The following is a 139,862-nucleotide window of genomic DNA, read 5'->3' on the forward strand; positions in this document are numbered from 1 at the left end:
CATCCTCAATGCTTCCTGTAAGTGTTATTCAACATGGAGGATACTAATTCATCAGCCGTGGGGGGTCAGGACATGGTCATCAGCAGGAGGTTTCCTTGCCCAGGTTTAACCTGAAGACATGAGACTTCATGGCGGCCGGAGTCAATGTTGAGGATTCCCAGGGACCACTCCCTCCCGACTGTATCCCACTGTGCTGCCCCCTCTGCTGGGTCTGTCCTATCCAGGGATGGGGATGGTGGGGTCTGGGACATTGTCTGTGAGGTGTGTTTCCGTGAGTATGACTGTGTCAGCCTGTTGCTTGGTCAGTCTGTGTGACAGCTCTCCCAGTGTTGGCCCTAGCCCCCCCGGGTGTTAGTGAGGGGGACTGTGCAGGGTCAACAGGGCAGTTTCCTGTTGTCTTTTCCAGTGATGCCCAGTTGCTGTCTGTTTCATTCCCTTTTTTAGGTTTCTTAGTGGTTCAAGGCGCACAAGTCTCTTACTTCATCATTTCAGAGGGTAGTTAGGAGTCACCCACATTGCTGTGGGTCTGGAGTCACGTGTAGGCCAGACCGGGGAAGGATGGCAGTTTCCTTCCCTCAAGGACATTAGTGACCCAGATGGTGTTTTTGCAATTGTTGATGCTGGGTCACATGGTCGTCATTATGCTTTTAGCTCTAGACGATACCAAATTTAAATTCGACCCCCCACCATCTGCCATAGCAGGGTGCGAACCCACATCCTGACAACATCCCACCACATCGCAGCCATCATTATCCAGAGCTCCAGGTCATCTGTTTGGGAGCACTGGTTCAAAGCTGGTAGAAATTCAATCCAATACGTATCAGGGGCATGGACAGTGTAAATAGGCAAAGTCTTTTCCCTGGGGTGTGGGAGTCCAGAACTAGAGGGCATAGGTTTAGGGTGAGAGGAGAAAGATATAAAAGAGACCTAAGGGGCAACTTTTTCACACAGAGGGTGGTACGTGTATGGAATGAGCTGCCAGGGGGTGTGGTGGAGGCTGGTACAATTGCAACATTTAAGAGGCATTTGGATGGGTATATGAATAGGAAGGGTTTGGAGGGATATGAGCCGGGTGCTGGCAGGTGGGACTAGATTGGGTTGGGATTTCTGGTCGGCATGGACAGGTTGGACCGAAGGGTATGTTTCCGTGCTGTCTGTGCAACTGTAAATCTGCAGTTGATGCAAGTCTTGGTGATGGTGACCAAGGAGTTATCGTCAATTGTAAAACCACCCATCTGGGTCACTACTGTCCTTTAGGGAAGGAAACTGCTGTCCTTACCCGGTCTGGCCTACACGTGACTCCAGACCCACAGCAATGTGAATGATTCCAATCTGCCCTCCAAACTGGGTAAGCGAGACCCTCTATTTCTGGCCTGTTAGGGCTGAGCAATAGGAACAGGGGCACGCTGTGATTGGATTTTCTGTGGAGACAGGGCAGTGCTGGTTGCTGTAATAATCTCGTTGTTGTGTCTGACTGCCTGCAGATGCAAACCCGTCCATGGGCAAGATTCTACAGCTCCAGGAGCAAGGCTCCCTTGTTGACCTGTCCAGCCTGTCGCTGAGCAAGGAGCACCTGAGTCCCATCCTGAGGGCCCTGAAACTGCAGACCCCCACCCACCAGCTGTGCCTGTCTGCCAATCGCCTGGGTGACGATACCATGGGGGAGTTGCTGGCCTGCCTGGTAACCATGCCCAACCTGAGGGTGCTGGACCTCTCCTCCAATCAGATCACACACCAAGGCCTGAGCACGCTCTGTCAGGCCAGCAGGCCAACTGGGGAGGCCGCTTTTCAGGTTTGAGATTTCACTAACGATGAGCTACAGGGAGAGGCTGAACAGACTGGGGCTGTTTCTCCTGGAGATTCGGAGGCTGAGGGGTGACCTTATAGAGGTTTACAAAATTATGAGGGGCATGGATAGGATAAATAGACAAAGTCTTTTCCCTGGGGTCGGGGAGTCCAGAACTAGAGGGCATATGTTTAGGATGAGAGGGGATAGACATAAAAGAGACCTAAGGGGCAACTTTTTCACACAGAGGGTGGTACATGTATGGAATGAGCTGCCAGGGGATGTGTTGGAGGCTGGTACAATTGCAACATTTAAGAGGCATTTGGATGGGTATATGAATAGGAAGGGTTTGGAGGGATATGGGCTGGATGCTGGCAGGTGGGACTAGATTGGGTTGGGATATCAGGTCGGCATGGACGGGTTGGACCGAAGGGTCTGTTTCCATGCTGTACATCTCTATGACTCTATGTCAACATGTGTTTCAGGAGGAGGCCATTCGGCTCCGTTGAGTGGGTCACTATTCAATGAGGTGTCACAGCTGACCTGTGGCCCGACTCCGTTCACACAACGTTGCTTTATTTCCCTCAGTAACCTTCAGCAACAAGAATCCATCCATCTCAGTCAGAGAGGGTCAGCTCCCCCTCAGTCACTCTCGAGGACAGTTACAGACTCCCACTCCCCTTTGTGTGATGAAGTGCTTCCTGATGTTACCCCGAACCTGAAGGTCCCATAACCCCCGCCCACCCCCACACCCCTGGAGCACACCTACTCCCTGCCCAACACCACTTCAGGAAATAATTTCTCTCGGTAAAAGCCCTGCCTCAAGACAGGGGGCAAAGGACACCAAACAGTCTCAGGGATGAGGGAATTCAGTGAATGTGGAGAGACTGGACAATCAAGGTAGGAGTTTCATGGTGAATGTTCGGGCCTTAAGGAGTGTAGTGGAACAGAGGGACCTTGGAGTTCAGGTGCACAGTTCTCTGAAAGTGGAGTCCCAGGTAGACAGGGCAGTGAAGGAGGCTTTTGGCACATTGGCCTTCATCAGTCAGGGCACTGAGTATAGAAGGTGGGAAGTTATGTTGCAGTTGTACAGGACGTTGGTGAGGCCACACTTGGAGTACTGTGTTCAGTTTTGGTCACCTTGCTGTAGGAAGGACGTTATTAAACTGGAAAGAGTGCGGGAGGAATTTACAAGGATGTTGCCAGGACTCAATGGTTAGAGCTATAGGGTGAGGTGGGACAAGCTAGGACTTTTCTCTTTAGAGCGTAGGAGACTGAGGGGTGGGGGTTTGGGAAACTTATAGAGGTGTATAAGATCATGAAAGGCATGGATAGGGTGAATGTACTCAGTCTTTTTCCCAGGGTTGGGGAATTGAGGACGAGAGGGCATCAGGCTAAGGTTAGAGGGGAAAGAATAAAAGGGAACCTGAGGGGCAACGTTTTTACACAGAGGGTGGTACGCATATGGAATGAGCTGCCAGGGGAAGTGGTTGAGGCGGGTACATTAACAACATTTAAAAGGCATTTGGACAAATACACGGATAGGAAAGGATTAGAAGGATATGGGCCGAGTGCTGGGAAATGGGGTTAGTGTGGAAGGACGTTTTGGTCGGTATGGACCAGTTTGGGCTGAAGGGCCTGTCTCTGTGCTGTAGGACTCTGACTCTCAGCTGGGATTGTTCTTTACGAAGGCAAAGGGGGGTGAAGGTGAGATCTTATCAAGATGTTCAAAATTATGAAGTGTTTTGATTGGGTAGGTGACCAAGTTAGCAAGGAGGATGGGAACAGTTGGATAACTTGTTTAAGAGTGAACACGGCCTGTGGATCAGATGGCCTGTCGGATTGCTGGAGCCCAGTCAGGTTCTGCCTGATTCTGCTAAACCTCTGACAGTACAAGCTGGGCTACAGTACACACGACCCAGTGCTCTGATCAACAAATCAAATCCCCTCAGCTCCCTCTCCAATTTCCTGATGAAGGGCTTTTGCCTGAAACGTCGATTTTGCTGAAGCTCCTCGATGCCTGAATTGCTGTGCTCTTCCAGCACCATTGATCCAGAATCCCTCTCCAATTGTTCCACTAATGCTTATCACCACCGATTCCCACCACCGATTCCCACCACCGATTCCCACCACCGATTCCCACCGATTACCACCACCGATTCCCACCGATTCCCACCACCGATTCCCACCACCGATTCCCACCGATTACCACCACCGATTCCCACCACCAATTCCCACCGATTACCACCACCGATTCCCACCGATTACCACCACCGATTCCCACCACCGATTCCAGCAACAATTACCACCACCGGTTCCCACCAACGATTCCCACCGATTCCCACCACCGATTCCCACCAATTACCACCACCGATTCCCACCACCGATTCCCACCACCGATTCCCACCAACGATTCCCACCACCGATTCCCACCAACGATTACCACCACCGATTCCAGCAACCACCGATTACCACCACCATAACCCCAGCTCCGTCTCAAACTACTCTTCAGTTTAATTCATTTTTTGGAAATTGAGCATCGACCATTCAGCCCATCAATTCTGCTCCACCATTCCATCATGGCTGATATGTTTCTCAATCCCATTCTCCTGCCTTCTCCCTGAAACCCTTGATCCCTCGTACTAATCAATTACCTACCTGTGTGGAAGTGGGCACTGCAGATGCTGGAGATTAGAGTCAAGATTGGTGTGGTGCTGGAAAAGCACAGCAGGTCAGGCAGCATCCGAGGAGCAGGAAACATTGACGTTTCAGGCAAAAGCCCTTCATCAGCTCATTCCTGACTTGCTGTGCTTTTCCAACACCACTCTAATCTTGACCAAGTACCTGTCTATCTCTGTCTTAAATACACGCAATAACCAGACCTCCACAGCCCTCTGTGGTAATGAGTTCCACGGTTTCCCCACCCTCCAGCTGAAGAAATTTCTCCTCATCTCTGTTCTAAAGGGTTGTCCTTTCACCCTGAGGCTGTGCCCTTCGGTCCTAGTCTCCAAGAAAAAGAAGGAAGCATATGTCAGGTATAGACAGGATAGATCGAGTGAATCCTTAGAAGAGTATAAAAGAAAGTAGGAGTATACTTAAGAGGGAAATCAGGAGGGCAAAACGGGGACATGAGATAGCTTTGGCAAATAGAATTAAGGAGAATCCAAAGGGTTTTTACAAAAACATTAAGGACAAAAGGGTAACGAGGGAGAGAATAGGGCCCCTCAAAGATCAGCAAGGCAGCCTTTGTGTGGAGCCACAGAAAATGGGAGCGATACTAAATGAATATTTTGCATCAGTATTTACTGTGGAAAAGGATATGGAAGATATAGACTGTGGGGAAATAGATGGTGACATCTTGCAAAATGTCCATATTACAGAGGAGGAAGTGCTGGATGTCTTGAAACGGTTTAGGGTGGATAAATCCCCAGGACCTGATCAGGTGTACCCGAGAACTCTGTGGGAAGCTAGAGAAGTGATTGCTGGGCCTCTTGCTGAGATATTTGTATCATCGATAGTCACAGGTGAGGTGTTGGAAGACTGGAGTTTGGCAAACATGGTGCCACTGTTTAAATATGGTAAGGATAAGCCAGGGAACTATAGACCGGTGAGCCTTACGTCAGTGGTGGGCAAGTTGTTGGAGAGAATCCTGAGGGACAGGATGTACATGTATTTGGAAAGACAAGGACTGAATAGGGATAGTCAACACGGCTTTGTGCGTGGGAAATCATGTCTCACAAACTTGATTGAGTTTGAAGAAGTAACAAAGAGGATTGATGAAGGCAGAGTGGTAGATGTGATCTATATGGATTTCAGTAAGGCATTCGACAAGGTTCCCCATGGGAGACTGATTAGTAAGGTTAGATCTCAAGGAATACAGGGAGAACTAGTCATTTGGATACAGAACTGGCTCAAAGGTAGAAGACAGAGGATGGTGGTGGAGGGTTGTTTTTCAGACTGGAGGCCTGTGACCAGTGGAGTGCCACAAGGATCGGTGCTGGGTCCATATTTTTCGTCATTCACATAAATGATTTGGATGTGAGCATAAGAGGTACAGTTAGTAAGTTTGCAGATGACACCAAAATTGGAGGTGTAGTGGACAGCGAAGAGGGTTACCTCAGATTACAACAGGATCTGGACCAGATGGGCCAATGGGCTGAGAAGTGGCAGGTGGAGTTTAATTCAGATAAATGCGAGGTGCTGTATTTTGGGAAAGTAAATCTTAGCAGGACTTATACACTTAATGGTAAGGTCCTCGGGAGTGTTGCTGAACAAAGAGACCTTGGAGTCTAGGTTCATAGCTCCTTGAAAGTGGAGTCACAGGTAGATAGGATAGTGAGGAAGACGTTTGGTATGCTTTCCTTTATTGGTCAGAGTATTGAGTACAGGAGTTGGGAGGTCATGTTGCGACTGTACAGGACATTGGTTAGGCCACTGTTGGAATATTGCATGCAATTCTGGTCTCCTTCCTATCGGAAAGATGTTGTGAAACTTGAAGGGGTTCAGAAAAGATTTACAAGGATGTTGCCAGGGTTGGAGGATTTGAGCTATAAGGAGAGGCTGAACAGGCTGGGGCTGTTTTCCCTGGAGTGTCAGAGGCTGAGGGGTGACCTTATAGAGGTTTACAAAATTATGAGGCGCATGGATGGGATAAATAGACAAAGTCTTTTCCCTGGGATCGGGGAGTCCAGAACAAGAGGACACAGGTTTAGGGTGAGAGGGGAAAGATATAAAAGAGACCTAAGGGGCAACTTTTTCACACAGAGGGTGGTACGTGTATGGAATGAGCTGCCAGAGGATGTGGTGGAGGCTGGTACAATTGCAACATTTAAGAGGCATCTGGATGGGTATATGAATAGGAAGGGTTGGGAGGGATAAGGGCTGGATGCTGGCAGGTGGGACTAGATTGGGTTGTGATATCTGCTTGGCATGGACGGGTTGGACTGAAGGGTCTGTTTCCGTGCTGTACATCTCTATGGCTCTATGACTCCTGCTGGTGGAAGGATCTTCTCTGTGTCCTCTCTATCCAGGTGTGCACGTGTGGATGGTCCCTTTGGCCAGGGCGGGGGGGGGGGGCGGGGGAAGCAGATCTCCTGGGCTCTGAGCGGCCTGGCCCCTCTCCTCCTGAAACGGACCTTTTAAAGACCCCATTCAAAAGTAAACTATGACTGACTGTATTTCTTTATGCTCAAGATAGTCAATCAATCAGAATGAATAGTCAACCTTTGACCTTGGGGCTGGTTAGCACAGTTGGAGGGACGGCTAATGCAGAGTCACATGGGTTCAATCCCCGCCCTGGCTGAGGGATCTCCCTCTCGGTCTCTCCCCTTCCCTGAGGCATGGTGACCCTCAGGTTAAACCAGCCCCAGTTGTCTCTCTAATGAGGGAGCAGCCTCATAGTCTGTTTGGACTATGGTAACTTTACCTATATCTTTATTCTAAATGGTACAATTAACACTGAGCGCAGTGCTGGGTGGCCAGAGAAGGTTGTATCTGAAGGACATGAGCGGGAGTATTTTGTTCCGTTAGTCGAATTATCAATAATCTAATGCCGGACAACATAGTTGAGCAGAGACCTTGCGATCTTGCCGGATAATCCTCTGTGTTAGTTTACACCACAAGGAATTCAGTGCGTTAATTTTGTTTTGTTTGTGTTTCAGAGTCTGGAGGAATTGAACCTCAGCCTCAATCCTTTGGGTGATGGCTGCTCTCAGTCTATCGCCTCCCTCATCAGATCCTGCCCGCTACTGAGCACGCTCAAACTGCAGGCCTGTGGCCTCACAGCCAGGTTCCTGCAGAATTTCGCTCTGGCCTGCACAATGAAAGGTAAAAGACAGGTCAAACTCCCCGTCTCGACAGCGTCACAACTCCCCTCAGCTCCTCACGAGGAATATCCCGACAAAGGGACAATAGTTTGGAATACGCTGCCTCGGAAGGGGAGTTGAGGTGGGAAATGTCGTAACATTCAAGGCCACAGGCCAAGAGCTGGAACATGGGACTAGTGTAGATAGGTCAGCACAGACTCGATGGGTTGAAGGGTCTCTTGCATACTGTATAAGATACAGTCTCCAACTTCAAGGTAATATCACGGTGTTCTGTGTCAGCGACTTGCACAGAGTTAGAGGCAGAACACCCTGGGAAAGTGCACACTAACTTGGAATCACGGAAACTGGCAGCAGGAGTAGGCCATTCAGCCCTTCAGGTTTGTGCCCCCATGTGGTACGATCACATCAATCCCATATTCCCACTGTCTCCCCACTCCCCTTCATTCCCTTAAAATCTAGAAATGTGTCAATCTCTTTCTTGAATATATTCAGGGACTGCCTTCGTGGTGTAGAACATAGAACATAGGAAAGTACAGCACAGAACAGACCCTTCGGCCCACCCTGCTGTGCCAAGGTTTAATCCTAATGTAAAATATAATAACTTAACCTACACACCCAACTCACTGCTATCCATGTGCCTGTTCAGCAGAATTCTAAATGCCCCCCATTCTTTGGGTGAATGGATTTTTTTCATCTCTGTCTCACCTCAGATACGAGTCTACCCCCCCATCCGAGGACTGGATCCTCTGGTTCTAGACTCCTCATCCAGGGAAACATCCTCCCTGTATCTGGTCTGCCCCATCCTGTTAGAATTTGATACAATTTCTCATCTTTCTAAACTCTAGTGAACATAGTTATATCTTTACTTATGTGGAGGTGCTACTATTGGACTGGGGTGGGCAAAGTCAGAAGTCATTCCTGAAGAAGGGCTCATGCCCGAAACGTCGATTCTCCTGCTCCTTGGATGCTGCCTGACCTGCTGCGCTTTTCCAGCAACACGTTTTTAAGCTCTGATCTCCTGCATCTGCAGTCCTCACTTTTTCCAAAGTCAGAAGTCACAAAACACCAGGTTATAGTCCAACAGGTTTATTTGAAATCACAAGCTTTCGGAGAGCTGCCCCTTTGTCAGATGAGGTACACAACTACTGGACCTGATGGACTTCACTTAACAAAGGCACAGCACTCCGAAACACATCGGTCTAGAACCTGGTGTGCTGTGATTTCTGACTCCATCACGCAAAGGAAGCTCTTTTAAGATAGATGTGATGAGGTCAGTAGAATACCAGTCAGGATTAAAGATTTTCTGTTGAGCTGGTGACAGACAGCAAGTCAAATCGACAAATGGGGAAGGAGATATTCAAAATATGGTACAAAAACAGAGCGCTGGACAAACTCAGCAGCTTCTGGAGAGAGAGCAATGGAGTTGACCTTCCAGGTGCAGTCACCCTTTTTCAGAAAACAGCTGGAAGAGGGTGGTTTTATCCTGAGGGGTTGGGCATAGGGGGTGGGTGTGTGAATAGTGTACAGTGGAACCTCAATTATCTGAACGTGATGGATGGGCACTATTTCGTTTGGATAATTGATTATTCGGAAAATTGATTAAATGCCTTTCCTGTGGGGCTCAGAGTTTTTAAAGTCTGCTCCCCGTTCAGGAGTCTGCAGCAGCACAGCACACGAGGCCCTGCCCCCAACACCGCACCCATCTCGTTCCCCCCCCCCCATGTGACACACACACACACACACACACACACAGGCAGGGCCACACACACACACACACAGGCAGGGACACACACACACACACACACACAGCCCCACACACAGAGCCACACATACACACACCCCCACACACATACACACACCCTCATGCACAGAGACACAGACACACATACACACACCCTCACACACAGAGACACACCCCCACACACAGAGACACACACACACAGAGACACATACACACACCCTCACGCACAGAGACACAGACACACATACACACACCCTCACACACAGAGACACACCCCCACACACAGAGACACACACACACAGACACACATACACACACCCCCACACACAGAGACACACACACACAGAGACACACATACACACACCCCCACACACAGAGACACACACACACAGACACACATACACACACCCCCACACACAGAGACACACACACACAGACACACATACACACACCCCCACACACAGAGACACACACACACAGAGACACACATACACACACCCCCACACACAGAGACACACAGACACACATACACACACCCCCACGCACAGAGACACACACACACACAGACACACATACACACACCCCCACACACAGAGACACACACACACAGAGACACACATACACACACCCCCACACACAGAGACACACACACACAGAGACACACATACACACACCCCCACACACAGAGACACACATACACACAGACACACACAACTTTTTACTGCAACGTTTTGACAGGTTCCACCTTTGCCCTGTACAGGACAATGTTGGCGAGATTATCTGGGGAAGGGGGTGTGGGAGTTAGGGTACACCCCTGTGTAGAACTCCAGGGAAAGTGTAGGGAGAGAGAGAGGGCGGGAGGTCAGTCATTTGGAGATGGTGCCTGTTTAATCATTGTAAACAAAAGACGCGATCACTGTTGGAAACACGTCTTTGATGTAATGTTTCCATCGGGACCTGGAGATCCCCTTTGGATAATCTGACATTCGGATAATTGGTATACGGATAATCAAGGTTCCTCTGTACGTGGAGACGGTGCCTGAGAGATAGAGAGAGAGGAGGAATAAGCAAATAAAGAGACAGCAACATAGAAATAAATACTGGATAAGGTGCTAACGAGAAATGAAAAGGGTTGAAATTGAGGTGGCTGTAATGGACGTAACTGATTCTAACACAGGACACATGGTGTGGGGGGGGGGGGGGGGTGGGGGGGGGGGGGGGGTAGGGTAATGAACAGCGAGGACGGCATTCATCACCTGAAATTATTAAACTCAATATTGAATCCTTAAGGCTGGGAGGTATCGGGGGAAATGGGTGTGGTTCCTCCTGGTGTTGTCCCACCCCAACATCAGCATAAATACCCCCGTCCACAAATACCCCCACTCACAAACACCCCCATTCACAAACACACCCATTCACAAATATCCCATTCACAAATACCCCCGTCCACAAATACCCCCGTCCACAAACACCCCCACTCACAAATACCCCCATCCACAAATACCCCCGTTCACAAATACACCCGTTCACAAACACCCCCATTCACATATCCCATTCACAAATGCCCCCATTCACAAATACCCTCATTCACAAATACTCCCCATTCACAAATACTCCCCATTCACAAATACTCCCCATTCACAAACACCCCCATTCACAAACACACCCATTCACAAATATCCCATTCACAAATACCCCCGTCCACAAATACCCCCGTCCACAAACACCCCCACTCACAAATACCCCCATCCACAAATACCCCCGTTCACAAATACCCCCGTTCACAAACACCCCCATTCACATATCCCATTCACAAATGCCCCCATTCACAAATACCCTCATTCACAAATACCCTCATTCACAAATACCCTCATTCACAAATACTCCCCATTCACAAATACTCCCCATTCACAAATACTCCCCATTCACAAATACACCCGTTCACAAACACCCCCATTCACAAACATCCCCATTCTCAAATACCCTCATTCACATATACTCCCCATTCACAAATACACCCGTTCACAAACACCCCCATTCACAAACATCCCCATTCTCAAATGCCCCCATTCACAAATACACCCATTCACAAATGCCCCCATTCACAAATACCCTCATTCACAAATACTCCCCATTCACAAATACTCCCCATTCACAAATACTCCCCATTCACAAATACACCCCATTCACAAATACACCCGTTCACAAATACACCCGTTCACAAACACCCCCATTCACAAACATCCCCATTCTCAAATGCCCCCATTCACAAATACACCCATTCACAAATGCCCCCATTCACAAATACCCTCATTCACAAATACTCCCCATTCACAAATACTCCCCATTCACAAATACTCCCCATTCACAAATACACCCGTTCACAAATACACCCGTTCACAAATACACCCGTTCACAAACACCCCCATTCACAAACATCCCCATTCTCAAATACCCCCATTCACAAATACCCTCATTCACATATACTCCCCATTCACAAATACCACCCGTTCACAAACACCCCCGTTCACAAATACACCCGTTCACAAATGCACCCGTTCACAAATACCCCCATTCACAAACACCCCCATTCACAAACATCCCCATTCACATACCCCATTCACAAACACCCCCATTCACAAACACCCCCATTCACAAATACTCCCCATTCACAAATACTCCCCATTCACAAATACTCCCCATTCACAAATACCCCAGTTCACAAATACCTCCCATTCACAAACACCCCCGTTCACAAACACCCCCGTTCACAAACACCCCCGTTCACAAACACCCCCGTTCACAAACACCTCCATTCACATACCCCATTCACAAACGCCCCCATTCACAAACACCCCCATTCACAAACACCCCCATTCACAAACACCCCCATTCACAAACACCCTCATTCACAAACACCCCCATTCACAAACACCCATATTCACAAACACCCCCATTTACATACTCCATTCACAAATACTCTCCATTCACAAATACTCTCCATTCACAAATATACCCGTTCACAAATATACCCGTTCACAAATACCCCTTTCACAAATACCTCCCATTCACAAATGCCCCCATTCACAAATACCACCATTCACAAATGCTCCCCATTCACAAATACACCCCATTCACAAATACTCTCTGTTCACAAATACCCCCGTTCACAAATACCCCATTCACAAATTCCCCCATTCACAAATACCCCCATTCACAAGTACCCCATTCACAAATACCCCCATTCACAAATACACCCCATTCACAAATACCCCATTCACAAATACCCCATTCACAAATACCCCCATTCACAAATACACCCCATTCACAAATACCCCATTCACAAATACCCCATTCACAAATACCCCCATTCACAAATACCCCATTCACAAATACCCCCATTCACAAATACACCCCATTCACAAATACCCCATTCACAAATACCCCCATTCACAAATACACCCCATTCACAAATACTCTCTGTTCATAAATACCCCCGTTCACAAATTCCCCCATTCACAAATTCCCCCATTCACAAATTCCCCCATTCACAAATACCCCCATTCACAAATACCCCATTCACAAATACCCCTATTCACAAATACACCCCGTTCACAAATACTTCCCGTTCACAAATACTTCCCGTTCACAAATACCCCCGTTCACAAATACCCCATTCACAATTACGCTCGTTCACAAATACACACAGTTCACAAATACCCCCGTTCACAAATACCCCCGTTCACAAATACACCCCGTTCACAAATACCCCCCCCCGTTCACAAATAAACCCTGTTCACACATACCCCTCGTTCACAAATACTCCTCGTTCAGTTACTTTCAGTTCTGTTAAAGGGACAGTGGACTCAAAATACACTGTTTCTCTCGCTTCAGGTGGTGCCGGACCTGCAGAGTTTCTCCAGCAATTTATTTTTATTTCCGATTTCCAGTTGTTCGTTTCCATTCAACTAGTGGGGTATTTCCCACAGTGCACCACTCCCTCAGTGCCCCCCCCCCCACCACTGACCCTCCCACACTGACCCTCACACAGTGCCCCCTCCCACAGTGCACCACTTCCTCAGCACTGACCCTCTGACAGTGCGGCACTCCCTCAGCACTGACCCTCCGACAGTGCGGCACTCCCTCAGCACTGACCCTCCAACGGTGCGGCGCTCCCTCAGCACTGACCCTCCGACAGTGCGGCGCTACCTCAGCACTGACCCTCCGACAGTGCAGCACTCCCTCAGCACTGACCCTCCGACAGTGCGGCGCTACCTCAGCACTGACCCTACGACAGTGCAGCACTCCCTCAGCACTAACCCTCCGACAGTGCGGCACTCCCCCAGCACTGACCCTCTGACAGTGCGGCACTCCCTCAGCACTGACCCTCCGACAATGCGGCGCTACCTCAGCACTGACCCTCCGACAGTGCGGCACTCCCCCAACACTGATCCTCCGACAGTGCCCACTCCCTCAGCACTGACACTCCGACAGTGTGGTACTCCCTCAGCACTGACCCTCCGACAGTGTGGTGTTCCCTCAGCACTGACCCTCCGACAGTGCGGCACCTCCTCAGCACTCACCCTCCGACAGTGCGGCGCTACCTCAGCACTGACCCTCCGACAGTGCGGCGCTCCCTCAGCACTGATCCTCCGACAGTGCCCACTCCCTCAGCACTGACCCTCCGACAGTGTGGTGCTCCCTCAGCACTGACCCTCCGACAGTGCGGCACCTCCTCAGCACTGACCCTCCGACAGTGTGGCACCTCCTCAGCACTGACCCTCCGACAGTGCGGCACTCCCTCAGCACTGATCCGCCGACAGTGCCCACTCCCTCAGCACTGACCCTCCGACAGTGCGGCGCTCCCTCAGCACTGATCCTCCGACAGTGCGGCACTCCCTCAGCACTGACCCTCCGACAGTGTGGTGCTCCCTCAGCACTGACCCTCCGACAGTGCGGCACCTCCTCAGCACTGACCCTCCGACAGTGTGGCACCTCCTCAGCACTGACCCTCCGACAGTGCGGCACTCCCTCAGCACTGATCCGCCGACAGTGCCCACTCCCTCAGCACTGACCCTCCGACAGTGCGGTACTCCCTCAGCACTGACCCTCCGACAGTGCGGTACTCCCTCAGCACTGACCCTCCGACAGTGTGGTGCTCCCTCAGCACTGACCCTCCGACAGTGCGGCACCTCCTCAGCACTGACCCTCCGACAGTGCAGCGCTCCCTCAGCACTGACCCTCCGACAGTGTGGCACCTCCTCAGCACTGACCCTCCGACAGTGCAGCGCTCCCTCAGCACTGACCCTCCGACAGTGCAGCACTCCCTCAGCACTGACCCTCCGACAGTGCGGCGCTACCTCAGCACTGTCCCTCCGACAGTGCAGCGCTCCCTCAGCACTGACCCTCCGACAGTGCAGCACTCCCTCAGCACTGACCCTCCGACAGTGCGGCGCTACCTCAGCACTGACCCTCCGACAGTGCAGCACTCCCTCAGCACTAACCCTCCGACAGTGCGGCACTCCCTCAGCACTGACCCTCCGACAGTGCGGCACTCCCTCAGCACTGACCCTCCGACAGTGCGGCGCTACCTCAGCACTAACCCTCCGACAGTGCGGCACTCCCTCAGCACTGACCCTCCGACAGTGCGGCACTCCCCCAGCACTGACCCTCCGACAGTGCGGCACTCCCCCAGCACTGACCCTCCGACAGTGCGGCGCTCCCTCAGCACTGATCCTCCGACAGTGCCCACTCCCTCAGCACTGACACTCCGACAGTGTGGTACTCCCTCAGCACTGACCCTCCGACAGTGCGGTGTTCCCTCAGCACTGACCCTCCGACAGTGCGGCACCTCCTCAGCACTCACCCTCCGACAGTGCGGCACTCCCTCAGCACTGACCCTCCGACAGTGCGGCTCTCCCTCAGCACTGACACTCCAACAGTGCGGCACTCCCTCAGCACTGACCCTCCGATAGTGCGGCGCTACCTCAGCACTGACCCTCCGACAGTGCGGCACTCCCTCAGCACTGACCCTCCAACAGTGCGGCACTTCCTCAGCACTGACCCTCCGACAGTGCCCACTCCCTCAGCACTGACACTCCGACAGTGCGGCACTCCCTCAGCACTGACCCTCCGACAGTGTGGTGTTCCCTCAGCACTGACCCTCCGACAGTGCGGCACCTCCTCAGCACTGACCCTCCGACAGTGCGGCACCTCCTCAGCACTCACCCTCCGACAGTGCGGCACTCCCTCAGCACTGACCCTCCGACAGTGCGGCTCTCCCTCAGCACTGACACTCCAACAGTGCGGCACTCCTTCAGCACTGACCCTCCGACAGTGCGGCGCTCCCTCAGCACTGATCCTCCGACAGTGCCCACTCCCTCAGCACTGACACTCCGACAGTGCGGCACTCCCTCAGCACTGACCCTCCGACAGTGTGGTGTTCCCTCAGCACTGACCCTCCGACAGTGCGGCACCTCCTCAGCACTGACCCTCCGACAGTGCGGCGCTCCCTTAGTTCTGACCATCCCACAATGCACCACTCCCTCAGTGCTGACCCTGCGAAGTGTTGGGATATAGATTGTGGATTACATTTTCGAGGTATATTGTCACTGATGACGAGAAACACTCTGACTGGAATGTTCTAGCTGTGTGTCAATGTGTTCATGGTTTAGTGATTTGATTGTTATTATGTTGGGCTGGTGATTAGTTTGGAAGCTGATACCAGACTGTGGAATAACCTGTCCATCTTACGTTGGCACTGCCCACTCACCCGCTTTCCTCCCTCAGGGACCAAACACTTGAAAACTCTGATCCTCTCCAACAACGACCTGGGATTAAAAGGGGTCCAGGTTCTGCTGAAGAATCTTCCTCATGACATCCTTTCCCATCTGGAGATCTCCTCGATATTTTGTGACCAGGAGGCCTGGCAGTTTCTGGAGCTGGTTGCGGGGTACCTCACCCAGGTAAGGACCACACAGCTGCTGTCCAGGCTCGGTCCCCTGTCCCTCAGTCTCTCGAGGAGCTGAATTTGAGGAACGTCTCTTGTTTTTTTTTCTCAAAGAGACCACCTTGCTTGAGCCAGACATACCCCGTTGTGGGAAAACCCAGGGTTGGTGAGGAGGCAGCTGTCGTCCTGACATTACCCAGCTGTGTGAGATTCCGTGAGGCCGTTACTGATGTGATCACACAAGCCCGTACTCTCTTCCAGATGGAGAGCTGACTCCAAACCACCCACTGAAACTTCAGTGGGCAAGAGTCAGGAAAACCCCAAGGCATTCGACCCAATGTGGGGAACAAGAGGATGGCCAGACTGAGGGATAGTGGAGGGAACTTGTGCCAGGAGTCGGAGGAAGTAGGGGAGGTCCTTAATGAATGCTTTCCTTCAGGAGTCACTACTCAGAGGGACCTTGGCATTTGTGAGGACAGTGTGAAACAGACTGATATACTCGAACAGGTTGATGTTAGGAAGAAGGATGTGCTGAAAATTCTGAAAAACATAAGGACAGATAAATCCCCTGGGCCAGGTGGGATATACCCAAGGTTACTACAGGAAGTGAGGGAAGAGATTGCTGCGCCTTTGGTGATGATTTTTACATCCTCACTGTCCACTGGAGTAGGGCCAGATGATTGGAGGGTGGCAAATGTTATTCCCTTGTTCAAGAAAGGGAACAGGGATAATCCTGGGAATTACACACCAGTCAGTTTTACATCAATAGTTGGCAAAGTATTGAAGAGGAATCTGAGAGACAGGATTTATGATTACTTGGAAAACTATAGTTTGATTAGAGATAGTCAGCATGGCTCTGTGAAGGGCAGGTCATGCCTCACAAACCTTATTGAATTCTTTGAGGATGTGACAAAACACATTGATGAGGGTAGAGCAGTGGTTGTGGTGTACATGGATTTTAACAAGGCGTTTGATAAGGTTCCCCCGGTAAGCTCATTCAGAAAGTAAGGAGATATGGGGTACAGGGAAATCTGGCTGTCTGTATATAGAATTGGCTGGCCCATACAAGACAGAGGGTGATGGTAGATGGAAAGTATTCAGCCTGGAGCTCGGTGACCAGTGGTGTTCCGCAGGGATCTGTTCTGTGACCTCTGCTCTTTGTGATTTTTATAAATGATTTGGATGAGGAAATGGGAGGGTGCGTTAGTAAGTTTGCCAATGGCATGGAAGGTTGGTGGACCTGTGGATACTGCGGAGAGCTGTTGTAGGTTGCAACAGGACAATGACAGGATGCAGAACTCGGCTGATAAGGGGCAGATGGAGTTCAACCTGGAAAAGTGTGAAGTGATTCACTTTGGAAGGTGGAATTTGAATGCAAATTATAGGGTTAAAGGCAGGATTCTTGGCAGTGTGGAGGAATGGAGGGATCTTGGGGTCCACGTTCATAGATCTCTCAAAGTTGCCACCCAAGTTGATTGGGTTAAGAAGGTGTATAATTAGCAGGGGGATTGCGTTTAAGAGCCGTGAGGATATGCTGCAGTTCTATAGAGCCCTGGTTAGACCACACTTGGAATATAGTGTTCAGTTCTGGTAACCTCATTATAAGTAAGATGTGGAAGCTTTAGAGAGGTTGCAGAGGAGATTAGCCAGGATGCTGCCTGGACTGGAGGCTGTGTCTTATGGAGAAAGGTTGAGGGAGCTAGGGCTTTTCTCACTGGAGCGAAGAAGGATGAGAGGTAACTTGATAGAGGTGTATGAGATGATGCAAGGCATAGATACAGTGGATAGCCAAATAAATTTTCCCAGGGTGGAAATGGCTATCACGAGGCGGCATCATTTTAAGGTGACTGGAGGAAGGTTTAGGGGAGATGTCAGAGGGAGGTGGGTGTGTGGAATGCACTGCCGGCGGTGGGAGTAGAGTCAGGGACATTAGGGATATTTTAAGCAACTCTTGGATAGGCCCATGGAAGATAATACAATGAGGGTATGTAGGTTCGTCTGATCTTAGAGTAGGATAAAGGGTCGGCACAACACCTAGGGCCGAAGGGCCTGAACTGTGCTATACTCTTCTATGTTGTATGGATTGCTCAAGCAAGTAACTAGCTGTGTCAGGATGGGCACGAAATACTGACCTAGGGCATTAGCCTGGGGGTCTGTATTATGACACTAACACTGTTCCATCATAACTCCCTAAAGGAGGACGTTCCCAGTGAACTGGCTAATCAATCAGGGTCAGTCTGAAATCCTGCTACTTAGACTCTCATTTCCATGTTTATTTGACTTGAATCTATTTTCCTACAATCCAGGGTGGCTGTGTTTTGACTCATCTTAATCTTTCAAGAAACTCATTGACAGATGATTCAATCAGTGACTTTGCCAGGTAATTTCCAACTAGATTTCAACATTTTGAATTTTTATAAAATTGGCCCAACGGTGAAACGAATCCTTCACAAGCCAAGCAAAACAGCATACTGTATCCCAGACCAGATCCAGGGAATTATCTGTACACTGACTGGTGTCTCTCAGGGAGATGTGTGTACACTGACTGGTGTCTCTCAGGGAGATATGTGTACACTGACTGGTGTCTCCCAGGGAGATATCTGAACACGGACTGGTGTCTCCCAGGGAGATATCTGAACACTGACTGGTGTCTCTCAGGGAGATGTGTGTACACTGACTGGTGTCTCTCAGGGAGATATGTGTACACTGACTGGTGTCTCCCAGGGAGATATCTGAACACGGACTGGTGTCTCCCAGGGAGATATCTGAACACTGACTGGTGTCTCTCAGGGAGATGTGTGTACACTGACTGGTGTCTCTCAGGGAGATATGTGTACACTGACTGGTGTCTCTCAGGGAGATGTGAGTACACTGACTGATGTCTCTCAGGGAGACATCTGTACCTGACTGGTGTCTCTCAGGGAGATATCTGTACACTGACTGGTGTCTCTCAGGGAGATGTGTGTACACTGACTGATGTCGCTCAGGGAGATGTGTGTACACTAACTGGTGTCTCTCAGGGAGATATGTGTACACTGACTGGTGTCTCTCAGGGAGATATCTGTACACTGACTGGTGTCTCTCAGGGAGATATCTGTACACTGACTGGTGTCTCTCAGGGAGATATGTGTACACTGACTGGTGTCTCTCAGGGAGATATCTGTACACTGACTGATGCCTCTCAGGGAGATATGTGTACACTGACTGGTGTCTCTCAGGGAGATATGTGTACACTGACTGGTGTCTCTCAGGGAGATATCTGTACACTGACTGGTGTCTCTCAGGGAGATGTGTGTACACTGACTGATGTCTCTCAGGGAGATATCTGTACATTGACTGGTGTCTCTCAGGGAGATATCTGTACACTGACTGGTGTCTCTCAGGGAGATGTGTGTACACTGACTGATGTCGCTCAGGGAGATGTGTGTACACTAACTGGTGTCTCTCAGGGAGATATGTGTACACTGACTGGTGTCTCTCAGGGAGATATCTGTACACTGACTGGTGTCTCTCAGGGAGATATCTGTACACTGACTGATGCCTCTCAGGGAGATATCTGCACACTCTCTGGTGTCTCGCAGGGAGATGTGTGTACACAGACTGATGTCTTTCAGGGAGATATGTGTACACTGACTGGTGTCTCTCAGGGAGATATCTGTACATTGACTGATGTCTTTCAGGGAGATATGTGTACACTGATTGGTGTCTCTCAGGGAGATATCTGTACACTGACTGGTGTCTCTCAGGGAGATGTGTGTACACTGACTGGTGTCTCTCAGGGAGATGTGTGTACACTGACTGGTGTCTCTCAGGGAGATATCTGTACACTGACTGGTGTCTCTCAGGGAGATATGTGTACACTGACTGGTGTCTTTCAGGGAGATATGAGTACACTGACTGATGTCTCTCAGGGAGATGTGTGTACACTGACTGATGTCTCTCAGGGAGATGTGTGTACACTGACTGGTTTCTCTCAGGGAGATATGTGTACACTGACTGGTGTCTCTCAGGGAGATATGAGTACACTGACTGATGTCTCTCAGGGAGATATCTGTACACTGACTGGTGTCTCTCAGGGAGATATGTGTACACTGACTGGTTTCTCTCAGGGAGATATGTGTACACTGACTGGTGTCTCCCAGGGAGATATGAGTACACTGACTGATGTCTCTCAGGGAGATATCTATACACTGACTGGTGTCTCTCAGGGAGATATGTGTACACTGACTGGTGTCTCTCAGGGAGATGTGTGTACACTGACTGGTGTCTCTCAGGGAGATGTGTGTACACTGACTGATGTCTTTCAGGGAGATATGTGTACACTGATTGGTGTCTCTCAGGGAGATATCTGTACACTGACTGATGTCTTTCAGGGAGATATGTGTACACTGATTGGTGTCTCTCAGGGAGATATCTGTACACTGACTGGTGTCTCCCAGGGAGATGTGTGTACACTGACTGGTGTCTCCCAGGGAGATGTGTGTACACTGACTGGTGTCTCTCAGGGAGATATGTGTACACTGACTGGTGTCTTCCAGGGAGATGTGTGTACACTGACTGGTGTCTCTCAGGGAGATATGTGTACACTGACTGGTGTCTTTCAGGGAGATGTGTGTACACTGACTGGTGTCTCCCAGGGAGATATCTGTACACTGACTGGTGTCTTTCAGGGAGATGTGTGTACACTGACTGGTGTCTCTCAGGGAGATGTGTGTACACTGACTGGTGTCTCTCAGGGAGATATCTGTACACTGACTGGTGTCTCTCAGTGAGATGTGTGTACACTGACTGATGTCTTTCAGGGAGATATGTGTACACTGATTGGTGTCTCTCAGGGAGATATCTGTACACTGACTGATGTCTTTCAGGGAGATATGTGTACACTGATTGGTGTCTCTCAGGGAGATATCTGTACACTGACTGGTGTCTCCCAGGGAGATGTGTGTACACTGACTGGTGTCTCCCAGGGAGATGTGTGTACACTGACTGGTGTCTCTCAGGGAGATATGTGTACACTGACTGGTGTCTTCCAGGGAGATGTGTGTACACTGACTGGTGTCTCTCAGGGAGATATGTGTACACTGACTGGTGTCTTTCAGGGAGATGTGTGTACACTGACTGGTGTCTCCCAGGGAGATATCTGTACACTGACTGGTGTCTTTCAGGGAGATGTGTGTACACTGACTGGTGTCTTTCAGGGAGATGTGTGTACACTGACTGGTGTCTCCCAGGGAGATGTGTGTACACTGACTGGTGTCTTTCAGGGAGATATGTGTACACTGACTGGTGTCTCCCAGGGAGATGTGTGTACACTGACTGGTGTCTTTCAGGGAGATGTGTGTACACTGACTGGTGTCTTTCAGGGAGATGTGTGTACACTGACTGGTGTCTTTCAGGGAGATATGTGTACACTGACTGGTGTCTGTTGCTCCCTATTCTTATCAATACTGAGAGTTACCAGATCCTTCTCCTGAAGCTGTTCCCAATCTCTGATGCCAGCTGAGGGATCTTGCCTGCGCACATCAGTGGGATCTGGGAGACGCAGGGCCTTAGCTGAATAATGGAACTGCCTCCTTGTTGTAGGTACTTGGCATCAGCTGCATCTCTGACATCCCTTGATCTATCAGAGAACCCGGGGATCAGTTCCTGTGGGATGGAGAGACTCCTGACTGCTTTAGCCCAGAGGGATTCATGGATGGAAGTCCTTGATGTGAGAGGTGAGCCAGAAAGGCCCGACTTTCAGAAGTGCCACTTTGAGTCTTTGATGTGGAAGTAGTTTGTAGTTTGGGGTCGGTCTCTCCAAATGACATTGCACTTTTGGATTGTAGGCCATTGGTGCATCATTCGTGTCAGAATGGGACATCTCTGCATCCTCATGTAGCTGTTAGCCTAACCCACTCGCCAACACATTCTCCCATTCACACTCTCCTCACCACCTTCAAAAAAAGAGTGGGATTCAACACAGAGGAACGATTGAGACTCATTGGGATTGGAATATCTCCCTTTTCCTATTTTAGCACATCCAGCCCACTGGGTCAGCTCCTCACCCACCACTCTCAACATCCCCTCCCTCCCCCACCGACGCTCAGTAGCAGCAGTGTGTACCATCTACAAGATGCACTGCAGAAACTCACCAAAGATCCTCAGACAGAACCTTCCAAACCTACAACCACTCCCATCTAGAAGGACAAGGGCAGCAGATGCTTGGGAACACCATCCTCTGCAAGCTCCCCTCCAACTCACCCATCAGCCCGTTCCTTCACTGTCACTGGGTCACAATCCTAGGACTGAAAGCACCACTAACACCAACTCTCCAGGACAGCAGCAGTTCAAGAATAAGCTCACCACCACCTTCCCAAGAGCAACCAAGGATGGGCCCAGCCAGTGATGCAGACGCCTCATGAAATAGTTGCTTTAAAAAGCAATTTTGGGGACTTTAGCTGCTCAGACAGTAGTGTTTCTGCAGTGTGGGAGCTGGAGAGTGGCTTTGTGCAGCGGGTTAGGGTTTGGAACCTGGACTTCAATCCAATCCCAATCTAGTCATCTGTTACAATTATTATAAATTTAGGGAGAGGTTCAAAGAATTTTGTTCCCTTTACTTAAAGTGAACTTGCTACCTGTTATTATGAACTAGTTTGAATAATATTAATTTGCTTGTTTATCAACTTCTGGTTTGGCAAAAAAAACTAATATTTTTTCAGCAGTTGAAAGACTTCGAATCTTGGAGATCGTGAGGGTATAACTATAACATTTTGAGAGATCTGGTTGGACGTATGCATCGGAAGGGGTTAGAGGGATGTGGGCCACGTACTGGCAAATGGGACTAGATTAATTTAGGATATCCGGTCAGCATGGACGGGTTGGACCGAAGGGTCTGTTTCTGTGCTGTCCATCTCTATGGCTGCAGATGCTCGTCAGGCCTGTAGGTCCTGGACCGAGGGATTTGGTAAGGCTGGGCTCACAGCCCCAAGCTCGATCTGAGTGGCAAATTAACCCTCACTGACTCAAACGGGAACGCTGACAAGCACACATGGGATAACAGATTGGATAATTAAAAAGCTGCTTTGTAAAGCACTTTGAGATGCAGTGATTGAGTCTTTGTGAGTAGGTCTGTTCTGTTAAGAGATCTGATAAATCTTTGTTGAGGTTTCTAAACCGACAATCAATCTCGATATGTTTATGTTTGATAAACTTTAACAACTCTCAAATTTCTTGGTGTTAGGAATTGGTGGGTTCACAATGTTGAGGGTATGAGAGAGGCCATGGTCATGAGGTGGAAATCCTCAAGTATTGACAGCTCGGGGTTTGAAGCAATTATTCAGCTGACTTTACGCAGGCGGCCGAAGAAAGAGAAATGGAGAGGTGAGGTGCAGATCTGGGAGGGATGTGGTATGAAGGGGAGAGGAGGGGGATGAAGAGAAGGGGAAAGGATAGTACAAGGACAGACAGAGGAGATTGAGAAAGGAGGAGAGAATTGTATAAGGTGAGGGGAAGGGAAGGATTGTGAGTGTGAGGGAACTCCAGTAAGATTGATGGACTCTATATTTTTCAGACTGCTCGGTGCAACACTTTGATAACCAGAGCGAGACTGCAAAGTGGAATCTAGGAGAGCTGCGTCTCTGAATCCTGAAGGGACAAGAACAGCCAAAAATTCTAAAAGGAAAGTTCCCAGAATGCAACAGCAGCAGAATTGCCTGGAACCGTTTATGCCCAAGGAAGAAGGGGGAACATTTCCATTCTGCAATCTCTTAGGGATTCCTGGCTTTAAATACTGTCACAGGAACTGGAGGCCATTCAGCCCCTCATAGAGGATGGGTATGCGATGGCATATCTGCACTTTAACTAGATTCATCTGCTGTGCCTCAATTTGTGTTACTCATTCATCTGGATTGATTCATTGTGACTGAGAGAGGATGAATTTGCAGGAGCCAAGAACACAACATGTTGCTGTGTATTTAAACAGCACCGAATGGGTCAAGGAGGCACATCAGTAATTACTGCATTATTCTGCTGTTAACCCTTCTCACCTCTTCCCTGTCCTTGGGCAAGGACTTCCCCGTGCACCAGGTGCTGTTCAAATACCTCAGTCAAAATCTCATGATCCAATCTGGATCACCAGAGTCAAATGGAGAGCAGTCATTTCCAAACCAGATGCTGTCATCTCGCAGTGCACACAGTCATAGCCCTCCAGAAGGAAGGCTCATCGGGGATCGGTGAGGGACTCTCATCGGGGATCGGTGAGGGACTCTCATCGGGGATCGGTGAGGGACTCTCATCGGGGATCGGTGAGGAACTCTCATCGGGGATCGGTGAGGAACTCTCATCGGGGATCGGTGAGGGACTCTCATCGGGGATCGGTGAGGGACTCTCATCGGGGATCGGTGAGGGACTCTCATCGGGGATCGGTGAGGGACTCTCATCGGGGATCGGTGAGGGACTCTCATCGGGGATCGGTGAGGGACCCTCATCGGGGATCGGTGAGGGACCCTCATCGGGGATCGGTGAGGGACTCTCATCGGGGATCGGTGAGGGACTCTCATCGGGGATCGGTGAGGGACTCTCATCGGGGATCGGTGAGGGACTCTCATCGGGGATCGGTGAGGGACTCTCATCGGGGATCGGTGAGGGACTCTCATCGGGGATCGGTGAGGGACTCTCATCGAGGATCGGTAAGGGACACTCATCGGGGATCGGTGAGGGACTCTCATCGGTGAGTGACTCTCATCGGGGATCGGTGAGTGACTCTCATCGGGGATCGGTGAGGGACTCTCATCGGGGATCGGTGAGGGACTCTCATCGGGGATCGGTGAGGGACTCTCATCGGGGATCGGTGAGGGACACTCATCGGGGATCGGTGAGGGACTCTCATCGGGGATCGGTGAGGAACTCTCATCGGTAAGGGACACTCATCGGGGATCGGTGAGTGACTCTCATCGGGGATCGGTGAGGGACTCTCATCGGGGATCGGTGAGGGACTCTCATCGGGGATCGGTAAGGGACACTCATCGGGGATCGGTGAGGGACTCTCATCGGTGAGTGACTCTCATCGGGGATCGGTGAGGGACTCTCATCGGGGATCGGTGAGGGACTCTCATCGGGGATCGGTGAGGGACTCTCATCGGGGATCGGTGAGGGACTCTCATCGGGGATCGGTAAGGGACACTCATCGGGGATCGGTGAGGGACTCTCATCGGTGAGTGACTCTCATCGGGGATCGGTGAGGGACTCTCATCGGGGATCGGTGAGGGACTCTCATCGGGGATCGGTGAGGGACTCTCATCGGGGATCGGTGAGGGACTCTCATCGGGGATCGGTGAGGGACACTCATCGGGGATCGGTGAGGGACTCTCATCGGGGATCGGTGAGGAACTCTCATCGGTAAGGGACACTCATCGGGGATCGGTGAGGGACTCTCATCGGTGAGTGACTCTCATCGGGGATCGGTGAGTGACTCTCATCGGGGATCGGTGAGGGACTCTCATCGGGGATCGGTGAGGGACTCTCATCGGGGATCGGTAAGGGACACTCATCGGGGATCGGTGAGGGACTCTCATCGGTGAGTGACTCTCATCGGGGATCGGTGAGGGACTCTCATCGGGGATCGGTGAGGGACTCTCATCGGGGATCGGTGAGGGACTCTCATCGGGGATCGGTGAGGGACTCTCATCGGGGATCGGTAAGGGACACTCATCGGGGATCGGTGAGGGACTCTCATCGGTGAGTGACTCTCATCGGGGATCGGTGAGGGACTCTCATCGGGGATCGGTGAGGGACTCTCATCGGGGATCGGTGAGGGACTCTCATCGGGGATCGGTGAGGGACTCTCATCGGGGATCGGTGAGGGACACTCATCGGGGATCGGTGAGGGACTCTCATCGGGGATCGGTGAGGAACTCTCATCGGTAAGGGACACTCATCGGGGATCGGTGAGGGACTCTCATCGGTGAGTGACTCTCATCGGGGATCGGTGAGTGACTCTCATCGGGGATCGGTGAGGGACTCTCATCGGGGATCGGTGAGGGACTCTCATCGGGGATCGGTAAGGGACACTCATCGGGGATCGGTGAGGGACTCTCATCGGTGAGTGACTCTCATCGGGGATCGGTGAGGGACTCTCATCGGGGATCGGTGAGGGACTCTCATCGGGGATCGGTGAGGGACTCTCATCGGGGATCGGTAAGGGACACTCATCGGGGATCGGTGAGGGACTCTCATCGGTGAGTGACTCTCATCGGGGATCGGTGAGGGACTCTCATCGGGGATCGGTGAGGGACTCTCATCGGGGATCGGTGAGGGACTCTCATCGGGGATCGGTGAGGGACTCTCATCGGGGATCGGTGAGGGACACTCATCGGGGATCGGTGAGGGACTCTCATCGGGGATCGGTGAGGAACTCTCATCGGTGAGGGACTCTCATCGGGGATCGGTGAGGGACCCTCATCGGGGATCGGTGAGGGACTCTCATCGGGGATTGGTGAGGGACTCTCATCGGGGATCGGTGAGGGACTCTCATCGGGGGTCGGTGAGGGGGCAGTATGGTGTGTGAGGCACCTTGGAGGCTGTGTGCTCCTGGCTTACTATTGTCACAGGATCTAATGGTCATGGGTTCAATCAGCACCCCAGTAGATGGATTGCAAAACACAGGTCAACATTCCTGGTGGGGACCAACCCATCCTTACTCAGTGTTCTTCTGATCCTCCTCAATCTGGCCCAGGCATGGCTCCCTTTCAGAAATGACCACAACTTCCTGTCTCTCTCTTTACATCCTCTGAGCAACTCAGCAGGGTTTCACTAGCAATGCTTCTAAGGGTCGTGGATACTTTCCTCTTGCGCTTGACCTCCCACAATGCATCACCACCCCTCACACTTGTCCGTATTAGACTCCATCTGCCATTTCTCCACTCAACTCTCCATCCAACCTATATCCTACTGTATCATTTGACAACCTTCCTCACTATCCACAACGCCACCAATCTTCATGTTCTCTGCAACCTTACTATTCAGACTACCAACATTTCATCCAAATCATTATATATTACAAATAACAGAGGTCCCAGCACTGATCCTTGTGGAACCTCACTGGTCGCAGACCTCCAGACAGAAAATGCTTCTCCCACCACTACCCTCTGTCTCTATGACCAAGCCAATTTGGTATCCAACTTACCAACTCACCATGGATCCCATGTGACTTAATCTTCGGAAACAGCCTACCATGAGGGGTCTTGTCAAATGCTTTAGTAAAGTCCAAGTAGGCTACATCCACTGCCCTACCCTCATCGATTATCTTCATGACTTGCTCAGAAAACTCAGTCACATTTGTGAGTAAAGACCTTCCCCACACAATGACTATGTTGACCATCCGCAGTAAGTTCATTCTTTTTCCAGACGGGAGTACATCCTGCCCCTAAGAATCTAATTATTTCCCACCCATTGATGGGATTATTCTTGTTGCCATTTTTAACCATTGGCTATCCTCCAGTCTCTCCAAACTTCTCTTCAAAAACAGAGTGACTGTGAGGAACACTGACTGCTGTGTCAGAGGAGAGACTGAGCCTCAGGATGGTTAATAGCTACCACATTATCTCCCTTGTCTGATTGTTTATCTGATATCCTGGACTGGGTGATAGAAATTTACACCAGTCCCATAGTCCATCCTGCTGCCTGTGTAAGGCAGAAAGGGTGGCAGAGGCTGAAACGCTTATTGAAAAACCCTTGAATAACTGCACTGAGAACAGTAACGTACACAGCTACTAACCAGAGAAATATTAAACTAGGAGCTGGAGGGGGCCATTCAGCCCCTTAAGCCTGCTGCACCATGCAATGACAATTCTTCCAACTCAATCCCCTGTTCCCACTTTCTCCCCATACCCTGAGATTACTTTCACCCTGAGAACTGTACCCAACTCCTCCTTGGAAACATTCAGCGTTTTGACCTCAACCACTTTCCGTGGTAGAGAATTCCCCGCTCGCTGGGAGAAGGAATTTCTCCTCCTGAGAGACCCAGAGCTGGAAGGTGTGATAGCGCTGGGTCACAAACCCAGGGAGGCAGGGGATAAAATAATCCTTCCAGAATCACTGCTATTCTCCTCATAACCTTCATGTCAGACTTTCTCCAGAGATAGGTTTCCGGTCAAATATCCTTCTGTATCTCCACCACACACCTTACCCATCCCCCCAACGCTGCCTCAGCTCATTGGCTGCAGAAACCCTCATCAAGCCTCACTTACCCTCAGTCGTAAAACACAGGCAATAGGATACCACAGCACAAAGCTAAGGTTAGGATAGAGGGGGAGCCAGGGCAAACCACATACACTCTGGCTCTGAGGTAGAGGTTCTGCAGTCATGGCTGAAACAGGCCATAAACCAGACGCCCTAATGTCTCTTCCTGCTCTGCTGGCTACCCTAACCCTTACCCTCACCCACTCACCCAACCCAAAACCCCTCCCCGAGGCTGGCCCTGTCCTTACCCCCAGCAAGGTCTGCTTGCCCATCACTGCCCTGTTCACTAACACCGGCTCCTCATGTATAACATTCTCATCCTCCTTTCCAAATCCCTTGGCAGCCTGTCGCTACCACAAATGGGTTCTGAAGCAGGGTCACTGGACCCGAAACATTAACTCTGCTCTCTCTCCACAGATCCTGTCAAACCTGCCGAGTTTTTCTATCAATTTCTGTTTTTGTTTCTGATTTCCAGCCTCCATAATGTTTTTGGTTATTTTTACCAGTACTCAAATTCAATATTCCAATATTCATTTCAATATTCAATGCAGGTTCTGTTTGACAAATATTCAAAGGTAGAGGAGGAGAATGGTATTATTTCACTCATTTTTATTCATGCTACACATACCTTTTTTATTAGGATTTATAACTGACCCATGTTCGCATGTTTTGAAATAAAGAGCTGCTTTTGAGCAAAACCTGTTTTCTGAGGTTTCAAGTTGACTATCATTTACATGAATACAAACAAGTGTGCACACACACACTGACACACACATTCACTCACAGACACACACACTCACTCAGACACACACTCACTCACAGATATACACTCACTGACTCACACATACTCACTGACACACACACACTCACTGACACACACTCAGACACACATTCACTCACAGACACACACTCACTCAGACATACACTCACTGATACACACTGACACACCTCTTACTGACACATACACACACACTTAGACACACACATTCACTCACAGACACTCACACTCAGACACACACTCACAGACATACACTCACACACACACACTGACACACCTCTCACTGACGCACACATACATTCACTCACAGACACACACACTCTCACTCACAGACACACTCTCACTCACAGACACACTCACTCACAGACACACACTCTCACGCTCACTGACACACACACTCAACACACTCATTGACACACACATTCGCTCTCACACACTCACTGACACATTCTCACACACTGATACACACACACAGACATACAGTCACAGACACACGCTCACAGACATACACTCACTCACACGCACACATACATACATACATACACACACACACTCACATACACTCACTCACTCACACAGACACAGTGTTGTGGGTATGTTTGAGATACTTTGCCCACATTCTCTGCCTTGCTAAAGGTAACAGTGTTAACACCAGTATCTCCCCCAACCACAAAACAGTTGTGACCACATTCAGACAGTCTGCCATGGGAGGAACATCCAGCAGGCCAGCACCGAGATAAAGTAACTTGGAAAGGACAGTCAAAGGCTTTTGGTCTTTTGTAACATGGCAATGATGAGGTAAAAGGCATTAGCAACACGCAAACCCCAGGCACTGGACATCTTCAACTCAGAATCTAACCAGTTAAGAGATTAGCCTGTAAAAATAAAGTGCATGTGATTGGGGTAGTGTGTTGAGTGCCTTTGAGAACTGGTTGGCAGACAGGAATTAAAGCACAAATGGGTTGTTTTGTGAGTGGTGGACAGGCAGTAGTGTGATACTGCCCTTGGGCAGGCTGAATGAGTGGTCAAACATATGGCAGATGCAGTTGAATGTGGATTGATCTGAGATGATTCTGGGAAAACCAGGACTGCGGATTATTATCTGAAGGTGATAGATTGGGAGAGGGGAATAAACAACGGGATCGAGGTGTCCTTGTGCACCAGTCACTGAAGGTAAGCAGGTACAGCAGGCGGTGAAATAGGTCAATGATATGTTTTTTTAATAGAATCCCCACAGTGTGGAAGCAGGCCTTTTGGTCCATCAAGTCCATACTGACCCTCCAAAGACCATCCCATCCCCTCCACCCTATCCCTGTAACCTGCACACCAAGATCCCTCTGTTCCTCCACACTGCCAAGAATCCTATCCTTAATCCTGTACTCAGCTTTCAAATTCGACCTTCCAAAATGCATCACCTCGCATTTATCCAGGTTGAACTCCATCTGCCACCTCTCAGCCCATCTCTGCATCCTGTCAATGTCCCACTGCAACCTACAACAACCCTCTATACTGTCAACGACACCTCCCACCTTTGTGTCATCTGTAAACTTGCTGACCCATCCTTCACTCCCCTCATCCAAGTCATTAATAAAAATTACAAACAGTAGAGGCCCAAGGACAGAGCCCTGTGGAACACCACTCACCACTGACTTCCAGGCAGAATATTTTCCTTCTACTACCACTCACTGAGGGGTCAGTGTGGGGGAGAGGTCAGTGTGGGGGAGGGTTCAGTGTGGGGGAGGGGTCAGTGTGGGGGAGGGGTCAGTGTGGGGGAGGGGTCAGTGTGGGGAGGGTTCAGTGTGGGGGAAGGGTCAGTGTGGGGAGGGTTCAGTGTGGGGGAAGGGTCAGTGTGGGGAGGAGTCAGTGTGGGGGAAGGGTCAGTGTGGGGAGGAGTCAGTGTGGGGGAGGGGTCAGTGTGGGGGAGGGGTCAGTGTGGGGAGGGTTCAGTGTGGGGGAAGGGTCAGTGTGGGGAGGAGTCAGTGTGGGGAGGAGTCAGTGTGGGGGAGGGGTCAGTGTGGGGGAGGGGTCAGTGTGGGGAGGGTTCAGTGTGGGGGAGGGGTCAGTGTGGTGGAGGGGTCAATGTGGGGGAGGGGTCAGTGTGGGGGAGGGGTCAGTGTGGGGAGGAGTCAGTGTGGGGGAGGGTTCAGTGTGGTGGAGGGGTCAATGTGGGGGAGGGGTCAGTGTGGGGGAGGGGTCAATGTGGGGGAGGGGTCAGTGTGTGGGAGGGGTCAGTGTGGGGGAGGGGTCAGTGTGGGGAGGAGTCAGTATGGGGGAGGGTTCAGTGTGGGGGAGGGGTCAGTGTGGGGGAGGGGTCAATGTGGGGAGGAGTCAGTGTGTGGGAGGGGTCAGTGTGGGGGAGGGGTCAGTGTGGGGAGGAGTCAGTGTGGGGGAGGGGTCAGTGTGGGGGAGGGGTCAATGTGGGGGAGGGGTCAGTGTGGCGGAGGGGCCAGTGTGGCGGAGGGGTCAGTGTGGGGAGGAGTCAGTGTGTGGGAGGGGTCAGTGTGGGGGAGGGGTCAGTATGGGGGAGGGGTCAGTGTGGGGAGGAGTCAGTGTGGGGGAGGAGACAGTGTGGGGGAGGAGACAGTGTGGGGGAAGGGTCAGTGTGGGGGAAGGGTCAGTGTGGGGGAGGGTTCAGTGTTTGGGAGGGGTCAGTGTGGGGGAGGGGTCAGTGTGGGGAGGAGTCAGTGTGGGGGAGGGGTCAGTGTGTGGGAGGGGTCAGTGTGGGGAGGAGTCAGTGTGGGGGAGGGGTCAGTGTGGGGGAGGGGTCAGTGTGTGGGGGGGTCAGTGTGGGGGAAGGGTCAGTGTGGGGGAAGGGTCAGTGTGTGGAGGAGTCAGTGTGGGGGAGGGGTCAGTGTGGGGGAGGGGTCAGTGTGGGGAGGAGTCAGTGTGGGGGAGGGGTCAGTGTGGGGGAGGGGTCAATGTGGGGGAGGGATCAGTGTGGCGGAGGGGCCAGTGTGGCGGAGGGGTCAGTGTGGGGAGGAGTCAGTGTGTGGGAGGGGTCAGTGTGGGGGAGGGGTCAGTATGGGGGAGGGGTCAGTGTGGGGAGGAGTCAGTGTGGGGGAGGAGACAGTGTGGGGGAGGAGACAGTGTGGGGGAAGGGTCAGTGTGGGGGAAGGGTCAGTGTGGGGGAGGGTTCAGTGTTTGGGAGGGGTCAGTGTGGGGGAGGGGTCAGTGTGGGGAGGAGTCAGTGTGGGGGAGGGGTCAGTGTGTGGGAGGGGTCAGTGTGGGGAGGAGTCAGTGTGGGGGAGGGGTCAGTGTGTGGGGGGGTCAGTGTGGGGGAAGGGTCAGTGTGGTGGTGGGGTCAATGTAGGGAGGAGACAGTGTGGGGGAGGGGTCAGAGTGGGGGAAGGGTCAGTGTGGGGAGGAGTCAGTGTGGGGGAGGGTTCAGTGTGGGGGAGGGGTCAATGTGGGGAAGGGTTCAGCGTGTGGGAGGGGTCAATGTGGGGAGGGGTCAGTGTGTTGGAGGGGTCAGTGTGGGGGAGGGGTCAGTGTGGGGAGGGGTCAGTGTGGGGAGGAGTCAGTGTGGGGGAAGGGTCAGTGTGGGGGAAGGGTCAATGTGGGGAGGAGTCAGTGTGTGGGAGGGGTCAGTGTGGGGGAGGGTTCAGCGTGTGGGAGGGGTCAATGTGGGGAGGAGTCAGTGTGTGGGAGGGGTCAGTGTGGGGGAGGGGTCAGTGTGGGGAGGAGTCAGTGTGGGGGAGGGGTCAGTGTGGGGGAGGGGTCAGTGTGGGGGAGGGGTCAGTGTGGGGAGGAGTCAGTGTGGGGAGGAGTCAGTGTGGGGGAGGGGTCAGTGTGGGGGAGGGTTCAGCGTGTGGGAGGGGTCAATGTGGGGAGGAGTCAGTGTGTGGGAGGGGTCAGTGTGTGGGAGGGGTCAGTGTGGGGGAGGGGTCAGTGTGGGGAGGGGTCAGTGTGGGGGAGGGGTCAATGTGGGGAGGAGTCAGTGTGTGGGAGGAGTCAGTGTGGGGGAGGGGTCAGTGTGGGGAGGGGTCAGTGTGGTGGAGGGGTCAGTGTGGGGAGGAGTCAGTGTGGGGGAAGGGTCAGTGTGGGGAGGAGTCAGTGTGGGGGAGGGGTCAGTGTGGTGAGGGGTCAGTGTGGGGGCGGGGTCAGTGTGGGGAGGAGTCAGTGTGGGGGAGTGGTCAGTGTAGGGGCGGGGTCAGTGTGGTGGAGGGTTCAGTGTGGGGAGGGGTCAGTGTGGGGGAGTGGTCAGTGTAGGGGCGGGGTCAGTGTGGGGGAGGGGTCAGTGTGAGGGCGGGGTCAGTGTGAGGGCGGGGTCAGTGTGAGGGAGGGGTCAGTGTGGGGGAGGGGTCAATGTGTGGGAGGGGTCAGTGTGTGGGAGGGGTCAGTGTGTGGGGGAGGGGTCAATGTGTGGGAGGGGTCAGTGTGTGGGGGAGGGGTCAGTGTGGGGGAGGGGTCAGTGTGGGGGAGGGATCAGTGTGGGGGAGGAGTCAATGTTGGGGAGGAGTCAGTGTGGGGGAGGGGTCAGTGTGGGGGAGGAGTGAGTGCAGGAGGGGTCAGTGTGGGGGAGGGGTCAGTGTGGGGGAGGGGTCAGTGTGGGGGAGGAGTCAGTGTGGGGGAGGAGTCAGTGTGGGGAGGGGTCAGTGTGGGGGAGGGGTCAGTGTGGGGGAGGGGTCAGTGTGGGGAGGGGTCAGTGTGGGGGAGGGGTCAGTGTGGGGGAGGGGTCAGTGTGGGGGAGGAGTCAGTGTGGGGAGGGGTCAGTGTGGGGGAGGGGTCAGTGTGGGGGAGGGGTCAGTGTGGGGGAGGAGTCAGTGTGGGGAGGGGTCAGTGTGGGGGAGGGGTCAGTGTGGGGGACGAGTCAGTGTGGGGGAGGAGTCAGTGTGGGGAGGGGTCAGTGTGGGGGAGGAGTCAGTGCAGGGAGGGGTCAGTGTGGGGGAGGGGTCTGTGTGTGGGAGGGTTCAGTGTGGGGGAGGGGTCAGTATGGGGGAGGGGTCAGTGTGGGGAGGAGTCAGTGTGGGGGAGGGTTCAGTGTGGGGGAGTGGTCAGTGTGGGGGAGGGGTCAGTGTGGGGGAGGGGTCAGTGTGGGGGAGGGTTCAGTGTGGTGGAGGGGTCAGTGTGGTGGAGGGGTAAATGTGTGGGAGGGGTCTGTGTGGGAGAGGGGTCAGTATGGGGGAGGGGTCAGTGTGGGGAGGAGTCAGTGTGGGGGAGGAGACAGTGTGGGGGAAGGGTCAGTGTGGGGGAAGGGTCAGTGTGGGGGAAGGGTCAGTGTGGGGGAGGGTTCAGTGTGGGGGAGGGGTCAGTGTGGGGAGGAGTCAGTGTGGTGGAGGGGTCAGAGTGGGGGAGGGGTCAGTGTGGGGGAGGGGTCAGTGTGGGGGAGGGGTCAGTGTGGGGAGGAGTCAGTGTGGGGGAGGGGTCTGTGTGGGGGAGGGGTCAGTATGGGGGAGGGGTCAGTGTGGGGAGGCGTCAGTGTGGGGAGGAGTCAGTGTGGGGGAGGTGTCAGTGTGGGGAGGGGTCAGTGTGGGGGAGGGGTCAGTGTGGGGCGGAGTCAGTGTGGGGGAGTGGTCAGTGTGGGGGAGGAGTCAGTGTGGGGAGGAGTCAGTGTGGGGGAGGGGTCAGTGTGGGGAGGGGTCAGTGTGGGGGAGGGGTCAGTGTGGGGCGGAGTCAGTGTGGGGGAGGAGTCAGTGTGGGGGAGGGGTCAGTGTGGGGGAGGGGTCAGTGTGGGGAGGAGTCAGTGTGGGGAGGAGTCAGTGTGGGGGAGGGGTCAGTGTGGGGGAGGAGTCAGTGTGGGGAGGAGTCAGTGTGGGGGAGGGGTCAGTGTGGGGAGGGGTCAGTGTGGGGGAGGGGTCAGTGTGGGGCGGAGTCAGTGTGGGGGAGGGGTCAATGTGGGGGAGGGGTCAGTGTGGGGAGGAGTCAGTGTGGTGGAGGGGTCAGTGTGGGGGAGGGGTCAGTGTGGGGGAGGTGTCAGTGTGGGGGAGGGGTCAGTGTGGGGGAGGAGTCAGTGTGGTGGAGGGGTCAGTGTGGGGGAGGGGTCAGTGTGGGGGAGGGGTCAGTGTGGGGAGGGGTCAGTGTGTGGGTGGGGTCAGTGTGGGGGAGGGGTCAGTGTGGGGAGGAGTCAGTGTGGGGAGGGGTCAGTGTGGGGAGGGGTCAGTGTGGGGGAAGGGTCAGTGTGTGGGAGGGTCAGTGTGGGGAGGGGTCAGTGTGTGGGTGGGGTCAGTGTGGGGGAGGGGTCAGTGTGGGGAGGAGTCAGTGTGGGGAGGAGTCAGTGTGGGGGCGGGGTCAGTGTGGGGAGGGGTCAATGTGGGGGAGGGGTCAGTGTGGGGGAGGGGTCAGTGTGGGGGAGGGGTCAGTGTGGGGGAGGAGACAGTGTGGGGGAGGGGTCAGTGTGGGGGAGGGGTCAGTGTGGGGGAGGGGTCAGTGTGGCCGAGGGGTCAGTGTGGGGGCGGGGTCATGTGGGGATGTAGTTTATGGTGGGGAGAAAATGGCGGAACCCGACTCAGTCCCAGCGGCCAATCAGAGCTCGCCACCGGAATTAGCCGACGGGAATGGAGGAGGGCTGGTGAGGCGGCAGCCAATGGGAGCGTGAGGATTCTTTTCGATTGACCAATAGGATAGACTCTGGACAATTGACCAATGGGAACGCGGGGACTCTGTGCTTTTGACCAATGGGAGCGCGGGACTCTGTGCTGTTGGCTAATGGAAGGCGGGGACTATGTGCTTTTGACCAATAGGAGGCGGGGGCTATGAGCATTTGACCAATGGGAGGCGGGGGCTATGTGCTTTTGACCAGTGGGAGGCGGGGACTATGTGCTTTTGACCAATGGGAGGCGGAGGCTGTGTGCTTTTGACCAATGGGAGGCGGGGACTGTGTGCTTTTGACCAATGGGAGGCAGGGACTATGTGCATTTGATTAAAGGGAGGCGGGGACTATGTGCATTTGACCAATAGGAGCGCGGTACTATGTGCATTTGACCAATGGGAGGCGGGGACTATTTCCATTTGACTAAAGGGAGGCGGGGTCTATGTGCTTTGGCCAATGGGAGGCGGGGATAATGTGCTTTTGACTAAAGGAGGCGGGGACTATGTGAATTTGACCAATGGGAGGCGGACACTCTGTGCTTTTGACCAATGGGAGGCGGGGACAATGTGCTTTTGACTAAAGGAGGCGGGGACTATGTGCATTTGACCAATGGGAGGCGGGGACTCTGAGCGGTAGACGAATGGGAGCGCGGGTGTCTTGGTGCTGGACCAATGGGAGAAGAGGGCGGTCCGGAGCGTGGCCAATCGGAGCAGAGCCTCTGGCGGCGGGAGACGGAGAGGAAGAAAAGAGGCAAAAGATGAAAGAGGAGAAAAAATGTGAGGATTGAGGGAGGAGGGGGAATGAGGGAGGGAGGGGATTGAGGGGGGAGGGGAATGAGGGAGGGGGGAATGAGGGGGGAGGGGATTGAGGGGGGGAATGAGGGAGGGAGGGAGGGAGGGGGGAATGAGGGAGGGAGGGGATTGAGGAGGGAGGGGGGAATGAGGGAGGGAGGGGATTGAGGGGGGAGGGGAATGAGGGAGGGGGGAATGAGGGGGGAGGGGATTGAAGGGGGAGGGGAATGAGGGGGAGGGGATTGAGGGGGGGAATGAGGGAGGGGGGAATGAGGGAGAGGGGGGAATGAGGGAGGGGGGGGGAATGAGGGAGGGGGGGAATGAGGGGGGGGGAATGAGGGAGGGGGGGGAGGGAGGGGGGAATGAGGGAGGGGGGGAGGAGGGGGGAATGAGGGAGGGAGGGGATTGAGGGGGGAGGGGAATGAGGGAGGGGGAATGAGGGGGAGGGGATTGAGGGGGGAGGGGAATGAGGGGAGGGGATTGATGGGGGGGAATGAGGGAGGGGGGAATGAGGGAGGGGGGAATGAGGGGGGGGGGAATGAGGGAGGGGGGGGAATGAGGGGGGGGGAATGAGGGAGGGGGGGGAATGAGGGAGGGGGGGAGGGAATGAGGGGGGGGAATGAGGGGGGGGGAATGAGGGAGGGAGGGGGAATGAGGGAGGGAGGGGGAATGAGGGAGGGAGGGAGGGAGGGGGGAATGAGGGAGGGAGGGGGGAGGGAGGGGGGAATGAGGGAGGGAGGGGATTGAGGGGGGAGGGGAATGAGGGAGGGGGGAATGAGGGGAGGGGGGAATGAGGGGGGAGGGGATTGAGGAAGGAGGGGAATGAGGGAGGGGGGAATGAGGGAGGGGAGGGGATTGAGGGGGGAGGGGAATGAGGGAGGGGGGAATGAGGGAGGAGGGGATTGAGGGAGGGGGAATGAGGGGGGAGGGGAATGGGGGAGGGGAATGACGGAGGGGGGAATGAGGGGGGAGGGGAATGAGGGAGGGGGGAATGAAGGGAGGGAGGGGGAATGAGGGAGGGGGGATGAGGGAGGAGGGATTGAGGGAGGGAGGGGATGAGGGAGGGGAATGAGGGAGGAGGGGATTGAGGGGGGAATGAGGAGGGGGGAATGAGGGAGGGGGGAATGAGGGAGCGGGATGAGGGAGGAGGGGATTGAGGGAGGGAGGGGGGGATTGAGGGAGGGAGGGGGGGATTGAGGGAGGGGGGGAATGAGGGAGGGGGGAATGAGGGAGGGGGGAATGAGGGAGGGGAATGAGGGAGGGGGGAATGAGGGAGGGGGGAATGAGGGAGGAGGGAATGAGGGAGGGGGGAATGAGGGAGGAGGGGATTGAGGGAGGAGGGGATTGAGGGAGGGAGGGGGAATGAGGAGGAGGGGAATGAGGGAGGGGGGGATGAGGGAGGAGGGGATTGAGGGAGGGAGGGGAATGAGGGAGGAGGGGATTGAGGGAGGGAGGGGGAATGAGGGAGGAGGGGAATGAGGGAGGGGGAATGAGGGAGGAGGGGAATGAGGGAGGGGGGAATGAGGGAGGAGGGGAATGAGGGAGGGGGGATGAGGGAGGAGGGAATGAGGGAGGAGGGGGATGAGGGAGGAGGGGATTGAGGGAGGAGGGGAATGAGGGAGAGGGGGGAATGAGGGGGAATGAGGAGGGAGGGAGGGAGGGGGAATGGGGGGGAAATGAGGGAGGGAGGGGAATGGGGGGGAAATGAGGGGAGGGAGGGGAATGGGGGGGAAATGAAGGAGTGAGGAAATGAGGGAGGGAGGGGAATGAGGGAGGAGGGAATGAGGAGGGGGAAATGAGGGAGGGGGGGAATGAGGAAGGGAGGGGAATGGGGGGGGAAATGAGGGAGGGAGGGATGGTGGGAAATGAGGGAGGGAGGGAGGGAATGGGAGGGATGGGGAATGAGGGAGGGAGGAGGGGAATGGGGGGGAAATGAGGAGGAGGAGGGGAGGAGGGGAATGAGGGAGGAGGGGAATGGGGGGAATGAGGGAGGGGGGGAAATGAGGAGGAGGGGAATGAGGAAGGGTGGAATGAGGGAGGGGGGAATGGGGGGGGAAATGAGGGAGGGAGGGGGGGAATGGGGGGGGAAATGAGGAGGGGGGGGAAATGAGGGAGGGGGAAATGAGGGAGGGGGGGAATGAGGGGGGAATGAGGGAGGGAGGGGAATGAGGGAGGAGGGGAGGAGGGGATGAGGGAGGGGGAATGAGGGAGGGGGGAATGGGGGGGGAAATGAGGGAGGGAGGGAATGAGGGAGGAGGGGGAGGGTGGGGGAGAGGGAGGAGGGGAATGGGGGGGAATGAGGGAGGGGGGAAATGAGGGAGGGGGAAATGAGGGAGGGGGGAAATGAGGGAGGGGGGAATGAGGTGGGAGGGGGGAATGAGGGAGGAGGGGGAGGAGGGGAATGAGGGAGGGGGGGAATGAGGGAGGGGGGAATGATGGGAGGAGGGGAATCAGGGGGGGGAATGAGGGGGGGGAATGAGGGAGGGGGGAATGAGGAGAGGGGGAATGGGGGAGGAGGGGAATGAGGGAGGGAGAGGGGGGGAATGAGGGAGGGAGAGGGTGGAATGAGGGAGGGAGAGGGAAAGTCGGAATGAGGGAGAAGGGGAGGGATGTAGCGAGAGGGGGGAATGACGGAGGGAAGAGGGAAAGGGGGAATGAGGGAGGGAGAGGAAAAGGGGGAATGAGGGAGAGGGGGGGAATGGGGGGTGAGAGAGAGGGGGGAATGAGGTGAGGGTGAGAGGGGGAAATGAGGGAGGGGGAGAGGGGGGAATGAGGGAGGGGCGAGAGGGGGAATGAGGGAGGGGCGAGAGAGGGGGGAATGAAGGAGGGGGCGAGAGAGGGGGGAATGAGGGAGGGGGAGAGAGAGGGGGAATGAGGGAGGGGGGAATGAGGAGGGGGAGAGAGAGGGGGGAATGAGGGAAGGAGAGAGAGGGGGGAATGAGGGTGGGACAGATGGAGGGGAATGAAGGGTGGGACGATGGAGGGGGAATGAGGAGGGAGAGGGAGAAATGAGTGAAGGCGAGGCGGGGAGGAATGAGGGAGGAGGTGGATGGGGAAGGAAAATGAGCGTGGGAGGGGAGAATGGGGGGGAGTGAGGGAAGGAGGGGGATGAGGGAGGAGAGAGGAGAGGACGAAGGAGGGGGAATGAGGGAGTGTGAGGGGGAATGGGAGGGGAGGGGGAATGTGGGCGTGAGGGATTGTGATTGGGGATGGGTGGGTTGGGGTTGGGGCTGGGGCTGGGGCTGAGGCTGAGATGTGTGATGGCGACAGCCTTTATACCAGGGGAGAGAAGTGTGATCTTGGGTTCAGTTCAGTCACTCTCCTCCTCCATTGTTGAATGTGTGTGGTGTGCTTGAGAGATGTGTGGTCTCTCAGGTTAGGATTCGGTGAGTGGGAATGTAGACATTCATCTGTAACAGTATGTCCTGGTCAACAATTCTCACTCAAATGCTTGTGAATATTTGGAATTCTTTTATATACTGCATCGCTGAATATATTTCCGGCCAGATAGACTCATCTTTGAGGTCTTCGGGAATCTTGGGATCTGAGGAGCAAATGGAGAAAGTGAAATTCAAATGAAGGATTGTGTGTTCTTGTCGTTTAAGTTTGGGGAAATGTTGAAGGTGGTGTTGAGCTGCCTTCTTGAACTGCTGTAGTCCTCTTTAGTAGACGCGCAGAATGCTGTTAAGGAAGGTGTTCCTGGATTCTGACCCAGTGACAATGAAAGAATGGTGATGTATTTCAAGTCAGGATGGTGAGTTGCTTGGAGGGGAGCTTGCAGGGAGTGGGGTTCCCAAGTACCTGTTGCCCTTGTCCATCTCGACAGAAGTGGCCGTGGGTTTGGAAGGTGCTGTCTGAGGATCTTTGGTGAGTTTCTGCAGTGCATCTTGTAGACAGTACACACTGCTGCTACTGAGCATCGGTGGGGAGGGAGGGGATGCTTGTGGATGTGGTGCCAGTCAAGCGGCTGCTTTGTCCTGGATGGTGTCAAGCTTCCCAAGTGTTGTCAGAGCTGCCCCCATCCAGGGCAAGTGGGGAGTATTCCATCACCCCTCCTGACTTGTGCCTTGCAGATGGTGGACAGGCTTTGGGGGGGGTCAGGAGGTGAGTTACTCGCTGCAGGATTCCCAGCCTCTGACGTGCTCTTGTAGCCACGCTGTTTATGTGGCAAGTCTGGTTGAGTTTCTTGTAACCGCCAGGCTGTTGTTAGTGGGGAATTCAGTGATTGAATGTTAAGAAATGATTGTTAGATTCCCACTTGCTGGGGATGGTCACTTCCTGGTATTTGTGTGTTGTGAATTTTATTTTAGCTCTCCAAAATGTAGATACGTTCCCTCCAATACTGGGGAGAGGGCCTTTGCAGGTTGGCAGGACTGGCTGTTCCTTTGTTGTTTCTGGTGCTGAGGTTGATGCAGACTGATTCATCTGGTGTTGAATCTTAGTTTAATTGTTTTGCTAAGTGAATTTGTGTAACTGATTGTCTTGTTTGGCCATTTCATAGAACGGGGAACGAGAGAGACAGTCTTTTCCTTGGTCACAAGGGGGTTAGCTGTAGGTGGTCAGTGATACAAGGCCTCATTAGACGTGGTGTTTTTGTCTTAATGAGACGAGTGAGGACAGTGGAGTGTCCATAAAGTGAAGCTGTTGAGCCTATCATAGAGGGGTGAACCCCAGACAGAGGTGACACTGGATGAAGATGGTGGTTGAATAATTAGTGATGGCTGAATCTCCCTCGCTGACTCCTGTGTCTTAGAGTTGAAAAGTGTGGCATTGAAAAAGGACAGCAGGCCAGGCGGCATCCAAGGAGCAGGAGAGTCGACGTTTCAGGTTTAAGGATCCCTGCCCAAAACATTAAATCTCCTGCTTCTCAGAAGCTGCCTGACCTGCTGTGCTTTTCCAGCACCACCCTTTTTGACTCTGACCTCTCCAGCATCTGCAGTCCTCGCTTCCTCTTGTGTCACAGAATCACAGAGTCGTACAGATGTACAGCACTGAAACAGACTCTTTGGTCCAACTCGTCCAAGTTGATCAAGGTCCTAAATTAATCTAGTCCCACCTGCCAGCACCCGGCCCATATCCCTCCAAACCCTTCCTATTCATATACCCATCCAAATGCCTTTCAAATGTTGTCATTGTACCAGCCTCCCCCACTTCCTCTGGCAGCTTATTCCATACAAAGACCAGCCTGTGTGTGGAAAAAGTTACCCCTTAGGTCCCTTTTATATCTTTCCCCTCCCACCCTAAACCTATGCCCTTTAGTTTTGGATGCTGCTAACCTTGGGAAAAGACATTGACTTTTGACCCTATCCATGCCCCTGAAGGTTTTATACATTTCTATGAAGTCGCCTGTCAGCTTCTGATTCTCCAGGGAAACCTATTCAGCCTCTCCCTATAGTTCAAACCCTGGCAACATCCTTGGAAATCTTTTCAAATGTTACAGCATCTTTCCGATAGCAGGAAGACCAGAAAGGAACGCAGTATTCCACTTAATGGTAAGGTCCCAGGGAGTGTTGCTGAACAAAGAGACCTTGGAGTGCAGGTTCACAGCTCCTTGAAAGTGGAGTCACAGGTAGATAGGATATTGAAGGCAGCGTTTGGTAGGCTTTCCTTTATTGGTCAGAGTATTGAGTGCAGGAGTTGGGAGGTCATGTTGCGGCTGTACAGGACATTGGTTAGGCCACTGTTGGAATATTGCGTGCAATTCTGGTCTCCGTCCTATCGGGAAGATGTTGTGAAACTTGAAAGGGTTCAGAAAATATTTACAAGGATGTTGCCAGGGTTGGAGGAGTTGAGCTACAGGGAGAGGCTGAACAGGCTGGGGCTGTTTTCCCTCGAGCGTCAGAGGCTGAGGGGTGACCTTACAGAGGTTTATAAAATTATGAGGGGCATATCCAATGTGTACAGGAGGATTTCCTGACACAGTATGTCAAAGGGCCGACAAGAGGGGAGGCCACTGTAGACCTGGTGCTTGGTAATGAACCAGGCCAAGTGTTTGATTTAGTTGTAGGTGAGCACTTTGGAGAGAGTGACCATAATTCAGTTACGTTTAGTTTAGCGATGGAAAGGGATAGGTACATGCCACAGGGCAAGAGTTACCGATGGGGCAAGGGCAATTATAATGTGTTCAGGCAGGAATTAGGATGCATAGAATGGGGTAGCAAAATACAGGGGATGCAGACAATGGAAACATGGAGCTGGTTTAAGGAACAGATATTGTGTGTCCTTGATAGGTATGTCCCTGTCAGGCAGAGAGGAAGTGATAAGGTAAGGGAACCGTGGTTTACAACAGAAATTGCATCTCTTGTTAAGCAGAAGGAGGCTTGTGTGTTGATGAGGCAAGATGGTTCAGATGAGGTGATGGAGAGTTGCAGGGAGGATTTAAAGAGAGAGATAAGAAGAGCAAAGAGAGGACACGAGCTGTCTTTAGCAAATAGAATAAAGGAGAACCCTAAAGCTTTCTATAGGTATGTGAGAGATAAAAGGATGAATAGGGTAGGAATAGGGCCAGTCAAAGACAGAAGTGGGAAGTTGTGTGTGGACCCTGTGGAGATCGGAGAGGTGCTAAACAAACATTTCTCATTGGTTTTCACTCAGGGAATGGAGAGTATTGTAGAGGATAAGAATGAGGTACAAGATACTAAGTGAATATTTTGCATCAGTATTTACTGTGGAAAAGGATATGGAAGATATAGGCTGTAGGGAAAGAGATGGTGACATCTTGCAAAATGTCCAGATTACAGAGGAGGAAGTGCTGGATGTCTTGAAACGGTTAAAGGTGGATAAATCCCCAGGACCTGATCAGGTATACCCGAGAACTCTGTGGGAAGCTAGAGAAGTGATTGCTGGGCCTCTTGCTGAGATATTTGTATCATCGAGAGTTACAGGTGAGGTACCGGAAGACTGGAAGTTGGCTAACGTGGTGCCACTGTTTAAGAAAGGAGATAAGGACTAGCCAGGGAACTATAGAGCAGTGAGCCTGACGTCGGTGGTGGGCAAGTTGTTGGAGGGAATCCTGAGGGACAGGATGTACGTGTATTTGGAAAGACAAGGACTGATTAGGGATAGTCAACATGGCTTTGTACGTGGGAAATCGTGTCTCACAAACTTGATTGAGTTTTTGAAGAAGTAACAAAGAGAATTGATGAGGGTAGAGCAGTAGATGTGATCTATATGGATTTCAGTAAGACGTTCGACAAGGTTCCCCATGGGAGACTGATTAGCAAGGTTAGATCTCATGGAATACAGGGAGAACTAGTCATTTGGATACAGAACTAGCTCAAAGGTATAAGACAGAGGGTGGTGGTGGAGGGTTGTTTTTCAGACTGGAGGCCTGTGACCAGTGGAGTGCCACAAGGATCAGTGCTGGGCCCTCTACTTTTCATTATTTACATAAATGATTTGGATGTGAGCATAAGAGGTACAGTTAGTAAGTTTGCAGATGACGGCGGCACGGTGGCACTGCTGCCTCACAGCGCCAGAGACCCGGGTTCAATTCCCGACTCAGGCGACTGACTGTGTGGAGTTTGCACGTTCTCCCCGTGTCTGCGTGGGTTTCCTCCGGGTGCTCCGGTTTCCTCCCACAGTCCAAAGATGTGCAGGTCAGGTGAATTGGCCATGCTAAATTGCCCATAGTGTTAGGTAAGGGGTAAATGTAGGGGTATGGGTGGGTTGCGCTTCGGCGGGGCGGTGTGGACTTGTTGGGCCGAAGGGCCTGTTTCCACACTGTAAGTAATCTAATCTAATCTAATGACACCAAAATTGGAGGTGTAGTGGACAGCGAAGAGAGTTACCTCAGATTACAACAGGATCTGGACCAGATGGGCCAATGGGCTGAGAAGTGGCAGGTGGAGTTTAATTCAGATAAATGCGAGGTGCTGCATTTTGGGAAAAAAAATCTTAGCAGGACTTATACACTTAATAGTAAGGTCCTAGGGAGTGTTGCTGAACAAAGAGACCTTGGAGTGCAGGTTCATAGCTCCTTGAAAGTGGAGTCTCAGGTAGATAGGATAGTGAAGAAGGCGTTTGGTATGCTTTCCTTTATTGGTCAGAGTATTGAGTACAGGAGTTGGGAGGTCATGTTGCGGCTGTACAGGACATTGATTAGGCCACTGTTGGAATATTGTATGCAATTCTGGTCTCCTTCCTATCAAAAAGATGTTGTGAAACTTGAAAGGGTTCAGAAAATATTTACAAGGATGTTGCCAGGGTTGGAGGATTTGAGCTATAGGGAGAGGCTGAACAGGCTGGGGCTGTTTTCCCTGGAGCGTCGGAGGCTGAGGGGTGACCTTATAGAGGTTTATAAAATCATGAGGGCATGGATAGGGTAAATAGGCAAAGTCTTTTCCCTGACGAGGGAGGGGGGGGTAAGCGGGGTGTGGGGGGAGTCCAGAACTCGAGAGCATAGGTTTAGGGTGAGAGAGGAAAGATATAAAAGAGACCTAAGGGGCAACGTTTTCACACAGAGGGTGGTACGTGTATGGAATGAGCTGCCAGAGGATGTGGTGGAGGCTGGTACAATTGCAACATTTAAGAGGCATTTGGATGGGTATATGAATAGGAAGGGTTTGGAGGGATATGGGCCGGGTGCTGGCAGGTGGGACTAGATTGGGTTGGGATATCTGGTCGGCATGGACGGGTTGGACTGAAGGGTCTGTTTCCATGCTGTACATCTCTGTGACTCTATATTAGACTAGAAAGGATCGAGGTTAGTTCCGAACAGGTGTTATCAACTCTCGAAGGAGTGAAAGTAGACAAGTCCCCTGGGCCGGATGGGATTTATCCGAGGATTCTCTGGGAAGCTAGGGAAGAGATAGTAGTTGTCATTGTCTACAGGTTTAGTATGAGAGGACTGGAGGATTGTAAATGTTGTGCCCTTGTTCAAGAAGGGCAGCAGAGATGACCCAGGTAGCTATAGACCAATGAGCCTTACGTCTGTTGTAGGAAAGGCTTTGGAAAGGATTCTGGATCAGTGGTGCTGAAAGAGCACAGCAGTTCAGGCAGCATCCGAGGAGCAGTAAAATCGACGTTTCGGGCAAAAGCCCTTCATCAGGAATAAAGAGAGAGAGTCTGAAGCGTGGAGAGATAAGCTAGAGGAGGGTGGGGGTGGGGAGAAAGTAGCATAGAGTACAATAGGTGAGTGGGGGAGGGAATGAAGGTGATAGGTCGGGGGGGAGGGTGGAGTAGATAGGTGGAAAGGAAGATTGGCAGGTAGGACAAGTCATGAGGACAGTGCTGAGCTGGAAGTTTGGAACTAGGGTGAGGTGGGGGAAGGGGAAATGAGGAAACTGTTGAAGTAGAGAGGTTAGGTACCGGCGCATTGCTGCAAGCGTGGAGCGGAGGATCTTGAAGGAGAACCATTGCTGGTGTTTTTGAATCTGTAGTCTGTCCTGTTTGTCCTGTTCAGGTATAAGAGATAAGATTTATAATCATCTAGCAAGCAACAATTTGATTTCTGATAGTCAACATGGTTTCGTCAAGGGCAGGTCATGTCTCTCAAACCTCATTGAGTTTTTTGAGAAGGTGACCAAGCATGTAGATGAGTGTCGGGCAGTTGATGTCGCGAACATGGACTTCAGTAAAGCCTTTGATAAGGTTCCACATGGTAGGCTGCTGGAGCAAATGTAGAGGCATGGAATTAAGGGTGATTTAGCAGTTTGGATTAGAAACTGGCTTTCTGAAAGAAGGCAGCGAGTGGTGGTTGATGGAAAATATTCAGCCTGGAGTCCAGTTACTAGTGGTGTGCCACAAGGATCTGTTTTGGGACCACTGCTGTTTGTCATTTTTATAAATGACTTAGACGCAGGCATGGGTGGATGGGTTAGTGATTTGCAGATGACACTAAAGTCGGTGGAGTAGTGGACAGTGTGGAAGAATGTTACAGGTTGCAGGGGGACTTGGAGAAACTGCAGAATTGGGCTGAGAGGTGGCAAATGGAGTTCAATGCAGCTAAATGTGAGGTGACGCACTTTGGGAAGAATAACAGGAAGGCAGAGTACTTTGTCAACGGAAAGATTCTTGGTAGTGTGGATGAGCAGAGGGATCTTGGAGTCCATGTACATAGATCTCTGAAAGTTGCCACCCAGGTGGATAGTGCTGTTAAGAAGGATACGGTGTGTTAGGTTTCATTGGTAGAGGGATTGAGTTCCGGAGCCGCAATGTCATGCTGCAACTATACAAAACGCTGGTGCAGCCACACTTGGAACATTATGTACAGTTCTGGTCTCCATATTTCGGGAAGGATGTGGAAGCATTGGAATAGGTGCAGAGGAGATTTACCAGGATGTTGCCTGGTCTAGAGGGAAGGTCTTATGAGGAAAGGCTGAGAGACTTGCGTCTGTTCTCATTGGAAAGAAGAAGGCTACGGGGGGATTTGATAGAGAAATACAAGATGACCAGAGGATTAGATAGGGTAGACAGTGAAAGTCTCTTTCCTCGGATGATGACATCAGCTCGTACGGTGGGGGGGGTGGGGGTAACAACAAATTGAGGGGTGATAGATTTAAGACAGATGTCAGAGGCAGGTTCTTTACTCAGAGAGTGGTAAGGGCGTGGAATGCCCTACCTGCTGATGTAGTTAACTCAGCCACATTAGGGAGATTTAAACAATCCTTGGATAAGCACATGGATGGTTTTGGGATAGTGTAGGGGGATGAGCTGAGAATAATTCACAGGTCGGTGCAACATCGAGGGCCGAAGGGCCTGTTCTGCGCTGTATTGTTCTATGTTCATGGATAGGATAAATAGACAAAGTCTTTTCCCTGGGGAGTCCAGAACTAGAGGGCATAGGTTTAGGGTGAGAGGGGAAATATATAAAAGAGACCTAAGGGACACCTTTTTCATGCAGAGGGTGGTACGTGTATGGAATGAGCTGCCAGAGGAAGTGGTGGAGGCTGGTATAATTGCAACATTTAAGAGGTATTTGGATGGGTATATGAATAGGAAGGATTTGGAGGGATATGGGCCGGGTGCTGGCAGGTGGGACTAGATTGGGTTGGGATATCTGGTCGGCATGGACGGGTTGGACCGAAGGGTCTGTTTCCATGCTGTACATCTCTATGACTCTAAGTGGCCTCACCAATGACCTGTACAGCTGCAACATTATCTCCCAACTCCTGTACTCAATGCATTCTTCAATGCTGTTTTTAAAATGACCTGATCATTTGTTTCTCTTTAATGTTTGCAGATCTTGAGAAAGCCAAGTTAAGAGCTCAGAAAAACAATGACCTGAGGGAGCAGGCGAATCTCTGTAACCGTCTTGGAGAGGTCCTGGCTCGACATGGTGAGTTCTGCTGCGTGCAGGTAGATTTGCTGTCTCTGTGCTTTGTGGGTCCAGGGGGTTTATTCTGTAAGTCTCGGAGCACCCCCCCCCCCAACCGTCTCTCCTTGCGGAGTTTGCACAAATCCCGAAGTCAGCATGCTCCTACATCTGAGTTTTCGGGCCATATAACAGTAAAGTGGTGCAGATGCTCGAGATCTGGAATAAAAACTTAGTGCTGGAGAAATTCAGCAGGCCCCATGGGCAAACAGAGACAAAGTGAATGTTTTGATGCACGTTGGACTCGACGTTCTCTCGGTCTCACCGCGCACACACCGGCCCCCACAGGGTCTAGCAGACCTGGCGAGTGGGAAAGCCTCAGACAGTGCCCAGTGATCTGTTTTTGTGGGGGTGTGGGTACAGTCCCTGGAGAGTTTGGCAGTGTAGACATTGGACCTGCCTCTCTGTGGATCTGTGCCTACCAGCACGTTGGTGCTGCCTCGTGTGACTCAGTGTGTGGAATGGAGACCGGGTCACCGTGACTGGGTTTATCCACCCAGCTCTGTCTCCAAGGCCTGTAGGTTCTACAATGTTTTGTCAATAAATGGTTTTGAAACATTTTCCTGATTATGCTTTTTCGCTCAATTAATTCATTGTTCCGGTTTTGCTTCATCCCCACCCCATGCCCTCTCTCCGGAACCAGGTGAGTTCAAGGATGCAATCAAAGAGCACCAGCAGGAGCTGCAGTTGTCAGAGGCGCTCGGTGATGTGATAGGCCGGGCGATAGCTAACAGGAAGATCGGAGAATGCCTGGCTGAGATTGGGAACTACGCTGGTGCCCTGAAGGTAGCGAATCCTTGTTACTGTGCCTGCCCTGGGCCCTGCTCTCATCATCAGATTGTCAGACAGTAACCCACACCACCAGTCAGTCAGTCACTGTCCCATGTGAGGAAATATCCTCTCTCTATCTAAGTTAAAAATCACTAGCTTTCGGAGCACTGCTCCTTCATCAGGGGGTTGTGGGGCAGGACCATAAGACATAGAAGGTGCTCCACAACCCCCTGATGAAGGAGCAGCGCTCCGAAAGCTAGTGCTTCCGATTAAACCTGTTGGACTATAAACCTGGTGTTGTGTGATTTTTAACTATGTACACCCCAGTCTGACACCGGCATCTCCACATCATCTCTCCATTGACTTTCTCAATCCCCTTTAGCACCTTATAGACCTCAATGAGATCGCCTCTCATTCTTCTAAACTCCAGAGAGGACAGGCCTAAACTGCTCAATCTCTCTGCATTAAACAAATCCCTCATCTCTGGAGTCAATCTAGTGACCCTCGTCAGAACTGTCTCCAAGACAACTACACCCCTCCTCAAGTAAAGGGACCAAAACTGTCCAGAATGCTCCAGATGCAATCTGACTAATGCCTTGTCCAGTTGCAGCAACATTTCCTTACTTTTATACTGGATTCCTTTAACAATAAATGACAAACTTCTATTGGCCTTCCTGCAGCACCAGCACCAACACCTGGAACTGGCCCGTTCAGTCAGCAATGACATCGAGGAGCAGCGAGCCTGGGCTACCATTGGTCGGACGTACCTGTACATCTATGAAACAGACCAATCGTGTGAGTCGCTGAAGGAGGCGGAGAATGCTTTCCGGAAAAGTTTGGCCATTGTGGACAAGAGGCTAGAAGGTAGGGATGGAGTGGGCAGTGGGGGATGGAGTGGGCAGTGGGGGATGGAGTGGGCAGTGGGGGATGGAGTGGGCAGTGGGGGATGGAGTGGGCAGTGGGGATGGAGTGGGCAGCGGGGATGGAGTGGGCAGTAGGGGATGGAGTGGGCAGTAGGGGATGGAGTGGGCAGTAGGGGATGGAGTGGGCAGTGGGGGATGGGGTGGGCAGTAGGGGATGGAGTGGGCAGTAGGGGATGGAATGGAGAATAGGGGATGGGGTGGGCAGTAGGGGATGGGGTGGGCAGTAGGGAATGGGATGGGCAGTGGGGATGGGGTGGGCAGTAGGGGATGGGGTGGGCAGTAGGGGATGGGGTGGGCATTGGGGATGGAGTGGGCAGTAGGGGTCATCTGTTGAAGGTGGGGACGCAGTGGGCAGTAGGGGTCATCAGTTGAAGGTTGCGATGGAGTGGGCAGTAGGGGTCATCTGTTGAAGGTGGGGATGGAGAGGGCAGTAGGGGTCATCTGTTGAAGGTTGCGATGGAGTGGGCAGTAGGGGTCATCTGTTGAAGGTGGGTATGGAGTGGCAGTAGGGGTCATCTGTTGAAGGTGGGTATGGAGTGGCAGTAGGGGTCATCTGTTGAAGGTGGGTATGGAGTGGCAGTAGGGATCATCTGTTGAAGAGAAAGTGAGGACTGCAGATGCTGGAGATCAGAGCTGAAAATGTGTTGCTGGAAAAGCGCAGCAGGTCAGGCAGCATCCAAGGAGCAGGAGAATCGACGTTTCGGGCATAAGCCCTTCATCTATTGAAGGTGGGGATGGAGAGGGCAGTAGGGGTCGTCTGCTGAAGGTGGGGATGGAGTGGCAGTAGGGGTCATCTGCTGAAGGTGGGGATGGAGTGGCAGTAGGGGTCGTCTGTTGAAGGTGGGGATGGAGAGGGCAGTAGGGAATGGAGTGGGCAGTAGGGGATGGAGTGGGCAGTAGGGGATGGAGTGGGCAGTAGGGGATGGAGTGGGCAGTGGGGGATGGTGTGGGCAGTGGGGGATGGTGTGGGCAGTGGGGATGGAGTGGGCAGTAGGGGATGGAGTGGGCAGTGGGGGATGGAGTGGGCAGTAGGGGATGGGGTGGGCAGTAGGGGATGGGGTGGGCAGTAGGGGATGGAGTGGGCAGTAGGGAATGGAGTGGGCAGTAGGGGATGGAGTGGGCAGTAGGGGATGGAGTGGGCAGTAGGGGATGGAGTGGGCAGTAGGGGATGGAGTGGGCAGTGGGGGATGGTGTGGGCAGTGGGGGATGGTGTGGGCAGTGGGGATGGAGTGGGCAGTAGGGGATGGAGTGGGCAGTGGGGGATGGAGTGGGCAGTAGGGGATGGGGTGGGCAGTAGGGGATGGGGTGGGCAGTAGGGGATGGAGTGGGCAGTAGGGGATGGAGTGGGCAGTAGGGGATGGAATGGAGAATAGGGGATGGGGTGGGTAGTAGGGGATGGGGTGGGCAGTAGGGGATGGGATGGGCAGTGGGGATGGGGTGGGCAGTAGGGGATGGGGTGGGCAGTAGGGGATGGGGTGGGCATTGGGGATGGAGTGGGCAGTAGGGGTCATCTGTTGAAGGTGGGGACGCAGTGGGCAGTAGGGGTCATCTGTTGAAGGTTGCGATGGAGTGGGCAGTAGGGGTCATCTGTTGAAGGTGGGGATGGAGAGGGCAGTAGGGGTCATCTGTTGAAGGTTGCGATGGAGTGGGCAGTAGGGGTCATCTGTTGAAGGTGGGTATGGAGTGGCAGTAGGGGTCATCTGTTGAAGGTGGGTATGGAGTGGCAGTAGGGGTCATCTGTTGAAGGTGGGTATGGAGTGGCAGTAGGGATCATCTGTTGAAGAGAAAGTGAGGACTGCAGATGCTGGAGATCAGAGCTGAAAATGTGTTGCTGGAAAAGCGCAGCAGGTCAGGCAGCATCCAAGGAGCAGGAGAATCGACGTTTCGGGCATAAGCCCTTCATCTATTGAAGGTGGGGATGGAGAGGGCAGTAGGGGTCGTCTGCTGAAGGTGGGGATGGAGTGGCAGTAGGGGTCATCTGCTGAAGGTGGGGATGGAGTGGCAGTAGGGGTCGTCTGTTGAAGGTGGGGATGGAGAGGGCAGTAGGGGTCATCTGTTGAAGGTGGGGATGGAGTGGGCAGTAGGGGTCATCTGCTGAAGGTTAGGATGGAGAGGGCAATAGGGGTCATCTGCTGAAGGTTAGGATGGAGAGGGCAGTAGGGGTCATCTGTTGAAGGTGGGAATGGAGAGGGCAGTAGGGGTCATCTGTTGAAGGTGGGGATGGAGAGGGCAGTAGGGGTCATCTGTTGAAGGTGGGGATGGAGAGGGCAGTAGGGGTCATCTGTTGAAGGTGGGGATGGAGAGGGCAGTAGGGGTCATCTGTTGAAGGTGGGGATGGAGAGGGCAGTAGGGGTCATCTGTTGAAGGTGGGGATGGAGAGGGCAGTAGGGGTCATCTGTTGAAGGTGGGTATGGAGTGGCAGTAGGGGTCATCTGCTGAAGGTGGGGATGGAGTGGTAGTAGGGGTCATCTGCTGAAGGTGGGGATGGAGTGGCAGTAGGGGGTCATCTGTTGAAGGTGGGGATGGAGAGGGCAGTAGGGGTCATCTGTTGAAGGTGGGGATGGAGAGGGCAGTAGAGGTCATCTGCTGAAGGTTGGGATGGAGAGGGCAGTAGAGGTCATCTGCTGAAGGTTGGGATGGAGAGGGCAGTAGGGGTCATCTGTTGCTCCCTACTGCATGTACATTTCAGCTAAGACAGGCTTTGATTTCCAAAATGCCTCCCTCGACCTGTAGACATCCCAAGACCCTCCCCAGTGAGCTTGGGGGGCAGGGAGCGAGGAGGTGGCAGTGTGTTGTAGTGGACTAGCAACCCAGAAACTGCTCGGTTAATGCTCTGGGGGAGCTGGTTTAAATCCCACCACAGCAGCTAATGGACTTGAACTTCAAGTTGTAAATCTGGGATATAAAGCTAGTCTTGGTAAATGTTTATTATCACCTGCTTCATTGATGTCCTTTGTGCGAACATTTGCCCCTGGGCAGTGGAAATCTCCCATCCTTACCTGTTCTGGCTGCCAAAGTGTGACTCCAGTCCTACATGGTGTGATCAACTCTTAACTCCTTTCTGAAATGAAACAGACAAGACTCTTATCTAAAGGATAATAAGAAACAATCGATAAACACTAGGTCTGCCCACAATGATGCCAGTTCTCGGACGGTGCATTTTCATGACCACAGTGTCAACCTGAATTGGTTTCTGAGTTGGGAGTGAATATGACTCGCACCGGGATGTGGCTCAGCTCCTCTTCCCCGGTGATCTTGTTTCCATCTCTTTGAGGAGGTCACTGTTGCCATCGCTTCCCGATCGTTCACACCGCACTGTCAGTGTCACCGACTCTAGTCGGGACTGTGAGATTTACTGGGACTGCTTCCTGCTCACTGTCCGAATGCATTGAGAGGCTGGTACACGGCACAGATGGCACCGAACCCCTGACTCCGTGTTCAGTGAAGCCCCGTCCCACACAGTCAGAGGGACGTGCTTCCCAGAGAAACAGACACAGGGTAAAGCTGGTCACCCTAACCCACATAGGCTGTCTGATAGAGTTCAGTAACAGAATAAGCTTCACCCAGTCAGGAAGGAGAGATCACATTCAGGCTGAGACATAACCTGAGGGTGTATGTCGTTCAGGGAATTTGGAGCTGGTTTAGAACTGGATAAACTGGAGCTCAGGGACATCCCAGGAAAACCGTAAGGTCATTGCTTGGTAACGGCTGCTAATTTGACTATCAGTTAAAGGTTACTTTCAGTCAATAGGTCAATAGGAAAAACATTTACAGGCTACAAACGAAACAATCAGTACGATTCCTAAAAATAACAAATGAAGAATTAGGTAGTTAGAAATGTAGGGCCGGGTGATGTGTTGTACGTGCATGGTGTGGGATCGGATGGATCCTGCTGTGGGTCATAGTGACCATATCTGGAGGAAGTGCTGGCTGCCTGAGGAACTGCAGCTCAGAACTGGTGAGGTAGAGTCTGAGCTTCAAACACTGTGACACATCAGGGAGGGGGAGAGTTACCTGGGACGCTGTGTTTCAGGATCAGTCACACCCAGTAGGTGAATGACTTCGAATTCAGTCAGTGGTTAGGGACAGGAGGGTGTGGCTCTGAGTGAGGCAGGTAAAGGGGTCCAGGAGGTAGTGCTGAAGGACCCTCAGCCCAACAGGTCCAACAGGTTGGAAATTCTTGCTCCGTGTGTGGATGAGAGCGGGAGTTGTAGGGAATGTGAGCAAACTGACCATAACACTGTGATACAGGCAGCATTCGCAAGGTGGGAGAAAGAGAAATGGAGTTGGAATCAGGGATAGTATAGCCAGGGGAATAGACACTGTTCTCTGTGACCAGGATCGCGAGTCCCGAGGCTGTGTTGCCTGTCTGGTGCCTGGGTTCGGGATATCCCACCTGGGCTGCAGAGGAAGTGGAGTGGTAGGGGGGAAGATCCAGTTGTTGTGGTCCCCATAGGTACCAATGATAGGATGAGGAAAGAAGTTCTCCTGATACAGTCACAGAGTCCTACAGCACAGAGACAGGCCCTTCAGCCCAAACTGCTCCATACCGACCAAAATGTCCTTCCACACTAACCCCATTTCCCAGCACTCGGCCCATATCCTTCTAATCCTTTCCTATCCGTGTATTTGTCCAAATGCCTTTTAAATGTTGTTAATGTACCCGCCTCAACCACTTCCCCTGGCAGCTCATTCCATATGCGTACCACCCTCTGTGTAAAAAACGTTGCCCCTCAGGTTCCCTTTAATTCTTTCCCCTCTAACCTTAAACTGATGCCCTCTGGTCCTCGATTCCCCAACCCTGGGAAAAAGACTGAGTACATTCCCCTATCCAGGCCTTTCATGATCTTATACACCTCTATAAGTTTCCCAAACCCCCACCCCTCAGTCTCCTACGCTCTAAGGAGAAAAGTCCTAGCTTGTCCCACCTCGCCCTATAGCTCTAACCATTGAGTCTGGCAACATCCTTGTAAATTTCTTCTGCACTCTTTCCAGTTTAATAACATCCTTCCTACATCAAGGTGACCAAAACTGAACACAATACTCCAAGTGTGGCCTCACCAACGTCCTGTATAACTGCAACATAACTTCCCAACATCTATACTCAGTGCCCTGACTGATGAAGGCCAATGTGCCAAAAGCCTTCTTCACTGCCCTGTCTACCTGGGACTCCACTTTCAGAGAACCGTGCACCTGAACTCCAAGGTTCCTCTGTTCCACTACACTCCTTAAGGCCCGAACATTCACCATGAAACTCCTACCTTGATTTGACTTTCCAAAATGCAAGACCTCGCACTTACCTGTATTAAACTCCATCTGCCATTTCTCAGCCCACTTCCCCTGCTGTAATTTCTGATAGTCTTCCTCACTGTCCGTGATACCGCCTATTTCAGTGTCATCAGCAAACTTAGTCATCATACCTTGTACATCTCATCCAAATCAAACAGCAGTGGGCCCAGTACTGACCCCTAGTCACAGGCCTCCAGTCCGACAAGCATCCTTCCGTCATTACCCTCTGCTTCCAATCATCAAGCCAATTGTCTATCCATTTTGTCAGCCCCACACTCAATTCCATGCAATCTAACCTTCCAGAGCAGCCTACCATGTGGAACCTTATCAAAGGCCTTTACTGAAATCCCATATAGACTATGTCTGCCGCCCTGCCCTCGTCAACCTTCCTGGTCACTTCATCTAAGAACTAACAAATTTGTGAGGCATGATCTCCCACTCACAAAGCCATGCTGACTATTCCTAATCAAATCCAGTCTTCCCAAATGCTTGTATATCTTATCTGTCAGGATCTTCTCCAGTAACTTACCCACCCACAGATGTTAAGCTTTCTGGTCTATAGTTCCCAGGTTTTTCTTTGTAGCCCTTCTTGAGTAAGGACACAACATTCGTTGCCCTCCAGTCTTCCGGGACCTCACCCGTGGCTCATGATTACGCAAAAATATCAGCCAGGACCCCCGCAATTTCTTCTCCAGCCTCTTGGATATATCTGGTCAGGACCAGGAGATTATCCACCTTCATACATTCTAATAGATCCAACACCACCTCTAATGTAATATAGACTGTCCCCAAGATATCATCACTAACTTCCCCAAGTCTTCATGTCTTTCTCCACAGTAAACACAGAGGAGAAATACTCATTGAGGACCACACCTATCTCCTGTGGTTCTACACCAACATGTCCACTTTGGTCCTTGAGGGGCTCTCTTCTCTTTCTTTAATATACTTAAAGAACCTCTTTGGAAATGTCCCTGATCTCAGCCAAGGCTACCTCATGCCCGTTTTTTGCCCTCCTGATTTCCTTCTTCAGTAAAGTCCTGTATTCCCTGTTTACCGCCAGAGATTCCCTTGATCCCAGCTGCCCGTAGCTGAGCCACACCTCCTCCTTTTTTCTGGTTAAAACCTCGATATCTCTTTGTCATCCCTGGGTTCCCAGTTGGGGCTGCCAACCTTGCCCTTCACCCTCACAGGAACATATAGACCGTGACCGCGAGCTATCTCCCTTTTAAAGGTCTCCCACTTGCCAGAGGCCCCTTTGCCTGTAAACAGACTACTCCAAACAACCCCCTGCAAGCTCCTGTCTAATTCCATCACAGTTCACCTTACCACAGTTTAGAACTTGAACCTCTGGGCTAGTTTTGTCCCTCTCCCTAACTTGTGGGCGGCACGGTGGCCCAGTGGTTAGCACTGCTGCCTCACAGCGCCAGAGACCCGGGTTCAATTCCTGCCTCAGGCAACTGACTGTGTGGAGTTTGCACGTTCTCCCCGTGTCTGCGTGGGTTTCCTCCAGGTGCTCCGGTTTCCTCCCACAGTCCAAAGATGTGCAGGTCAGGTGAATTGGCCATGCTAAATTGCCAGTAGTGTTAGGTAAGGGGTAAATGTAGGGGTATGGGTGGGTTTCGCTTCGGCGGGTCGGTGTGGACTTGTTGGGCCAAAGGGCCTGTTTCCACACTGTAATCTAATCTAATCTAATCTATTTTAAAATTAATAGAACTATGCTCACTGGTCCCACAGCGCTCTGCTACTGTCACCTCCCGTAACCTGTCCTGCCCTTTTTCCCCAAGAGTAGGTTGAGTTTTGCCCCTTCCTGAGTAGGACCCTCTATAGACTGCTTGAGGAAACTTTCCTGAACGCACTTAACAAATTCCACCCCATCTAAACCCTTAACCCTCTGGCAGTCCGTGTGTACGTTAGGAAAATTAAAATCCCCTGCTATGAGAACCCTATTGCTCCTGCAAGTGTTTGTTCCTCTAATTCCCATTGACTATTTGGGGGCCTATAGTACGACCCCAATAACATCACCATCCATCCCCTTCTTATTTCTTAGCTCCTCCCAAAAAGCCTCACTGGAAGATCCTTCAGTTATTCCATCTCGGACTACTGCTGTGAAACTGAGGGATATCAGCAGCTCGGGACTAAATTACAAAGCGGAACCAAAAAGGGAACAATCTCTAGATTGAAGCTAACTGGCACAGGGCCAACAAGATTGCAGAGGGAAGTGTGCAGCTCACAGATTGGTGTGGGAGAAATGGGTGTGAATTCATGGGATCTTGGCACCTGGACTGGGGAAGGAGGGAGCTGTTCCAATGGGACGGTCTTCATCTGAACCGTTCTGGGACAAGAATCCTGGTGAATCACAGACCCAGCGCTGGGGACACGGCTTTAAACTAAGTGGTGAAGTGGGGGTGGGGTGGAAATTATAAAATCTGAGGTAAAGGAGAAGGTAGGAGAGCAGGATAGTGATGGGACTGATGGTAATCAGCAAATAAAAGGAAGGGAGAGATTGTGGGAATGTCATATTGTACCAAGGACCCATAACCACGCAGAAAAACTTCATAATACAATATCCTTCACCCGATGAGCGATAGTGTCCTCTACCACCGTTTCTACCAGATGAGGATAGTGTCCTGTGCCACCTTATCTACCCATCTTGCCACCTTCAGTGACCTGTGACCATGCCCTCCAAGGTGTCTCACTTCCTCCCACCCTCTCAGCACCCTCCCTTTTCGAGTTTATCACCTTGGTATGTTCCCCCTCTGCAATGACTAGTCAGTGTTTCTTCGGCCTCCCAGGTAAGGCTTCCCGCCATGAACTGAGTGAGATGCGAGCCCGACTCTACCTGAACCTCGGCTTCCTCTACGACAGCCTGAAAGAGCCAGAGAAATGCAACCACTACATCCGCAAGAGCGTCTTCATCGCTGAGTAAGTACTGACTGTGGACCTGGGGGGCTGACACTCCCCCCTCTCCCTCTGCCAGTCCCAGGAGGGACAGGGATTGGGCTTTTTCTGATGTGGGTAGATTTACAGACACAATGGGCTGGAAAGCAGCAGCTTCTCCATCCAACCTCAGGGTGGCTGAAGTGCCCCAAACAAAATACTTTGTCTGCCCTTCGCTCCCTCCCCTGGGGACCCTGCAATCTCCTGGCAGAAGGAGAAAACTGAAAAAAAAAAAGCAAGGTCAATAAGGAATGAGAACACAGCTCTGGGAAATTCCTCTCCCTCTGGCAAGGTGATCCAGTACAACGAATCATAGAGATGTACAGCACAGAAACAGACCCGTTGGTCCAACTCATCCATGCTGACCAGATATCCCAACCTAATCCAATCCCATTTGCCTGCGTTTGGCCCATATCCCTCCAAACCCTTCCTATTCATATACCCTCCAGATGCTTCTTAAATGTTGCAATTTGTGTAGCCTCCACCACTTCCTCTGGCAGCTCATTCCCATGGATATGGAGGAGTTGGACCGAAGGGTCTGTTTCCATGCTGTACATCTCTATGACTCTATGATTGGCCTCTTATTCCCAAATCTATCCTCTTGTGACAATAAAAGAGTACGTAAAATATTAATAATATATTTAGAGAGTGTATTTCAAAATATGGTAAAGGGTGTTAGGAATTTGAAAGATGTGATCTGTAATGATGCGAAATTCCTCCGTGATCAGATCTCTCTCCCAGTCAGCAAACTGGTCCAGCTCCTCCTGAAGGAACACAGAGTCGGGGCCCAGCACAGTAAACAGCAACACATTCCTGATGCTGTGTCCTGTCTGTTCCTGCCCCTACACGGTTTAAATCATGTCTCCCCATCTGTTCAACTGCCACAGTCCCTCTCTCAACAGGAACGCTGAGATTACCAAAGACTTGCTGAACTTTTTTAACTAAAAACCCTTCTTTCAAATTCCTAACACCCTTTACTATACTTTGAAATATACTCTCTAAATATATTATTAATATTTTACATATTCTTTTATTGTCACAAGAGGATAGATTTGGGAATAAGAGGTCAATCACAGAGTCATAGAGATGTACAGCATGGAAACAGACCCTTCGGTCCAACTCCTCCATGCTGACCAGATATCCCAACCCAATCTAGTCCCACCTGCCAGCACCCTCCAAACCCTTCCTATTCATATACCCATCCAAATGCTTTTAAATGTTGCAATTGTACCAGCCTCCACCACATCCTCTGGCAGCTCATTCCAGACACGTACCACCCTCTGCATGAAAAAGCTGCCCCTTAGGTCCCTTTTATATCTTTCCCCTCTCACCCTAAACCTATGCCCTCTAGTTCTGGACTCCCCGACCCCAGGGAAAAGACTTTGTCTATTTACCCTATCCATGCCCCTCATGATTTTGTAAACCTCTATAAGGTCACCCCTCAGCCTCCGACATTCCAGGGAAAACAGCCCCAGCCTGTTCAGCCTCTCCCTGTAGCTCAGATCCTCCAACCCTGGCAACATCCTTGTAAATCTTTTCTGAACCCTCTCAACTTTCATGTCACTAATTTGAAAAATGACTAGAAACCATCGTCAAGGACAAAGTAAATTCTCAGCTACTGCTGAGAGATTGTTGGAAATGGAGTATGTTTCGGCTTTCAAAAGGCATCTGATAAAGTCTCCACTTTTGGAAACTGGACGTAAATAATAAAGGAGGAGATGGTAGCTTGGGTATTTGGTTTGACTAAGGGATAGATTGCAGAGCTTAGTGGTGAATAAGCAGTTTGCTTGCTGAGGGAAGTGTGCATTGAGCTATCCCAGGATTCAATACAGTGATGGCTGCTTCCCTCCTCAAACCCAGATACCCTGCACTTGGGAATAGGGAGCACAAGTTTGACAGTGGTGCTGTTCACTATTTTGCTGCATTTTCAGAGGTGAACTGGCTGAAATGGGCAGATAACGTTTTCATGTGAGCAAGTGTGAAATAGCACACAATTTGGATGAAAGTGCTGAGGCAGAATTGTGTGAATGGTATTAGCTCAGCCAGCAGAGTGGTGTGGAATGATACCGACCACGTGGGTTCAGTTCCCGCAATGGCTGAGGTTACCGTTGAAGGACTCTCCTCACTTTTTCCCAGCACCTGAGGCGTGGTGTCCCTCAGGTTAAAGCAGCTCCAGCAGTCCCCCTCTGTCTTGTCCTGTGGTCTGGTAACATAGAGTGATTCCAACCTCAATTTATTATATTGAGGGAAATGTGGCAGGCCAGAAGAGAGTTGAGGAAGGGAAGAGATAATATTCATAAATTCCTGAGGTTGGCGAATCAGATTAATAAGATGGTTAAAATATCTCTGAGGAATACATATGTTCTAAACAGATGATGTCTTACACCCTCTGTCAGGCAGAACCATCTGTACGAGGATCTGTACCGAGCCAATTTCAACCTGGGCACTATCCACTGGCGCAATGGCCAGCACTCCAAGGCTGTGCGCTGTCTGGAAGCTGCAAAGGAGTGTGCCAAGAAAATGAATGAAAAGTTTATGGAGAGCGAGTGCTTCAGCAGCATCGGACAGGTGAGTAAGAGAGAGAAGTGCAACACAGAGTGCAGGTCCCTCAGCATTGAGGGAGGGTCTCAGTGCGGAGTGCAGGTCCCTCAGCATTGAGGGAGGGTCTCAGTGCAGAGTTCTGGTCCTGCAGCATTGAGGGAGGGTCTCAGTGCAGAGTGCAGATCTCTCAGCATTGAGGGAGGGTCTCAGTGCAGAGTGCAGGTCCCTCAGCATTGAGGGAGGGTCTCAGTGCGGAGTGCAGGTCCCTCAGCATTGAGGGAGGGTCTCAGTGTGGAGTGCAGGTCCCTCAGCATTGAGGGAGGGTCTCAGTGCGGAGTGCAGGTCCCTCAGCATTGAGGGAGGGTCTCAGTGCAGAGTGCTGGTTCCTCAGCATTGAGGGAGGGTCTCAGTGCGGAGTTCTGTCCTGCAGCATTGAGGGAGGGTCTCAGTGCGGAGTTCTGGTCCTGCAGCATTGAGGGAGGGTACCAGTGCACAGTGCTGGTCCCTCAGCATTGAGGGAGGGTCTCAGTGCGGAGTGCTGGTCCCTCAGCATTGAGGGAGGGTCTCAGTGCGGAGTGCTGGTCCCTCAGCATTGAGGGAGGGTCTCAGTGCGGAGTGCTGGTCCCTCAGCATTGAGGGAGGGTCTCAGTGCGGAGTGCTGGTCCCTCAGCATTGAGGGAGGGTCTCAGTGCGGAGTGCTGGTCCTGCAGCATTGAGGGAGGGTACCAGTGCGGAGTGCTGGTCCCTCAGCATTGAGGGAGGGTCTCAGTGCGGAGTGCTGGTCCCTCAGCATTGAGGGAGGGTCTCAGTGCGGAGTGCTGGTCCTGCAGCATTGAGGGAGGGTACCAGTGCGGAGTGCTGGTCCCTCAGCATTGAGGGAGGGTCTCAGTGCGGAGTGCTGGTCCTGCAGCATTGAGGGAGGGTCTCAGTGTGGAGTGCTGGTCCCTCAGCATTGAGGGAGGGTCTCAGTGTGGAGTGCTGGTCCCTCAGCATTGAGGGAGGGTCTCAGTGCGGAGTGCTGGTCCCTCAGCATTGAGGGAGGGTCTCAGTGTGGAGTGCTGGTCCCTCAGCATTGAGGGAGGGTCTCAGTGCGGAGTGCTGGTCCCTCAGCATTGAGCAGCTGGATGAGGGAGGCTCTCAGCAGTCAGGTTGTCTGGGTGGAGGAGGGACAGAGAGGAATGGTATGAGTTCCATAAGATGGATACGAAAGGATGAGTGAGTGAGGGCGCATCTTTAAGAATTAAACTTGGTCTAAATTGTAATGGCTAAAAGATTTTGATCATGTTTTACAATGAATGTTGATTATTGCTGCAGAGTCTTCCTCATGTGTAAAAGATTGGAGAATTGCCTCATTTAATCAAAGCCTCTGATTGGACAGATCGAGAGAAACTGTTTCCTGTGGTGCAAGGGGTGTTGTGGGTCATGGCGTTGTCTTGAAATGAGATCCGGGGGTTTGAGTTGGCGCGTCAGGCTGAAGGATCTCTTCGTACGTGTGATCAGGGAGAGCATTACCTTGCCCAGGTGTTCTGTCCGTCAGTGTGCAGGAGCTGAGTGTTAACCCCCCCACTCCCTCTGTTCTCCCCTCAGGTCTTCCTGAATCTTGGAGACTTTGTGGCTGCTAAGCGTTCCCTGAAGAAGGCGTTTACACTGGGCTCCCAGCAGCCAGCAGAGCGAGACTCGGTTCGGAAACACCTCAAGAACGGTGAGCATCTCCCAGAGCACCCAGTGTGCGCCAGGAAATGGCCAAGGGCCTTGTGGGGCTGGCAGCATCTGACTGACGTCTGGTGAATGCTCCTCGGATTGGAACGATGAACAGCACAGTTTGCAGGTGCTGCCTCCCCAGCGGAGTATCACCGGCAGCTAAACCGCAAGGTCTAGGGCCAGAGTAGACCATTCAGCCCATTGAGTCTGCTCCACCTTTCAGTGCGATCGTAGCTGACCTGATAGCCCTCACCTCCCCTTTCCTGCCTTTTCCCCTGACTCCCCTTCCTGATCGACAATCTGTCTACCTCAGCCTCGTACATGCGTCGCACCCCAGCCTCTGCAGCCATCTGCGGTCAAGAATTCCACCCATTCGTTCCCCTCTGAGAGAAGGCATTCCTCCTCACCTGGGTCTTAGGTGTTGCACCCATTACCCTGAGATGGTGCCCTCTGGTCCTAGACACTCTCTCACAGGGGGAAACCGCCTTGCCATATCTACCCTGTCATAGAATTATCGAGTTGCTGCAGTGCAGGAGGAGGCTATTTGGCCCATCAGGTCTGCACTCACCCTTCAAAGAGCATCCCACCCAAACCCATGCCCATCCCTAGTAACCCTGGCTAATCCACCTAGCATGCACATCCCTGGACACTACAGACAATTAGGTTTGGCCGGTCCACCCAGCCTGCACGTCTATGGACTTTGGGAGGAAACTGGAGCACCCGGAGGACACCCATGCAGAACGGGGAGAACATGCAATCTCCACACAGACAATAGGTGCAGGAGTAGGCCATTCTGCCCTTCGAGCCTGCACCACCATTCAGTATGATCATGGCTGATCATCCTTAATCAGTATCCTGTTCCTGCATTATCTCCATAACCCTTGATTCCACAATCCTTGAGAGCTCTATCCAACTCTTTCTCAAATGAATCCAGAGACTGGGCCTCCACTGCCCTCTGGGGCAGAGCATTCCACACACCCACCACTCTCTGGGTGAAGACGTTTCTCCTCATCTCTGTCCTAAATGGTCTACCCCGTATTTTTAAGCTGTGTCTTCTGGTTCGGCACTCACCCATCAGCGGAAACATGTTTCCTGCCTCCAGAGTGTCCAATCCTTTAATAATCTTATATGTCTATATAAGAACACCCAGATCTCTCTGTACTGCCCCTTTACCTAACTTGACTCCATTTAGGTAGTAATCTGTCCTCCTGTTCTTGCCACCAAAGGGGATAACCACACATTTATCCACATTAAACTGCATCTGCCATGCATCTGACCACTCACCTAACCTGTCCAGGTCACCTTGTAATCTCCTAACATCCTCATCACATTTCACCCTGCCACCCAGCTTTGTATCATCAGCAAATTTGCTAATGTTATCACTAATACCATCTTCTATATCATTAACATATATTGTAAAAAGCTGCGGTCCCAGTACTGATCCCTGCGGTACCCCACTGGTCACTGCCTGCCATTCTGAAATGGAGCCATTTATCACTACTCTTTGTTTCCAATCAGCCAACCAACGTTCAATCCAAGTGAGTATTTTGCACCCAATACCATGCACCCTAATATTGCTCACTAACCTCCTATGTGGGACTTTATCAAAGGTTTTCTGAAAGTCCAGGTACACTACATCTACTGGATCTCCCTTGTCCATCTTCAGAGTTACATCCTCAAAAAATTCCAGAAGATTAGTCGAGCATGATTTCCCCTTCATAAATCCATGCTGACTCTGACCAATCCTGTTACTACTATCCAGATGTGTCATAATTTCATCCTTTATAGTAGACTCCAGCATCTTTCCCACCACTGAGGTCAGACTAACTGGTCTATAATTTCCTGCTTTCTCTCTCGCTCCTTTCTTAAAATGTGGTACAACATTAGCCACCCTTCAATCCACAGGAACTGATCCCGAATCTATCGAACTCTGGAAAATAATCACCAACGCAGCCACGGTTGCTCGAGCCACCTCCTTCAGTACCCTGGGATGCAGACCATCAGGCCCCGGAGACTTATCAACCTTCAGACCTAACAGTCTGAGATCCCCCCGCCCCCACCCCCCCACCCTCCACCAGCCTTGTCGAAGTTGACATCATCAGAACAAATGTGCCGGAGATGGAGGAACTGGGAGAATGGAATAGAGTCCTTACAGGAAGCAGGCAGTGAGGATGTATAGTCCAGAGAGCTGTGGGAGTTGGTGGGTTTGTAATGGATGTTAGTGGCTGCTCTATCCCCAGAAATGGGAACACCGATGTCCACCAGCGATGTTGTGAACTGAGGGATTACAATGTAGCTTCAAAACTATGATATCTAGACTTCGGGTGATGAGGAGAGATTGTGCAAATGAGGCCTAGTGTCTTTAGAGTCTATAATGTTAAAGGGTGAGTCGATAAAGTGTGGTGCTGGAAAAGCACAGCAGGTCAGGCAGCATCTGAGGAGCAGGAGAGTCGCCATTTTGGGCATAGCCCCACATGTGGACTGGGGAGGGGGGAAGGGGGCTGAGAGATAAATAGGGAGGGGGAATGGGGCTAGGGGAAAGATAGGTGGGATGGCGATGGGTAGGTGATGGTAGGAGGTGACTGTGATAGATTGGTGAAGCGGGTGGAGAGGATAGATGGGAAGGGAAATGGACAGGTAGGGTAGGTCAAGAGGGCGATGTCGCGTCGGAGGGTTGGATGGGGTGGGGCTGGGGAGATTTGGAAACTGCTGAATTCAGTGTTGATAATGTGGGGTTGTAGGCTCCCCATATGGACGATGAGGTGTTCTTCCTCCAGTTTACGGGTGGCCTTGTGTGGAAGGTGGAGAAGGCCCAGAATGGACATGTCATCGGGGGATGTAAGGGATGATGTAATCAAAGTTTCCAAGGTATTAACAGGAAAAGACAGGTTGGATCGAGAGAAACTATTTCAACTGTTTGGGGATTCTAGAGGGACTTGGAAACATCGCCTGAGAATTAGAACCAGATCGTTCAGGAGAGATGTTATGAAGCACATTGAATGGCAGAACAAGCTTGAGGGGCTGAATGACATACTTCGGATCCCATGACTCCGCAGGTTAAAGGTGCAAGCTCACTTCAACCCCATAATGGAGTCTGAGGTTCCGGGGTGATGCTGAACATAGACCAGTACAGCACAGTACTGGCCCTTTGACCCTCTGTCATACCGACCCTTTATCCTACTCTAAGGTCAGAGTCACCCACATACCCCTCATTGTACTATCTACCATGTGCCTCGCCAAGAGTCGCTGAAATGTCCCTAATGTCTCTGACTCTAGTCCCACTGCTGGCAGTGCATTCCACACACCCATCACTCTCTCAGTAAAGAACTGACATCTCCCCTCCAACCTTCCTCCAATCACCTTACCATTATGCCCCCTCATGATAGCCATTTCCTCTTTGAGGAAAGGTCTCTGACTATCTCCTCTATGTATGCCTCACAACATCTTGTACACCTCTATCAAGTCACCTTTCCCTATCAACTTTCTCTGCCAAGAAAGTTCTTGCTTTGTTCTTCACCTCTCATCCCTCTTCGCTCCAGTGAGAAAAGCCCTAGCTCCCTCAACCTACGTAGAACATAGAACAGTACAGCACACAACAGGCCCTTCAGCCCATGATGTTGTGCCGACCACTGATCCTCATGTATGCACCCTCAAATTTCTGTGACCATATGCACGTCCAGCAGTCTCTTAAATGTCCCCAATGACCTCGCTTCCACAACTGCTGCTGGCAACACATTCCATGCACTCACAACTCTCTGTGTAAAGAACCCACCTCTGACATCCCCTCTATACTTTCCTCCAACCAGCTTAAAACTATGACCCCTCGTGTTAGCCATTTCTGCCCTGGGAAATAGTCTCTGGCTATCAACTGTATCTATGCTTCTCATTACCTTGTATACCTCAGTTAGGTCCCCTCTCCTCCTCCTTTTCTCCAATGAAAAAAGTCCGAGCTCAGTCAACCTCTCTTCATAAGATAAGCCCTCCATTCCAGGCAGCATCCTGGTAAACCTCCTCTGAACCCTCTCCAAAGCATCCACATCTTTCCTATAATAGGGCGACCAGAACTGGACGCAGTATTCCAAGTGCGGTCTAACCAAAGTTTTATAGAGCTGCAACAAGATCTCATGACTTGTGGGCGGCACGGTGGCACAATGGTTAGCACTGCTGCCTCACAGCGCCAGAGACCCGGGTTCAATTCCTGACTCAGGCGACTGACTGTGTGGAGTTTGCACGTTCTCCCCGTGTCTGCGTGGGTTTCCTCCGGGTGCTCCGGTTTCCTCCCACAGTCCAAAGATATGCAGGTCAGGGTGAATTGGCCATGCTAAATTTCCCGTAGTGTTAGGTAAAGGGGTAAATGTAGGGGAATGGGTGGGTTGCACTTCGGTGGGTCGGTGTGGACTTGTTGGGCCGAAGGGCCTGTTTCCACACTGTAATGTAATGTAATCTAATCTAATCTATATACACTCTTAAACTCAATCCCCCTTAACAACCCTGTTCACTTGGGTGGCCATTTTAAGGGATCTGTGTACCTGCACACCAAGATCCCTCTGTTCCTCCACACTGCCAAGAATCCTATCCTTAATCCTGTACTCAGCTTTCAAATTCGACCTTCCAAAATGCATCACCTCGCATTTATCCAGGTTGAACTCCATCTGCCACCTCTCAGCCCATCTCTGCATCCTGTCAATGTCCCACTGCAGCCTACAACAACCCTCTATACTGTCAACGACACCTCCAACCTTTGTGTCGTCTGTAAACTTGCTGACCCATCCTTCACTCCCCTCATCCAAGTCATTAATAAAAATTACAAACAGTAGAGGCCCAAGGACAGAGCCCTATGGAACACCACTCACCACTGACTTCCAGGCAGAATATTTTCCTTCTACTACCACTCGCTGTCTTCTGTTGGCCAGCCAATTCTGTATCCAGACAGCTAAGTTCCTTTCTTCATAACACATGCCCTCCAGTTCAGGCAGCATCCTGGCTAATCTCCTCGGCACCCTCTCTAAAGCTTCCACATCCTTACTATAATGAGGCGACCAGAACTGAACACAATATTCCAAGTGTGGATCATGCAGATTCCTGAAGAAGGGCTTATGCCCGAAACGTCGATTCTCCTGTTCCCTGGATGCTGCCTGACCTGCTGCGCTTTTCCAGCAACACATTTCCAGCTCTGATCTCCAGCATCTGCAGACCTCACTTTCTCCTCCAAGTGTGGTCTACCCAGGGTTTTATAGAGTTGCAGCAAAATCTCACAGCTCTTCAACTCAAATTCCCTGCTAAGGAAAGTCAACACACCATATGCCTCTTTAACAACCCTATACATTCGGATGGCAATTTGAAGGGATTTATGGATGTGGACCCCAATATCCCTGTGTTCCTCCACACTGCCATGAATCCTGCCTTTAACCCTGTATTCTGCACTCAAATTCCACTTTCCAGGGTGAATAACTTCATACTTTCCAGGTTGAACTCCACCTGCCATGATCAGTCCAGCTCTGCATCCTGTCATATCCTGTTGCAACCTCGAGCAGCCCTCCCCATTATCCACCACCACCACCTCACCCCCCCAGTATAAGGTGCTTTACTGTCTGAAATGCAATCTTACAGCTGAGGCTGGATCTGACCCCTCGCGTAAAACAGCCCATGGCCACTATTTGAAATAGAACAGGAGGGGAGGGGGTGCTCAATCTCAGCCAACACTGGTAGAGGAGGAGACTTGGTCATTATTATATTGCTGATTATGGCATCCTTGTGTGCGTACGTAGGGAAACAGCAGCCAATCATTACACCTCCACCATACTACTCTGGCTGTGAAATGTTTTCAGAGCTCCTGAGGAGAAACCTGATAGAGAAATGTCAATCTTCCTTCATTAAACGGAGGGGGATGATGCTGCAGACCAGGGTTTGGTATTGTTTGATCATGCAGATTATATTTCATGTTGATCCCGGCACATTTTTAATGATGTGATCCTTGACCACCCCAGGGTCAGGGTTAAAGAAATCTTTTTTTGCTTATTCACTTGTGGCACATGAGTGTTGGCACTTATTGCCCAGCATTTATTGCCTGTCTCTAGTTGCCCCCTTGAGAAGGTGGGCGTGAGGTGCCTTCTTGAACCATTGCAGTCCATGTGCTGTGATTGCTCCCCAGTGCCCTGAGAGAGGGAATTTCTCAGAACGCAATCTCAGAAACTGACAAAGTGACCGTCTCTCACAGAGCAGTGTGTTGGAACTTGCTGTGCACAAAATCCAGCTGCCATTCTCTCTCTCTCTCCCCCTCTCTCTCCCCCTCTCTCTCCCCCTCTCTCTCCCCCTCTCTCTCCCCCTCTCTCTCCCCCTCTCTCTCCCCCTCTCTCTCCCCCTCTCTCTCCCCCTCTCTCTCCCCCTCTCTCTCCCCCTCTCTCTCCCCCTCTCTCTCCCCCTCTCTCTCCCCCTCTCTCTCCCCCCCTCTCTCCCCCCCTCTCTCTCTCTCTCTCTCTCTCTCTCCCCCTCTCTCTCTCCCCCTCTCTCTCTCTCTCTCTCTCTCCCCCTCTCTCCCCTCTCTCTCTCCCCCTCTCTCTCTCCCCCTCTCTCTCCCCCTCTCTCTCCCCCCCTCTCTCTCTCTCTCCCCCTCTCTCTCCCCCTCTCTCTCCCCCTCTCTCTCCCCCTCTCTCTCTCCCTCTCTCTCCCCCTCTCTCTCCCCCCCTCTCTCTCTCTCTCTCTCTCCCTCTCTCTCTCTCTCCCCCTCTCTCTCTCCCCCTCTCTCTCTCCCCCTCTCTCTCTCTCCCCCTCTCTCTCCCCCCCTCTCTCTCTCTCTCTCCCCCTCTCTCTCTTCCCCTCTCCCCCTCTCTCTCTCTCTGTCTCTCTCTCTCTCTCTCCCCCTCTCTCTCTCTCTCTCTCTCCCCCTCCCTTCCTCCCTCTCTCTCTCTCTCTCCCCCTCTCTCTCTCTTCCCCTCTCCCCCTCTCTCTCCCCCCCTCTCTCTCTCTCTCCCCCTCTCTCTCTCTCTCTCTCTCTCTCTTTCTTTCTTTCTTTCTTTCGCTCTCTGTGTCGTGCATGTGTCCTCACTCTCCAGCTCTATCTTTCCTTCATCTCTCCACCATACAGGGGGTGTGATCCTGTATTGTGTTGGGTGCTGGCTGTAGCTGTGTGATTGCTTCTGTGAATAATTGCTGTGTGTGTCCTTCACCCCTCCCCAGCTGTGAAAGGCTGCCGATTGGAAGAAGCTTTATCCGAACTGGCGGACAAGGAGCAGCAGCAGCAGCAGGAGTTGTTGGGTCTGTGTGAACAACTCGCGGATCTCTGCTGTAAGGTGGGATCCTATCGTAAGGCCATCGACTATTACCAGGCGCAGGTAACTGGGTCCTCTGTACGAAACCTACTCCCCAACATCCGACAGGGTCCATACCCACTCTAGTTGCAAGCTAAACCTATTAACACTGCTTCCCTATATTCAGATCATCAAAACTACCGAGGGCAGCCACTCAGCCCATCGTAACTGTCCTAGCTGTGACAGGCACCCAGCCCTTGGTGTATATATCCAGTTGTTAGATCGCTTTAGTTGCGGAATGGAGTAGATGCAGAATCAATTTTGACCTTTTTAAAAGAAAAATACTACGAGTAGGAAAGGAATTAGGGATTAAAAGACCAATCTCTCTCATAACATAGATTTTAATTCCTTTTCTCTTTAAACCGATTTTTGACATCGCTGGCTGGGCCCAGCATTTCTTGCCCGTCCCTAGTTGCCCCCTTGAGAGGGTGGGGGTGAGCTGCCTTCCTGACCCGCTGCAGTCCATGTGCTGTGGGTTGACCCACAATGTCCTGAGGGAGGGAATTCCAGGATTCTGACCCAGTGACAGTGAAGGAACGGGGATATATTCCCAAGTCAGGATGGTGAGTGGCTGGAAGGGGAGCTTGCAGGGGGTGGTGTTCCCATGTATCTGCTGCCCTTGTCCTTCTAGATGGAAGTGGTCGTGGGTTTGGAAGGTGCTGTCCAATGATTCACTGAAGGTTGGTCTGCAGCTACAATGTGTAATTACGAAGGCAAACAGAATGTTGCCCTTCATTGCTGCAGGGGTTGAGTTTAAAAGCAAGGAGGTTGTGTTACAGCCGTACAAGGTGCTGCTGAGGCCACACCTGGAGTAGTGTGTGTGGTTTTGGTCTCTTTACTTGAGAAAGGATGTACTGGCACTGGAGGGGGTGCAGAGGGGGTTCACTGGGTTGATTCCAGAGTTGAGGGGGTTGTGAGGAGAGACTCAGTAGATTGGGATTATATTCATTGGAATTCAGAAAGAATGAGGGGGGATCTCATAGAAACATAAAGAATTATGGAGGCAATAGATAAGATGGATGTAGAGGGAGGTTTTCACAGGCAGGTGAAGCTGGGGGCATGGCTTCAAGATCAGAGCGAGCAGGTTTAGAACTGAATGGAGGAGGGACATCTTCACCCAGAGGGTTGTGAATCGATGGAATTCCCTGTCCAGGGAAGTGGTCGATGCTACTTAAATACTCGCTTTTAAAGCCAAGGTAGATATTTTTCGAACAATGAGGGAGTTAAGGGACCCGGTGAGGGCACGGGTAAGTGGGGCTGAGGCCATGGAAAGGTCAGCCATGATCTCCCCGAATGGTGGAGCAGGCTCGATGGGCCGGATGGCCTACTCCTGCTCCTGGTTCTCATGTTCTCAATGAGCAACGTGTGACCACGTGATCATTTATTTTGCTGGTCTTTCTGGGATCCTACTGTGTAGTCGCAGCTGCTGCGACATTTCTTGACAGCATGAGAGCGTAAATACTTCGAAACGCTCATGGACTTGGTGGCCTTTGGGCGTGCAATGAGCCAATTTCTTTCCTGGAGCTGTGCCAGGTGCCAGGGTGGGTATGTTCCAGAGCCTGGGGCGGGCGGGGAGCATGGAGGCAGTGTGGGTTCTCAGTTTAAAGCGCACAGAATGGTCCGGGACACTAATGTTCACTGTTTCATTCTCTCCTCCTTCTGACGGATCCCTCTGTTACTCGCCACTCTCCCCTTTGCCCTGTTTCCCAGCTGAAACATGCCGAGTTGTTGAGGAAGCCTGACCGGGAACTGGCTGTTATCCATGTCTCACTAGCAACCACCTTTGCTGACCTGAAGGATTACCAACAGTCAGTCAGGCACTATGAAGCTGAGCTGGCACTGCGCAAGGGAAACCCCAAGGAGGTAGGCTCTGCTCTCATCGTTTACCTCAACAATCAATCACAACTTGTTAATAGTGCTTGGATATAAATACAAAATGTTAACATGTCACAGTGCTAGATCAGCATTACAAAACATTCATTCAGTGGGTATCACCAGCATTTATTGACCTGTCCCTAGTTGCCCCTTGAGAAGGTGGGGGTGAGCTGCCTTCTTGAACCACTGCAGTCCGTGTGCTGTGGGTTGACCCATAGTTCCCTGAAGGAGGGAATTCCAGGATTCTGACCCAGTGATAGTGAAGGAATGGCCATATATTTCCAAGTCAGGATGCTGAGTGGCTGGGAGAGGAGATTGTTTAATGTCGAGCTGTGGAAGGGCATTAGATCAGCTGACTTAAAGTTTGGTCTGATGTCAGTAGCATCTTAAATTTGCAACAGCAATGAGCTCCACTTGTACACTCCTTCCCCAGGGCCCTTCAAGGAATTTGGGGGCACATGGTGGTTCAGTGGTTAGCACTGCAGCCTCACAGCACCAGGGACCCAGGTTCGATTCCAGCCTCGGGTGACTGCCTGTGTGGAGTTTGCACATTCTCCCTGTGTCTGCGTGGGTTTCCTCCCACTGTCCAAAGATGTGCAGGTCAGGTGAATTGGCCATGCTAAATTGCCCACAGTGTTAGGTGCATTAGTCAGAGGGAAATGGGTCAGGGTGGGTTACTCTTCGGAGGGTCGGTGTGGACTTGTGGGGCCCGAGGGCCTGTTTCCACACTGTCTGGAATCGAATCTAATTTATCCAGTTCAGATCACATTGTGAGGGACTGTTTACCAGTTGATGCTGCTGCTCCCTCCCAGACCGAGCGAGCCCAATGCTGTTAGTGAGGAACTGACCGCGACGGTGTTTGGGATGGGGAGAACCTTCTGTCTCCTTCACAAAGCAGGGGCGGCCAGTGATGTGAATGTCTGTGTTTGTTGTAGGAGTGTGAGACCTGGCTAAACATGGCCCTGGCCAAAGAGGAAGCTGGAGAACAGTACAGCGAGCTGATGGAATGTTACCAGCATGCACTGCGGATTGCTGAGCAGGCTCAGCTACACCGACTACAGGTAACTCCCGGAGGGGTTAGGGGGAAGAAACCCCCAACCCCCTCCCCTACAGGGCCATGCCAACCGTAACATGAGTGAGTCATTGCCAGCTTGGCAGGGGAGGTGGGGGCAGCTGTGTGTGATTCCCCCCTCCCCCAGCTGAAGACTCTGAAACTAGCTAAAGCCTAAGAAGAATGGAGCCAATGGCATCAGAGTGAGATGAGAAGGAATTCTCTTGCCCAGCGGTTTGTGTGAGCTCAGCCATTGAGTTTGTCCAAGACTGAGCTTGATCAGTTTCTGGCCACCAAGCGTATTGAAGGTTATGGTATAATTCTGGGCAAGCTGGATGTGATCTGCCTTGATCTGGCAGAATAGCAGAGCAAGCTCCAGGGACTGAATGGCCTGGCCAATGGCTGCACCATTACTGAGACTTGAGTGAGTTTGCTCTTGTCCAGTTGGCAGGATGGGATTTGAACCCTTATCGCCACAGCATTAGCCTGGGCCTCTGGATTGCCAGCCCCGTGAGATTGCCTCTGTACCTCCATCTCCTCCTGTGTTCCTACCTACTCAGAGTCTCTGTGTGTGTGTGTGTGTGTGTGTGTGTGTGTCTCTGTGTGTGTGTGTCTGTGTGTGTGTGTGTCTCTGTGTGTGTGTGTATCTGGGTGTGTGTACGTGAGGATTGCCACTGTGTCCGGCCAGGATTAACCGTGCTGACTTCCTTCCTGCAGCTGCGATCACTGAAGCTCCTTCACTGGGCACAACTGAAGGCGGGGCAGCCTGAGGCCTCTGCCACCCTGGCCCAGTTTGAAGACCTATCCCAGGCTCAGGGCAGTGAGAGTGGGGATGAGAGCGATACAGAGGAAATGGAGAACAGTGAGCCTCTGGAAGATAGTGAGCTGGAACTCTCAGAGAGCGGTATGTGTCACCGTTTACTAACTAACAAGATGGATCTCCACTGGGGCAGGGGAGCAGTAACATTACTGGACTAGTCACCCACAACGAAAGCAAATTACTGGAGAAATGTGGCAGACCTGGCAGTATCTGTGGAGAGAAGGCAGAGTTCTGATGGAGAGTCACCGGACTCGAAACATGGACTCTGCTTTCTTCCCACAGGTGCTGCTGAGTTTCTCCAGCAATTTCTGCTTTTGTTTCAAATTTCCAGCATCTACAGTTCGTTGTTTTATATTAATACTCCACAACCGCTGACTAACGTTCCTGAGACATGGGTTTGAGTTTCATTGTAGTGGACGGCAAAGTTTGAATTCGATAAAAACTCCGCCCTATGATGACCACTGTTGATTGTCATTTACGTCCTTCAGAGAGGCAAATCCGTCATCCTGGCCTAGCCTGGCCTACATGTACTTAGCTTTCAACTGCTCTCTGTGAAATTAAGGACAAGGTTCCCCATGGAAGACTGATTAGCAAGGTTAGATCTCATGGAATACAGGGAGTATTAAGAGGCCTGTGACCAGTGGAGTGCCACAAGGATCGGTGCTGTGTCCTCTACTTTTTGTCATTTACATAAATGATTAGGATGTGAGCATAGGAGGTACAGTTAGTAAGTTTGCAGATGACACCAAAATTGGAGGTGTAGTGGAGAGCGAAGAGGGTTACCTCAGATTGCAACAGGATCTGGACAAGATGGGCCAATGGGCTGAGAAGTGGCAGATGGAGTTTAGTTCAGGTAAATGCGAGGTGCTGCATTTTGGGAAAGCAGATCTTAGCAGAACTTATACACTTAATGGTAAGGTCCTAGGGAGTGTTGCTGAACAAAGAGACCTTGGAGTGCAGGTTCATAGCTCCTTGAAAGTGGAGTCGCAGGTAGATAGGATAGTGAAGAAGGCGTTTGGTATGCTTTCCTTTATTGGTCAGAGTATTGAGTACAGGAGTTGGGAGGTCATGTTGCGGCTGTACAGGGCATTGGTTAGGCCACTGTTGGGATATTGTGTGCAATTCTGGTCTCCTTCCTATCGGAAAGATGTTATGAAACTTGAAAGGGTTCAGAAAAGATTTACAAGGATGTTGCCAGGGTTGGAGGATCTGAGCTACAGGGAGAGGCTGAACAGGCTGGGGCTGTTTTCCTTGGAGCGTCAGAGGCTGAGAGGTGACCTTATAGAGGTTTACAAAATTATGAGGGGCATGGATTGGATAAATAGACAAAGTCTTTTCCCTGGGGTCGGGGAGTCCAAAACTAGAGGGCATAGGTTTAGGGTGAGAGGGGAAAGATATAAAAGAGACCTAAGGGGCAACGTTTTCACGCAGAGGGTGATACGTGTATGGAATGAGCTGCCAGAGGATGTGGTGGAGGCTGGTACAATTGCAACATTTAAGAGGCATTTGGATGGGTATATGAATAGGAAGGGTTTGGAGGGATATGGGCCGGGTGCTGGCAGGTGGGACTAGATTGGGTTGGGATATCTGGTCGGCATGGACGGGTTGGACCGAAGGGTCTGTTTCCATGCTGTACATCTCTATGACTATGATAGCTGAAAATGTGTTGCTGGAAAAGCGCAGCAGGTCAGGCAGCATCCAAGGAGCAGGAGAATCGATGTTTCGGGCATGAGCCCTTCTCCTGTTCCTTGGATGCTGCCTGACCTGCTGCGCTTTCCCAGCAACACATTTTCAGCTCTGATCTCCTGCACCTGCAGTCCTCACTTTCTCCTCTATGACTATGATAGGCAATAATTGCAGGCTGTGATCCCATTAACAAGTGAACAGTAATGGTTGGAATGAAGTTAACCAGGTCGATCTTCTACAACGAGATTCCTGATTAGACCAGATGAACAGCCCCAATCAGGGAGCCCTGGCTGACAGCTATAAACAGGAGTGTACCTAGGGGCAGACCGAGAGCCAGAAGGTGGGTAGGCCGTCCTGACTGCTGTCACCCCGGGCGGGTACCGGGGCGGGCTGCCCCAGAGATGGTCGAAAGGTGCTGAGGGAGGTTAGTGAAGCCGGAAGGTGGGTAGGCCGTCCTGACTGCTGTCACCCCGGGCGGGTACCGGGGCGGGCTGCCCCAGAGGTGGTCGAAAGGTGCTGAGGGAGGTTAGTGAAGCCGGAAGGTGGGTAGGCCGTCCTGACTGCTGTCACCCCGGGCGGGTACCGGGGCGGGCTGCCCCAGAGGTGGTCGAAAGGTGCTGAGGGAGGTTAGTGAAGCCGGAAGGTGGGTAGGCCGTCCTGACTGCTGTCACCCCGGGCGGGTACCGGGGCGGGCTGCCCCAGAGGTGGTCGAAAGGTGCTGAGGGAGGTTAGTGAAGCCGGAAGGCGGGTAGCCGTCCTCGGCACTGTCACCCCGGGCAGGTACCGAGGCGGGCTGCCCCAGAGATGGTCGAAAGGTGCTGAGGGTGGTTAGTGAAGCCGGAAGGTGGGTAGGCCGTCCTGACTGCTGTCACCCCGGGCGGGTACCGGGGCGGGCTGCCCCAGAGGTGGTCGAAAGGTGCTGAGGGAGGTTAGTGAAGCCGGAAGGCGGGTAGCCGTCCTCGGCACTGTCACCCCGGGCAGGTACCGAGGCGGGCTGCCCCAGAGATGGTCGAAAGGTGCTGAGGGTGGTTAGTGAAGCCGGAAGGTGGGTAGGCCGTCCTGACTGCTGTCACCCTGGGCGGGTACCGGGGCGGGCTGTCCTAGAGGTGGTCGAAAGGTGTGTCAGGGCGGACCGAGAACTGGAAGGGGCATGGGGTGGACCGAGAACCGGAAGGTGGGTAGGGGCGGGCTGCCTTAGTGGTCGGAAGGTGGGAGGGGCGGGGGCTTGCTGGGTCTGTATTGTCTGCACTTTGTATGTAACAGTATTGTCTAATGTACAAATGTCATTGTCACTGTCTTGCCATAAGTGGAACTGGGATTTGAGGTTTGTCCTCATCTCCCTGTAAAATGGTTGAACGGCAGGGTTTGGGGCCTAGCTTTGCTGCTCCTCTCCCTTGTAACATTGCTGTCTCTTATGTACAGCTGTAAATGTTTTTTGTAAACTGTTTGTTTGTAATTTGTTTAATAGAATATAAATAAACAGGAAATAAATAAACAGGAGTGTCAGAGCTTCTGCTCACTCTGAGAGCTGGCTCTGAGCTCACTGGGTCAGTGTCATATACTGTGCACAGGTAACTAAAGGGTGACATGGTGATGGGATACCAGCCTCTTGTACCACCAGTTATTTCATTCACAAAAAGATGATGCAATGTATTACAGGGTTCTGCAGAAGGGTATGATTCTACTGCATGAATTTACCATGGTAGTGCTGAGTGATTATTTATCAGAGTGCTTGAAGAGGTTGTTTCTCTCCTAAGGCTGTGTACACACCCAGTAAAGGTGAGGACAGTACAGCTCAGTAGGAGAGCAACATGTGTCTCCTTGACAGCAATGCAGTTTGTGTTTGCCTCTCCCTTTCCCAGTGACACTGAGCTACACGACCCCCTGTGCTGGCAGATGGAGGATCTTCCTGTCCCCTTGGGAAAGTGTGCTGTATTCTGGTGGCTCAAATCACAGCATGAACAGATCAGGTGACCCACTGAAGCTCTGGGGAGGCTGAGCTTATATCCTAACTTGTCGACTTTTATATATTTTAAGATGACGATGACTTGGAGGGGTATGACAAAGCAACCACAGGACGGCGAACGATTAACCGGGTAAGTCTTCCTGCAGGTACCCAGTTCTCTCGCTGCATTTATACAGTCGGGCAGCACGGAAACAGACCCTTCAGCCCAACCAGTCCGTGCTGAACACAATCCCAAACTAAACTAGTCCCAGCTGCCTGCTCCTGACCCATATCCCTCCAAACCTTTCCTATTCATGTACTCAGCGAAATGTCTTTTAAACCTTGTAACCATACCTGCACCCACCTCTACCTCTGGACGTTCACTCCACACACGCACCACTCTCTGCATTTTAAAAGAAAAAGTTGCTCCTCATCATTTTTAATATCTTTCTCCTCTCCACTTAAAAATACGCTCAGGCGAAAGTGAGGACTGCGGATGCTAGGGATTAGAGTCGAGAGTGTGGTGCTGGAAAAGCACAGCCGACCAGGCAGCATCCGAGCAGCAGGAGAATCGACGTTTCGGGCAAAAGGCTGACGGAGGGCTCTGGCCCAAAACGTCGATTCGCCTGTTCCTCGGATGCTGCCTGACCTGCTGTGCTTTTCCAGCACCACATTATCAGTTAGAAATATGCCCCAGCTCCCCCCCCCCCCTTTCAATCCCCCACCCAGGGAAAAGACAGCTGCCTTATCTATCCCCCTCGTGGCCTTATAGACTTCTATAAGGTCATCTCTCAACCTCCTATACATTAGTGAAAAAGTCCCAGCCTCTCCTTATAGCTCAAACCCTCTATTCCTGGCAACATCCTGGTAAATCTCTCCTGAACCCTCTCCAGCTTAACAATATTAATCGGATAACAGGGCGACCAGAACTGCACACGGTATTCCAGGAGATGTCTCACCAACATCCTGGACAAATTCAACATTGCAACTCCTATCCTCAGGTATAAGCAATGACGGCAAACATACCAAATGCCTTCTTAACCATCTTATCCTCCAGGGGATGTTCCTGTGGGGCCTGTCTGGGCTCTGACTGGGATGTATCCCCGTGGGGGCTGGGCTCTGACTGGGATGTATCCCCATGGGGACTGGGCTCTGACTGGGATGTATCCCTGTGGGGACTGGGCTCTGACTGGGATGTATCCCTGTGGGGACTGGGCTCTGACTGGGATGTATCCCTGTGGGGACTGGGCTCTGACTGGGATGTATCCCTGTGGGGCCTGTCTGGGCTCTGACTGGGATGTATCCCTGTGGGGACTGGGCTCTGACTGGGATGTATCCCTGTGGGGACTGCGCTCTGACTGGGATGTATCCCTGTGGGGACTGGGCTCTGACAGGGATGTATCCCTGTGGGGACTGGGCTCTGACTGGGATGTATCCCTTTGGGGACGGGGCTCTGACCGGGATGTATCCCTGTGGGGCCTGGGCTCTGACTGGGATGTATCCCCGTGGGGACTGGGCTCTGACTGGGCTCTGACAGGGATGTATCCCTGTGGGGACTGGGCTCTGACAGGGATGTATCCCTGTGGGGACTGGGCTCTGACTGGGATGTATCCCTTTGGGGACGGGGCTCTGACTGGGATGTATCCCTGTGGGGCCTGTCTGGGCTCTGACTGGGATGTATCCCTGTGGGGACTGGGCTCTGACTGGGATGTATCCCTGTGGGGCCTGTCTGGGCTCTGACTGGGATGTATCCCTGTGGGGACTGGGCTCTGACTGGGATGTATCCCTGTGGGGTCTGGGCTCTGACTGGGATGTATCCCTGTGGGAACTGGGCTCTGACAGGGATGTATCCCTGTGGGAACTGGGCTGTGACTGGGATGTATCCCTGTGGGGACTAGGCTCTGACTGGGATGTATCCCTGTGGGGACTGGGCTCTGACTGGGATGTATCCCTGTGGGGACTAGGCTCTGACTGGGATGTATCCCTGTGGGGACTGGGCTCTGACCGGGATGTATCCCTGTGGGGACTAGGCTCTGACTGGGATGTATCCCTGTGGGGACCGGGCTCTGACTGGGATGTATCCCCGTGGGGACTGGGCTCTGACCGGGATGTATCCCTGTGGGGACTAGGCTCTGACTGGGATGTATCCCTGTGGGGACTGGGCTCTGACTGGGATGTATCCCTGTGGGGTCTGGGCTCTGACTGGGATGTATCCCTGTGGGGCCTGGGCTCTGACTGGGATGTATCCCTGTGGGGACTGGGCTCTGACTGGGATGTATCCCTGTGGGGCCTGTCTGGGCTCTGACTGGGATGTATCCCCGTGGGGACTGGGCTCTGACTGGGATGTATCCCTGTGGGGACTGGGCTCTGACTGGGATGTATCCCTGTGGGGACTGGGCTCTGACTGGGATGTATCCCTGTGGGAACTGGGCTGTGACAGGGATGTATCCCTGTGGGGCCTGTCTGGGCTCTGACTGGGATGTATCCCCGTGGGGACTGGGCTCTGACTGGGATGTATCCCTGTGGGGACTGGGCTCTGACTGGGATGTATCCCTGTGGGGACTGGGCTCTGACTGGGATGTATCCCTGTGGGAACTGGGCTGTGACAGGGATGTATCCCTGTGGGAACTGGGCTCTGACAGGGATGTATCCCTGTGGGGACTGTGCTCTGACAGGGATGTATCCCTGTGGGAACTTGGCTCTGACAGGGATGTATCCCTGTGGGGACTGGGCTCTGACTGGGATGTATCCCTTGGGGACTGGGCTCTGACTGGGATGTATCCCTGTGGGGACTGGGCTCTGACTGGGATGTATCCCTGTGGGGACTGGGCTCTGACCGGGATGTATCCCTGTGGGGCCTGGGCTCTGACTGGGATGTATCCCCGTGGGGACTGGGCTCTGACTGGGCTCTGACAGGGATGTATCCCTGTGGGGACTGGGCTCTGACAGGGATGTATCCCTGTGGGGACTGGGCTCTGACTGGGATGTATCCCTTTGGGGACGGGGCTCTGACTGGGATGTATCCCTGTGGGGCCTGTCTGGGCTCTGACCGGGATGTATCCCTGTGGGGCCTGTCTGGGCTCTGACTGGGATGTATCCCTGTGGGGACTGGGCTCTGACTGGGATGTATCCCTGTGGGGCCTGTCTGGGCTCTGACTGGGATGTATCCCTGTGGGGACTGGGCTCTGACTGGGATGTATCCCTGTGGGGCCTGTCTGGGCTCTGACTGGGATGTATCCCTGTGGGGACTGGGCTCTGACTGGGATGTATCCCTGTGGGGTCTGGGCTCTGACTGGGATGTATCCCTGTGGGAACTGGGCTCTGACAGGGATGTATCCCTGTGGGGACTGGGCTCTGACCGGGATGTATCCCTGTGGGGACTAGGCTCTGACTGGGATGTATCCCTGTGGGGACCGGGCTCTGACTGGGATGTATCCCCGTGGGGACTGGGCTCTGACCGGGATGTATCCCTGTGGGGACTAGGCTCTGACTGGGATGTATCCCTGTGGGGACTGGGCTCTGACTGGGATGTATCCCTGTGGGGTCTGGGCTCTGACTGGGATGTATCCCTGTGGGGCCTGGGCTCTGACTGGGATGTATCCCTGTGGGGACTGGGCTCTGACTGGGATGTATCCCTGTGGGGCCTGTCTGGGCTCTGACTGGGATGTATCCCCGTGGGGACTGGGCTCTGACTGGGATGTATCCCTGTGGGGACTGGGCTCTGACTGGGATGTATCCCTGTGGGGACTGGGCTCTGACTGGGATGTATCCCTGTGGGAACTGGGCTGTGACAGGGATGTATCCCTGTGGGGCCTGTCTGGGCTCTGACTGGGATGTATCCCCGTGGGGACTGGGCTCTGACTGGGATGTATCCCTGTGGGGACTGGGCTCTGACTGGGATGTATCCCTGTGGGGACTGGGCTCTGACTGGGATGTATCCCTGTGGGAACTGGGCTGTGACAGGGATGTATCCCTGTGGGAACTGGGCTCTGACTGGGATGTATCCCTGTGGGGCCTGTCTGGGCTCTGACTGGGATGTATCCCCGTGGGGACTGGGCTCTGACTGGGATGTATCCCTGTGGGGACTGGGCTCTGACTGGGATGTATCCCTGTGGGGACTGGGCTCTGACTGGGATGTATCCCTGTGGGAACTGGGCTGTGACAGGGATGTATCCCTGTGGGGCCTGTCTGGGCTCTGACTGGGATGTATCCCCGTGGGGACTGGGCTCTGACTGGGATGTATCCCTGTGGGGACTGGGCTCTGACTGGGATGTATCCCTGTGGGGACTGGGCTCTGACTGGGATGTATCCCTGTGGGAACTGGGCTGTGACAGGGATGTATCCCTGTGGGGACTGTGCTCTGACAGGGATGTATCCCTGTGGGAACTTGGCTCTGACAGGGATGTATCCCTGTGGGGACTGGGCTCTGACTGGGATGTATCCCTTGGGGACTGGGCTCTGACTGGGATGTATCCCTGTGGGGACTGGGCTCTGACTGGGATGTATCCCTGTGGGGACTGGGCTCTGACCGGGATGTATCCCTGTGGGGCCTGGGCTCTGACTGGGATGTATCCCCGTGGGGACTGGGCTCTGACTGGGCTCTGACAGGGATGTATCCCTGTGGGGACTGGGCTCTGACAGGGATGTATCCCTGTGGGGACTGGGCTCTGACTGGGATGTATCCCTTTGGGGACGGGGCTCTGACTGGGATGTATCCCTGTGGGGCCTGTCTGGGCTCTGACCGGGATGTATCCCTGTGGGGCCTGTCTGGGCTCTGACTGGGATGTATCCCTGTGGGGACTGGGCTCTGACTGGGATGTATCCCTGTGGGGCCTGTCTGGGCTCTGACTGGGATGTATCCCTGTGGGGACTGGGCTCTGACTGGGATGTATCCCTGTGGGGCCTGTCTGGGCTCTGACTGGGATGTATCCCTGTGGGGACTGGGCTCTGACTGGGATGTATCCCTGTGGGGTCTGGGCTCTGACTGGGATGTATCCCTGTGGGAACTGGGCTCTGACAGGGATGTATCCCTGTGGGGACTGGGCTCTGACCGGGATGTATCCCTGTGGGGACTAGGCTCTGACTGGGATGTATCCCTGTGGGGACCGGGCTCTGACTGGGATGTATCCCCGTGGGGACTGGGCTCTGACCGGGATGTATCCCTGTGGGGACTAGGCTCTGACTGGGATGTATCCCTGTGGGGACTGGGCTCTGACTGGGATGTATCCCTGTGGGGTCTGGGCTCTGACTGGGATGTATCCCTGTGGGGCCTGGGCTCTGACTGGGATGTATCCCTGTGGGGACTGGGCTCTGACTGGGATGTATCCCTGTGGGGCCTGTCTGGGCTCTGACTGGGATGTATCCCCGTGGGAACTGGGCTGTGACAGGGATGTATCCCTGTGGGAACTGGGCTCTGACAGGGATGTATCCCTGTGGGGACTGTGCTCTGACAGGGATGTATCCCTGTGGGAACTTGGCTCTGACAGGGATGTATCCCTGTGGGAACTGGGCTCTGACCGGGATGTATCCCTGTGGGGCCTGGGCTCTGACTGGGATGTATCCCCGTGGGGACTGGGCTCTGACTGGGATGTATCCCTGTGGGAACTGGGCTCTGACAGGGATGTATCCCTGTGGGAACTGGGCTCTGACAGGGATGTATCCCTGTGGGGACTGTGCTCTGACAGGGATGTATCCCTGTGGGAACTTGGCTCTGACTGGGATGTATCCCTGTGGGGACTGGGCTCTGACTGGGATGTCTCCCTGTGGGGACTGGGCTCTGACTGGGATGTATCCCTGTGGGGACTGGGCTCTGACCGGGATGTCTCCCTGTGGGGACTGGGCTCTGACTGGGATGTATCCCTGTGGGGCCTGGGCTCTGACTGGGATGTATCCCCGTTGGGATTGGGCTCTGACTGGGATGTATCCCTGTGGTGTCTGGGCTCTGACCGGGATGTCTCCTTGTGTCCCTGCAGTGGAACCGGCGGAATGAGAAAGGGGAGACCGTGTTACATCGCGCCTGCATCGAGGGGAACCTGAAACACGTGCAGTGTCTGGTGGAGAAGGTAAGGTACTTGCTTGCTGATCTCCAGCCTTTTCCCCTCTGCTGGATGTAGTTTCACTGTGCCCACTTCAATGGCTGAGTGTTGACTTGTCCAGTACTCTGGCTGCCGGCTGAGATAGGTCCTGACTGGGCCACGGCCTGCTCTCGGATTGTTCCTCAGAGTCACCAGTCTACTCCAACTCAATCCTCGCCTCCACCCTGTGAGAGCCTTGCCTGTTTGTATTGGTCTCATTTCCTTCTGAAAGTTACTGCTGAATCTGAATCATAGAATCCCTACAGTGTGGAAACAGGCCCTTCGGCCCAACAAGTCCCCACCGACCCTCTGAAGAGTATCCCACCCAGACCCATACCCCTACCTTATGTTTACCCCTGACTAATGCACCTTACCTACACATCCCTGAACACTATGGGCAACTTAGCACAGCCAGGTCACCCTGACCTGCACATCTTTGGATTGTGGGAGGTTGGAATTGAACCCAGGTCCCTGGCACTGTGAGGCAGCAGTGCTCACCACTGAGCCACCGTGCCACCCCTTTTCCTCCCCTCTGTCCGTCTGCTATCCTCCTCTCACTCCTCCATTTCCCTGTTGCCCACCGTTACTGACTCCTCCCTGACACCCCCATCGTTCCTCCTCGACTCTACCCCCGTTCCAGACGGCAGCCCCTCACTGCACGTTGATCCGGGTGGGGAAGTGTTCAATCTCCCCCCTCCCACACTGCCCTCTTGGTCCCCAGTAGCCGTTCAGTGGGAGGAGGTTGTTTCCTGTCTGTACGTGATTCGCTCTGACCTGGGTAAGCCTGGTCGAATAGCCAGTGAGTGGAGAGGACGACTAGTCCCAGAGGCTTTGTGTCGGGTAGCCTTGGCGTTTCCATGAATTCTCCTTCCCCTTTGCAGCTTCCTGTAGTCAGCACACTGCGTCACACCACATCAGTTAGCACTCACTCAGGCCCTCTGTTTAACCCTCTGACAGCAGGTCCCAAAGAAATCAGAGGGTGATTTAAAAATCTCTCCAAGATTTAAAGGTAGCTTATTAACGAGCAATCGTCTTACATCGGTGTAAATTAAACAAATTGGAAAAGCGCGTGAGGTGAGAGATGCTGTCTTCACTGATACTGTCCACCCAGCAGCCCAGCCTAATCCTCTGGGGATATATGGCATCGAATCCCCCAACTATGGAATTCAAATTCAATAAAAGTCTGAAATGATGATCCTGGCAGTAAATATTCATCTGGGTCACTAATGTCCTTTAGGGAAGGAAACTGCCATCCTTCCCTGGTCTGGCCTACACGTGACTCCAGACCCACAGCAATGTGGCTGACTCTTAACTGACCTCTGGAATGGCCTGAACAAGACACACTGTTCTAGCAATGAACAATAAAAGTGGGTCTTCCCCACCTTTTTTAACCCACACCCCTTTTCTTTCTCCTTCAGATGATTGTCAGAAAGTGACGTGAAGGAAGTTTATCTGTAGCTACTGGTTTAAACTGAGTCAATCACTTTGTCAAGTAGTTCTGACCAATGAATGTAGGGCGGTGATCTCTACATGTCACCTCTCACGGTCTTCCCCACAGTGTGGGGACAGGCCATTCGGCCCATTGAGTCCATACTGACCCCCCCCCCCCCAAAGAGCATCCCACCCAGACCCAACCCTAATCCCTGCATTCCCCATGGCTAACCCCACCTAGCCTGCACACTGTGGTCAATTTAGCATGGCCAATCCACCTAACCTGCACACCTTTGGACTGTGGGAGGAAACCCACGCAGACACAGGGAGAATGTGGGCAAACTCCACCCAGACAGTCGCCCGAGGCTGGAATTGCACCTGGAGCTGTGAGGTAGCAGTGCTAACCACTGAGCCACCGTGCCACCCTTTGTGGATCTTTAGGGTGCACTGGACAGGCCCCTGGCTAAGAGGGTACATTGTCCCATCAGTTTAGGAACATCAGCCTGGGAGCCTGCATCGGGAGGTTTCCATCTTTCTCCAGGGGAATGAAGTACCTTTTCTGCCAGTTAGCCTGATATGATGCTCCGCTCCATGAGAATTCTAGAATATTCTGAGCTGTACCATTTTGTCGATCGTTTGCGTGGCCAGTGATCGAGATGTGGTTTCCCTAAACAGTCTGTTATTTCACGGTGCCTTCTGCCTCATGTTGATCTGTCGATTGGTTTGCTGTTGTTTCAGGGTCACCCCCTGAATCCCAGAGATTACTGCGGCTGGACGCCATTACACGAAGCCTGTAATCATGGCCACCTGGGTGAGTCTTCATTCCCAGCAGCTCGGTCATCATACCCCCAGCTCCCAGTACTCCCCTTCCCCACCCCGATCACACTCCTGGCTCCCTCCCTCTCCCTCCCGCTATGCTCCCACACACACAGCCTCTTGTAGCCAGGTAGAAACAGAAGATTTCAGTCTTTGTGGTGAGGGGGATGTTTGTCCCCAGGCAGCAGGACGGTGAGAGGAGACAGACCCAGCAGCAAACAATTTTCCTTTATCCTTTCACAGGCTGTGTGTGTCACTGGCAAGGCCAGCGTTTGTTTCCTGTCCTTAATTGCTTGATCAGTCATGTCAGGGGGCAGTTAAAACTCAGACACGGGTCTGGAGTCACGTGTAGGCCAGACCAGGTAAGGACAGCTGTTAATGTTTTGGGACTGGTGACCCTTCCTCAGAGAACAGTCCTGAGGAAGGGTAACCTGAGCTGAAACATTAACTCTGATTTCTCTGCACAGATGCTGCCAGACCTGCTGAGCTTTTCCAGCAGTTTCAGTTTTTGTTTCTGATTTACAGCATCTGTGATTCTTTCAGTTTTGTTTTTAAGGAGGGCATTTTCCTCCCCTGAAGAGCATTAATGACCTGGTTGAGTTGATTTCCCAACAATTGACAGTGGATTCATGGTCATCATTAGATTCTTAATTCTGGACTTTTATTGAATTCCCATTCCACCACCTGCTGTGCCAGGGGTTGAACCCCAGTCCCCAGAACATTACCTGCGTCTCTGGATGTACAGTCCAGATACCGCTTGGCCTAAAGTATAACCCCTTGACGTATACAAGATCCTGAATGGTCCTAACGAGGTAGACGTGGAAAGGGGTGTTATACCTTGTGAGTGAGTTCAGAACTGGGCACAGTGTTTTAGAACCAGGGGCTGCCTTTTCAGGGCAGATAGGAATTCGTTCTCTTTGTAAGGACTGTCAGCCTTTCTGACTCCCTGCCCCAGAAACCGGGGGAGGTGGGGGTTGTTGACTATTTTAATGGCGGAGGTGGCTAGCGTGTTGTTTCGGTCAGAGAATCACAGGTTAGTGGGGCTGGGAGGGAGTGTAGATGGCAGGGTTGGATTCAAAACACAATCAGATCAACCACAACCTTAGAGAAAGGCAGAGCAGGCTGGAGGGGCCGAAGGGCCTATGTCCCAGGGATCTGTCATCTGTGCATGATGCTGTGACATGTTTTTGTTGAGAAAATAGGGGTCATTTGAGCTGCTTGGAATGCTTCACCCTGGCCCATTATAGTGATCAAGGGAGAGAGTCCAGTAGCTGGTGTGATGCTTATCATCGCTCCCTCCCTCAGTGCCCCCCCCCGCTCCCCTCCCCCACCTCACTGCCCATCAGGCTGAGCTGCTGTGCCCAGCTATGAGGTTTCGATATAATGAGGAGCTGTGAATCCCGCCCATTGGGGATAGGAATGACAGCTGGGCACTGAGCCAGCTCCCTCGGCTATTAAACCACAGCCATTATTTCCCCCAGAGATTGTGCGCTTCCTGTTGGATCACCCGGTGAATGTGAATGATCCCGGAGGGCCATACTGTGAGGGGATCACGCCCCTTCACGATGCTATCACGTGCGGAAACTTCCAGGTGGCTGAACTGCTCATTCGAAAGGGAGCATCAGTGACGATGCAGAACGCCAAGGTAGGGACCTGGATCAGGTGGGAGACCAAGGGGCTGGTGTGTGGGGACAGGGGGACAGCGATGCTGGGGGCTGGTGTGTGGGAACAGGGGGACAGCGATGCTGGGGGCTGGTGTGTGGGAACAGGGGGACAGCGATGCTGGGGGCTGGTGTGAGGGGACAGGGGGACAGCGATGCTGGGGGCTGGTGTGTGGGGGCAGGGGGACAGCGATGCTGGGGGCTGGTGTGTGGGAACAGGGGGACAGCGATGCTGGGGGCTGGTGTGTGGGAACAGGGGGACAGCGATGCTGGGGGCTGGTGTGAGGGGGCAGGGGGACAGCGATGCTGGGGGCTGGTGTGTGGGGGCAGGGGGACAACGATGCTGGGGGCTGGAGTGTGGGGACAGGGGGACAGCGATGCTGGGGGCTGGTGTGTGCGGACAGGGGGACAGCGATGCTGGGGGCTGGTGTGTGGGGACAGGGGGACAGTGATGCTGGGAGGTGGTGTGTGGGGACGGGGACAGCAATGCTGGGGGCTGGTGTGTGGGGACAGGGGGACAGTGATGCTGGGAGCTGGTGTGAGGGGACAGGGGGACAGCAATGCTGGGGGCTGGAGTGTGGGGACAGGGGGACAGCGATGCTGGGGGCAGGTGTGTGGGGACAGGGGGACAGCGATGCTGGGGGCTGGTGTGTGGGAACAGGGGGACAGTGATGCTGGGGGCTGGTGTGTGGGGACAGGGGGACAGCGATGCTGGGGGCTGGTGTGTGGGGGGACAGGGGGACAGCGATGCTGGGGGCTGGTGTGTGGGAACAGGGGGACAGTGATGCTGGGGGCTGGTGTGTGGGGACAGGGGGACAGCGATGCTGGGGGCTGGTGTGTGGGGGGACAGGGGGACAGCGATGCTGGGGGCTGGTGTGTGGGAACAGGGGGACAGTGATGCTGGGGGCTGGTGTGTGGGGACAGGGGGACAGCGATGCTGGGGGCTGGTGTGTGGGGGGACAGGGGGACAGCGATGCTGGGGGCTGGTGTGTGGGGGGACAGGGGGACAGCGATGCTGGGGGCTGGTGTGAGGGAACAGGGGGACAGTGATGCTGGGGGCTGGTGTGTGGGGACAGGGGGACAGTGATGCTGGGAGCTGGTGTGTGGGGACAGGGGGACAGTGATGCTGGGGGCTGGTGTGAGGGAACAGGGGGACAGTGATGCTGGGGGCTGGTGTGTGGGGACAGGGGGACAGTGATGCTGGGAGCTGGTGTGTGGGGACAGGGGGACAGTGATGCTGGGGGCTGGTGTGTGGGGGCAGGGGGACAGTGATGCTGGGGGCTGGTGTGTGGGGACAGGGGGACAGTGATGCTGGGAGCTGGTGTGTGGGGACAGGGGGACAGTGATGCTGGGAGCTGGTGTGTGGGGACAGGGGGACAGTGATGCTGGGGGCTGGAGTGAGGGGACAGGGGGACAGTGATGATGGGGGCTGGTGTGTGGGCATAGGGGGACAGCGATGCTGGGAGCTGGTTGAGTGGGGACAGGGTGGCTGCTATGCTGGGGGCTGGTGTGTGGAGACGGGGACAGCGATGCTGGGAGATGGTGTGTGGGGACGGGGGACAGTGATGCTGGGGGCTGGTGTGTGGGGACAGGGGGACAGCGATGCTGGGGGCTGGTGTGAGGGGACAGGGGGATTGTGATGCTGGGGGCTGGTGTGTGGGCCAAGGGGGACTGTGATGCTGGGAGATGGTGTGTGGGGACAGGGGGGCTGCTATGCTGGGGGCTGGTGTGTGGGGACAGGGGGACAGCGATGCTGGGAGATTGTGTGTGGGCCCAGGGAGACAGTGATTCTGGGGGCTGGTGCGTGGGGACAGGGGAACAATGATGCTGGGGGCTGGTGTGTGGAGGTCAGGGGGACAGTGATGCTGGGAGATGGTGTGTGGGGGACAGGGGGACAGTGATGCTGGGGGCTGGTGTGTGGGGACAGGGGGACAGTGATGCAGGGGGCTGGTGTGTGGGGACAGGGGGACAGTGACGCTGGGGGCTGGTGTGAGGGGACAGGGGGACAGTGATGCTGGGGGCTGGTGTGAGAGGACAGGGGGACAGTGATGCTGGGGGCTGGTGTGTGGGGACAGGGGGACAGCGATGCTGGGAGCTGATGTGTGGGGACAGGGGGGCAGCGATGCTGGGGGCTGGTGTGTGGGCCAAGGGGGACAGCGATGCTGGGGGCTGGTGTGTGGGGACAGGGGGACAGTGATGCTGGGGGCTGGTGTGAGAGGACAGGGGGACAGTGATGCTGGGGGCTGGTGTGTGGGGACAGGGGGACAGCGATGCTGGGAGCTGATGTGTGGGGACAGGGGGACTGTGATGCTGGGGGCTGGTGTGTGGGCCAAGGGGAACAGCGATGCTGGGGGCTGGTGTGTGGAGACGGGGACAGCGATGCTGGGAGATGGTGTGTGGGGACGGGGGACAGTGATGCTGGGGGCTGGTGTGAGGGGACAGGGGGACAGCGATGCTGGGAGCTGATGTGTGGGGGCAGGGGGACAGCGATGCTGGGGGCTGGTGTGTGGGGACAGGGGGGCAGCGATGCTGGGGGCTGGTGTGTGGGTACAGGGGTTCAGTGATGCTGGGGGGTTGGTGTGTGGGGGACAGGGGGGCAGCGATGCTGGGAGATGGTGTGTGGGTACAGGGGTTCAGTGATGCTGGGGGCTGATGTGTGGGGAACAGGGGGACAGCGATGCTGGAGGCTGGTGTGTGGGGACAGGGGGACAGTGATGCTGGGGGCTGGAGTGAGGGGTCAGGGGGACAGTGATGATGGGGGCTAGTGTGTGGGGACAGGGGGTCTGTGATGCTGGGGGCTGGTGTGTGGGGACAGGGCAACAGTGATGCTGGGGGCTGTTGTGTGGGGACAGGGCGGCTGCTATGCTGGGGGCTGGTGTGTGGGGACAGGGGGACAGCGATGCTGGGGGCTGGTGTGTGGGGCACAGGGGGACAGTGATGCTGGGGGCAGGTGTGTGGGGGCAGGGGGACAGTGATGCTGGGGGCTGGTGTGTTGGGACAGGGGAGCAGCGATGCTGGGTGCTGGTGTGTGGGGACAGGGGGGCAGCGATGCTGGAGGCTGGTGTGTGGGGGACAGGGGGACAGCGTTGCTGGGGGCTGGTGTGTGGGGACAGTGGGGCAGCGATGCTGGAGGCTGGTGTGTGGGGGACAGGGGGGTAGCGATGCTGGGGGCTGGTGTGAGGGGACAGGGGGACAGTGATGCTGGAGGCTGGTGTGTGGGGGACAGGGGGCCAGCGATGCTGGGGGCTGGTGTGTGGGGACAGGGGGCCAGCGATGCTGGGGGCTGGTGTGTGGGGACAGGGGGACAGCGATGCTGGGGGCTGGTGTGTGGGGACAGGGGGACAGCGATGCTGGAGGCTGGTGTGAGGGGACAGGGGGACAGTGATGCTGGGGCTGGTGTGTGGGGACAGGGGGACAGCGATGCTGGAGGCTGGTGTGAGGGGACAGGGGGACAGTGATGCTGGGGGCTGGTGTGAGGGGACAGGGGGACAGCGATGCTGGGGGCTGGTGTGTGGGGACAGGGGGACAGTGATGCTGGGGCTGGTGTGTGGGGACAGGGGGACAGCAATGCTGGGGGCTGGTGTGTGGGGGACAGGGGGACAGCGATGCTGGGGGCTGGTGTGAGGGGACAGGGGGGCAGCGATGCTGGGGGCTGGTGTGTGGGGACAGGGGGGCAGCGATGCTGGGGGCTGGTGTGTGGGGACAGGGGGACAGCGATGCTGGGGGCTGGTGTGTGGGGACAGGGGGACAGCGATGCTGGAGGCTGGTGTGAGGGGACAGGGGGACAACGATGCTGGGGGCTGGTGTGAGGGAACAGGGGGACAGTGATGCTGGGGCTGGTGTGTGGGGACAGGGGGACAGCGATGCTGGAGGCTGGTGTGAGGGGACAGGGGGACAGTGATGCTGGGGCTGGTGTGTGGGGACAGGGGGACAGCAATGCTGGGGGCTGGTGTGAGGGGACAGGGGGACAGCGATGCTGGGGGCTGGTGTGTGGGGACAGGGGGACAGTGATGCTGGGGCTGGTGTGTGGGGACAGGGGGACAGCGATGCTGGGGGCTGGTGTGAGGGGACAGGGGGACAGCGATGCTGGGGGCTGGTGTGTGGGGACAGGGGGACAGCGATGCTGGGGGCTGGTGTGAGGGGACAGGGGGACAGCGATGCTGGGGGCTGGTGTGTGGGGACAGTGATGCTGGGGCTGGTGTGTGGGGACAGGGGGACAGCAATGCTGGGGGCTGGTGTGTGGGGGACAGGGGGACAGCGATGCTGGGGGCTGGTGTGTGGGGACAGGGGGGCAGCGATGCTGGGGGCTGGTGTGTGGGGACAGGGGGGCAGCGATGCTGGGGGCTGGTGTGTAGGGACAGGGGGGCAGCGATGCTGGGGGCTGGTGTGTGGGGGACAGGGGGCCAGCGATGCTGGGGGCTGGTGTGTGGGGGACAGGGGGCCAGCGATGCTGGGGGCTGGTGTGTGGGGGACAGGGGGCCAGCGATGCTGGGGGCTGTTGTGTGGGGACAGGGGGCCAGCGATGCTGGGGGCTGGTGTGTGGGGGACAGGGGGACAGCGATGCTGGGGGCTGGTGTGTGGGGGACAGAGGGACAGCGTTGCTGGGGGCTGGTGTGTGGGGACAGGGGGGCAGCGATGCTGGGGCTGGTGTGTGGGGACAGGGGGACAGCGATGCTGGGGGCTGGTGTGAGGGAACAGGGGGACAGTGATGCTGGGGGCTGGAGTGTGGGGACAGGGGGACAGCGATGCTGGGGGCTGGTGTGTGGGGGGACAGGGGGACAGCGATGCTGGGGGCTGGTGTGTGGGGGACAGAGGGACAGCGTTGCTGGGGGCTGGTGTGTGGGGACAGGGGGGCAGCGATGCTGGGGCTGGTGTGAGGGGACAGGGGGACAGTGATGCTGGGGGCTGGTGTGAGGGAACAGGGGGACAGTGATGCTGGGGGCTGGAGTGTGGGGACAGGGGGACAGCGATGCTGGGGGCTGGTGTGTGGGGGGACAGGGGGACAGCGATGCTGGGGGCTGGTGTGTGGGGGCAGGGGGACAACGATGCTGGGGGCTGGAGTGTGGGGACAGGGGGACAGCGATGCTGGGGGCTGGTGTGTGGGGGCAGGGGGACAACAATGCTGGGGGCTGAAGTGTGGGGACAGGGGGACAGCGATGCTGGGGGCTGGTGTGTGTGGGGACAGGGGGACAGCGATGCTGGGGGCTGGTGTGTGGGGGCAGGGGGACAACGATGCTGGGGGCTGGAGTGTGGGGACAGGGGGACAGCGATGCTGGGGGCTGGTGTGAGGGAACAGGGGGACAGTGATGATGGGGGCTGGTGTGTGGGGACAGGGGGACAGTGATGCTGGGGGCTGGTGTGTGCGGACAGGGGGACAGCGATGCTGGGGGCTGGTGTGAGGGAACAGGGGGACAGTGATGCTGGGAGCTGGTGTGTGGGGACAGGGGGACAGTGATGCTGGGAGCTGGTGTGTGGGGACAGGGCAACAGTGATGCTGGGAGCTGTTGTGTGGGGACAGGGGGACAGCGATGCTGGGGGCTGGTGTGTGGGGACAGGGCAACAGTGATGCTGGGAGCTGTTGTGTGGGGACAGGGCGGCTGCTATGCTGGGGGCTGGTGTGTGGGGACAGGGGGACAGCGATGCTGGGGGCTGGTGTGTGGGGACAGGGCAACAGTGATGCTGGGAGCTGTTGTGTGGGGACAGGGCGGCTGCTATGCTGGGGGCTGGTGTGTGGGGACAGGGGGACAGCGATGCTGGGGGCTGGTGTGTGGGGCACAGGGGGACAGTGATGCTGGGGGCAGGTGTGTGGGGGCAGGGGGACAGTGATGCTGGGGGCTGGTGTGTTGGGACAGGGGAGCAGCGATGCTGGGTGCTGGTGTGTGGGGACAGGGGGGCAGCGATGCTGGAGGCTGGTGTGTGGGGGACAGGGGGACAGCGTTGCTGGGGGCTGGTGTGTGGGGACAGTGGGGCAGCGATGCTGGAGGCTGGTGTGTGGGGGACAGTGGGGCAGCGATGCTGGGGGCTGGTGTGTGGGGACAGTGGGGCAGCGATGCTGGGGGCTGGTGTGTGGGGACAGGGGGCCAGCGATGCTGGGGGCTGGTGTGTGGGGACAGGGGGACAGCGATGCTGGGGGCTGGTGTGTGGGGACAGGGGGACAGCGATGCTGGAGGCTGGTGTGAGGGGACAGGGGGACAGTGATGCTGGGGCTGGTGTGTGGGAACAGGGGGACAGCGATGCTGGAGGCTGGTGTGAGGGGACAGGTGGACAGTGATGCTGGGGGCTGGTGTGAGGGGACAGGGGGACAGCGATGCTGGGGGCTGGTGTGTGGGGACAGGGGGACAGTGATGCTGGGGCTGGGGTGTGGGGACAGGGGGACAGCAATGCTGGGGGCTGGTGTGTGGGGGACAGGGGGACAGCGATGCTGGGGGCTGGTGTGTGGGGACAGGAGGGCAGCGATGCTGGGGGCTGGTGTGTGGGGACAGGGGGGCAGCGATGCTGGGGGCTGGTGTGTAGGGACAGGGGGGCAGCGATGCTGGGGGCTGGTGTGTGGGGGACAGGGGGCCAGCGATGCTGGGGGCTGGTGTGTGGGGGACAGGGGGCCAGCGATGCTGGGGGCTGGTGTGTGGGGGACAGGGGGCCAGCGATGCTGGGGGCTGGTGTGTGGGGGACAGGGGGCCAGCGATGCTGGGGGCTGTTGTGTGGGGACAGGGGGCCAGCGATGCTGGGGGCTGGTGTGTGGGGGACAGGGGGACAGCGATGCTGGGGGCTGGTGTGTGGGGGACAGGGGGCCAGCGATGCTGGGGGCTGGTGTGTGGGGGACGGGGCCAGCGATGCTGGGGGCTGTTGTGTGGGGACAGGGGGCCAGCGATGCTGGGGGCTGGTGTGTGGGGGACAGGGGGACAGCGATGCTGGGGGCTGGTGTGTGGGGACAGGGGGGCAGCGATGCTGGGGCTGGTGTGTGGGGACAGGGGGGCAGCGATGCTGGGGGCTGGTGTGTGGGGGACAGGGGGCCAGCGATGCTGGGGGCTGGTGTGTGGGGACAGGGGGACAGCGATGCTGGAGGCTGGTGTGAGGGGACAGGGGGACAGTGATGCTGGGGCTGGTGTGTGGGGACAGGGGGACAGCGATGCTGGGGGCTGGTGTGTGGGGACGGGGACAGCAATGCTGGGGGCTGGTGTGTGGGGGACAGGGGGACAGCGATGCTGGGGCTGGTGTGTGGGGGACAGGGGGACAGTGATGCTGGGGCTGGTGTGTGGGGGACAGGGGGACAGTGATGCTGGGGCTGGTGTGTGGGGACAGGGGGACAGCGATGCTGGGGGCTGGTGTGTGGGCCACAGGGGGACAGTGATGCTGGGGGCAGGTGTGTGGGGGCAGGGGGACAGTGATGCTGGGGGCAGGTGTGTTGGGACAGGGGAGCAGCGATGCTGGGGGCTGGTGTTTTGGGACAGGGGACAGTGATGCTGGGTGCTGGTGTGTGGGGACAGGGTCACAGCGATGCTGGGGCTGGTGTGTGGGGGACAGGGGGGCAGCGATGCTGGGGGCTGGTGTGTGGGGACAGGGGGACAGCGATGCTGGGGGCTGGTGTGTGGGGCACAGGGGGACAGTGATGCTGGGAGCTGGTGTGTGGGGACAGGGGGGCAGCGATGCTGGGGGCTGGTGTGTTGGGACAGGGGACAGTGATGCTGGGTGCTGGTGTGTGGGGACAGGGGGGCAGCGATGCTGGAGGCTGGTGTGTGGGGGACAGGGGGACAGTGATGCTGGGGGCTGGTGTGTGGGGACAGGGGGACAGTGATGCTGGGGGCTGGTGTGTGGGGGACAGGGGGACAGTGATGCTGGGGCTGGTGTGTGGGGACAGGGCGACAGCAATGCTGGGGGCTGGTGTGTGGGGGACAGGGGGACAGCGATGCTGGGGGCTGGTGTGTGGGGACAGGGGAGCAGCGATGCTGGGGGCTGGTGTGTTGGGACAGGGGACAGTGATGCTGGGTGCTGGTGTGTGGGGACAGGGTCACAGCGATGCTGGGGCTGGTGTGTGGGGGACAGGGGGGCAGCGATGCTGGGGGCTGGTGTGTGGGGACAGGGGGACAGTGATGCTGGGGGCTGGTGTGTGGGGACAGGGTCACAGCGATGCTGGGGCTGGGGTGTGGGGGACAGGGGGGCAGCGATGCTGGGGGCTGGTGTGTGGGGACAGGGGGACAGCGATGCTGGGGGCTGGTGGGTGGGGCACAGGGGGACAGTGATGCTGGGAGCTGGTGTGTGGGGACAGGGGGGCAGCAATGCTGGGGGCAGGTGTGTGGGGGCAGGGGGACAGTGATGCTGGGGGCTGGTGTGTTGGGACAGGGGAGCAGCGATGCTGGGGGCTGGTGTGTTGGGACAGGGGACAGTGATGCTGTGTGCTGGTGTGTGGGGACAGGGTCACAGCGATGCTGGGGCTGGTGTGTGGGGGACAGGGGGGCAGCGATGCTGGGGGCTGGTGTGTGGGGACAGGGGGACAGCGATGCTGGGGGCTGGTGTGTGGGGCACAGGGGGACAGTGATGCTGGGAGCTGGTGTGTGGGGACAGGGGGGCAGCGATGCTGGGGGCTGGTGTGTTGGGACAGGGGACAGTGATGCTGGGTGCTGGTGTGTGGGGACAGGGGGGCAGCGATGCTGGAGGCTGGTGTGTGGGGGACAGGGGGACAGTGATGCTGGGGGCTGGTGTGTGGGGACAGGGGGACAGTGATGCTGGGGGCTGGTGTGTGGGGGACAGGGGGACAGCGATGCTGGGGGCTGGTGTGTGGGGACAGGGGAGCAGCGATGCTGGGGGCTGGTGTGATGGGACAGGGGACAGTGATGCTGGGTGCTGGTGTGTGGGGACAGGGTCACAGCGATGCTGGGGCTGGTGTGTGGGGGACAGGGGGGCAGCGATGCTGGGGGCTGGTGTGTGGGGACAGGGGGACAGTGATGCTGGGGGCTGGTGTGTGGGGACAGGGTCACAGCGATGCTGGGGCTGGTGTGTGGGGGACAGGGGGGCAGCGATGCTGGGGGCTGGTGTGTGGGGACAGGGGGACAGCGATGCTGGGGGCTGGTGTGTGGGGCACAGGGGGACAGTGATGCTGGGAGCTGGTGTGTGGGGACAGGGGGGCAGCAATGCTGGGGGCAGGTGTGTGGGGGCAGGGGGACAGTGATGCTGGGGGCTGGTGTGTTGGGACAGGGGAGCAGCGATGCTGGGGGCTGGTGTGTTGGGACAGGGGACAGTGATGCTGGGTGCTGGTGTGTGGGGACAGGGTCACAGCGATGCTGGGGCTGGTGTGTGGGGGACAGGGGGACAGCGATGCTGGGGGCTGGTGTGTGGGGCACAGGGGGACAGTGATGCTGGGAGCTGGTGTGTGGGGCACAGGGGGACAGCGATGCTGGGGGCTGGTGTGTGGGGACAGGGGGGCAGCGATGCTGGGGGCTGGTGTGTGGGGACAGGGGGACAGCGATGCTGGGGGCTGGTGTGTGGGGCACAGGGGGACAGTGATGCTGGGAGCTGGTGTGTGGGGACAGGGGGGCAGCGATGCTGGGGGCTGGTGTGTTGGGACAGGGGACAGTGATGCTGGGTGCTGGTGTGTGGGGACAGGGGGGCAGCGATGCTGGAGGCTGGTGTGTGGGGGACAGGGGGACAGTGATGCTGGGGGCTGGTGTGTGGGGGACAGGGGGACAGTGATGCTGGGGCTGGTGTGTGGGGGACAGGGGGACAGTGATGGTGGGGCTGGTGTGTGGGGACAGGGGGACAGCAATGCTGGGGGCTGGTGTGTGGGGGACAGGGGGACAGCGATGCTGGGGGCTGGTGTGTGGGTACAGGGGGGCAGCGATGCTGGGGGCTGGTGTGTGGGGACAGGGGGGCAGCGATGCTGGGGGCTGGTGTGTGGGGACAGGGGGACAGTGATGCTGGGGGCTGGTGTGTGGGAACAGGGGGACAGCAATGCTGGGGGCTGGTGTGTGGGGGACAGGGGGACAGCGATGCTGGGGGCTGGTGTGTGGGGACAGGGGGGCAGCGATGCTGGGGGCTGGTGTGTGGGGACAGGGGGGCAGCGATGCTGGGGGCTGGTGTGTAGGGACAGGGGGGCAGCGATGCTGGGGGCTGGTGTGTGGGGGACAGGGGGCCAGCGATGCTGGGGGCTGGTGTGTGGGGGACAGGGGGCCAGCGATGCTGGGGGCTGTTGTGTGGGGACAGGGGGCCAGCGATGATGGGGGCTGGTGTGTGGGGGACAGGGGGACAGCGATGCTGGGGGTTGGTGTGTGGGGACAGGGGGGCAGCGATGCTGGGGGCTGGTGTGTGGGGACAGGGGGGCAGCGATGCTGGGGCTGGTGTGTGGGGACAGGGGGACAGCGATGCTGGGTGCTGTTGTGTGGGGACAGGGGGACAGTGATGCTGGGGGCTGGTGTGTGGGAACAGGGGGACAGCAATGCTGGGGGCTGGTGTGTGGGGGACAGGGGGACAGTGATGCTGGGGGCTGGTGTGTGGGAACAGGGGGACAGCGATGCTGGGGCTGGTGTGTGGGGACAGGGGGACAGCGATGCTGGGTGCTGTTGTGTGGGGACAGGGGGGCAGCGATGCTGGGGGCTGGTGTGTGGGGGACAGGGGGGCAGCGATGCTGGGGCTGGTGTGTAGATGGCCCCTGATTTATCATTTTGTGATTTGCTTCAAGCACTGATTCTCGGGAGTTTTTTCTGATAATTCTTCCAGATTGCACGTTACAGATGATGTGGATATTAAGGAATTCAACAGACTGGTCACGATCAAACAGGTGAAAATGAGGACAGCATATGCTGGTGATCTGAGTCATAATGATTGCTGCTGGAAAAGCACAGCAGGTCAGGCAGCGTCTGAGGAGCAGGAGAGTCGACGTTTTGACTGTGTTGTCATTCTGAGGAAGGGCTTTTGCCTGAAACATTGACTCTCCTGCTCCTCGGATGTTGCCTGACCTGCTGTGCTTTTCCAGCACCAGCCTTTTTGAGTCTGATCCCAATCAAATGCTGTTCCTCTATATCGTGCCTGATGTCCAGCTGCTCTCAGTGGGTGTGTCTGTCTCTCACCGAATGTTCTGCTGCTTTATCCTCAGGGGCACACCCCCCTGGACAGTCTACACGAGTGGAGGCAGACTTACGGCAAACACCTTGACCAGGACACCAAGCAGCAGTGTAAACACATCGAGAAACTGCTGGCGAGCAGCTCTGCCAGAGGTGAGCCGGAAATCCCAGCACATTGTAATTGCAGGCTCCTTTCACCAGCAACGTGAGGAAGACCATTCCATCCGGGCAGCTCAGGAGCCGGCCATTCAGCCCATCCAGCCCACGATGGTCTGTGTGCTCATCTCCAACTGCACCTTAATCTGCCTCTACTCAATTCGCTGTGAAACACACACGGACTGGTCATCTTGCCCACATGTGGGAGGGTGGCCCACATTCTCACTCTGTCTGGCGAAGACCTTTCTTCTGAACTCCCAGTTGGATTTCCTGATGGCAATTTATGGATGGATCGCCTCGAGTTTGGCTCCTTCCCACAAGTTGAAACACACTCTGTATACATTCAGAGGGGACAGTGTAGAAGGAACTTTACTCTGTTTCTCACCCCGTGCTGTTCCTGTCCTGGGAGTGTTTGGTGGGGACAGTGTAGAGGGAGCTTTACTCTGTATGTAACCCTGTGCTGTCCCTGTCCTGGGAGTGTTTGATGGGGACAGTGTAGAGGGAGCTTTACTCTGTATCTAACCCTGTACTGTCCCTGTCCTGGGAGTTTTTGATGGGGGGACAGTGTAGAGGGAGCTTTACTCTGTATCTAACCCCGTGCTGTCCCTGTCCTGGGAGTGTTTGATGGGGACAGTGTAGAGGGAGCTTTATTCTGGGAATAGTATAGAGAGAACTTTACTCACCGTTTGAAAGAGTAAAGAATGTTCTAATTTTCTCTACTAACAATTGGTTTTATAATCGTTAGAATTTGCTTTCCTTTGTACCTTTTAGTGAAATATTGTTTTAACATTTAATTCCTCTTGACAGATTCACAGCCTGTTCAAGTCCTTCAAGAGAGTGAACTGTTTGACTCTGAAAGTTCACAGCCACAGGAGACAATCGGAGGGTGTGTTACTGCCTCTGTGTCCACTCCTCCTGAGGAACAAGAGAGAGGCTTTCGGCACAAGGACACGGGAGGTCAGTGCCGCAGCAGGCTGGATTCGAACACAGCTACTGTGACCCAGAGCAGTCTGCTGCGTGCACGGTTACACAGCGCCGATAGTACATCTGATGGCCCTGGGAAACCCCCAGGGTCCGGTACCCAGATGACCACTCGCAGTCGGCTGGATTGGTCTGCTCTCGGGGAGGAGGACTCTTCTGATGAGGACGTTCCGGTGGAGCGATGCCAACCAGTGAAGAAACGGCACAGGGCCATGGGTCAGAGGGCTTCCACTGGCCCAGGAAGGACCAAACCCACCAGTGGCTGGACACCAGCTCTGCTCAACAACTCTGGTTCGAGTCAGGAGGAGGCGAGTGAGTGGCATTTGCCCAGGACGGGGCGGGAATGTGATTTCGATGCTCCCAGTGTCGGGGCATCCACTTACCTGCAGGCTATCCGGAATTTAGGGAGTGCAAAGTCCAGGATTTTATCCCAAACTTTAGCAGCACCGCCCGTTCATCCGGCAGCCACTAGCAGAAAGTCAGCGTTGATCCCGGATAGTGAATACGTGGAGGACAGCTGGCTGGACGATGATCTGGGCAGTAGCCGAGCCAAGAAGAGGCGTCGGGAACAGAGCCAGGCAGGCAGTGTCCCTGAGCGAGAGGAGCCTGCTCTCAGCACTGAAGGAGATCTCTGTCGGAGCTCACAGCTGCCTGCTTGCCGCGAAAGGGCCACTCTGCAGAAGAAACGGTCAAAGCAACTGCGCATGACCCAGATAGTGGACAGGACTGGGCTCAGGAGGACAGGGAACATCTGCAGCAACATTGAGAGGGATACCTCCCAGGTCACCTGTACAACCAGCGAGCCCACAGCAGCCCCCAGCTCACTGGTAATGGCCGGGACTCTCCATGTTCACCCTCACACACTAACCAGCCGGAGGGACCCATCAGTCCTGTAGGATCAGGCTGTGGCCCTATAGGGTGTCCCCCCTGGGTCAGGCTGCGGTGCTATAGGGTGCCTCTCTGGGTCAGACTGTGGCCCTAAAGGGTGCTCCCCCTGGGTCAGGCTGCTGCCCTATAGGGTGTACCCCCAGGGTCAGGCTGTGGCCCTAGAAGGTGCTCCCCCTGGGTCAGACTGTGGCCCTATAGGGTGCTCCCCCTGGGTCAGGCTGCTGCCCTATAGGGTTTCCCCCCTAGGTCAGGCTGTGGCCCTATAGGGTGCTCCCCCTGGGTCAGGCTGTGGACCTATAGGGTGCTCCCCCTGGGTCAGACTGCCGTCCTATAGCGTGCCCCCCTGGGTCAGACTGCCGTCCTATAGCGTGCCCCCCTGGGTCAGACTGTGGCCCGAAAGGGTGCTCCCCCTGGGTCAGGCTGCTGCCCTATAGGGTGCCCCCTGGGTCAGACTGCCGTCCTATAGCGTGCCCCCCTGGGTCAGACTGTGGTCCTATAGGGTGCTCCCCCTGGGTCAGGCTGCTGCCCTATAGGGTGCCCCCTGGGTCAGACTGTGGCTCTATAGGGTGCCCCCCTGGGTGAGACTGTGGCTCTATAGGGTGCCCCCCTGGGTCAGACTGCGGTCCTATAGGGTATTCCCCCCTGGGTCACATGATGACAAACCCCTGCCCCCATGTCTCGGTGTTGAGTGCTCAGTAATCTATTGATCCTGCTCTCTCTCTCTCCAGGTTTCAACTCATCAGTTTGCGCCTGTTGCCCCAGCAGCTCCTCCATCGATCAGAGTGAGGGTCAGAGTTCAAGATCATGTCTTCCTGATTCCAATAGCACACAGGTACGTTCAAGGCTGGGCAGTGAGGGGGAAGGGAGCTGGAAGGTCTAGTCATTTTACAGAGATATCACTGACCAACTGAGTTTGATAACCCGATGCCTCTTGAATGATCAGCACCCATGGATCTCCTGGTGAAAACTTCCAATTCTGGGAATTAATCTGGAGAATATTTTGTTAACTCATGGAATGTTATTGTTGTTGGTTGGGCCAGCATTTATTCCTGGGAGTAAAGATCCCCAATGATCCATCCTGGTCCATCCACACCGACACTACAACAAAAAAGCACACCCACTACCTCGACTTCCTCATGAGGCTCAGGAAACTGGGAGTGTCCACAATGGCTCTTACCGATTTATATCGATGCACCACAGAAAGCAACCTCTCTGGATGGATCACAGCTTGGTACAGCAACTGCTCTACGCAGGAGATTACAGAGAGGTGTGAACCCAGGCCAGTCTGTCAGGATAACCAGCCTTCCACCCATTGACTCCGTCTACACTCCCCACTGCCTCGAGAAAGCAGCCATCATCATCAGAGACCCCTCCCAGCCTGGTTAGACTCTCTTCCACCCCCTTCCACAGGGCAGAAGATACAAACGTTTGAGAACATGTACCAATAGATTTAAGAACAGCTTTTTTCCTCACTGTTATCAGACTTATGAACAGACCTCTCGTATATTAGAGTTGATCTTTCTCTGCACCTTCTCTGTAGCTGTAACACTATATTCTGTATTCTGTTCCATTACCCTGATGTATTTATGTGAGGTATGATTTGTCTGGTTAGCATGGAAGACAATATTTTTCACTGTAACTCAGTACATGTGACAATAAGAAGTCCAATTATTGCCTAGTTGTGCTTCAGAGGGTGAGCTGCTGTCCATTTGAACTGGTCAATCCTTTGTGAAACCACTTTCAAATACTAAAGTCCCCTGCCCAGTGATCCCTCAGCTCCTTACTGACGCAGAATCCCAGCCTGTCGAGTCTTTCTCAACAATGATGACCCTCTGTGTTCGGCTGTCATTCTCGTAAACCCTTCTTTGCCTCTTTAACCTGCTCCGGATACGGAGACCTGAACTGTGGGCAGCTCTCCCCAGACTTATTTCATTCTTCCATCACACACAAGGGCCATCCCTGACTGTCCTTGAACAGAGGGCCCTGTTCAGCTATTTCACAGGGCAGGATTTGAAAAGCACAGCCGGTCAGGCAGCATCCAAGGAGCAGCATATGTGCGTCACCCACGTTCTGGAGTCCGGTGTAGGCCTGACCAGGTGAGGATGGCAGAATTCCTTCCTGGAAGGACTTTGGTGAAGCAGAGGGGTGTCCGAGGATAATCAGTGATACTTTCACAATCACTTATTGCTCTCAATTCCCCAAGAGGGATAGTATCTCGTCTTCGGCTCAGGTACCTTCCAGCCTTCAGGTTAATCATTTGAGAGCCTTCCATACTGTTTACCCACTTGTCTTGAGGTGGGCTTCTTCTTCTGGAGAATTGCTGGAGAATCTCTGCAAGTCTGGCAGCATCTGTGGAGAAAGAAAAACAGAGTTAATATCCAGTGACCCTCCTCCAGAACCCATGAGGAAAGTTCACTGGAGCAGAAACATTAGTTTTGCTTTCTCTCCACGGACACTGCCAGACCTGCTGAGTTTCTGTATTTTGTTGCAGATTTCCAGCATCCGCAGTTGTTTTTGTTTAATGTTCTGGGGACAAATCCCACCATGGTAGCTGGTGGGATATCCAATCAATTCATCAACGTGGAATTGAAACACACAAAGCAGAATACTGGATCTCAGCACAGTTCCAGTTGTGAGTTTAACCTGTCTTTCCTCGGCCGACAGTGACACTGAAGTACGGACTGTGTCTTGGTTGGCAGAGCAGGCCACTCAGCGACATTACCAGATGTGTGGGCTGCGGCCCAGACTCACCCTGAAGAAGGAAGGGGCACTCCTCGCTCCACAGGACCCCATCATCCACGTTCTACAAAGCAATGAGGAGGTACGACCTGCACCACTGTCTCAATACGGGCTTAGATACAGAGTAAAGCTCCCTCTACACTGTCCCCATCAAACACTCCCATGACAGGGACAGCACGGGGTTAGATACAGAGTAAAGCTCTCTCTACACTGTCCCCATGAAACACTCCCAGGACAGGGACAGCACGGGGTTAGATACAGAGTAAAGCTCCCTCTACACTGTCCCCATCAAACACTCCCATGACAGGGACAGCACGGGGTTAGATACAGAGTAAAGCTCCCTCTACACTGTCCCCATCAAACACTCCCATGACAGGGACAGCACGGGGTTAGATACAGAGTAAAGCTCCCTCTACACTGTCCCCATCAAACACTCCCAGGACAGGGACAGCACGGGGTTAGATACAGAGTAAAGCTCCCTCTACACTGTCCCCATCAAACACTCCCAGGACAGGGACAGCACGGGGTTAGAAACAGAGTAAAGCTCTCTCTACACTGTCCCCCCATCAAACAGTCCCAGGAAAGGGACAGCATGGGGTTAGATACAGAGTAAAGCTCCCTGTACACTGTCCTGAGGTTTGTCTCGGTGTAAGCTGACCGACAGTGCTGCTGTCGGGTCCTGTTGCCTCGCAGCACTCTGCATTGTGTGACACTGAGTGCGAACTGATCGTGGAATGGAAATATGACCCTTGCCACCGTTTCTATCTCTCAGGTCCTGGCTGAGGTCGTGTCCTGGGACCTGCCTCCACTCTCTGAGCGATACAAGAGGGCCTGTGACAGTCTGTCATTGGGTAAGGAGAGAGATCTTAAAAGGCTGACTGCTCTCATTTATTGATGAGCGCCCAGGGCTCTGTGTATCCCTCCCTCTCCCTCCTACCCCTTCCCCCCCTCTCTCTGTGTATCCCTCCCTCTCCCTCCACCCCTCCCCCTCTCTCTGTGTATCCCTCCCTCCCCCTCCTTCCCCTTCCCCCTGTCTGTGTATCCCTCCCTCTCCCTCCTACCCCTTCCCCCTCTCTCTGTGTATCCCTCCCTCTCCCTCCTACCCCTTCCCCCTCTCTCTGTGTATCCCTCCCTCTCCCTCCTTCCCCTTCCCCCTGTCTGTGTATCCCTCCCTCTCCCTCCTACCCCTTCCCCCTCTCTCTGTGTATCCCTCCCTCTCCCTCCTACCCCTTCCCCCTCTCTCTGTGTATCCCTCCCTCTCCCTCCTTCCCCTTCCCCCTGTCTGTGTATCCCTCCCTCTCCCTCCTACCCCTTCCCCCTCTCTCTGTGTATCCCTCCCTCTCCCTCCTACCCCTTCCCCCTCTCTCTGTGTATCCCTCCCTCTCCCTCTTACCCCTTCCCCCTGTCTGTGTATCCCTCCGTCTCCCTCCCATCCCTTCCCGACCCCTCTGTGTATCCCTCCCTCTCCCTCTTACGCCTTCCCTCTCTCTCTCTCTTTCCCACCCCTCTATCTTCAAACCAACCCCCCTTTGGTCTCCTTTCCTGAGCCGCTCTGTGTCTGGTGTATGTGATTGAATATTGCTGTGAGGTTCTTTGTGATGGTTTCCCTGTTCTCCTTGTCACTGGGTTGTGTTGGTATTGTTCTGAGCTGGTTCCCAGTTGTTGCTGACCTGGATATTCCTGCTTCTCTTTCTCTAGCTGTTAATGGTCTGGTGTTAAGGGCGTGTGAGACCCAGGGGAGCGGGACCTGTTTCCAGCTGTCCAGCCTGTCGCTGAGCAAGGAGCACCTGAGTCCCATCCTGAGAGCCCTGAAACTGCAGACCCCCACCCACCAGCTGTGCCTGTCTGCCAATCGCCTGGGTGACGATACCATGGGGGAGTTGCTGGCCTGCCTGGTAACCATGCCCAACCTGAGGGTGCTGGACCTCTCCTCCAATCAGATCACACACCAAGGCCTGAGCACGCTCTGTCAGGCCAGCAGTCTCTCCAGGGACACCCCTTTCCAAGTGAGTTCCATCTGCTCAGTCAGTGCTGGCTGTGCAAGTACATTTCACCGGGAAGACTCCAGCCTGTCTCATTGAAAGGGAAATCTGAAGATTCTAGCAACAGGGGCAAAGCGTGGAAGTTTGACACAGAATCACAGTCAAACAGGCCATTCAGCCCCACTGCTATGTGCTAGTGTCCATACTCTACACCAATTACTAATTACCACCCGCCAACCTACTGCCTGGTAATGTCACTGGACTGTTAATTCACTGAGGAGACAGTGAGGGCTGCAGCTGCTGGAGATCAGAGTTGAGAGTGTGGTGCTGGAAAAGCACAGCAGGGCAGGCAGCATCCGAGGGGCAGGAGGATCGATGTTTTGGACCAGAGCCCTCCTGATGAAGTTCTCTAGCCCGAAACGTCAAGTCTCCTGCTCCTCGGATGCTGCCTGACCAGCACCACACTCTCGACTCTGTTAATTCACTGACCCAGGTCAACGTGCTGGGGACAAAAACAGCAATTGTTGGAAAAGCACAGCAGGAGTGGCAGCATTGGTGGCAGGGTCGCTGCACCCGAAACATTAACTCTGATTTCTCTCCACAGGTGCTGCCAGACCTGCTGAGCTTTTCCAGCAACTTCTGCTTTTGTTTCTGATTCCCAGCATCTGCAGGTCTTTCTGTTTTTATTTCATGTTGTGGGGACGTAGGTTTGAATCCCATAAAAGGCTGACATAAAAATCCTGATTGCGCCTGTTGTCAGTTGGTGTAATGATCTCGCTGGTTCACCAGGTGCTGTTTAAAGACGCTTGTGTGGGACTGCAGACCCACAGGGACATGGCTGACTCCTAACTGGGCAATAAATTCTGGCCTCGCCAGTGACACTTCCATCTCATTGGCAAATTAAAAAGAAACTTTCACTTCTGTATGTGATGCATCAGTATTTCACAGAGTTGCACGTGCTCTCCACTCTCTGTGTGTAAAGAAATCCCTCCTCCATTCTCTACCTGTCAGTGGTGATACCTTGTTCTGGACTGAATGGAAGTTATTTCTCTACCTGTCCTCTGTGCAATCTGATAGAGCACTGGAGGGTGGTTGCTGCTGTCACCTGCTCTGTTTGTAAACCTTCAGAAGATCTATCTATCCTCTTTAGACAGGGTGGATAGAGACAAGCTTTTTCCCAGGGTGAGGGATTCCCACTTACAAGGTGAGAGGTGGAAAGTTTAAGGGGGATACACGTGGCAAGTACTTCACACAGAGGGTGGTGGGTGTCTGGAACACGTTGCCAGCAGGGGTGGTAGGGGCAGGCACGGTAGATTCATTTAAGATGTGTCTGGACAGATGCATGAGTAGGTGGGGAGTAGAGGGATACAAATGCTTAGGTATTGGGCGGCAGGTTTAGACAGTGGATTTGGATCAGCTCAGACTTGAAGGGCCTGTTCCTGGGCTGTAAATTTTCTTTGTTCTCTAAGGGTGGGAGGGTATTGGAGAGGCTGCCGCAAAAGGCTCACAAGGGTGGCCCACTGATGAGGAGCTTCAGGGACACAGACAGACTGGAGAAGTTGGGAATGTGTTCCGTGGAGGAGACGGCGGTTGAGAAGAGATTTCAGAGAGGTCTTCCAAATCATGAGGGTCTGGACAATAGACAGGGAGAAACAAAAACAGAAATTGCTGGAAAAACTCAGAAGTGTCACTGAACTGAAACATTAACTCTGCTTTTTCTCCATAGATACTGGCCAGACCTGCTGAGTTTGTCCAGCAATTCCTGTTTTTGTTTCAAAATTTCCAGCATTGGCAGTTCTTTGTTTTATTTCAGTATAAACAGGGAGAAACTTGATCAGCTGTGATCGTACTGAAGGACGGAGCAGGCTCGAAGGGCTGAATGGCCTACTCCTGCTCCTTGTTTCTATGTGTCTGTTGGTGGAAGCTTCAAGAACCAGACGGCACAGGTTAAAGGTTACAGGCAAAAGAAGTGAAGAACTGAAAAAGGGTTTTTCACATAACAAATGGTGAGGACCTGGAGTGTTCCCAGTGTGTGTGTGTCTCTTTGTGTGTGTGTGTGTCTCTTTGTGTGTGTGTGTGTCTGTGTCTCTGTGTGTGTGTCTCTGTGTGTGTGTCTCTGTGTGTGTGCCTCGTGTGTGTGTGTGTCTCTGTGTCTGTGTGTGTGTGTGTCTATGTGTGTGCGTGTGTCTGTGTGTGTCTGTCTGTGTGTGTGTCTCTCTCTTTGTGTGTGTGTGTGTTTGTCTGTGTTAGTGTGTGTCTGTGTGTGTGTTTGTCTGTGTTAGTGTGTGTGTGTGTGTGTCTCTTTGTCTGTCTGTGTGTGTGTCTCTGTGTGAGTGTGATAGAGGCAGTTCAATAAGGGCTTTCAGTCAGGAATTGGAGAATTGTCTGAGGAGCAACCGAATGGTCTAGCCCAAGGGCAGACAGCAGAGGACTGGCATTAGGTGAATTACTCATGGAGGGAGCTAGCAGAGACATGGCAGGCCAAATGGCCTCCTCTTAGAATGTTCACTGATTCTGTAGTTTGCATATTGCTGTTGTTTTTAAACTATACCCGAGAGGTCATCCCAGAGAACATTACATTCTGAAAGTAAACCTTTTGCTAATTGTTTTAAATCGATGAGGTTCACAAGGTCAATTCCTGGAATGGTGGGACTATCATATGTTGAAAGACTGGAGCGACTGGGCTTGTATACCCTTGAGTTTAGAAGACTGAGAGGGAACTGATTGAGACATATAAGATTATTAAAGGATTGGACACTCTGGAGGCAGGAAACATGTTTCCGCTGATGGGTGAGTGCCGAACCAGAGAACACAGATTAAAAATACAGGGTAGACCATTTAGGACAGAGATGAGGAGAAACTTCTTCACCCAGAGAGTGGTGGCTGTGTGGAATGGTCTGCCCCAGAGGGCAGTGGATGCCCAGTCTCTGGATTTCATTTAAGAAAGAGTTGGATAGAGCTCTCAAGGATAGTGGAATCAAGGGTTATGGAGATAAGGCAGGAACAGGATACTGATTAAGGATGATCAGCCATGATCATATTGAATGGCGGTGCAGGCTCGAAGGGCAGAATGGCCTACTCCTGCACCCATTCTCTATTGTCATGAGACGTGGTTACTGAAGCAGTTAGCAGAGGGAACAGATTCCCCTCACTTGGTTCATCAAACTTGTTCAGAATTTGGAACATCTTGATGATATGTGACCTTCCTGTCCTCTGCTATAAGGAGAGCAATCGCAGCTCCTCACTTTGTCCATCTGATTGATTTCTGGGAAACCTCCTCTGTACTGCTTCCAGACCTTCGCAACTTTCCCAGGTTGTACACAGAGCTCCAGCTAGGGCTGAACTAGTGATCAATAATCGTTCAGTGTTTAGATCAGAGTGGGGCTGGAAAAGCACAGCAGGTCAGGCAGCATCCGAGGAGCAGGAGAATCGACGTTTCAGGCAAAAGCCCTTCATCAGGAATGGAGCTAATCATTCAGCCTGGCTTCTTTGTTACTGTGTTCAATGTCCCATTTAAAAGCCACACTTTATTTACACCTTTTTAACCATCTTACCAACTTGACCAACCACCTACAAGGATTTGTAAATCTGCCCTCCTCGGCCCCCACTACATGATGATTATGTCTCCCAATCGGGTTTTTCTCAACTTGTGTCATTTCACATTTATCCACATTAAACCATGTCTGTCCCTTTCAGCCAGTCCCTCTGTTACTGTCCTCCTCACTACTGCGTATCATCTGCAAACTCTGTAGACGTCCTGCCTGTGTACAGGGTTGGGCTGTCACTATTGTGTGTGTGTGCTGTGGTGTAGAGAGCATCTCTCTAACCGTCCCTTTCTGTGTCACTCGCTGCTTCTGAGGCTGCCTGCTGATGCTGTGACCTTCCTACCAGCAGAGTCAACACCAGGTAACCTCGCAGCCACACCACTGACAGGTCCCTTCACCAAGTCACAGTGACTCACTGAAGCGTTCCTTCACATCTCCCCTCACCTTTACTCCACTCCTCCTCTGTACACCCATCTTTAATGGAGGAGGGGTTAATCCGTATTGAGGTGGCGGGGGGGGTCACTCAGCTGCAACAAGCAGATTTTCCAAGGACAGCATCAGGAGGATTTTCTAGAGAATCGCTCAACAACGTTCCTTTGTGTTTCAGAGTCTGGAGGAATTGAACCTCAGCCTCAATCCTTTGGGTGATGGCTGCTCTCAGGCTATCGCCTCCCTCATCAGATCCTGCCCGCTACTGAGCACGCTCAAACTGCAGGCCTGTGGCCTCACAGCCAGGTTCCTGCAGAATTACCGCCTCCTGCTGGCAGAAGCCCTGAAAGGTAAGAGCCAGCTTCTGCCGAAAGTGAGCTCATTGCTGCTGTTTAACGGTCAGTGTCCATGTTCATCAAGGCAATGGCCTCGTGGTTATTATCACCAGAGTATTAACCCAGAGTATTAACCCAGCTAATGCTCTGGGGACCTGGGATTGAATCCGGGGGAGATGGCTCACCAGGGGAGGGCAGCAGTTACCTAGATCATGGCACCGTGGTGGGCACTGCTGTTCAGGAGGGCGGGAAAAGGACTCGTAGGGCCATAGTTATAGGGGATTCTATTGTGAGGGGTGTAGATAGGCGGCTCTGTGGGTGAAAATAGGACCCCTGGATGGTATGTTGCCTCCCAGGGGCTCGGGTCAGGGATGTCACCGATCGGCTGCAGAGCATTCTAAAAGGGGAGGGTGAACAGCCAGTTGTCTTGGTGCACATTGGCACCAACGATATAAGTAAAAAAAACGAGATGTGGTCCTGAAAGCAGAATTCAGGGAGTGAGGAGAGAAGTTAAAAAGGAGGACCTCAAAGGTAGTGATCTCGGGATTACTCCCAGTGCCACGTGCTAGCCAGGGTAGAAATGAAAAAATAGGAAGGATGAACACAGGGCTTGAGAGATGGTGTAGGAGGGAGGGGGTCAGATTTGTTGGACATTGGGACCGGTTCTGGGGAAGGTGGGACTATTATAAATTGGACGGTCAACACCTGAACCAGACTGGAACCAATGTCCTTGGGGGAGTTTTTGCTCCTGCTGTTGGGGAGGTTTTAAACTAATGTGGCAGGGGGCTGGGAACCAGAAGGGAAAACAAGTAGCGAGGTGGAGACTGGAGACTGTAAGGATCATAAAGTTAGCATTAATAAAGGGAAGAGTAGGCAGACAGCAGATGAACGCAAAAGAACTGGCAGTCTGAAGTGTATATACTTTAATGTAAGGAGTATAGTGGGTAATGGAAATGTGTTGCTGGAGAAGCGCAGCAGGTCAGGCAGCATCTAGGGAACAGGAGAATCGACGTTTCGGGCATTAGCCCTTCTTCCTGAAGAAGGGCTAATGCCCGAAACGTCGATTCTCCTGTTCCCTAGATGCTGCCTGACCTGCTGCGCTTCTCCAGCAACACATTTCCATCTCTGATCTCCAGCATCTGCAGACCTCATTTTCTCAGTATAGTGGGTAAGGCAGATGAAGTTAGGGCTTGGATTGGTGCCTGGGAGTATGACGTTACTGCAATCACACAGACTTGGTTGAAGGAAGGGCATGATGATTGGCAACTCAATGTTCCAGGATATAGACGCTTCAGACAGGACAGGGAGGGAAGTAAAAGAGGGGGTGGATTGCATTGCTGGTCAGGGATGATATCACGGCTGTGCTAAAGGAGGACACTATGGAGGGCTTGGGCAGTGAGGCATTATGGGTGGAGCTGAGAAATAAGAAGGTGCAGTTACATTGTTGGGGCTGTATTACAGGCCTCCCAACAGTGAGGGTGAAGTAGAAGAACAAATAGGTAAACAGATTATGGAAAGATGTACAGGCAACAGGGTAGTGGTGATGGGAGATTTTAATTTTCCCAACATTGACTGAAATACACTTAGCGTCAGAGGTCTGGATGGGGCAGCATTTGTAAGAAGCATCCAGGAGAGTTTTCTAGAGCAGTATGTCAATAGTCCGACGAGGGAAGGGGCCATATTGGACCTGGTGTTGGGGAATGAGCCAGGCCAGGGTAGTAGAAATTGCTGTGGGGGATTTCTTTGGGAACAGTGACCACAATTCTGTAAGTTTCACAATACTCGTAGACAAAGATGAGAGTGGTCCTAAGGGAAGAGTACTAAACTGGGCCAAGGCCAGTTATATCAAAATTAGGCAGGAGCTGGGAAATGTGGATTGGACACAGCTATTCGAAGGGAAGTCCACATTTGAGATGTGGGAGGCTTTCAAAGATAGGTTAAAGATAGTGCAAGATAGGCATGTCCCATTGAAGGCAAAGGATAGGAAAGGCAAGATTCGTGAACCGTGGATGACAGGGGAAATTGTACGAGGAACCAAGAGGAAAAGGGAAGTGTACATAAGGTCCAGGCAGTTAAGAACAGAACGGGCCCTGGAGGAATATCAGGAGAGTAGGACCAGCCTTAAACGAGGAATCAAGCGGGCTAAAAGGGGTCATGAAATAGCTTTAGCAATCAGAATTAAGGAGAATCCCAAAGCCTTTTATTCTTATATAAGAAGCAAGCGGGTAACTAGAGAAAGGATTGATCCACTAAAGGAAAATGAAGGAAGGCTGTATGCCGAACCTGAGAAAATGGGTGTGATTCTGAATGATTACTCTGCATCAGTGTTCACTGAGGAGAGGAACATGATGAATGTTGAGATTAGAGATAGAAGTTTGTTTAGTCTGGATCATGTTGACATAAGTAGGGAAGATGTGTTGGGTAGGCTAGAGGTTATTAAGGTGGACAAATCCCCAGGACAGGATGGGATCTATCCCAGGTTGCTGAGGGAGGCGAGAGAGGAAATAGCTGGGGCCCTGACAGATATCTTAGTAGCATCCTTAAATACAGGTGAGGTGCTGGAGGACTGGAGGGTTATTCATGTTGTTGCCCTGTACAAGAAGGGTATTCCAGGTAACTACAGACCAGTGATGGGAAAGTTGCTGGAGAAGGTATTGAAGGATCGGATCTATTTATATTTAGAAAAGAATGAGCTTATCAGTGATAGGCAATATGGTTTTGTGCGGGGAGATCATGCCTTACCAACTTAATAGAGTTCTTTGAGGAAGTGACCAGGTTGATAGATGAAGGAAGGGCTGTTGATGTCATATACATGGACTTTAGTAAGGCGTTTGATAAGGTTTCCCATTGTAGATTAATAGAGAAAGTGAAGTCACATGGTGTGCAGGGTGTTCTAGCGAGGTGGATGAAGAACTGGTTGAGCAACAGGAGACAGAGGGTAGTAGTTGAAGGAAGTTTCTCCAAATGGAGAAAGGTGACCAGTGGTGTCCCACAGGGGTCAGTATTGAGGCTACTGTTGTTTGTGGTAGACATCAATGATCTGGAAGAGGGCATTGTTGGTATGGTCAGCAAGTTTGTAGATGACACGAAGATTGGTGGAGTAGCAGAAAGCATAGGGGACTGTCAGAGAATACAGGAGGATATAGATAGACTGGAGAGTTGGGCAGAGAAGTGGCAGATGGAGTTCAATCCAGGTAAATGTGAGGTGATGCATTTTGGGAAGTTTAATTCTGGAGCAAATTATTTAGTAAACGGAAGAGCCTTGGGAAAAGTTGATGGGCAGAGAAATCCGGGAGTTCTGGTCCATTGTACCCTGAAGGTGGCTGCACAGGTGGATAGAGTGGTCAAGAAGGCATACAGTATGCTTGCCTTCATCGGACGGGGTATTGAGTATAAGAGCTGGCAGGTCATGTTAAAATTGTACACAATGTTGGTTCGGCCGCATTTAGAGTACTGTGTACAGTTCTGATTGCCACATTCCCAAAAGGATGTAGACACTTTGGAGAGGGTGCAGAGAAGGTTTACGAGGATGTTGCCTGGTATGGAAGGTGCTAGCTATGAAGAGAGGTTGAGAAGGTTAGGTTCGTTTTCATTAGAAAAAAGGAGATTGAGGGGGCACCTGATTGAGGTCTACAAAATCATGAAGGGTATTGACAGGCTAGATAGAGACAAGCTTTTTCCCAGGGTGAAGGACTCAGTAATGAGAGGTCACACTGTCAAGGTGAGAGGTGGAAAGTTTAAGGGGGATACACGCAGTAAGTATTTCACACAGAGGGTGGTGGGTGTTTGGAACACGTTGCTAGCAGTGGTGGTAGAGGCAGGCACGGTAGATTCATTTAAGATGCATCTGGACAGATGCACGAGGAGGTGGGGAGCAGTGGGATACAGATGCTTAGGTATTGGGCGACAGGTTTAGACAGTGGATTTGGATCGGCTCAGGCTTGGAGGGCCGAAGGGCCTGTTCCTGGGCTGTAAACTTTCCTTGTTCTTTGTAGGCCAGGCTGGGTCGACAGAGAGATAGCTGAGGGTTTTTGGGACCATGATCGTCACAGAGTTGAGAAAGGGCTGAAGCCTTTTTAAGTCAAGGCTTCACTTGAATTGGAGCTAATGTAGGTCAGCGATCAGAGGGCAGGCTGGTGGGAGGGATGTGGTGGGAGTTTAGACTTGGGTATTACAGTCGGTTCTGCTTTAACACTCCTTTCTTCAACACAAATTAGTTATAACGCAATTGAATAACTTAGACCGTTATTTATAAAATGTGAGCTTTCCTTACCTGTATTGGCTATAACCTGTATTGTTTAAAGAGTGCTTCTATGACACCATTTTCTTATAACACGGGATCACAGCAGAAAGGAACTATTGTGTTACATCAGAACAGACTGTATAACCTGAGATGGACTTGAGTTCACAGAGTGGAAGTATGGGTTGATGTCTGTCTCTGGGATTCTGTACACTTAGTAACAGCTTGTGGAACTGTGATGCACAATTTGTTAACTCATAACACAATAAAAGAAAGAAACAGCTGTTGATGCCCATATCGAGCTGTGTTGTTAATGGAGCAGTGGGCAGGGCCCATTGGGAGGGACTTCCTGATGGGCTGTAACCTTGTGCCTGTAACATTTCACAGCTTGAGAGTCATAGAGTCGTACAGCAGGGAAACAGACCCTTCGGCCCAACCAGTCCATGCTGACCATAATCCCAAACTAAACTAGTCCCACCTGCCTGCTCCTAGCCCATATCCCTCCAAACCTTTCCTATTTATGTACTTATCCAAATGTCTTTTAAACCTTGTAACTGTCCCCACATCCACCACTTCCTCTGGCAGTTCATTCCACACATGAACCACCCTCTGTGTAAAACATTTGCCCTTTGTGTCTGTTTTTTTAAATCTCTCGCCTCGAACCCTTAAAATTGTGCCCCCTAATCTTGAAATCCGTCATCCGAGGGAAAGGACAGCTACCATCAACATATCTATACCTCTCATTATTTTATAAACTTCAAACAGGTCGCCTCGTGACCGCCTATGGTCCTGCTTCTCAGATGCTGCCTGACCTGCTGAGCTTTTCCAGCGTTGCACATCTCACTCTGACAAAGGTCCCAGCCTATCCAGCCTTTCTTTATAACCCAGACCTTGACAATGTCCTAATAAATCTCTTCTGAACCCCCCCCCCCCCACCCCCAGCTTAATAATATCCTTCCTATAACTGGACACAGTGCTCCAGAACAGGCCTCACCAATGTCCTGTATAACCTCAGCATTACGTCCTGACTCCGAAACTCAAAAGGACTGAGCAATGAAGGCAAATGTGGTAAACGCCTTCTTAACCACCCTGCCTACCTGTGATGCAACCTTCAAAGAATTATGTACCTGCACCCCTAGGTCCCTCTGTTCTACAACACTGCCCATTCCCTACCATTAATTGTACAAGCCCTCCCCTTGTTTACTGTACTGAAGTGCAATACCTCATTTATTCAGATTGAACTCCATCTGCCATTCCTCAGCCCATTGACCCATTTGATCAAGAGGAGAAAGTGAGGTCTGCAGATGCTGGAGATCAGAGCTGGAAATGTGTTGCTGGAAAAGCGCAGCAGGTCAGGCAGCATCCAGGGAACAGGAGAATCGACGTTTCAGGCATAAGCCCTTCTTCAGGAAACGTCGATTCTCCTGTTCCCTGGATGCTGCCTGACCTGCTGCGCTTTTCCAGCAACATATTTCCAGCTCCATTTGATCAAGATCCCTTTGTAATCTTAGATAACCTCCTGCACTGTCCACTATACCACCAATTTCAGTGTAATCCACAATCTAACTAAACCATGTGAATGTGAAATGGGATTGATCAGTATGGCAGCAGGAAAGGATGATGAGGGAACTCTTCCAGGGTGAGGTAGCTGGCATCGAGAACGCTGTTGACCAGGACTGTTGGTGCCAGTACTCCATGTGGTGGTAGATGTGTGTTTCACACAGGGACAGGCAGTCCTTGTCTGCACATGCTCCCAGGCAGGCTGGGAGGTGGTCAGCTCTCTGTCCCTGTCCCCACACTAGCCTTGTTGACAGGTTTCCTGTTTTCACCCAGGCGCTGGGCACCTGAAGACTGTCTGCCTGTCGCACAATGCTCTGGGTTCAGTGGGAACCGGGCTGATCTTCCAGAGCCTGCCCCACCACACCATCAGCCACCTGGACATCGCAGGCGTAATCAGTGACCACGGTGACGCCTTGGTAATGGAACATCTCGCCAGGTACCTGTCCCAGGTGAGTCCAGAGTATGGGTGCAGGGAGACGCTACACACATTAACATTATTTACCAGGCTTGGAGACAGTGAGGGCTGCAGAGGCTGGAGATCAGACTCGAGAGAGTGGGGCTGGGAAAGCACAGCAGGTCAGGCAGCGTCCGAGGGGCAGGAGAATCGACATTTCGGGTCGGAGCCCTTCATTAGGAATGAGGCTGGGAGTCTCGGAGGTGGAGAGATAAATGGGAGGGGGTTGGGGCTGGGGAGAAGGTAGCTGAGAGCAGCTGAAATGGGGGTGGGGGTATCTCTCCACCCCAGCGGCTCCCAGCCTCATTCCTGATGAAAGGCTCCTGCCCGAAACGTCGATTCTCCTGCTCCTCGGATGCTGCCTGACCTGCTGTGCTTTTCCAGCAACACACCTAACTGATTTATCAGGCTTTCGCCTTTACGTTATTACTTTTTAAAGGTATCGCATTGACCAGCGTTCTGTGATGGGTTAATGGTGTGTCTGTCTCTCTCCTCGTGTCCAGAGTGATTGCAGTCTGACCCATCTTAACCTTTCTGGGAATCGCTTGACTGATGATTCTGTCAGAGATCTGTGCAGGTAACTCACTTCAATACTGCAGCGCACTTCCCCAGTTTAAGTATCTCTCGGACCCAGAGCAATGATCTCCTTACTGCAAGTGAGCATTCATTCTCCCTAGTTCTTGCACTGTCTTTCACTCTGTCTCGTGTTTGCGCTCTCTCTTGCATGCTCATTCGCGCTCTCTATCCCTCTTGCTCACTCTCTCTCTGTCTCTGTCTCTTGTGGGCGCACTCACTCTCGCCATAGAGCAGCTTTGTACCTGGGGCCACGGTGAGGCCTCAGGAACACCCTCAGGTGGTGTCGGGTTTAGATCCAGACTGTTGAGGTAACTCTCAGCAAACAGTCTTTCATCACCAGGTTTAATCAGCTACTGCTTTTAATTTGTTTTTAAAATCCTTCATGGGATGTGGGGGTCTTAGTTGTCCATCAAAAATCACCTTTAACGGAGTTTGCTCAGCCATTCTGAAAGGTCAGGAAGAGGCAGCCACGTTGCTGTGGGTCTGGAGTCACGTGTAGGCCAGACTGGGGAAGGATGGCGGCTTCCTTCCCTAAATGCGGCCTGAAGTTCCTTTTACTCCGTGAAACTGAAACTAAAGCTCCCTCTACACTGTCCCCCATCAAACACTCTCAGGACAGGGACAGCATGGGGTTAGATACAGAGTAAAGCTCCCTCTACACTGTCCCCTATCAAACACTCCCAGGACAGGGACAGCATGGGGTTAGATACAGAGTAAAGCTCCCTCTACACTGTCCCCCATCAAACACTCCCAGGACAGGGACAGCATGGGGTTAGATACAGAGTAAAGCTCCATCTACACTGTCCCCCCCATCAAACATTCCCAGGACAGGGACAGCACGGGGTTAGATACAGAGTAAAGCTCCCTCTACACTGTCCCCATCAAACACTCCCAGGACAGGGACAGCATGGGGTTAGATACAGAGTAAAGTTCCCTCTACACTGTCCCCCCATCAAACACTCCCAGGACAGGGACAGCATGGGGTTAGATACTGAGTAAAGCTCCCTCTACACTGTCCCCATCAAACACTCCCAGGACAGGGACAGCATGGGGTTAGATACAGAGTAAAGCTCCCTCTACACTGTCCCCATCAAACACTCCCAGGACAGGGACAGCATGGGGTTAGATACAGAGTAAAGCTCCCTCTACACTGTCCCCATCAAACACTGCCAGGACAGGGACAGCACAGGGTTAGATACAGAGTAAAGCTCCCTCTACACTGTCCCCCCATCAAACACTCCCAGGACAGGGACAGCATGGGGTTAGATAGAGAGTAAAGCTCCCTCTACACTGTCCCCATCAAACACTCCCAGGACAGGGGCAGCACGGGGTTAGATACAGAGTGGTAAGTGATAACGTTGTGCCTCTCGATTTGATCTGCTTTAGATGCCTGTTACTGTGTCCGTCCCTGGTTTCTCTGGATGTGTCAGCCAATTCTGGGATAACGACAGCGGGTGTGGAGATGCTGTTTGGTGCAGTGAGAGAGCGGAGCTGTGGAATGCAGTCCCTGAACGTTTCTGGTGGGTTCTGCTCGATGTGATCTGATACTGGGCTGGGAGGGTGTTGCTGAGAGTGCTGAGCCACAGCTCCTCCCCCCACCCCACCCCACCCCACCCCCACCCCCGTCTATTCTCGGTAACCCCTTCAGGGGGAGCTCCCTCCCGAAACCTCTCAATCTCTGACTGTCTCCTTTAAAACCAGCTGAACATCGTACGTGTGTAAAAGAGCTTTAGCCACCCCTGCTACCATCGCTCCAGATGTTTGGGTATTTACTGTTTGAGAACAGCCCTGTGAAGCATCTTAACTCATTTTGCATTGTTGAAGGCGCTATATGAATGCAGGATTTTGTTGATTCCTTTGTCATGGATTGTCAGTAGCTGATTCCTGATTGGAATTAATGGCACTGTTTCTGGGAAGTGTTCACTGGCTGACTGACTTACCAGTTGAGAGCCATCGGCTGCCTGTGTACAGCCTGGCAGCACAGGACAAAGTTAAAAATCACCCAACACAGGTTAGAGTCCAACAGGTTTATGTGGAAGCACTAGCTTTCGAAGCGCTGCCCCTTCATCAGGGGGTTGTGGGGCACCTTCTATGGTCTTGCCCCACAACCCCCTGATAAAGGAACAGGGATCCGAAAGCTAGTGCTTCCACATAAACCTGTTGGACTATAACCTGCGTTGGGTGATTTTTAACCTTGTCCTCTACATCACAGCACAGGACGAGACAGGCCCTTACATGGGGGTGACTACCCGGGGGCAAACACAGCCAATGCCCAGTCACCGGCAGTAGCTGCTCACAAACCGAGAGAGCCCAGACTGGGAGCTCATCGTCATCCCCGTTACTGCTCAGACAGCAACAACGCGTCTCTGCCATCCTCTCAATCTCAGAAGGTAATCAGGCCTCACTTTAATGTCACATTCAAAAGATACACTGCCAGAAAACTACATTCATCACTGCTGACCCTCCGACAGTGCAGCACTCCCTCAGCACTGACCCTCCGACAGTGCGGCACTCCCTCAGCGCTGACCCTATGACAGTGCGGCGTTCCCTCAGCACTGACCCTCTGACAGTGCGGCGCTCCCTAAGCACTGACCCTCCGACAGTGCAGCGCTCCCTCAGCGCTGACACTCTGACAATGCAGCACTCCCTCAGCGCTGATCCTCTGACTGTGCGGCACTCCCTAAGCACTGACCCTCTGACAGTGCAGCGCTCCCTCAGCACTGAACCTCTGACAGTGCAGCGCTCCCTCAGCACTGACCCTCCGACAGTGCGGCACTCCGTCAGCACTGACCCTCCAACAGTGCGGCACTCCCTCAGCGCTGACCCTATGACAGTGCGGCGTTCCCTCAGCACTGACCCTCTGACAGTGCGGCGCTCCCTAAGCACTGACCCTCTGACAGTGCGGCGCTCCCTAAGCACTGACCCTCTGACAGTACGGCGCTATCTTAGCGCTGACCCTCCGACAGTGCGCACTCCCTCAGCACTGACTATCTGACAGTGCGGCGCTCCCTCAGCGCTGACCCTCTGAAGTGCGGCGCTCCCTCAGCGCTGACCCTCCGACAGTGCAGTGTTCCCTCAGCACTGAACCTCTGACAGTGCAGTGTTCCCTCAGCACTGAACCTCTGACAGTGCAGCGCTCCCTCAGCACTGACCCTCCAACAGTGCGGCACTCCCTCAGCACTGACCCTCCGACAGTGCGGCACTCCCTCAGCACTGACCCTCCCAACAGTGCGGCACTCCCTCAGCGCTGACCCTCCGACAGTGCAGTGTTCCCTCAGCACTGAACCTCTGACAGTGCAGCGCTCCCTCAGCACTGACCCTCCAACAGTGCGGCACTCCCTCAGCACTGACCCTCCGACAGTGCGGCACTCCCTCAGCACTGACCCTCCGACAGTGCGGCACTCCCTCAGCACTGACCCTCCGACAGTGCGGCACTCCCTCAGCGCTGACCCTCCGACAGTGCGGCACTCCCTCAGCACTGACCCTCCGACAGTGCGGCACTCCCTCAGCACTGACCCTCCCAACAGTGCGGCACTCCCTCAGCGCTGACCCTCCGACAGTGCGGCACTCCCTCAGCACTGACCCTCCAACAGTGCGGCACTCCCTCAGCACTGACCCTCCGACAGTGCGGCACTCCCTCAGCGCTGACCCTCCGACAGTGCAGCGCTCCCTCAGCACTGACCCTCCAACAGTGCGGCACTCCCTCAGCACTGACCCTCCGACAGTGCGGCACTCCCTCAGCGCTGACCCTCCGACAGTGCGGCACTCCCTCAGCACTGACCCTCCGACAGTGCGGCACTCCCTCAGCGCTGACCCTCCGACAGTGCGGCACTCCCTCAGCACTGATCCTCTGACAGTGCGGCACTCCCTCAGCACTGACCCTCCGACAGTGCGGCACTCCCTCAGCACTGACCCTCTGACAGTGCCCACTCCCTCAGCACTGACCCCCCCGACAGTGCGGCACTCCCTCAGCACTGACCCCCTCCGACAGTGCGGCACTCCCTCAGCACTGACCCTCCCATACTCAATTCATGGGTGCGAGTTTAACATGTAAACTGTGGGTCAGCTGTAGTTGGAAAATAAACAGGGCAGGGAACACCCACACCTCGTGTTTTCTGTTTTAATTTGCAGCCAGTTGATTTGGGAAAGAGTTGTCCACTTTGTGCCGGTCTCGGGGGCGATGCACTGACCTGTGGTTTGTCTTTCAGGCTCCTCTGTCCATGGCCCATCAAACCTGACCGCCCTTGGGTTGAAGCTTGGTGAGCTGAGGCTGTGTAGCAGCCGCCTCAATAAATACGAGAAGGAGAGCCTGTTGAGGAGCTGGCAGGAGGGGGCTGTACGTAAGGTTCACACTGTGTCTCACCTGCACAAGTGTCTGATCAGGGCAGCACCCAACAGCCTCTGTTAAAACACTCACACCCTTTCACACGCGGGTCACTGTTTATATGTAACTAACATATTTTTATCTGATTGTACAATATGTATTAAACGAGAGATACCTCCAGGCTGTTTGTGTGTCCAGTTCTGTTATGGATCCTGTGCTGATTTCCCATGTCTGGGAGTTCCACCATCTTCAGGATTCTCCTGTGCTTCCTGAAATAAAGTCTCGCCAGAGTGACTGTGGACATGTTGGATTGTCCTAACACCATCTGGCTCCCCCTGGTTCAGGAGCCTGATTGTCATACTAAACAATTTGCACTCCAGAGACAATGTCCCAGGTACTGCCATCACCAGCGTTCAGTATGTCCCGTTCAGTCGTGTCAATTAACCAACTCACTGCAGAAGGAGGCTCCCCATCCTCAATGATGGAGGAGCCCAGTACATGAGTGCAAAAGATAAGGCTGATGCATTCGCAACAATCTCCAGTGGATGATCCATTTCGGGCTCCTCCAGTGGTCCCCAGTATCACAGATACCAGTCTCCAGCCAATGTGAATCACTCCCTGTGACATCAAGAAATGGCTGGAGGCACTGGATATTGCAAAGGCAATAGGCCCCGATAACATTCCAGCAATAGTACTGACGATATGTGCTCCAGAACTTGCCGTTCCCCGAGCCAAGCTGTTCCAGTACAGTTACTACACTGGCATCTACCCGACAACGTGGAAACTTGCCCAGGTATGTCCTGTACACAAAAAACAGGACAAATCCAACCCGGCCAATTACTGCCCAAACAGTTTACTCTCGATCCTCAGTAAAGTGATGGACGATGTCAGTAACAGAGCTATCAAGCAGCACCTGCTCAGCAATAACCTGCTCAGTGACGCCCAGTTTGGGTTCCCCCCAGGGTCACTCAGCTCCTGACCTCATTACAGCCTTGATTCAAACATGGACAAAAGAGCTGGATTCCAGAGGGGAGGGGAGAGGGACAGCCCTTAACATCAAGGCTGCATTTCATGCAGCTGGTAAGTGAGATCAGTGACAATCCTGGGCAGGGAGTCTGCAAGTGGAGCAGCTCAGGAGGGGACATTGTTTCCCATGTGGTAGATGTATCCCCAGTGCTGAACAGGGGAAAGGCACCAGATGTGGGGCCCTCCAAGATAATTCTGGTCCAGTTTATGGTCAGGCACTGAAGGGTGTGACAGTGAGGGAGGTGATTGAGAAGGTAGCACTGCGGGGTGTTCAGGTCTTGGTCAAACCTCTCGCAGCTGGTTTGGGTAAGGGGTGGGGGGTGTCAGCAAACTGACCATAACCACATTGTTCAGGAAGTCAGACTGAGGGAAAAGAAAAATACAGTGTTGTCAGGAAGATGGACAACTCTCAGTGGCTGAGGAACTGCACCACCCCTCCCCAACGCCCTGAAGGCTGTGTTACCTGTCCATGTGCTCTGGTCTGGAGAGAGACTGACAGTGGCCAAGCAGAGGATCCATAAGACCAGAAGACATAGGAGTGGAAGTAAGGCCTTTTAGCCCATCGAGTCCACTCCGCCATTCAATCATGGCTGATGGGCATTTCAACTCCACTTACCCGCACTCTCCCTGTGTCCCTTAATTCCTTGCAAGATCAAGAATTTATCAATCTCTTCCTTGAAGACGTTTAACAGCCCAGCCTCCACCGCGCTCTATGGCAATGAATTCCACAGGCCCACCACTCTCTGTCTGAAGAAATGTCTCCTCATTTCTGTTCTAAATTTAACCCCTCTAATTCTAAGGCTATGCCCACTGGTCCTAGTATCCTGCCTAACAGAAACAAATTCCCACCGTCCACCCTTTCTAAGCCATGCATTATCCTGTAAGTTTCTATTAAATCTCCCCTCAATCTTCTAAACTGTAATGAATACAATCCCAGGATCCTCAGCCGTTCCTCGTATGTTAGACCTACCATTCCAGGGATCATCCGTGTGAATCTCCGCTGGACACGCTCCAGTGCCAGTATGTCCTTTCTGAGGTGTGGGGACCAAAACTGGACACAGTACTCCAAATGGGGCCTAACCAGAGCTTTATAAAGTCTCAGCAGCACATCGCTGCTTTTATATTCCAACCCCTTGAGATAAATGACAACATTACATTCGCTTTCTTAATCACGGACTCAACCTGCAAGCTAACCTTTAGAGAATCCTGTACTAGCACTCTCAGATCTCTTTGTACTTTGATTTTATGAATTTTCTCACCGATTATAAAATAGTCCATGCCTGTAGTCTTTTTTCCAAAGTGCAAGACCTCACATTTGCTCACATTGAGTTTCATCACCCATTTGTTGGATCATTCTCCTAAACTGTCTAAATCTTTCTGAAGCCTCCCCACCTCCTCAGAACTACCTGCCTGTCCACCTAACTTTGTATCATTGACGAACTTCACCAGAATGCCCCCAGTCTCTTCATCCAGATCATTTATATATAAAGGTGAACAGCTGCAGCCCCAAACACTGAACCCTGTGGGACACCACTTGTCACCAGCTACCGTTCTAAAAAAGAACCTTTTATCCCAACTCTCTGCCTTCTGTCAGACAGCCAATCCTCAATCGATGCCAGTAGCTCACCTCAAACACCTTGGGCCCTCACCTTATTCAGCAGCCTTCTGTGAGGCACCTTATCAAAGGCCTTTTGGAAGTCTAGGTAGATAACATCCACTGGGTTTCCCCGGTCTAACCTACTTGTCACCTCTTCAAAGAATTAGAGTGCTCATGTTCCAAGGTGGTACCAGTAACATCTGTAAAACTATGAAGGGGAACATGTTAAACTGAGAAAGGTGCATTACTCCTGATACTGCTTCCCATTGGCTGAGCAATCCTTAATCCACACAAATGTTAGCCCCTCAATCACATGCTCTGGCATCTAATTAAATGGCTTTTGGAAATCCAAGCAGGTTAAGCTTATTGGTTCCTCTCTATCCCCCTGAGAATGTTACTGCTTCAAAAAATCCAAGCTGTGAAATCACTGACACACAACTTCCCTTTCACTGGTCAGGGATTCCAGATCTAGGAGCAGAGTCTCAGAATGAGGGCCAGACTGTTTGGGAGAGATGTTAGGGAGCACTTTGACAAACAAGGGGTGGGAGAGGTATGGAAGTCTCTAACACAAACAGCAGTGGCTGTTGGATCAGTGGTTCATTTTAAAGCTGAAACAGATGCATTTTTGTAAAGCAGGGGAATAAGGGATATGGGCAAAAGGCAGGCTATAGGAGTTAGGCCACAGATCAGCCATGGCTGGTGGAACAAGCTGGAGGGGCTGAATGGCCTCCTCCTGTCCCAATGTTTTTACATAGTCATGTTGACACTGCCTGACCAACTCATGGTTTTTGAAGTATCATGCATTTAGGTTCCTTCATGGATTCGACCACCTTCCCCAGGTCAGACTGGGATCCTTCCTCAATGGAAGATATTTTGGGACATTGGAACCCAGTCTGTCTATGAGCTTTGAGGAGAGACTGGGATTGTAGTTCAGGTCCATTACTGTCCCCAGCACCCTCTGCTTTGGGAAGCTTTTTAACAGTTCCACACTGATGCCATGTGGGAGGTTAGAAATGTTGTTTTTGCAGGTGGGGGGGGGGTTAATTCTTGTAGCATGTCGCATACTTAAGGCTAAGTCTTTAATGAATATAGAGGGTCTTTTGAAGAGAATAGTTTTAAGCGAGGGAATAACTTTAAAGGGTTGTAGCTGACCACAAAAAGAAGCAGCAGGGGCATTTCACAATAAAGCTTATAGTATGATAAGAGAAACTGGATAAAAGAATAAACAAAGGATGCAGACAAAAACAGCAGGATGGTCAGATAAGAAAATAACTAACAAGTGAGGTAATCAGCTTATGATAGGATGGGAAAAGGGAGGCGTGATTCTGCAACTTGTAAATTAAATAAGAAAGCTAACAGGCTGTGTTTTCGCGCGTATTTCTGCTTGATTGCAGAAGCATCCAGTCCTTGCAAGGCTGTAATAAATTGTTCTTGTTTCAAAGGCTTTGTCTCAGGCTGATTGATTTGTGAGTGATTCTGGATCAGTGGTGCTGGAAGAGCACAGCAGTTCAGGCAGCATCCGAGGAGCAGCGAAATCGCCGTCTCGGGCAAAAGCCCTTCATCAGGAATACCTGATTTGTGAATGAGTTCTGTTTCTCACATGCCGTGACCATTTACTTGTTTTCCATGAGTAATGGGTTTTAAAAGCTTTCCCAACTTCTCTTTGTCCCTTTCCTGATTTGTCTCTGGATTTGTGGAATCTCCCTTGTTCTGTTTATGATGGTACAGTGTTGTTACCCTGCTCTCAGTCCACATTCCTGTATCTCAGTCTCTCTCTGTGTAAAGATCATAGAATAATGCAGCACATAAACAAGCCCTTCGGCCCATCAAGCCTGTGCTGACACATTTTACCCTTCCATACTAAAACTGTCTTCCCTTACAGGATCCCTATCCCTCTATCCCCTTCCTATTCATGTATTTATCCAGGTGCTTCTTGAATGTTGCTATAGTGTCTGCTTCCACCCCCTCCTCTGGCAACGTGTTCCACGCACTCACCACCCTTTGTGTCAAAAACCTGCCTCGCACATCTCTTTTAAACTTCCCCCCCTCTCTCTCCCCACTCACACCATTTCCTCTAGTCATTGACCCCTCCACTCTGGGAAAAAAACCTCATACTTTCCACCCTATCCATGCTATTCACAATTTTATAAACATTTATTGGGTCGCCACTCAACCTCCTGCGTTCCAGTGAAAACAGACCCAGTGTATCCAACCTTTCTTTCTTGTTAAAATCGCCCATACGCCTGGTAAACCTTTTCTGTACCCTCTCCAAAGCATCCACATCCTTCTCTTAGTGTGGTGATCAGAACTGGACACAACATTCCAAGGATGGCCTAACTGCAGTTCAGTAAAGCTGTGAGCTCAAACTGTCTCTATCTCAGTCACTCTCTCTTTACCTCAGTCTCTCTGTCTCCCTGTGTGTGTGTGTACCTCAGTCTGTCTATCTCAGTCAGTCTGTCTCCCTCTGTGTGTGTGTGTACCTCAGTCTGTCTATCTCAGTCAGTCTGTCTCCCTCTGTGTGTGTGTGTACCTCAGTCTGTCTATCTCAGTCAGTCTGCCTCCCTCTGTGTGTGTGTGTACCTCAGTCTGTCTATCTCAGTCAGTCTGTCTCCCTCTGTCTGTGTGTGTACCTCAGTCTGTCTATCTCAGTCAGTCTGTCTCCCTCTGTGTGTGTGTGTCCCTCAGTCTGTCTATCTCAGTCAGTCTGTCTCCCTGTGTGTGTGTGTACCTCAGTCTGTCTATCTCAGTCAGTCTGTCTCCCTCTGTGTGTGTGTGTACCTCAGTCTGTCTATCTCAGTCAGTCTGCCTCCCTCTGTGTGTGTGTGTACCTCAGTTTGTCTATCTCAGTCAGTCTGCCTCTCTCTGTGTGTGTGTGTGTACCTCAGTCTGTCTATCTCAGTCAGTCTGTCTCCCTGTGTGTGTGTGTACCTCAGTCTGTCTATCTCAGTCAGTCTGCCTCCCTCTGTGTGTGTGTGTGTACCTCAGTCTGTCTATCTCAGTCAGTCTGCCTCCCTCTGTGTGTGTGTGTGTACCTCAGTCTGTCTATCTCAGTCAGTCTGCCTCCCTCTGTGTGTGTGTGTGTACCTCAGTCTGTCTATCTCAGTCAGTCTGTCTCCCTCTGTGTGTGTGTACCTCAGTCTGTCTATCTCAGTCAGTCTGCCTCCCTCTGTGTGTGTGTGTGTACCTCAGTCTGTCTATCTCAGTCTGTCTCCCTCTGTGTGTGTGTGTACCTCAGTCTGTCTATCTCAGTCAGTCTGTCTCCCTGTGTGTGTGTGTACCTCAGTCTGTCTATCTCAGTCAGTCTGCCTCCCTCTGTGTGTGTGTGTACCTCAGTCTGTCTATCTCAGTCAGTCTGCCTCCCTCTGTGTGTGTGTGTACCTCAGTCTGTCTATCTCAGTCAGTCTGTCTCCCTCTGTGTGTGTGTGTACCTCAGTCTGTCTATCTCAGTCAGTCTGCCTCCCTCTGTGTGTGTGTGTACCTCAGTCTGTCTATCTCAGTCAGTCTGTCTCCCTGTGTGTGTGTGTACCTCAGTCTGTCTATCTCAGTCAGTCTGTCTCCCTCTGTGTGTGTGTGTACCTCAGTCTGTCTATCTCAGTCAGTCTGTCTCCCTCTCTGTGTGTGTGTACCTCAGTCTGTCTATCTCAGTCAGTCTGCCTCCCTCTGTGTGTGTGTGTACCTCAGTCTGTCTATCTCAGTCAGTCTGTCTCCCTCTGTGTGTGTACCTCAGTCTGTCTATCTCAGTCAGTCTGCCTCCCTCTGTGTGTGTGTGTACCTCAGTCTGTCTATCTCAGTCAGTCTGTCTCCCTCTGTGTGTGTGTGTACCTCAGTCTGTCTATCTCAGTCAGTCTGTCTCCCTCTGTGTGTGTGTGTACCTCAGTCTGTCTATCTCAGTCAGTCTGTCTCCCTGTGTGTGTGTACCTCAGTCTGTCTATCTCAGTCAGTCTGCCTCCCTCTGTGTGTGTGTGTACCTCAGTCTGTCTATCTCAGTCAGTCTGTCTCCCTCTGTGTGTGTGTGTACCTCAGTCTGTCCATCTCAGTCAGTCTGTCTCCCTGTGTGTGTGTGTACCTCAGTCTGTCTATCTCAGTCAGTCTGCCTCCCTCTGTGTGTGTGTGTACCTCAGTCTGTCTATCTCAGTCAGTCTGTCTCCCTCTGTGTGTGTGTGTACCTCAGTCTGTCTATCTCAGTCAGTCTGTCTCCCTCTGTGTGTGTGTACCTCAGTCTGTCTATCTCAGTCAGTCTGCCTCCCTCTGTGTGTGTGTGTACCTCAGTCTGTCTATCTCAGTCAGTCTGTCTCCCTCTGTGTGTGTGTGTACCTCAGTCTGTCTATCTCAGTCAGTCTGCCTCCCTCTGTGTGTGTGTGTACCTCAGTCTGTCTATCTCAGTCAGTCTGTCTCCCTGTGTGTGTGTGTACCTCAGTCTGTCTATCTCAGTCAGTCTGTCTCCCTCTGTGTGTGTGTGTACCTCAGTCTGTCTATCTCAGTCAGTCTGTCTCCCTCTGTGTGTGTGTGTGTACCTCAGTCTGTCTATCTCAGTCAGTCTGTCTCCCTCTGTGTGTGTGTGTACCTCAGTCTGTCTATCTCAGTCAGTCTGCCTCCCTCTGTGTGTGTGTGTACCTCAGTCTGTCTATCTCAGTCAGTCTGCCTCCCTCTGTGTGTGTGTGTACCTCAGTCTGTCTATCTCAGTCAGTCTGTCTCCCTGTGTGTGTGTGTACCTCAGTCTGTCTATCTCAGTCAGTCTGCCTCCCTCTGTGTGTGTGTGTACCTCAGTCTGTCTATCTCAGTCAGTCTGCCTCCCTCTGTGTGTGTGTGTACCTCAGTCTGTCTATCTCAGTCAGTCTGTCTCCCTGTGTGTGTGTGTACCTCAGTCTGTCTATCTCAGTCAGTCTGTCTCCCTCTGTGTGTGTGTGTATCTCAGTCTGTCTATCTCAGTCAGTCTGTCTCCCTCTGTGTGTGTGTGTACCTCAGTCTGTCTATCTCAGTCAGTCTGTCTCCCTCTGTGTGTGTGTGTACCTCAGTCTGTCTATCTCAGTCAGTCTGTCTCCCTCTGTGTGTGTGTGTACCTCAGTCTGTCTATCTCAGTCAGTCTGTCTCCCTGTGTGTGTGTGTACCTCAGTCTGTCTATCTCAGTCAGTCTGTCTCCCTCTGTGTGTGTGTGTACCTCAGTCTGTCTATCTCAGTCAGTCTGCCTCCCTCTGTGTGTGTGTGTACCTCAGTTTGTCTATCTCAGTCAGTCTGCCTCTCTCTGTGTGTGTGTGTACCTCAGTCTGTCTATCTCAGTCAGTCTGTCTCCCTGTGTGTGTGTGTACCTCAGTCTGTCTATCTCAGTCAGTCTGCCTCCCTCTGTGTGTGTGTGTGTACCTCAGTCTGTCTATCTCAGTCAGTCTGCCTCCCTCTGTGTGTGTGTGTGTACCTCAGTCTGTCTATCTCAGTCAGTCTGCCTCCCTCTGTGTGTGTGTGTGTACCTCAGTCTGTCTATCTCAGTCAGTCTGTCTCCCTCTGTGTGTGTGTTACCTCAGTCTGTCTATCTCAGTCAGTCTGCCTCCCTCTGTGTGTGTGTGTGTACCTCAGTCTGTCTATCTCAGTCTGTCTCCCTCTGTGTGTGTGTGTACCTCAGTCTGTCTATCTCAGTCAGTCTGTCTCCCTGTGTGTGTGTGTACCTCAGTCTGTCTATCTCAGTCAGTCTGCCTCCCTCTGTGTGTGTGTGTACCTCAGTCTGTCTATCTCAGTCAGTCTGCCTCCCTCTGTGTGTGTGTGTACCTCAGTCTGTCTATCTCAGTCAGTCTGTCTCCCTCTGTGTGTGTGTGTACCTCAGTCTGTCTATCTCAGTCAGTCTGCCTCCCTCTGTGTGTGTGTGTACCTCAGTCTGTCTATCTCAGTCAGTCTGTCTCCCTGTGTGTGTGTGTACCTCAGTCTGTCTATCTCAGTCAGTCTGTCTCCCTCTGTGTGTGTGTGTACCTCAGTCTGTCTATCTCAGTCAGTCTGTCTCCCTCTCTGTGTGTGTGTACCTCAGTCTGTCTATCTCAGTCAGTCTGCCTCCCTCTGTGTGTGTGTGTACCTCAGTCTGTCTATCTCAGTCAGTCTGTCTCCCTCTGTGTGTGTACCTCAGTCTGTCTATCTCAGTCAGTCTGCCTCCCTCTGTGTGTGTGTGTACCTCAGTCTGTCTATCTCAGTCAGTCTGTCTCCCTGTGTGTGTGTGTACCTCAGTCTGTCTATCTCAGTCAGTCTGTCTCCCTCTGTGTGTGTGTGTACCTCAGTCTGTCTATCTCAGTCAGTCTGTCTCCCTGTGTGTGTGTACCTCAGTCTGTCTATCTCAGTCAGTCTGCCTCCCTCTGTGTGTGTGTGTACCTCAGTCTGTCTATCTCAGTCAGTCTGTCTCCCTCTGTGTGTGTGTGTACCTCAGTCTGTCTATCTCAGTCAGTCTGTCTCCCTGTGTGTGTGTGTACCTCAGTCTGTCTATCTCAGTCAGTCTGCCTCCCTCTGTGTGTGTGTGTGTACCTCAGTCTGTCTATCTCAGTCAGTCTGTCTCCCTCTGTGTGTGTGTGTGTGTACCTCAGTCTGTCTATCTCAGTCAGTCTGTCTCCCTCTGTGTGTGTGTGTACCTCAGTCTGTCTATCTCAGTCAGTCTGTCTCCCTCTGTGTGTGTGTACCTCAGTCTGTCTATCTCAGTCAGTCTGCCTCCCTCTGTGTGTGTGTGTACCTCAGTCTGTCTATCTCAGTCAGTCTGTCTCCCTGTGTGTGTGTGTACCTCAGTCTGTCTATCTCAGTCAGTCTGTCTCCCTCTGTCTGTGTGTGTACCTCAGTCTGTCTATCTCATTCAGTCTGTCTCCCTCTGTGTGTGTGTGTACCTCAGTCTGTCTATCTCAGTCAGTCTGCCTCCCTCTGTGTGTGTGTGTGTACCTCAGTCTGTCTATCTCAGTCAGTCTGTCTCCCTCTGTGTGTGTGTGTGTACCTCAGTCTGTCTATCTCAGTCAGTCTGCCTCCCTCTGTGTGTGTGTGTACCTCAGTCTGTCTATCTCAGTCAGTCTGCCTCCCTCTGTGTGTGTGTACCTCAGTCTGTCTATCTCAGTCAGTCTGCCTCCCTCTGTGTGTGTGTGTACCTCAGTCTGTCTATCTCAGTCAGTCTGTCACCCTCTGTGTGTGTGTGTACCTCAGTCTGTCTATCTCAGTCAGTCTGCCTCCCTCTGTGTGTGTACCTCAGTCTGTCTATCTCAGTCAGTCTGTCTCCCTGTGTGTGTGTGTACCTCAGTCTGTCTATCTCAGTCAGTCTGTCTCCCTGTGTGTGTGTGTACCTCAGTCTGTCTATCTCAGTCAGTCTGTCTCCCTCTGTGTGTGTGTGTACCTCAGTCTGTCTATCTCAGTCAGTCTGCCTCCCTCTGTGTGTGTGTGTACCTCAGTCTGTCTATCTCAGTCAGTCTGCCTCCCTCTGTGTGTGTGTGTACCTCAGTCTGTCTATCTCAGTCAGTCTGTCTCCCTCTGTGTGTGTGTGTACCTCAGTCTGTCTATCTCAGTCAGTCTGTCTCCCTGTGTGTGTGTGTACCTCAGTCTGTCTATCTCAGTCAGTCTGTCTCCCTGTGTGTGTGTGTACCTCAGTCTGTCTATCTCAGTCAGTCTGCCTCCCTCTGTGTGTGTGTGTACCTCAGTCTGTCTATCTCAGTCAGTCTGTCTCCCTCTGTGTGTGTGTGTACCTCAGTCTGTCTATCTCAGTCAGTCTGTCTCCCTCTGTGTGTGTGTGTACCTCAGTCTGTCTATCTCAGTCAGTCTGCCTCCCTCTGTGTGTGTGTGTACCTCAGTCTGTCTATCTCAGTCAGTCTGCCTCCCTCTGTGTGTGTGTGTACCTCAGTCTGTCTATCTCAGTCAGTCTGTCTCCCTGTGTGTGTGTGTACCTCAGTCTGTCTATCTCAGTCAGTCTGTCTCCCTGTGTGTGTGTGTACCTCAGTCTGTCTATCTCAGTCAGTCTGTCTCCCTGTGTGTGTGTGTACCTCAGTCTGTCTATCTCAGTCAGTCTGCCTCCCTCTGTGTGTGTGTGTACCTCAGTCTGTCTATCTCAGTCAGTCTGTCTCCCTCTGTGTGTGTGTGTACCTCAGTCTGTCTATCTCAGTCAGTCTGTCTCCCTCTGTGTGTGTGTGTACCTCAGTCTGTCTATCTCAGTCAGTCTGCCTCCCTCTGTGTGTGTGTGTACCTCAGTCTGTCTATCTCAGTCAGTCTGCCTCCCTCTGTGTGTGTGTGTACCTCAGTCTGTCTATCTCAGTCAGTCTGCCTCCCTCTGTGTGTGTGTGTACCTCAGTCTGTCTATCTCAGTCAGTCTGCCTCCCTCTGTGTGTGTGTGTACCTCAGTCTGTCTATCTCAGTCAGTCTGTCTCCCTCTGTGTGTGTGTGTACCTCAGTCTGTCTATCTCAGTCAGTCTGTCTCCCTGTGTGTGTGTGTACCTCAGTCTGTCTATCTCAGTCAGTCTGTCACCCTCTGTGTGTGTGTGTACCTCAGTCTGTCTATCTCAGTCAGTCTGCCTCCCTCTGTGTGTGTGTGTACCTCAGTCTGTCTATCTCAGTCAGTCTGCCTCCCTCTGTGTGTGTGTGTACCTCAGTCTGTCTATCTCAGTCAGTCTGCCTCCCTCTGTGTGTGTGTGTACCTCAGTCTGTCTATCTCAGTCAGTCTGTCTCCCTGTGTGTGTGTGTACCTCAGTCTGTCTATCTCAGTCAGTCTGTCTCCCTCTGTGTGTGTGTGTACCTCAGTCTGTCTATCTCAGTCAGTCTGCCTCCCTGTGTGTGTGTGTGTACCTCAGTCTGTCTATCTCAGTCAGTCTGTCTCCCTCTGTGTGTGTGTGTACCTCAGTCTGTCTATCTCAGTCAGTCTGCCTCCCTCTGTGTGTGTGTGTACCTCAGTCTCTGTCTCCCTGTGTGTCTCTGTCTCCCTGTGTGTGTGTGTGTGTGTATCGGGGCCTCCCACAGCTGTTCCTTGCTCTCTCCCCCACCCCCCCCCCCCCTCCCCCCCCAAACCAGGCCCTGTCTTTGTCTCTCTCTCTGTGTCTGGGTCTGTGTCTGTGTCTGTGTCTGCGCGGAGCGGAGCGGCGCTGCCCCAGGGTCTCTCTGTGTGAGGGTGTGTGTGGGGGTCTGTCTGTGTGTGTGTGTGTGTGTGTGGGGGGGTGGGGGTGGGGGTGCAGAGACGCTGCCGGGTCCCGGGCGATGGGGATCTGTAAACTGTCGGAGCTGATCCGGGAGAGAGCCCGAGAGGCGGTGACTGAGAGAACCATCTACTCGTATGAGGGTAAGGATAGAGGGAGAGGGAGGGTGAGGGATAGTGAGGGTAAGGACAGAGGGAGAGGGATAGTGAGGGTAAGGACAGAGGGAGAGGGAGGGAGAGGGATAGTGAGGGTAAGGACAGAGGGAGAGGGATAGTGAGGGTAAGGACAGAGGGAGAGGGAGGGTGAGGGATAGTGAGGGTAAGGACAGAGGGAGAGGGAGGGTGAGGGATAGTGAGGGTAAGGACAGAGGGAGAGGGAGGGAGAGGGATAGTGAGGGTAAGGACAGAGGGAGAGGGAGGGAGAGGGATAGTGAGGGTAAGGACAGAGGGAGAGGGAGGGTGAGGGATAGTGAGGGTAAGGACAGAGGGAGAGGGAGGGAGAGGGATAGTGAGGGTAAGGACAGAGGGAGAGGGAGGGAGAGGGATAGTGAGGGTAAGGACAGAGGGAGAGGGAGGGAGAGGGATAGTGAGGGTAAGGACAGAGGGAGAGGGAGGGAGAGGGATAGTGAGGGTAAGGACAGAGGGAGAGGGAGGGAGAGGGATAGTGAGGGTAAGGACAGAGGGAGAGGGAGGGAGAGGGATAGTGAGGGTAAGGACAGAGGGAGAGGGAGGGAGAGGGATAGTGAGGGTAAGGACAGAGGGAGAGGGAGGGAGAGGGATAGTGAGGGTAAGGACAGAGGGAGAGGGAGGGAGAGGGATAGTGAGGGTAAGGACAGAGGGAGAGGGAGGGAGAGGGATAGTGAGGGTAAGGACAGAGGGAGAGGGAGGGAGAGGGATAGTGAGGGTAAGGACAGAGGGAGAGGGAGGGAGAGGGATAGTGAGGGTAAGGACAGAGGGAGAGGGAGGGGGAGGGATAGTGAGGGTAAGGACAGAGGGAGAGGGATAGTGAGGGTAAGGACAGAGGGAGAGGGAGGGGGAGGGATAGTGAGGGTAAGGACAGAGGGAGAGGGAGGGAGAGGGATAGTGAGGGTAAGGACAGAGGGAGAGGGAGGGAGAGGGATAGTGAGGGTAAGGACAGAGGGAGAGGGAGGGTGAGGGATAGTGAGGGTAAGGACAGAGGGAGAGGGAGGGAGAGGGTAAGGACAGAGGGAGAGGGAGGGAGAGGGATAGTGAGGGTAAGGACAGAGGGAGAGGGAGGGAGAGGGTAAGGACAGAGGGAGAGGGAGGGAGAGGGATAGTGAGGGTAAGGACAGAGGGAGAGGGAGGGAGAGGGATAGTGAGGGTAAGGACAGAGGGAGAGGGAGGAGAGGGATAGTGAGGGTAAGGACAGAGGGAGAGGGAGGGAGAGGGATAGTGAGGGTAAGGACAGAGGGAGAGGGAGGGAGAGGGATAGTGAGGGTAAGGACAGAGGGAGAGGGAGGGAGAGGGATAGTGAGGGTAAGGACAGAGGGAGAGGGAGGGAGAGGGATAGTGAGGGTAAGGACAGAGGGAGAGGGAGGGAGAGGGATAGTGAGGGTAAGGACAGAGGGAGAGGGAGGGAGAGGGATAGTGAGGGTAAGGACAGAGGGAGAGGGAGGGAGAGGGATAGTGAGGGTAAGGACAGAGGGAGAGGGAGGGAGAGGGATAGTGAGGGTAAGGACAGAGGGAGAGGGAGGGAGAGGGATAGTGAGGGTAAGGACAGAGGGAGAGGGATAGTGAGGGTAAGGACAGAGGGAGAGGGAGGGTGAGGGATAGTGAGGGTAAGGACAGAGGGAGAGGGATAGTGAGGGTAAGGACAGAGGGAGAGGGAGGGTGAGGGATAGTGAGGGTAAGGACAGAGGGAGAGGGAGGGAGAGGGTAAGGACAGAGGGAGAGGGAGGGAGAGGGATAGTGAGGGTAAGGACAGGGAGAGGGTAAGGACAGAGGGAGAGGGAGGGAGAGGGATAGTGAGGGTAAGGACAGAGGGAGAGGGAGGGTGAGGGATAGTGAGGGTAAGGACAGAGGGAGAGGGAGGGAGAGGGTAAGGACAGAGGGAGAGGGAGGGAGAGGGATAGTGAGGGTAAGGACAGGGAGAGGGTAAGGACAGAGGGAGAGGGAGGGAGAGGGATAGTGAGGGTAAGGACAGAGGGAGAGGGAGGGAGAGGGATAGTGAGGGTAAGGACAGAGGGAGAGGGAGGGAGAGGGATAGTGAGGGTAAGGACAGAGGGAGAGGGATAGTGAGGGTAAGGACAGAGGGAGAGGGAGGGTGAGGGATAGTGAGGGTAAGGACAGAGGGAGAGGGATAGTGAGGGTAAGGACAGAGGGAGAGGGAGGGTGAGGGATAGTGAGGGTAAGGACAGAGGGAGAGGGAGGGAGAGGGTAAGGACAGAGGGAGAGGGAGGGAGAGGGATAGTGAGGGTAAGGACAGGGAGAGGGTAAGGACAGAGGGAGAGGGAGGGAGAGGGATAGTGAGGGTAAGGACAGAGGGAGAGGGAGGGAGAGGGATAGTGAGGGTAAGGACAGAGGGAGAGGGATAGTGAGGGTAAGGACAGAGGGAGAGGGAGGGAGAGGGATAGTGAGGGTAAGGACAGAGGGAGAGGGATAGTGAGGGTAAGGACAGAGGGAGGGGAGGGATAGTGAGGGTAAGGACAGAGGGAGAGGGAGGGAGAGGGTAAGGACAGAGGGAGAGGGAGGGAGAGGGATAGTGAGGGTAAGGACAGAGGGAGAGGAGGGAGAGGGATAGTGAGGGTAAGGACAGAGGGAGAGGGATAGTGAGGGTAAGGACAGAGGGAGAGGGAGGGAGAGGGATAGTGAGGGTAAGGACAGAGGGAGGGGAGGGATAGTGAGGGTAAGGACAGAGGGAGGGGAGGGATAGTGAGGGTAAGGACAGAGGGAGGGGAGGGATAGTGAGGGTAAGGACAGAGGGAGAGGGATAGTGAGGGTAAGGACAGAGGGAGGGAGAGGGATAGTGAGGGTAAGGACAGAGGGAGAGGGATAGTGAGGGTAAGGACAGAGGGAGGGGAGGGATAGTGAGGGTAAGGACAGAGGGAGGGGAGGGATAGTGAGGGTAAGGACAGAGGGAGGGGAGGGATAGTGAGGGTAAGGACAGAGGGAGAGGGATAGTGAGGGTAAGGACAGAGGGAGGGAGAGGGATAGTGAGGGTAAGGACAGAGGGAGAGGGATAGTGAGGGTAAGGACAGAGGGAGGGGAGGGATAGTGAGGGTAAGGACAGAGGGAGGGGAGGGATAGTGAGGGTAAGGACAGAGGGAGGGGAGGGATAGTGAGGGTAAGGACAGAGGGAGAGGGATAGTGAGGGTAAGGACAGAGGGAGGGAGAGGGATAGTGAGGGTAAGGACAGAGGGAGAGGGATAGTGAGGGTAAGGACAGAGGGAGGGAGAGGGGATAGTGAGGGTAAGGACAGAGGGAGAGGGAGGGAGAGGGTAAGGACAGAGGGAGGGAGAGGGATAGTGAGGGTAAGGACAGAGGGAGAGGGAGGGAGAGGGTAAGGACAGAGGGAGAGGGAGGGAGAGGGATAGTGAGGGTAAGGACAGAGGGAGGGGAGGGATAGTGAGGGTAAGGACAGAGGGAGAGGGATAGTGAGGGTAAGGACAGAGGGAGAGGGAGGGAGACGGTAAGGACAGAGGGAGAGGGAGGGAGAGGGATAGTGAGGGTAAGGACAGAGGGAGAGGGAGGGAGAGGGATAGTGAGGGTAAGGACAGAGGGAGAGGGAGGGAGAGGGGTAAGGACAGAGGGAGAGGGAGGGAGAGGGATAGTGAGGGTAAGGACAGAGGGAGAGGGAGGGTGAGGGATAGTGAGGGTAAGGACAGAGGGAGAGGGATAGTGAGGGTAAGGATAGAGGGAGAGGGAGGGGAGGGATAGTGAGGGTAAGGACAGAGGGAGAGGGAGGGAGAGGGATAGTGAGGGTAAGGACAGAGGGAGGGGGAGGGTAAGGACAGAGGGAGAGGGAGGGAGAGGGATAGTGAGGGTAGGGACAGAGGGAGAGGGAGGGAGAGGGATAGTGAGGGTAAGGACAGAGGGAGAGGGAGGGAGAGGGATAGTGAGGGTAAGGACAGAGGGAGAGGGAGGGAGAGGGATAGTGAGGGTAAGGACAGAGGGAGAGGGAGGGAGAGGGATAGTGAGGGTAAGGACAGAGGGAGAGGGAGGGAGAGGGATAGTGAGGGTAAGGACAGAGGGAGAGGGAGGGAGAGGGATAGTGAGGGTAAGGACAGAGGGAGGGAGAGGGATAGTGAGGGTAAGGACAGAGGGAGAGGGAGGGAGAGGGATAGTGAGGGTAAGGACAGAGGGAGAGGGAGGGTGAGGGTAAGGACAGAGGGAGAGGGAGGGAGAGGGATAGTGAGGGTAAGGACAGAGGGAGAGGGAGGGGGAGGGTAAGGACAGAGGGAGAGGGAGGGAGAGGGATAGTGAGGGTAAGGACAGAGGGAGAGGGAGGGGGAGGGTAAGGACAGAGGGAGAGGGAGGGAGAGGGATAGTGAGGGTAAGGACAGAGAGAGAGGGATGGAGAGGGTAAGGACAGAGGGAGGGGAGGGATAGTGAGGGTAAGGACAGAGGGAGAGGGATAGTGAGGGTAAGGACAGAGGGAGAGGGAGGGAGACGGTAAGGACAGAGGGAGAGGGAGGGAGAGGGATAGTGAGGGTAAGGACAGAGGGAGAGGGAGGGAGAGGGTAAGGACAGAGGGAGAGGGAGGGAGAGGGATAGTGAGGGTAAGGACAGAGGGAGAGGGAGGGAGAGGGTAAGGACAGAGGGAGAGGGAGGGAGAGGGATAGTGAGGGTAAGGACAGAGGGAGAGGGAGGGTGAGGGATAGTGAGGGTAAGGACAGAGGGAGAGGGAGGGAGAGGGATAGTGAGGGTAAGGACAGAGGGAGAGGGAGGGTGAGGGTAAGGACAGAGGGAGAGGGATAGTGAGGGTAAGGACAGAGGGAGAGGGAGGGAGACGGTAAGGACAGAGGGAGAGGGAGGGAGAGGGATAGTGAGGGTAAGGACAGAGGGAGAGGGAGGGAGAGGGTAAGGACAGAGGGAGAGGGAGGGAGAGGGATAGTGAGGGTAAGGACAGAGGGAGGGGAGGGATAGTGAGGGTAAGGACAGAGTGAGAGGGATAGTGAGGGTAAGGACAGAGGGAGAGGGAGGGAGACGGTAAGGACAGAGGGAGAGGGAGGGAGAGGGATAGTGAGGGTAAGGACAGAGGGAGAGGGAGGGAGAGGGTAAGGACAGAGGGAGAGGGAGGGAGAGGGATAGTGAGGGTAAGGACAGAGGGAGAGGGAGGGTGAGGGATAGTGAGGGTAAGGACAGAGGGAGAGGGAGAGAGGGATAGTGAGGGTAAGGACAGAGGGAGAGGGAGGGAGAGGGATAGTGAGGGTAAGGACAGAGGGAGAGGGATAGTGAGGGTAAGGACAGAGGGAGAGGGAGGGAGAGGGATAGTGAGGGTAAGGACAGAGGGAGAGGGAGGGATTGAGGGTAAGGACAGAGGGAGGGGAGGGATAGTGAGGGTAAGGACAGAGGGAGAGGGATAGTGAGGGTAAGGACAGAGGGAGGGAGAGGGATAGTGAGGGTAAGGACAGAGGGAGAGGGATAGTGAGGGTAAGGACAGAGGGAGGGAGAGGGATAGTGAGGGTAAGGACAGAGGGAGAGGGAGGGAGAGGGTAAGGACAGAGGGAGGGAGAGGGATAGTGAGGGTAAGGACAGAGGGAGAGGGAGGAGAGGGTAAGGACAGAGGGAGAGGGAGGGAGAGGGATAGTGAGGGTAAGGACAGAGGGAGGGGAGGGATAGTGAGGGTAAGGACAGAGGGAGAGGGATAGTGAGGGTAAGGACAGAGGGAGAGGGAGGGAGACGGTAAGGACAGAGGGAGAGGGAGGGAGAGGGATAGTGAGGGTAAGGACAGAGGGAGAGGGAGGGAGAGGGATAGTGAGGGTAAGGACAGAGGGAGAGGGAGGGAGGAGGGTAAGGACAGAGGGAGAGGGAGGGAGAGGGATAGTGAGGGTAAGGACAGAGGGAGAGGGAGGGTGAGGGATAGTGAGGGTAAGGACAGAGGGAGAGGGAGGGAGAGGGATAGTGAGGGTAAGGACAGAGGGAGAGGGAGGGAGAGGGTAAGGACAGAGGGAGAGGGAGGGAGAGGGATAGTGAGGGTAAGGACAGAGGGAGAGGGAGGGAGAGGGTAAGGACAGAGGGAGAGGGAGGGAGAGGGATAGTGAGGGTAAGGACAGGGGAAGGGAGGGAAGAGGGTAAGGACAGAGGGAGAGGGAGGGAGAGGGATAGTGAGGGTAAGGACAGAGGGAGGGGAGGGAGAGGGTAAGGACAGAGGGAGAGGAGGAGAGAGGGATAGTGAGGGTAAGGACAGAGGGAGAGGGAGGGAAGAGGGTAAGGACAGAGGGAGAGGGAGGGAGAGGGATAGTGAGGGTAAGGACAGAGGGAGAGGGAGGGAGGAGGGTAAGGACAGAGGGAGAGGGAGGGAGAGGGATAGTGAGGGTAAGGACAGAGGGAGAGGGAGGGAGGGATAGTGAGGGTAAGGACAGAGGGAGAGGGAGGGAGAGGGATAGTGAGGGTAAGGACAGAGGGAGAGGGAGGGAGAGGGATAGTGAGGGTAAGGACAGAGGGAGAGGGAGGGAGAGGGATAGTGAGGGTAAGGACAGAGGGAGAGGGAGGGGAGAGGGATAGTGAGGGTAAGGACAGAGGGAGAGGGAGGGAGAGGGATAGTGAGGGTAAGGACAGAGGGAGAGGGAGGGAGAGGGTGAGGGTAAGGACAGAGGGAGAGGGAGGGAGAGGGATAGTGAGGGTAAGGACAGAGGGAGAGGGAGGGAGAGGGATAGTGAGGGTAAGGACAGAGGGAGAGGGAGGGAGAGGGATAGTGAGGGTAAGGACAGAGGGAGAGGGAGGGTGGAGGGTAAGGACAGAGGGAGAGGGAGGGAGAGGGATAGTGAGGGTAAGGACAGAGGGAGAGGGAGGAGAGGGATAGTGAGGGTAAGGACAGAGGGAGAGGGAGGGAGAGGGATAGTGAGGGTAAGGACAGAGGGAGAGGGAGGGGAGGAGGGTAAGGACAGAGGGAGAGGGAGGGAGAGGGATAGTGAGGGTAAGGACAGAGGGAGAGGGAGGGAGAGGGATAGTGAGGGTAAGGACAGAGGGAGGGAGGGAGAGAATAAGAGGTAAGGACAGAGGGAGAGGGAGGGAGAGGGATAGTGAGGGTAAGGACAGAGGGAGAGGGAGGGAGAGGGATAGTGAGGGTAAGGACAGAGGGAGAGGGAGGAAGTGAGGGTAAGGACAGAGGGAGAGGGAGGGAGAGGGATAGTGAGGGTAAGGACAGAGGGAGAGGGAGGGAGAGGGATAGTGAGGGTAAGGACAGAGGGAGAGGGAGGGAGAGGGATAGTGAGGGTAAGGACAGAGGGAGAGGGAGGGAGAGGGATAGTGAGGGTAAGGACAGAGGGAGAGGGAGGGAGAGGGATAGTGAGGGTAAGGACAGAGGGAGAGGGAGGGAGAGGGATAGTGAGGGTAAGGACAGAGGGAGAGGGAGGGAGAGGGATAGTGAGGGTAAGGACAGAGGGAGAGGGAGGGAGGATAGTGAGGGTAAGGACAGAGGGAGAGGGAGGGAGAGGGATAGTGAGGGTAAGGACAGAGGGAGAGGAAGGTGAGGGTAAGGACAGAGGGAGAGGGAGGGAGAGGGATAGTGAGGGTAAGGACAGAGGGAGAGGGTGTGAGGGTAAGGACAGAGGGAGAGGGAGGGAGAGGGATAGTGAGGGTAAGGACAGAGGGAGAGGGAGGAGAGAGGGTAAGGACAGAGGGAGAGGGAGGGAGAGGGATAGTGAGGGTAAGGACAGGGAGAGGGTAAGGACAGAGGGAGAGGGAGGGAGAGGGATAGTGAGGGTAAGGACAGAGGGAGAGGGAGGGAGAGGGATAGTGAGGGTAAGGACAGAGGGAGAGGGAGGGAGAGGGATAGTGAGGGTAAGGACAGAGGGAGAGGGATGTGAGGGTAAGGACAGAGGGAGAGGGAGGGAGAGGGATAGTGAGGGAAGGACAGAGGGAGAGGGAGGGAGAGGGTAAGGACAGAGGGAGAGGGAGGGAGAGGGATAGTGAGAAG

The 139,862-nt window shown here is 53.5% G+C and overlaps 2 protein-coding genes across 4 annotated transcripts in view; both read left to right on the forward strand.

Moving 5' to 3' along the window:
- LOC122547812 (tonsoku-like protein) overlaps positions 1–24,581 on the forward strand; it is a 162,192-nt gene extending 137,611 nt beyond the window's left edge. For all 3 annotated transcript variants that reach the window (XM_087987696.1, XM_087987698.1, XM_087987697.1), the window contains 6 exons: positions 1,485–1,792; positions 7,447–7,612; positions 16,142–16,317; positions 18,608–18,681; positions 21,885–22,018; positions 23,854–24,581. In XM_087987696.1, the coding sequence (XP_087843822.1) occupies positions 1,485–1,792; positions 7,447–7,612; positions 16,142–16,317; positions 18,608–18,681; positions 21,885–22,018; positions 23,854–23,924 (929 nt within the window). In that variant the 3' untranslated portion in view covers positions 23,925–24,581. The remainder of the gene's footprint in view (positions 1–1,484; positions 1,793–7,446; positions 7,613–16,141; positions 16,318–18,607; positions 18,682–21,884; positions 22,019–23,853) is intronic.
- Positions 24,582–36,554: 11,973 nt separating this feature from the next.
- On the forward strand, positions 36,555–120,200 carry tonsl (tonsoku-like, DNA repair protein). Its single transcript, XM_087987699.1, has 26 exons — positions 36,555–36,603; positions 47,801–47,896; positions 48,576–48,718; positions 49,384–49,567; positions 57,708–57,837; positions 60,249–60,420; positions 61,981–62,095; positions 69,271–69,425; positions 71,112–71,264; positions 72,212–72,337; positions 73,045–73,231; positions 76,871–76,929; positions 82,751–82,840; positions 85,022–85,094; positions 86,581–86,744; positions 97,844–97,964; positions 98,775–99,775; positions 100,565–100,668; positions 102,501–102,657; positions 103,348–103,426; positions 104,274–104,581; positions 108,710–108,881; positions 114,940–115,115; positions 115,624–115,697; positions 117,083–117,216; positions 119,905–120,200. Exons 1-26 carry the CDS (start codon positions 36,585–36,587, stop codon positions 120,102–120,104), a joined length of 4,392 nt encoding a protein of 1,463 aa, XP_087843825.1. The 5' UTR covers positions 36,555–36,584; the 3' UTR covers positions 120,105–120,200.
- The last annotated feature ends 19,662 nt before the right edge of the window (positions 120,201–139,862 follow it).

This window comes from Chiloscyllium plagiosum, unplaced genomic scaffold, assembly GCF_037043375.1.
Source record: "Chiloscyllium plagiosum isolate Xiang-an unplaced genomic scaffold, Cpla_swu_hap1 HiC_scaffold_5, whole genome shotgun sequence".
Lineage (NCBI taxonomy): Eukaryota > Metazoa > Chordata > Chondrichthyes > Orectolobiformes > Hemiscylliidae > Chiloscyllium > Chiloscyllium plagiosum.

Coding starts and splice junctions, on each gene's coding strand:
- tonsl (XM_087987699.1), top strand. Junction 49,568..57,707: donor TGTGGACAAGAGGCTAGAAG/GTAGGGATGGAG, acceptor TCGGCCTCCCAG/GTAAGGCTTCCCGCCATGAA. Junction 73,232..76,870: donor GCTGGAACTCTCAGAGAGCG/GTATGTGTCACC, acceptor ATATATTTTAAG/ATGACGATGACTTGGAGGGG.